We start from the raw sequence: 144,179 nt of genomic DNA, 5'->3' as shown, positions 1-144,179 counted from the left end.
ACCTAAGAGGACGGACTCACCTGAGGCTGGTGCCAGTTTTCACTTCCTGTACTTATCGACACCTGCTTCCTGTTGCAGGAGGAAGTAGCCATGCAGCACGCCGCCAGAGTGAAACTGGAGAGAATGTTTGCACTGCTATGCTAGGATTGTGTCGGCAAAAAGGCAGCCTCCGGATAAATTATGAATGAGAGTGATGGAGGGGATAAGAGGAGGAAGGCGGGGAGGCTGAAGAGGGGAGGTATGACGTTATAGTGTTATCTTTACTGTTTTACTGAAACAGCGGGAGAGCTGAGAGGGAGATAAGTCTCATTCACGCACACACACACACACACACGCGGCACAGTGTCCTGTTGTCCTGTATTCATATCTTATTGCCATTAGATTAAAAAGAAAAAGGGTGATTAAAAAACTTTTGTCACCTGTAAAATGTGGATTTACTTTGTGACTATAAGTGAACAACTTCTTTTAAGGAACAGACAAAAGGCGGCGAGGAGGGAAGGAGGCAGGAGAGGGAGCAAGGCAACACAACTATGGTCAACAACTATGAAAGGACAAGTTTGAAAATAGGGAGGAATTGAATCGAAGAAAAGAAAGAAAGAAAGACAGCACAAGTATAGAAGTAAGGGTCATGCAACAAAGGAGATTGATTTAGAAAAAGTGAAGAGCAAAAGGCAGGAATGAATGAAGGAAGTAAATCATGGATATGTGTAACAACAAAGGAAAAGAAAGATTACAAAGGAGGACAAGTGAAACCTTAAGTTAAGCATATAAAATGATATAAGAGGACTGAAGTAAAGAAAGTACAGGAAGTAAATTAGTATGTGAAGAGGAAACCACTTAAATATTCAATCCAACGTATTCATTTATTCATTCATCTTTTACTGCTTAACCATTTCCGGGCCACGGGGGATGCTGGAGCCAATCCCAGCTCACACTGGGTGAGGGCGGGATACACCAGTCCATCACAGGGCCAACACACAGAGACAGACAGATACCAACAACCAATCACACTCACACTCGACCTACACACTATTTAGAGTCAGCAATTAAGCTAGACCTTGGACTGCGGGAGGAAACCAGAGTACCCGGAGGAAACCCACACAAGCACAGGGAGAAAATGCAAACTCTGCACGCTAAGGCCTCAGGCCTGGGAACCAAACCTGCAACCTTGTTGTACGGCAATACCGCTGCACCAATCAATCTGGTCTAATTTCTAAAAGAAAAAAAGCTTTTCAGCACTGAAATGCAGCAACTGTGTGAAGGAAGTTGCCGATGTTCTTGTCACTGACCCTGAACCCTTCGGTGTTGTGTGTCTGTGACCTCGAGGACACCCTGGCTGTGATGGTATCAATCATTGGCATGCAGGAGGACAAACTGTGTGAAGGCAAAACTGAATGAATTTAAAAGAAGCACTCATTTGATCCATAATTGATCGTTTTTATGTGAGATGGCTGGTGAGTGGAAAACAGAAAGAGTCTGATCTAGATAACAAGCGCACCCCCCCGCGCCGTGTGACGGCTGTATGTGACCGCAGGTTGGAGAGAGGCGAGCATGAGACTGCCTCGCTTCCATCGCTTGATGTTTTTCTCTCTTTTCTCTTTTAATGAGTGTCAGAATGCAGTTTTTTTTTAGGGGAGGTGGTGCTGTTTGTGGTTGTGGGGGGGTGGGGAGGCGTGGGGAACAAAACAACAAGAAAGCAGAAAAAGACCAAAAGAACAAGCGTTCCTGATAAAGTGCTTACGGAACATTTTTAGTAAGTTCTTAGTAAATTCTTCAGACACGTGGTTGAGCGCTGATGTAGGGCACGAGCCCACGAGTCGTGTGTGTGTGTGTGTGTTGATTAGAGACACAGCAGGAACAGAGACAGAGATGCAGGGGAGACAGGCCGTAATACGCTAACACCTTGGTGTACACAGTTATATCCACCCTGCTCTGATCTCCTGGGTCAGAGAAAGCTGGCTAACAGTTTAACATCAGTCCTGTCAGTTTGCTCTCCCAGATCAGGCTCCTTTATGATTCAACCCTTTTTTTTTACCTTAGAGTTTTCCTTCCAGTGAACAAGTCAAGGCTTAACTGATCCCGCTATCAAGCATTATCTGTGTATCCTGATGATCTTATTCCCCAGTTCCTTTGAGCATAATGCTTGTATTACTAAGACCGAGGAGGATAAACAGGACAATAGTTTTATGTTCCTGAAGGAACATGAATGACTCAACTCAGTTCAATCAGACGGTCAGCAGTCTGCAGGCGTAATGGACTGTGAATGTCCTAAAAGTTTTTTTGTTCATCTGACAGTTGGGCGGGACTATCTTGGATCAGATGACGGATTATAATTTTACTTCATTACCACAAGCATTGTTTATTTCGACTTCATGCACTGTTCTGCTGCCTCAGATACTCCCTAACATGTTAAATGTAGATGAATGCGCCTTTTGAATCGTCCCTAACTAATCAGTCTTTTACAACTGTTTGAGTATTGTTTGCCAAAATCTATTGTGATCAGCTGTTTCATTAAATCTTTTAAAAATGAATGCTCTCCCACGTGATTTTCCAAGTTTTTGGCTTCAGTAGGAAACAATGAGCTATGGGTCTCAAACGGGAAGTCAGAGGGAGACTAATTAACACAACTGGTCTTTGGTCTTTCCATGGGATTTTTTAAACGAATGAATGCAGAATACTCTAAGCCCTATTCTTTAAACAGCAGTCAACCAAGAAGGTGTTATTTCTGCTGTTTCCTTTCCTGCTGGATATAGCCAAATGGATTTGTTTACCTTTCCTCCTACAAAAATGGAGTGAAAAAAAAAAAAAAAAGAGATACGAAACAAAAGGGTAATGGCCCATCTGATTGAGGAGGTGTTTGTCTGCTTTAAATCATGACTTGTTATTAATAAAACAGCAGCAGCTGTCACAGTGTGTGCTTCTTCCTAGACAGGACAGCAGAGGGGAGGCTAATGTGATCGCAGCATCGGGCCCCATGATGCACTACACACTATCCTTTTTCTAAACAAACAGGGGGGTTAATGAACACCACTGCGATAAAATGCCAATAACAAGACAAAGAGAAAATATTTTAACGACTTCTCTCAGTAAACAGTCGGCCTCTGACTGTCACCTCGATCTCCCCACCCCCACCCACTCTCCTCTCTTCTCTCATCTCCCTCTTCTTTTCCTCCACCTGTCTGTTCTCTCCGACTGCTGCTGACTGCCGGAGACGCCGCCGTGCGATGAGCTCTGACTGCGGGCTCGGCTGGGTTGAGAATGACGAGGCCAGGGTGACAGGCCCTGTCCAGGGCCCTGCCTGGCTCTGTCTCCACAGTGACACAGAGTTTGTGGTGAATGGTCATCTCCATGGCGACAGGGCTGTCGGAGACTGTTCGACCAGCAAGAGAGAAACACAATTCTGTTATCAAACTGGTGCCGGGGCAAAAGAGTTTCTAAAAGTACTGTTATCTCTAAATTTTGTAAAATACATGTTGCAATGTTCCGACACGTTAAATACAGTAAACAAGTCAAAGCAATCAACCAAACGCAAAAGTATTTTTAAGAAAGCAAAAACTTTAGGTAAAAAGAAACACAAGGAGGGCATAAAAGGGGTGAAAAGGGGGTGAAAAAAGATTGAGAGGAAATGAAAGGACAATACAAAAGAAGGAAGGGGAAGAGTAGCATCCTAAAAAGCTAAGAAATAAGGAAACAAGTAAGGAGGGATGGTGAGAAGGTGCATACGAGGGAAGAAGACAAAAAAAAAAAATCAACTAAATGACAAAAGAAAAAAGTTAATTTAGACACAAAGAAAGAAAACGGTGGATGAGAGGGTGGATGAGAGAAAAGAAAACTTTTTTTTTTTTGGTGAAATTTATTTAATGCTGATGGATACCAGTTACTCTAGCCTTCAAATAAATAAATGAGAACGTGACCTATTTTCCTATGAAACTGAATCAAACCCACCGTTAAGTGCAGTGTTGAATTACATGTATTTGATATTAAATGATCTTTCTTTCTGATAGTAAAATCTGCTGTGTTTGCACACATGGTTGATCTGCCTAACAGCAGCTCCTGCATGCTGGAGCATTTTGCGGTGTGAAGCTGAATATTAACTTCAAAACATTTAGTACAGATGTTACACATCCAGTGCAATCCAATGTAGTCTCGTTTAATCTGCATTGTCCTGCAGCAACAAACACACACACACACATACACACGCACACTCACTCTGGAATAGGAGCAGCCTTAATATCACAATCATTTAGCACATATTCTAAATAGAAAGAAAGGCGTGAGGGTGGGATAACAGTAAATTCAGCCTGATTGAGCACCAAATAAAATATAAAGTGTCACCACAGTGCCACCAGAGCACCATTAGATAAATGCAAAATAAAACCCTAAGTGCCAAAATCACCAGTGTGCAATTAAATATGAAATGAAAATGTCAGAGGAATAGACACCAAATGGTCATAACTGCTGTCCCATATCAGCATCTCCAGGCTGGAGCAGTAAAGCTCATGTTTGTTTGCTGCTCTCCATTTTACTGGTATGTTTTTATGGCCAGGGCCCAATCATATACTGTGTCTTAACGATGATGGCTACGGGGGCCATTCAGCCACCATGAAAAGGTGCTAGAGGGAAAATGGAGGAGAAAAATCAGGGAAATGGTAGAGGAGGAGGAAGTCAATTGATCTGTGGGTCATAAACTGCTTGGGGGTCAGAGTCACGAGCGTCTTCTGTCTTGGTAAATACAATCAGTCTGGCTTTGCTCTGTGGACTCATAAGCATATCCACATACCCTGTGGCCCTGTGCACTTAGTACACTACGGGATATCATTGATGAATAATCCAAAGGGATGTGTGTGCACGTTGACAAGCAAGTGGAGTAATGATTAGAATTCCATTAGTAAAAGGAGATATTAACACCCTGTTGTGTTGTGGTGTTGAGTGCCAGTCGGCTCCTACCTCCCTCCTTCCATTCACACATTCAACACACCGATTGTTTGTACGAACGTGCTTTGAGTCTGCTGCCCTCCCAGATCTGCCTCTCTCCCACCTGGCTGCTTTTCAGTTTTGTGACCTCTTCCTCCTCCTCCATCTTCGGATTGTGATGTGACTGTCTTCACGGCCTAATGTTTGTATTTTCACATCCGTTTACAAACTGTTTATTTTTGCATCTGTCTCTTTAATCATGCTCCCGGTCCCTTTGTGGAGAACGGCCTCACCTGTGTGTGTGTGCAGTGCAGTGTGTGCAGTAAGAGGTGAATTAAAAGCGCATTGACTATGTGGCAGCACATGCTATATATTAAGGCCAGGCGTAGCTGGCCTGCCAGCAGCTCAAGTCAGCGGACCTATTCATCTTCTGCAGCAGCTCTGGCCCCCCCCTCCCTTCCTCCTATACATACCCAGTTTCCACCCCATCTAACCACAGACACCTCCCCACCCCCCACCTCTGTGCACATAATCAAATTAATTAACATTTCTGAGATCCCACCCTCATTAATCTATCCACAGGGGTCAGCAAAAAAAGGCAGGCAGGGAATAAGTTTGGCCATCACATTTCAGAAGTTAAATTTATTAAGTATTTAGTTTGTATTAAGCCAAATTTTGCTTATTTTTTTTAATTGAATGTATTAATGTTTTTTTAACTTTTGTGTTTTCTTTTACAGTTCTTGCTGCTGTTTTCACAGTGTTAGGTTTGAAGGTTATGATTGTATGTTTTTTGGGGATGCACACATGACTTAAAATACATTGCAGCGCTCTCTCAGATTTGTACTTTCCAAATGAAAAGAGTTTGAATATGCTAACCATTATTCCTAAGAGGGTTAGAAATGAGTATGTTAAGATGGACTTTTTTCCCCAAATTTCCCATCAAAGTTTTGAACGAGGAAATATAAGGTGTTATTTTGTTACTATTCAACTGAATGCATAGTAAAAACACTAACAGTTTTATGGGATGACGTGACAGACCATTCCTTGGCCACGGTCAGTTTTTCCTAAAACTTGTATGGATTAAAAGAAAAATGACATTAATTAGTGACCTTTAAAGATTTTTTTTAACTTTACCTTGCGCTAGACCAGCTGTTTCCATTTGTTTTTAGTCTTTATGCTATGCTGATATAGCTAGCTTCTGGATTGTGATGGCCACACTTGCAGCCACACAGCTGCATTAAAGTCGATAACCCAGCTGGCACTCACACTTTCATTTAGCTTATCGTAATTACATTTCACATTACAAATAAATGACGACACATTGGATTTTGTTTCATACACCATACTAATTTTATTTTACTTTTGACAACACATAGGTCTATTCGTAGCATGCACATTTAGTTAACTTTTTTACAGTCACCAGTTTCTTTAAGTTGTTCTAATTTTCATTTTTTGAGTTACGAGTGTTGAGGTGCTGCGCCTGGATGTCATCTAGCCAAGCCCAAGCATAGGATGTGCCCCAGAAACTGAAGCTGTTAAATACAGGAAGTGGCCAATTGGGCTGTACCAAGTTTTGCAGCCTCATAGGGAGGAACTGCTTATTTTCAGTTTAGTTACGTTGTTTATTTCTCTTTATTAAAAATTTAGGTTTTTGTATTTTTGCTTTGGATAATTTAGTTAAGTTAAATTTTTTTGGGGGGAATTATTCTGTTTAGTTTCATATAGCTTGGGAGTGTTTGTCTGTCTGTTATCCCTCTTGCGTCCTAATGGCCTGCCCATTGTGTCCAGTTCATTAAGTCTGTTTGTGATGCTAAATTCAGTTTAGTTGAGTTCTGTTTCTTTGACCTCTTTTATGGGCCCAGGACTTTAACTATATATTTATTTTATTATGTTATTATGTTATTTGTATTCTTGCATGTTTTGGGTAAAAAGAAAAACCCTCTTTTTGCCTGTCTCCTCTTGTCTGGCATTTCGCTCCCTTACACTGATATAACCAGCTGGCATGAATGGACCATCCATCCATTTTCTACACTTTTCTGTTTCTGGGTCGCAGGGCTGCTGGAGCCAATCCCAGCCAATGTTCCAGGCGAGGGGCTGGGTACACCCTGGACAGGTCGCAGGTCCCATCACAGGGCCAACACACAAAGACAGACAGAGACGAACCACCACTCACACTCACAATTTAGAACAATTTAGAACAATTTAGAGTCACAAATTAACCCAAACATGATGTCTTTGGATGGTTGGAGGAAACCGGAGTATTCGGAGGAAACCCATGCAGACATGGGGAGAACGTGCAAACTCCACGCAGAAAGACCCCAGGCTGGGAACCAAACCTGCAAACTTCTTATTGTGGGGCAACAGTGCTGGCATGAATGGTCATCAGATTTAATTTAACTACCACGAGAGCAAACAAGTGAATTTAAGTAAAATGTACAACCATTTGCTGTTAGTTAAAATCCTTTAAGGAAACCCTGTGATTTTTTTCTGCACTGAACACAAAATCAAATAGATTCTTGTTGTTTTTTTATGACCAAACCAAACACAACCCTCACAAATCTAGTTATTTTATTTCCAAAGATCAAGTTACTGTCTTCTACAAAAACAAAGACAAGAAACCTGACTGGCTTGCCAATCTTCTCCAACTGTGGAGTTTATTTTGGAGCCTAACTCTGTCTCACCTTTTGAAATTAATTAATATATGATACTGCGAGGATGCAGCTGCTGTACTTGCTAATGAATTCACTTGAGTGAGCTGTAGGAGATTGATTAATTCATGACAGGTAGCTGATACCCTTGGCCCTGGAGCTCTCTGATGGCACAAATCCCACCTTTCCCATTACACTCAGAAAACTAAAGGTGCTACTTGAAACCAACACTGCTTGTTCAGAGCCTTGGAGCAACCATGCTGATTCCACACAGAACCTTTAGGAGCATAAAGGTTTCTGTTAATGATCCTTTTACAAACGATGGTGCTGAAAAGAAAAAGAAAAAAGAACACACTGGAAAAAAAGCTTCTTCTTCTACGTAAAGTGTAAAACAAGTGCATGAATATAATGAGGCTTTAAAGTGTTAGCATTCAAAGCAGCTATTGGTCAGACATTAGCATCAACAGCTGCTTACTTAGCAGTTTAGGAAAGTGAACATTTCCTCTACTCTGTATCATGTCTTATTTTCCGCTGAAGTCTGATATAATCGCATTGTATCCTCCAGTCTGGTCTGAAGCTGTGAAGCTACTCAGGGGAAATAAGACAACCTCCTGTCTAGTAGAATAAAGGTCTTGTTAAACAACAATCGTCACTGCCCTAACCCTGAAAAGATATTCAGCCATAGAGTAAATTTCAATAGCTGGTAATTCTAAGAAATAACAATGATGCAAATAATGAAGCAATGAAACAAATAATCCCTGAAAAGTTAGTTATTGAGATAATTTTGGCGAGTGTTGTTAGTTAACTGACTATATATTATTTTTTATATGACACAAAAGCTCCATTCAGCTTCATCCAGCTGACTAAAGGTCAGTTTTACAGAAGAAGTGTCCTGGATTATTATTTAATTAGATTACTTGTGTTTTTAAGAAACTATGTTTAATTTGAGTTATTGTCATATCTTCAATGATACTTTATTTTAAGCAATTTGTTCTATTTGCAGTTTGTCAATTAAGAGTCTGTTTATCTGATTTTGCTTCATTACATTGTCCATAAATGGATACTTTCAATAATAACAACTGTTAAAAGGTTCTGTAAGCACTGCAGGTTCTTCTGTACCCTTTGAAGAATAATTTAAAACCATCATTTTTCTGCGAATATCTCTTCTTCTTATCAGGGTGTTGACACACACCCCTCCTTCTTCTACTTGTCTCCTTCTTGGTCCATTGGGATTTCCTGTGACACAAAAGGAAACTGGCTTATTAATTAAAACCTCTGAGACTTAACTGCTATATTATTGGCATGCTTATTTTTTTACCTCCCCCTACCTTCCCCTGCTCTCTCATCAAACACATCCACCCGGGCTGTTGGTTAAAAGATTATATTTGGAATGATCAACGGAGAAAGATAAAGATGTGAAGACAGATGTGAAAAGAAGAAAAACCGGGAACAGGAAAGAAGGTGTGGGGGGAAAAAATGGTGCTGGATGATAGAGCCTAAGAGTTTTCCCAACTGTGCAGGAGCAGTGGCGGCAGCTCAGCCTGAGAGGAAAGCATCTGTATTGATCCCGCTCCACTCTCCTCTAACAAGGGAAGATCTGAGCACATTTCCCCTCCGTGTCTGGAGGAGTACATCCCTTTCATCCTCTCACTTCTAACGTTTATCTCTCCGCTCTCTTGAAGAGCACCTCCAATCCCTCCACCCCACCCCCAAAGCCTGCAGAAAGGGGGAAACCCTGTTTGTGAAGGCTTCAGTAAGCCTCCATGTGTACATGCACTCACACACAGACACACATCTGGCATGCCAACACAAAGTCATGCTTGTTCTACTATACTTGTGAGGACAGAATGCATGTCCTTTGCCTTATTGCCTTAACTTTTACCTGAACCTTACACTAAGCCTCACATTTAAACCTGATCCTGGGACGAATTCTGTCCAACTTAAATGATGAAACCCTGCCCTTCTTCTGAATGACGCCAGAATGGGGAAGTTGTGCTAGGCAAAAACTTCTCTCAAACTCCAAGTGTGTTTTCTAGGTTTCATTATGTCGCCAGTATTGAAACAACACACCTCCAGTTCCTGTTGATGTGTTAATTGAGGTCTAAAACTTTCATATCATGAAACTGTCTCCCTTGAATAGATCACATTTTTAGAAAATGTTGACACTTTCCTAAAATCTCCTGTGTGTTCCTAAAAACACACACAACTTACACAACAGTCCTTATTCCCCAGAAACTCATCAATGTCCAAACATTTCCTGTTTGCAGGAATGCCAAAATTTGTGTCTCTGCCTCTTTTATTTAAAAGGATTTTTCCCAAGTTGTGAAAACACATGAGGTGTAATGAAATGAGCAGCGGATGTGTGCGAGTGAACCCACCCCCAACTCACACACACACACACTGCCCTCCTCCCCACCCCCCTCGAGAGCCAGCAGAGTCATTTGCTCAGTCTTATGATGTCGTCACGGCGTGTTAAAGCAAGTGGTAAGGCCCTCATGCCAATCCAACGGTCGCCACGACTGTCTGCCGTTCTCTGCTGTTCTCCACCACCTCCCCTGGCTCAGTGACCCCCCCCACCGACCCAGCCTCACCATCCCCCCACATGAGCCTTCTCTTCTCCCACCACCCCTCCTCATCCCTCAGTGGTCAGCGCAGGGTGAAGAGTTGCTGACGCAGGCCGGCAGAGGTAACAAGCTTACCTGCAGATAATCTCCTAAGAGAAATTTCAAGGGGAGAAATAAGAGAGCAAGAGAGGGTGGGAAACAGAGAGGGAGAGAGAGACGAAGGCAGGAAGGTGGATGGAGAGAAACTTAGTGAAGTTTTTAGTCCCTGACTTGCTGCGCCAAGCACTTCCTATTCTCCAAGCCAACTTCCCCTCAGTGGTCAAGCACTAACTGCTCTCACAATGCCCTCGGTGAGGAGGAGAGGTGGGAAGACAAGGTGAGGAAGAACAGAAAGCTACACAAGGACCTTTAAAACAGATCGTGGATTCTCTTTTCCTAAAGTCACATCGAATAAACATCTAAGTTAAAGGGAGATTATATGCATACATGTGGTGGATATACCCGAAATTATCAGAATATATTGTTGTTTGATGCTTATAATGCTCTAACCCGGTTTGTCCTGTTAACCATTTCAGTGAATAGCAAATGATTAACAATCTGGTACATTAATCTGTTTCAGGACAATTTAAATGTGCAGAGCTACAAATTTGAGGCTCCATTATTACTCAAGTCAAGTTGTTTTGGGATTTCTGAGAAAAAGGTACATCAGGCGGACATTTAGGGAAACGAAAACATTTGAGAAAATGAGAGGATGTAGAAATTCTGGTGTTTCAAAATGTGTGTGTGTATTTTGCTGCAACAGTTATGAGTCAGGTTAATTTTCAACATAGGAATTGTTCACGCATTGAATCAGTTCAGTTCTAAAACTAATAATAGCTAATTACAAATCCAACATTTGCAAAATCCTGTAATAGTTTAACCAACATAACTTTACCTACTTTTTTATGTCCTGCAGATAGATGACTTTTATTTTTTCTAATGCATTAAACAGATGAGGAAGCAGAGATTTCTGTGTTTGGGAAAAGGACAGTGGCACAGATGTTAAGTGTCATATTACTAAACTGGGCCTCTATAGATGTTCGACTTCATTGACAGCTGTTCCAGGAGGTGATCAGAACTATTTAGATCTGATCTCCATCTATCAATGTAAATATATATCTATACCTATACCAAGCCCAGTTTTTAAGGATAGGCTGCAGCCTCACCAAATTAGCTCCCATGTGAAATAATTAGTCTATGTCCACAAAATGAAGTGAAAATTGTAATAATTAGTATATAAGTTGCCCTCCTATGACAGGGGTGGAGATGAATTTATAGGTTTATGTGTTATCACATTTGATGATTTTGGTTTTACATAGAGCTTGTAATAGATTGCAGTCAGAGAGAGCACCGTTGTAACTCTTCAATCCATAAACAAAAACCAAAGACTTGTGTTCATCTTTTTCCTTTGAGTCATGTTAAAATTATTGTATTCTTTATTTTGAGGCTTGATATATAAATATCCTACATTATAACCTACCTTATTTGATGAAGTTGTTTATTTATCCTGTGCTATATCTAATTTTCAGAGTTTGAAAGAAATAATCTGGAGGATTGTCCTCCTGAAAGTAAGTGAACCAAAGCAACGTTGAACTTGCGTAAAAGGAGATTAAAAATGCAAAGCAGCGGACCGAGAAGCATCTTGTGTGTGTATCTTTGTGTACAGTTGTGTGAGTGTGTATGTTTGTGTGGGTTTAGGGTCCTCTTGGGCTGTTAGAGGCCCTCTCTCTCTTTTAATCAAGCCTAACTTTAATGAACTGTCTTTGTGCATCACTTTCATTAGCACATTTACTCAATCAATACGCACTGTGTATTCAAGCAATTCAATGAAAACTATAATGTGATGCTTGGATTGGAAAGGAGTGTGTGTGTGTGTGTGTGTGTCCGTGTGTAGATACTTGTGTGTGCACAAATGCGTTTTCAGTACTTTGAATTAATTTGTGCATGTGTTCATGTTTATTGATGCATTTCTATGTGTGCTACAGCCGATTTTGCATGGCTTAAAATATGACTCTGATTGTGTGTGTCTGCGTGTGTGTGCTCTGAAGCCACCCTAAACACTGAAGATGCACCGAGATGCCTCCACAATTAACTTTGTCATTCCTGTTCAGGTTGAACAATATCAATGGTGATATCTGTCACTCACTCTCTATTCAACCTTACTCTTTTTCCATCATGCAGCAGCAGTGGTGGAGAATGCACTGATTAGCCCTCTGACCATTTAATTAATTAGGCTCAGCACTTAATTATGACAAACTGCATTACTGCAGCGGCACGCTGGTGGTCTGGCAGGTTATGTTCGGTAACAATTTGATTTGAGTGAAAATGGGGAGCACTGATGGGGAGGAGGGGGGGTTTATTGAGCGGAAAGAGACATATGATGAGATTAACCATAATCAGAGCAGTGGGAATAGCCCATGACCAGCCGGGGAGGGGCAGTGAAGGACTGAGATGGATCAAATTAGGTTTTTCTCTTCTCATTAGGATCTGAAGAGCAAAGTGATACTGAGTGTGTGTGTGTGTGTGTGTGTGTGTGCATGATCTGTTAGATGAGGATTTAATATGCTCACTGCGTCTATATCTTATTTTATTGAATCCGAAACAACTGTCTAATCTACATTACTCCCCTCCACTCTTTGTTGGTACAATGCACAATGATCATTTATTCGTATCTGTTATTGTTTGTCCTCTAAGCTTCTAAAGGCTTTGTTTAATTCAAGATTTCTATTTTGCTCGTACTGTGCTGGTGAAAAAGGTCAGGAAGGTCCCATATAGGGGGTGACGAGGACCTGGTTCCTCTCCGGCATCCCATCCTGGAGTCCTGATATCAATGCGCAGCCAAGTCAGAACTACTGTGAACCAATAAGCCAATGATTTTGCAGCCTTAGATATTAACATTTTGTAGTGAATTGATTATTAAAATTGAAAAAAAAAAACAAACAATGCTTGGACCTCTGCAGAAGTGAAGCAGCTATTTCTACGTTTTCTCTGCAGCTGAGGTACTGGTGGCGACTGTCTCCTGACAAGAGCTTTGTCCGCTGAAGCGTTTATAAGACAAGAGACAAGACAACATTTCTTTGCCGTGTAAAATACTGGACAGACTGGACTGATGAGGCTTTGAGAATCTGCAGCGTTGAACTGCAGGTCTGTAATACAACTATCTGCTTCGAAACAACTAAAACATTTTATGAAAATGTGTAGAATTTTTTACTGGATGGGATATGAGCTACATTCCATTTCATAAATTTAGCACCTAATATCGGTACAATTCATCTTCTTGCCTTTCTTTTATTTATCTCTAAAGAAAACTTATGTACATTTAAGTCACTTTTTTTTTGTACGCAAGAAACTTTTGGTTCTTTGTACTAATCTGTAATTGGGAGCTAATTCAATTTTACATTTTAAGGAAAAGTTACATTTCAAGTACAGAAGAGAACAATTATTTTCCAATTTTTATTTCTGTACGATGTATCTATTTTAAAAAAAATCATAGCTTTTGTTGGTAAACTGGCCACTATCATCGTCTGAAGCTCCACTAATCGAGGAGCAGCATATATTATAGGATCATAAATATCATCACAATCCTTTACTGTTGTGCCTCTCATAGCCATATTTCCCTGACAAAATGTCCTGTTGTAAAGCTGTTAAAAGCTGGTTGAAGAAGGCATTTAAAAGGATGAACCCTCATTCAAACACACTGCGCAGCCTTCCCTGCAGCCACAACACCATATGATAATTCTCATGTGAATAGCGAGGAGAGTGGGTATGGAAAAATGATGAATTATGATAAATAAGGCCATAGCATAGGCATGAAGGGAGGGAAATCACCAGTGTAATGCACCATGGTGTGTGTGTCTTGGTGAGCTGAGGCTCTCTACATCACAGGCCACGTCTGTTGACAAAAAGAAACAGATTGGAGGGAGAGTGAGGGTGTGCCTGGAGGGAGGGAGAGGTGGAAAGAATGAGGGAGGAGGGAAGTGGGGGATGAAAAAGGTCGCCCAGACACTTTTATTAATCCCCCCCCGAACGACACTGAAAGCCTGATCTCTTCAGCTTGCTCAGTGCAGATTTTGTGTGGGAGGACCTCCTAACGGGGCGATGATATTGGCTTGATGCTGCCAGGAGGCGATAAAATCCCACAATATCAACCTCACACTAACGTGACTTAATTCGTCCTCTCAGATGATGGTTGACTGACAATTTTATTTAGTTTCCCCTTTTTTCGGAGGGCGCGGCTGAAATACACAGACATCACGGACAACAAAAAGAACAAGAACTGTGTTCGCTCGGATGTTGTTGTGACTTAAACCCGCTCAGAGTGTGAACAACCACCAAAGAAAAGAGATATTAAACACACTCCCAGGGAGTCACTAAGGCAATCAACAACAAATCGATCAATCCCATTGGACATGCTGATGCTCGAGCCAACGCTCCGTGTCCCCATTGACTGGCCTGCGCCACACACATAGGCCCCACAATACCTACAGTGTGTTTTTGTGTGTGTGTGCGAGACAACTTAACAGTGGTTATCACTAAAAGCATACACTTTTGAGTCCTTTACAATGCCAGTGGAGGACCACAGCTCCGGGGGCCCCCCACAATCACTATTTCTGAAAGCTTAAGTTGAAATCAGATACCCTGAATTCTGGGGCTAAAACTGGGGCTATTGGTAAAACTGGGGCTATTGGTGATTTTCTCAAACAACAAACAAACACATTGATTAAACGAGTAATACATTTTCTGGAAAGCAGCCAATTGATTGAATTACATAATCTCGTAAAATGCAACATAATAATAATAACATAAAATGCAGTTTTTCTGTGATGATTTTATTTGTTAAGAGAAAAATACTATCCAAACCTACATGATCCTGTGTGAAAAAGTAATTTGCCCCCTTGTTAAATGATAAGGTAACTGTGATTAATCATATTATTGTGGAAAGCTGAGTTCAAGTTCATAGCTACACCCAGGCCTGATTGCTGCTAGACCTTTCAAATCAAGAGATCACATCAATGGAACCTGTCTGACAAGGTGAAGTACGCCGTATTGAACCCAAGACATCATGCTGCGATCCAAAGAAATTCAGGATAAGATAAGAAGAAAAGTAATTGACTTGTCTCAGTCTGGAAAGGTTACAAAGCCAAGGTGAAAGCCACTGCTGACAAAAAAGAACATAAACGCTCATCTCATTTTTGCCAAAAATCATCTTGATGATCCCCAAAGCTTTTGGGAAAATATTCTGTGGACTGAAAAAAAAGTTGAACTTTTTGGATGAAGTGCATCCCGTCACATCCAGTGTAAAATTAACACAGCATTTGATAAAAGGAAAATCATGCCAACAGTGAAACATGGTGGGGGTAGAGTCATGGTTTGGGGCTGCTTTGCTGCTTCAGGACCTGGACGACTTGTCTGTGATTGAAGGAACCAACAACCAACAAACAAATCCTGAAGGAGAATGCCATCAGATCGTGACCTCAACCTGAAGCGCATTTGGGTTCTGCGGCAGGACAATGATCCAAAGCACACCAGCAAGTCCACTTCTGAATGGCTTGAAAAAAACAAAATGAGGGTTTTGGAGTGGTCTAGTCAAAGTCCGGCCCTGAACCCAATTGAGATGCTGTGGCATGACCTTAAAAAGGCGATTCATCCCTCCAAGGTGGCTGCTTTAAAACAATTCTGCAAAGAAGAGTGGGCCAAAATTCCTCCACAGTGATGTGAAAGACTCATTGTCAGTTAAGGGTGCTCCAACCAGTTATTAGGTTTAGGGGGCAATTACTTTTTCACATGGGCCATGTAGGTTCAGATGGCTGTTTTCCCTTAATAAATAAAATTGGCACTTAACTGCATTTTTTGTTTACTTGTGAGTTATCTTCTAAACTTATATTTAAGTTTGCTTGATCTGAAATGGCTATGAGTGACAAAGGTGCAAAAAATTTGGAAAGGGGGCAAATACTTTTTCAAAGCACTGTATGTGAGTATGTCTTTGTAAATGTGTATATGTTTATAACAGGATTTCCTCAGACAGAATTTCTTCATGACAATGAAAGCTATCTAAACAACGTCTTATAAATTGTACTGTAGACAAACAAATCAGTTGCTTTTAGCTTTTATCTCTGTCTCACCTGTGGACACACACGAATACTCATATACAATGTAAATATCAACGTCTGCAGTTACGAACACCCGACGGATGTAACTGTCTCTCACACACACCGCTGTGATGAAAGCTACTCAATGAAAAAGAAGACTGATCTGAAACATTCAGTTTAAGTTCAATCCGTGCAGTTTCATGTGGTGAGCACCCTCAGCACCCTCTTCCTCCTCCTCCTCAATGTGGTTTGGCTCCCTGAGGAGCAGAGTTCAGAAACATAATCTGCCCCGCTAATTGGCCCCTGACGCCACTGTAGTGACTAAGGTACACAGAAATACTCGCACTGCTGCATGCACGCACGCACGCACGCACGCACACACACACACAAATTAGCACAGTAGAGACGTGTGTATAAAACTACAGCATGGAAACTTGGACTGGTTCAGATGACACCATATTCTGTCATGATCAGAGGGAATATGAATAGATAATTTCTACTACTATTAAAAACATTCAAATCTCTTCACACACACAGACAGCAATATAAAAAGAAACCATCCGTCCATTTAATTTTTTCTAATGCACTTATAATTTGGTTTAATTCACCAACCTAATTAAATTTATTGCCTTTTTTAACTCTCTGGGTTTGTAATTTTGAAGCTGAGAAAATCAGGAAAATCGATCAGAGCCATTGGGCATAGCCAAGACAACAATTTGGAATATCCTGAAAAAGAAAGAAAGGACTGGTGTACTGAGCAACAGACATCGAACAGGTCGGCCAAGGAAAACAACAGCAGTTGATGACAGAAACATTGTCTTCATCCATCCACCCATCTTCGTCCGCTTAGCTGAGGTTGGGTCGCAGGGAATTGTCTTCAGTGAACAACAAAAACAAAGGAATTGGCCTTGCTGTTACAATAATTTTGGGGGGGACTGTGTCTTCTAAAGTTATATTACATTATATGTTCCTCCTGGTTTTGTTCTTATCTATATAGACCATAAAGTTCTGTGGACATTTAAATCCATCATAATAATGCTGATTCACTCTATCTATGTGAACTCAGTCATGAAAAATCTCAAGTGTCTGCTCCTGAATTTTGGACCCAGCCATCCCCACTTAGCTCCCGCCCCCCCCTTGCGTCATCAAGCTGAGGTCAGCAGTTTTTGAATGTTTCATGAGTGCATGAGTACACCCAGCTGTATATATGCAAATCCCATTTATTCCCCCATCCAGAGTTTAATAGACAATCCATGAAGGTTATTGATCACCGCGAGTATGTCTCCATACAGCTCTGCCTGCGTGGACACATGACTGGTTGCCTGGTTGTTCGTGTGTCTACAAAGGGACTGTGGATTTAATTAAAATGAGACACGACAACCCAAAAGGTCTCGATGCGGAATTCACCTTTGACAAAGTGTGTGTAGCCTGCAGGGCGCAGATGATAATAAGTGACAGGGAATAAATGCAGTTACTATTGATGATGATGAGTCATTGACTGACTGTAACCCTGTTTGAATTTAAATGACCTTTTGGCTCCTTCACACCAGAAAGTTACAGAGGAAGAGGAAGAGAAAGAAGGTGGCCAGAGACAGCCTGAACATCAAGTCAGGATCTTATGTGGTAATTTTTCTCGGACAGACTTTGTATTTGTCATGATGGTGGAAAGTAAGCCAGCATATTACTCAGCTTTCTTTTGATGGGCTCACGGCCAGAGTTGGTAGAAATGGATGAAAATAACAAAGCTTCTTAGTTTGTTTTTATTTTATGCAACGTTGCATTTCACTGTTTTCTAGCAGGAAATGTTGCATCCTCTCCTTTAGCTAGTAGCTACTTAGAGCCCCTTTCTTTTTTAAAATGTGCGACTGACATGAGCACATTCTCCTTTTTTTACCACGGATCCATCTGTCAAAACACATTTGCTGTAAATGGAGCTGCTAGGCACATTTAAACATGATACACCACAGCTGCACTTCACTCAAGTCTGCAAAATGAGCTGAAGACCTGAAATACAACATGCAATTAAGTGCCTCACATGGAGGCTGCGACACTTGTGAATGAGGTTGGACTTGCTCTTGCAATAAGACCCCTGTGCAGAGGAACGGGCATTAACAGGTGTCTGACCTGGCACGTTTAAATGCTAAATCAGACCAAGAACCCGGTTCCTCATCGTCGAGGTCAAGGTTAAAGAAACACCAGGGTTTCCTTTTTACAAGCACATTGTCACTTTATCGCTTCCTGTATTGCTCCAAAATTGCCAGCACCACTAGAGGGTGCTGTCAACTGGCCCTGCTGTTTTATGATTCTGTCTCACACCACAGCTGGATGTCGGCAACTTTAAGACATTCGTTCAGTCATCATTAGTCTTCTACTGCTTATCTGTTTCTTGGTTGTCGGGTGTGCTGGAGTCAATCCCAGCTCACATTGGGCGAGTGCGGGGTACACCATGGACAGGTTCGCAGGTCCAAAATACAAACAGAGATCAACAACCACTCACGCTCAGCACTATGGGCAATTTAGAGTCACAAGTTAACCCAAACATGATGTCTTTGGACGGTGGGAGGAAATGGGGATGACTGGCGCAATCACATGAAGAACAACTTTGTATAGAAAGGCCCCAGGCCCATGAATCACACCCGCAACCTTCTTATTGTGAGGCAACAGTGCTAATCAAGATGGAGCCATGCTGCCCTAACATCATTTTTTGGCTTCTGTAATCCTTTCTCCTTTTTGTCTTCCATATTGTCTTTTCTGTTTCTCTTTGTCCATATAAAGGCATGATAATACTTTCAATTAAATGAAATTTTGAATCATGGCTTTTGTTGTGACTTTTTCTTCTCAGGCATCAGTGAAGAGTTTGTGATTTTACAATCATCATCTCCTGAAATGGTTATATTCATATTTGTCTTTAATCTTCTTAGGCTCAGGTTGTCTGATGCAGAGGAGACAGCTGTGAACTCTGGCCAGACACTAAACTGGACACTTTAAGTCAGACAGCGTACTGCCGGAGTGTGTTAACACATCAGCGCATTTAGCACTCTTCTTGCAAAATTGCCTCCTCAGTACAAGCAGCTTCCTCATGTGGAGCTCGAAGCATAAATAAACGTGCACACCAACAAAGCTGCACATTTCTGTGTGTTGTGTGTTCTCATGTGTGCGATCACATGAAGAGAAGCAGGCAATAGTTATTTACCGGCTGACCAGTGTCTCGCTGACAGATTGAGATTGGGACGCTTTTGGCACGCAGAGGATTTATAGGCACTTTGACGCTGCTTTCCTTCTAAATTACAGCCGGACCGGGAACAATGAGATAGCCAGGGAATCAGGTCCGATGCTCTGAACCTCCCCTGGGCTTAACAGTCCCTCATTCAACCCTTTGCACTTCATTTTACACCCCCAACCAGCCACTCATCCTCTTTTACAGCACAGAGAAAAGCAGGGAGGAGGAGACAACAATCCAATCCAAGAAAATAGCTTTCATCATCCTTCCAATATCTAATTTACTCTCCTAGAGATATAAATCAGTTTGTATTAATTTTCAAAGGAAGGGAACAATTTCCTTTTGTCTGCAGCTCAAACTATGACCAACAGAATTATATGTGTCCATGATTATTATCATAATATCTGCAGATTTCTCTCTTCCTACTGCCCTTGCTCTATTGAGGTCTCTTGGTGTTCTGCCTCCTGCCGGGCTGGAGATGGGCCACCTACATCGATTTCACACCCAAGGCTCAGATAAAGAAAGAGAAAATCAGCTGGTCCAGTCTGAAAAAATCTGCACTGTGTTGAAGGAGGATTTACTAACATGATGAAAGGTACGGAAAAGAGTGAATTTAAATTATGCACTCTTATGTAAATGGTTTGCATATGGAGTACAGACACACAGTAATTCATTGTTCAAAGGTTAAACTGTTATGGCCAATTATATGATTTCATTTGCTTAAGTGGTATTAGCATATATATCTAGTTATATGTGTTTCTACATGAGGAGACAGAGTCCATTTCTGGTTACTCATTTGATAACGAATTAAAATTCATTGAACTTAGATATGAAAGAAGAAAAAGTCTTATGCACAGGAGGCGGGTATCAATGCTGGCCACTGTAATTCAGAGTGGATGTGGATGTTGACTGTGTCAAAATCATATCCCATGTAAAAGGATGAGAGCAGTTTTCACCACAGATCACACAGTCTGTGTGTCAAAGTATGAAGTATGAAGTATGAAGTCTCTCTGAGAAAATCAACAGAACACAGTGTCATTTTCTTTTTTTTTTGTTCCAAACCTGCCCCCTGAGGGGAATTTGGAAATGTTGATATTCTTGTTTGATGTGTTGATTGTTGATGTGCACTGACTTTGGAGACACCACTAACAACAACGTCTTCAATTTTCATGATATGATGTTTACAGTAGGGGCAGCACGATGGCGTAGTGGTTAGGGTTAAGAAGGTTCGGTTCCTGGTTTGGGTCCTTTCCATGCGGAGTTTGCATGGTCTCCCCGTGTCTGCGAGGGTTTTCTCCGGGTACGCCGGTTTCCTCCCACCGTCCAAAGACATGCATATGTAGGTTAACTGGAGACCCTAAATTGACTGTAGGTGTGAATGTGAGCGTGAGTGGTTGTTGGTCTCTGTTTGTCTCTGTGTGTTGGCCTTGTGATGGACTGGTGACCTGTCCGGGGTATACCCTGCCCAACGTGAGCTGGGATTGGCTCCAGCAGCCCTGCGAGCAGCGGTTGAAAATGAATGAATGACATTTACATTATATTTTTGAATTCAAATAAAGGCTACTCTGATCCGGTTACCCCCTTTTTTGATAAATAAATGTCCATATTTTATAAATTTCCCTTGTTATATCTGAACTTTTGTAGTTTTATACCTCATCTGTAAGGGCTCTCTCTGGAGCTCTAGCAATAAATTGTTTTCTGATTGAGCCAATAACATTAACAGACTTTAGGTAAACATTTCTGGCAAGGTTGGGTGGTGGTTTAAGGTGAATGGCTTTGAATGGGAATGGCTTTGTTGCAACATCACAAAGTTCAGGAAGTCCTGACAGCTGGCTTTAAGGTTAAGTTTCTGAATACAGCATGAGAGCATTTCTCTGTTGACTGTGGAAGAAAGTCAGCAGGGAGGGGGGGGGGGGGGGTAAAGGAAGAGAAGGAGAAGGTTAAAAAAAAAAAGATTTGGTCAAAAAGAGAAGAGAGCCAGAAAATGGAGAGAAAGATGTGAGGTAGCACAGAGGTCAGGAGTGGATGAGCGAGCGGAGGAAACGGGCTGTGGTTTGTGTGTGTGTATGTGTTTGACAGGGAGGCAGGTTGTTTATGGCTATCTTGTCACGTTTCATCTCTCTGGGACAATCAGGAGATTAAGTGTTGAGGAGTGGCTGGGGAGCGGCTGCAGTCACATGCCATTACTCACTCCCTGCATCACAATTAGTGCAAATGGCGCATTACAGGGAAATTATCATCAATATGATATTAAGAGACACTGGCTAAACCAATTAGGGGAAAAGTGCTTATCCGTTGGTAACCAAAGATGACTCTGAGGTGGCAGCATGCAGAGGTGACACCATCATGGCCTCTGTGCACTGAGATGGCCAGGGATCAAGAACATTACCACACAGTAAAGATCCAGAAAATAGACTTGAAACGTCCTAGTCCAAGTCTCTTTTACTTCCATTTAAATCTTTTATTATTTGTTGGCCATTTGCAGGAAGAACAAGAAGCTCTACAAGAACATACCAGCACATTATTACAATATGAAGTTGATTATAAGCTGGTATTTAGTATTGTGCCTTGATGTAACTTTGTTATGATTTGGCGCTATACAAATAAATCTGATTCGATTTGATTTATTTTATTACCTTCTCCACAGTGATGGAGACCATCTGAAGTTGAAAGTGTCAGAATAAGTGTGTTTATTACCCACAAATCAATCAGATGGTGCCACATGGTGCTAATTAGCAGCAGTCCAGGGCAGAGTGTCAAGGTACCTCCCGTGATGTTGTTGTTTGGTTTTTTTTTCAGTTCAGGACATCATCTCCCACTTTCTGATGAAATAGTGCTGCAACCAAGGATCATCTTCGATCTGAATTAACTTCTGCATCGCTTTCTTCAACCTCAGAAAAAAGCAAACAGCAGGAGTGAAAAAAGACAGAGAACTAAACCCTGGGGAAATCTGTTCCCCCCTTGTCTGTCCTACCGCCGGTGACAAAAGTAGTATTGGGTAGCTTTCAGTTTATTTATATGATGAAATGTACAGCAACTGCTCACGCGTCAGTCAGTCAGGGTAAAAATAAAAGCAATGACTGCGCTGGTTTGGCATCTGTTGGATGAGTGAGGGCGGAATCTACAGCAGACCAATAAAGTGACAAAAATTAAACACAAGCGCAGAATATGCCACTGTTTTCTGTTTCCTGATTACACAGTGAAGTATAAAATGCTTGGTTTGCTTTTTTTTTTTTTCTTTTTGGTGGATCACCTTCCTTCACCTCACTGTATTAGAGAGATGACAGCAAATCCTCCAGTTCTGGAATCAGCTGTAATTCTCCACTCCTGTGCTCATTCCCCTCATTTCTCCTCCTTCCCTCTCTCCTTCATTACTTCTCCATATGTAGATAGCAACACATTATTATTTCCCTGTCTTATTTTGCTGACATGACACTCGCCCCAAATGAAGTGAGATATACGGCCGGGCTTATTGGTGGAGATGGCCAATCCCTCCTGGCCAAAACCATTAACAAAATGGACCACACTTTGTCTCCTAGTGCTTTTCCCATTGGCTATTTTTAGACCTTAATCACATGTAGAAAATAACAGAACAAAAAATCAGCCCAGCTTACAGCTGTCCAGAAATTTTTGCTAAGATAGCCTGAAAATAAACACAACCGGACACAAAAACTGGAGCTCAAATTGAGAACACAATGTGCAGTTGTGACCAAATTTTATTCCTTTCTGTGTGGAATTTGTATGTTCTTCCCGTGCCTGTGTGGGTTTCCTCCACCAATCCAAAGACATCATTCTTTAGGGTTAACTGGTGACACCAAACTGTCCATTGGTCTGGAGTGTGAGTGGTTGTTTGTCTCTGTCTGTCTCTGTGTGTTGGCCCTGTGATGGACTGGTGACCTGTCCAGGGTGTACCCCGTCCTCACCCAGAGTGAGCTGGGATTGGCTCCAGCACCCCCCGCAACTCTGAAATGGATAGTGAGTAGAAGATGAATGAATGAATAAATAGATGCTATATGCTAAAGATAACATGGTGGCTCTTTGGGAACACAGCAGCATGAGTCAGAAACAAGATGCCAATTAACTACCAGTCAACAATAAAATAAAATTACACCATTGTGTACTAGCTGTACAGTAACAACCAGTGAGATGAAGTTTAAATTCCAGAAGCACAGACTCTAATTAAAGACTACGTGAACTCTCAACACACTAAATCCTGAATCATGAGATGTGAAAGAAAAGTTTCCTTATGGTAACAATAATAATAATAATAGGGGTTTGTGTACATTAGTAAAGTTTAAGTTTCCCTAGGAAGAGCCAGTATGTTTATTTATTTATTTTTTTACCCAATTTGGTTAATTTGTTTTGTGTTTACATGATTTTCCTTCACATCTGTGATCCAAACTCTAACAGCCTATTGTGGTCTGTTTGTATTAACTTGCCATGACTCCGGAATCGTTGTGTAATTGCTGCCCAATTTCAATGAAATATTCTGAACGATTCTGTCCAATTCACATTATGTATGCCACGTTAAAGAATCACAGCTAATCAAGATAAATGATCACTATCAGTGTGTTTATTTTGGTGGAACTCTGGATGCGGCTGTAAAAAAAAACAAAAAACTAAGAGACAAAAAGAACAACAACACAATCTTCTTTTATGAAAATAACACGTTGAGAGGATTGTGCATCCTTGGTGCAGGTATTTGCTCTCTGAGGGCTTTTTGGTTTGGCATTAGAGTGTGAGTGTTTGTGTGTGTGTGTGTGTGTGAGAGAGAGAGAGAGAGAGAGAGAGAGAGGGTGGCCGAGAGACGGCCGTTGAGGGTCTAGGTGTGGTGGCTGGCCCGGCTCATTTCACAGCTGTATAGGGATTAGGTGGAGGAGTGTGGTGGGCTAAGCTGTCTCTTTTATCTCATTCAAACATGTTGCTAATTCAGCAGAGAGCGGCTGCCGCGGGAGCCACTGCCACTAAGCGCTGTATCATTCTCCCTGCCATGAATAAACTGCTAGTCCTAATCCCCAATCAGCCGCCGTGACACGGATTATCACCAGCGACAAGCACAGAGACCCGGAGAGGAGAGGAGAGGACAGGAGGAGAGGAGAGAGAAGTAGGAAGGAGACAAGATGAGAGGAGAACCAGTTACAGCAGCAACTGGGAGAGGAGGGAGAGAAGGAGACATGAGTATGAGAGAAAAGAGGATGGATAGAAAGTGAACACAGAACAGGTGTGACAAGAGAAGCAGGAAGGGAGGAAGGATGGAGGAAAGAAAACTAGAAGAGAAGGAAGGGAGGCAAGAGGACAGGAAAGGAGGTTTATCTCATCCACTTATGGTTTTTCTGAGAAGGTACCTGAACACCTCATAATGCATCACCATGGTTTCATTCTGTGTGTGTCTGTTGTCCCCGGCGTTGCTGCTTGTGTGTGGGTGTGTAGTGTAGATTGAATCCTGCCCTCAGGACTGCAAGACGTCCTTGTGGGACACATAAGTTCAAACAAGACCCCAGAGAGGACCGGCCCTTTTTACAGCTTTCCCTCCAAATCTGTGTATGTCCCCCTGTGTGTGTGTGTTTACTCCACAGCTAATTGAGATCTAATTGCTGTAACATGGTGTAAAGCCCGAGCCCTGGCTGCCACCTGGGAAATATCGCTAACAGCCAGCTCCTCCCGCAGGGGATTGTGGGTAACAGAGATGTCACAATTACTTAGTCTCAAAACACAGCCTATGAAAACAAACTTTCCCCCTGTGCAGATCCAATAAACGACAACATGGATACAACGCAAAGCAAACAAAATGGAGGTAAGTCCTAGTTAAAACCAGCAACTGACATCTGCAAATCTACATGCCCATAAACTTAACATCCTGTGAAACACCACCATCTCCTCACAAACTTGCATGTTTTTTTTATGACTTTGCGACAGTGTTGTCTTGAGCGTGGGTGTCCTCATAAAGCAAAGCCACAGATTTCAATCAGGTATTGAAATAAGCCACGCCGAGTACGTGTGTTTCCCTCCGAGGCAGATGTTCCCTCTGAAGAGAGATGATCATCAGCGGCACGAAAAAGAGATGAGGTATTGATATAGTTATGAAACCAATGTTTCAAAACATGCCACATCATCAGCAAAGCAAGATTGAGGTATTAAATATACATCTTCCTTTAACTGCGATTATAAAATTACAACTCACAAAGCGAGACAACTGAAACCATTAAATAATATGATGTTACAGGAGGAGGAGGAGGCCAATGACAAGTCTGCTCCTTTTCTTGTTACAGACTGTGAACTTTACCATTTATCTCACAGGTATCATTTAACAAATCATGCTTTGAAGGTTTCATATGATTCTCAGCTGTTCCACATGTACTACTAATGAATTAACTAATTAAGTTCAAGCTTTTAAGATGAGCTTCTTCTTTTGTCTTTTTAAACCTAAACATTTTTATCATGTTTGTAATAACCTGCAGAAAGGTTCCAGGGCAGAAATGAGCACTTGGGCAGCAGTTAAAGTAAATAAAGTTTATTTATAAGGCACCTTTGACAGAGAAAATCACGAATTAGGACTGAAAAAAATAAAATAAAATCAATAAAACAAAAAGGAGCGAGTTATCAGAGTGAAAACTAAATAAAAATGTTTTCAGCCGCTTCAAATTCACAGTGGATCTAAAGTTATTTTGGGTCACATCAATTCTGAGGGCATTTCAGCAGATTGGAGTGAGCAGCCAGGCAACATATAGCAGTCATTCTAAAGATGATAGGAAGAACAGGAAAGGTGTGGTTCAGCAGAAAAGGGGTGAAAAAGTCCACATCACGAGGCAGTTGTGGTAGATTGAAAATGATCCAATGCAAAAGTTTGTATTTATCATTTATGACCATGTGCAGGAATTTGTTTTTGTGGGCGCACAGGGCAATGGTGCCGTGAGTGATTCAAGTCCGGCACACTGCAGTACAGAGAAGCATCAATGGCAAACGTTCCAACAAGAAGTGCTATTTGACCCATTCCCCCACCTCGTCCTAACCAAGCCCAGCCATGACCATTAAACATGACGACTAAAGTCTGAGGGGGAAGATTTCTGGAAATACCCAGTCAGAGGATTGGTGGAAACAGCCTGTGTGGATGAATGGAGTAGGTCAGCATGGAAAGGTTCTTCTGGTGAGCACCAGTGTTTGAAAACAAATACAGACTTTGATTTTGAGCCAGTGCTGGGATGATGAAAATGCAGCTCCATTTCAGAAGGTTTTATTCAAACAGGTCAAAAAAAAAAAAAAAAAAAAAAAAGCATTACAGTAAGCAAAACAGGAAATACAAGAACAATCATCTCTATCTCAACTTTGGTTCACTGCAGATCTTAGTTCGATCGACGCTCTTCAACTCCCTGCTCTACTCTCCCTGAGCACGGTGTGCAATTTACCTTTGTGTTGTAATGTAGTTTAAGTTTGTACAGTTGATTTGTAATCAGATGTCTTTTTTGAATTTTATATGAACCTTCTTCAAAGTTATATAATAAAGCACTCAGTTGTTTTAAAGGTCAAGCATCAGTTTTCATGTAAACCTGAGGACATCATGTATTTGTAACACACTCTTAACATTATAATATACACCATACATTACTGCAGGAGAAAATAGATCGATATGTGAAAGGAGATGTTGAAGTAAGGATGAAAATTTTAATCTGGTGTGTGTTTTACTTTGCTAACAAGCATGTCACACCTGCCCCACCCTCCCCACCGCCTCATGATTAAAACCAACCAGTTACCACTGTCAAAGCAGATAAATCAACCAATCACATGCATGGATGTGTTTAATCACACATTAGTCTAATGCATATCTCCTGCTGTTTGGGGAGCTGCTCTTAATGCTGACACACACACACACACTCTGAGACAACAGCCCAGCAAGGCAATCTTCCGCCCCATCAGTGCGTTAACGTTCTAATTTACTGTGTTCTTGATGTGGAGGAGACCGTGAATGGATGTCCTGAGGAGGGGCCTGTATCACACACAGCAGGGAGCCCCCCCCCCCCCTCTGCCATCCATCCATCCATCCACACTGTGCTGGGCTGATTTGGTGTGGGCACGTCTGAGTGCAAAAGATTACGCAATGAAACTTCATTGATAGAATAACTGAGCATTAAACGTGAGCAAACACTGGTTTGCCTTTGCACATGTCAACATTTAATTCGAAATGTATAAGTGTAAAAGTTTGTAAATGAAACAGATAAATGAGCAAGCATGACAGCCTCACCTCAGCTGGTCACGTGCTGAGGGAAAGCAGCAGCGGGAGAAAGAGCAAGTCGACGACCACAAACTGCTACAAAAGATGGCTTTGTGGCTTTGTGGCCCACAGGTTTCTGAACAGTGCTGTTGAAACTCATTCGGCTGCTGCAGAGAGTCTAATACTCAGTTCATAACTTCGATCGCACACTAGTGATGGCTGACACCACACTTTCATGATTCGATACAATAACAAATACTTTTTTGGTATGTTTAATAGATACCAATCACAGCCACACCTTGCTGTCGTTTTTTTTCCACAGGTGAAGAGTATGCCCATACAACACCCTTTCTTCTCTCAGCCATTGGTCCAAGTTCTCCATCCACGTTTTCCAGTAAGACACATGCTGAGTTGTTCCTAGCAGACAAACACAAACTTGCCACTCTTATGGTCATGTAACATAGATGGATTTGTTGAATTTTACTTGCTGAAGGGGTGTTTCGGCACAAAACTCTGAAACATGTCACCCTGTATGATGCAGAGGTGACGCATGTGCTATTACTTCGATTTATGAAATTGTTTTGATACTTCATCAGAGTAATCCATACCAGGGAAGCGACACCCTCATCTTTATATATATATATCTTTATATCTTAACACACTCCAGTTAGCATTGTTTAACCCAAAGCAATTTCATTTCCTGGCTACTTATATCGGTAGTTAAGAGTGCAAATTTTGATGTCTGACAACATCTTAGTGCAAATATTTATGTTCACATTTCAATATATATATATATATATATATATATATATATATAAAGAGTTTACATCCAGCTGCTGAAATTAGAGGAGGGGATAAGAGCTGGTCAACTGTGAGAGCAGACCCAATGAAACAGGAAATGAGCTATTGAGACCAGAACTTTTTTTTTTTTTTTTGCCCTGGGCTGTATAAAATCTGCAAGAAGTACTTCACTTTAGCATCAAGTAGTCACTAGAAGACCTGCAATTCTTGTCACATTTATTTGTCAGGTTTTTTTTTAATCTTTTTTCAGATTCCTGTTGGTACCTTGACTCTAACAAACCTTCACTTATCAGGTGCTGTCTCAGTTTTTCAGCTCACTGTGACGCAGTTTACGAGGTGTTTTGCACTGAGTATCCGCATTTCAAAAGTTCTCTTGAACACATCTGTGTTCCAGGTCACCTAACTCAAGCCACGTCCTGTTGAACCTCCAGACCTCTGAGACCCGCTGACCCATCCTTGCTTTTCAGACCCCTCGCCCACTGAAAACCAGCAATGTATCGCCCTTCTTTAGCTTCCTATGTCTTTGCTCAACAGCAGCTTCACAGTGGTTTTTGATATGGCCAACCTTCCTGATGCGACACAGAACACGAGTGATGTCTCGGATGGACTGTTCATTGCGTGTGCTCTGCCAGTGGTTAAAACATCACTGAGAGTGTCGGGGCAGAGGCAACAGCAGATGAAAGAGGCTGAGTAACAAAGGAGCCATGAAAATCCTCTCTACATCCTCCTCCTTTTGCGGGCAGATCCGTATGAAATGGAATCATCTTTTCTTTCTCCACCTCTTTATCTCGCTCCATCCTCTTCAACAAACCCCCTTCTCATCCCCTAGTCAGTCTCTATTGCACATTCCCTGACTTATTGCCTCACGATAGAGCACTGCCCTTTTCCTCTTTTGCCTGATGTTCCAGATGCTTCTTTTTCTCTCATTTTCATAAAGCGATGACATTTGGTGGAAAGCAAGGCTTAAACAGGTAAGTCACAGAGAGAAGAGAGGGAGAGAGGGAGAGGGATGGAGAGACAAAGCAAAAGACTACGAGAGAGGTAGCAAAAGTTAGTGGTCAGCAACACTACGGGCATCATAAATCAGATTTCCCACAATCCCCTGTGGAGGGGCCCTTCGCTCGGCCTTGTGCGGACACGCTCAGCGGGGCGCGGAGCATCGATTGCCGTTGCAATGCCGATGCTGACTGTGCCGGGTTCGGAGGGTAAAAGGGGCAAAGCAGTGAGGTATGTGTGCGTGTGGGGGGGGCGGCATGAAGAAATCTGCCTCAGCATCAAACTAAAACAGCCAACAAAACCCAGAAATCCTGAAGTGTGTGTGATGTAGAAGCTGCAGACTCGGGGGTAATTTCCTCTCCCATCAGCACACCCTCACTCACTTCAATGCTTTTGCCCCCTTCTGCTTCTTCTCTGCTCATCACAATCTTCTGCCCACTCACACTGGGGCAAACAGGGACTAGGGGGCGAAAGTCTCTTGCTGCTGCAAGGTTTGTGATGAGAGGCCAGGATCCAGCTCACACAGCCGAAGGGGACTGAACCCTGGAGAAGTAACACACACCTACATCAACAAACATGCTGACCTCAGCCAATCGAACTCATTTTAGGGAGAGGTATCCCAATACTGAAGTGTTTCCATTAAAACTGAAACAGCAGACGCTTGATATGTGTCTCAGATAAAACTGACTCCACTGTATGACTTAACATGCCCTGCAGCTAAAGCTGTGCTGCTATGGATGTGTTTAGTTCAATGAGGACCAACTGTGTGCCCCCAAACCTACAAGTCTTCAGGTTTTCATTCGGCTAATTGCCTCGGCAGACGATCAGCTGAAATTGGTTTCAATAATTAGTTCATTTGTCTCGTCTCCGCTGGAGGAGTTCTAATGAACCAGTGGATTGTTTGGTTGGGATGAAAATGTGCCGACTGTTCGCAGGTGGAGGGGGGGCCTTGGTAGCGCGGCTTTCACTCTGTAGTAAACTCAACTCAACTGTCCCATCTCCAATGATAATGTAAAGTGTTTTATGTGTATCAAGAATTCCTGTGGGTACCAGAGGTTTTAGGGCTTTTTTGAAAATTTTGCATAGAAAGAAAGGGTTGGTACTATCGTTGCTTCGGGCAGCCAAGTGCAAGGACTGCACAGTCGTTCCACCCCGTCATGTACTACTTCCTCTATCTTTCCATCCTATCTTCACTCTCTCTTCCTCTCTCTGCCTGTCTCACTCTCTTTCATAAATTTCATTAACAGAGAAATCCCATTAGCTTCCTCTCTGGCCCTGCCTCTCAGGGTTAACAACTTTGCTTAGCCATGTAAATTCAGAGCTTAGTCAGGCCGATTCTCCACACAGCTCCTGCCGAATGCATGCGGTCCTCCCCACATTAAACGCTATCTTCGAATATGTTCATATGCGTGTAGTGATGTTTGTGTGTGTGTGGGTTTGTGCGCATGTCATGAGGTCTGTTTAAACCTCCTCCAGCTGATAATCTGGATAGTGTATGTGTGTTTGTGTCTCCATTTCTGTGCATAGTGTACATCAGGGTCTGGCATGTGTGGATGAGGGGGACGCACACTTATCTCCCGTGGGCAGGACCGTGGCTGCTTACTGCCGGTCCCTGCTCTGCCCTCACTATCCTCCCCCTCTGTCTTCCACCAGCCTCCCTTTTCTCCCTCTGAGACTTTAACACACAAACCCAAGATGATTTACTCGACTTTGGCACCACCAGTGGTTCGCTGGCTCGCATCGAGAGAGAAGCAGCTTAAAGTGATATTTCACTTCAGGAGAGCGTTTTATTCTCTGTGGTGTGACGCAGGTATGTCCAGGAATTTGTGGGTGCCTGTGTTATGGAGCTTTTCTCCACCTCACTGGTAATTCATGTATAGAAATTTGAGCTAAAATCTGAAAAAATTACTTTATGTTGGTCAGTTTCTCTGGTTTTTGGTTGGGTTTGAAATTTCTAACTTAACTATTTATAGTTTTTTTCATTTGGTAGCACAGGTTGAACGATTGGCAAACCACTGGAAATATTGAAAATTTATAATGATAGAGAGGTAGAGTGCACAGGACACCTTGGGAGTGCATTATCTTACTGATAATGTGGTTCAATTAAAGGTCCATATGCATGCAACAAAGCAGTCACGGCCCCCAGCCGATACTATCACATAAATGTTCTGCTTTCCTTCCTGGACATTTGGACAACAGTAGAAGAGGAGGAGAAATGGTCCGCGATTTCGAGGAAGCTACATAAAGCACCATACTTGTAATGCGCTGCAGCGACACTGTTCCCTCGTGGATTTCTAAAAAAAGGGTTTCCCCCCTCTGGTCTGAGTGTGGCAGCGTGAACCTACTGCATTAGGTTGAAAGATCTCTGGCTCTAGGGAGGAGGATTTGACCCATGAACAAAGAAATGTGTCAATAACTTTTGAGGGTCAGAGGTTGCGTGGCTCAAGCCTGTAAACCCCATTATGAAACACATTTTGGAAGGTTACAGCAGCGCTCTAATCCGCTTCCTGCCTCAAGCAATCAGAGAGGGGGCTGATATCTTTAAGTGGTCAGCTGTGACTCTGAGCTGACCCTGTTCCCTCCTGTATACTCTCAGGTGCTTTTTCACTCTGTTTTTGGAGCAAGCTGCTCGATGGGCTCATGATTGATTGTGATCCTGATCAATGGCTGGCAGTGGCTGGACTCCTGTCCCAATACTGGATCCATAAACGTCTCTGTCCTGCGCCTGTAGCCGGCACTGCTTCCTCCCTCGTCTGGGACTGAGGGAGGTTCATCAATGGAGCTCAGCTCCCGCTCCTCCGTCTACACATTCCAGCCACTTCCTGACCCGGTCAATGTCCTGTCTGTCTCCTGACACACATGCACCCTTAATAATGATCCAGTGGTGAGAAGTTGCACCAATAAAGAACCAGTTGTCCATTGTCGAGAACAACCTTTAAAGGACAAGTTCACCCAAAATAAAACACTTATTTTATCAACATCATGTAACCATGCATTTTTTGGGTTTTTCCTCAATCAAAATAAAAAGGTGATGCTTCTCACATCAAATACTAATAAACTAAAACTAAAGATAACAGAAGCTTCTCTGTCTGAATAATTCAACCCATTCAGCAGTTTTCATCAAAACTATTTCTTTAGCTTGGTTTACTGTGACACCTGAAGGTTTGTAAAACACAGGAGCAAGTAATGCAAGTGGTAAATACAAAGGCAATACGTCTCAGACGTGGCAGACATGGTAGCCTTTCACTTTTGACCACTTACAGTGGCATTATCCCAACTGAAAGCTTAGCTCGTTCTACACCTCTGAGCAAAGTTTCCTCTAAACTTCACTGAAAACTGGGAGCTACTTTACTGAGATATCTTACTCACAAACTGAGCTGAAAGTCTAACCTCCTTGGCAGAGGTAGCAAATTACATCAACAATAGACACACACACACACATAGCGGTACACAGACCCACACACGCACACGAATTGGCTTGTTGCGCTCTACTAGGCAGAAGTGAAGGGGGAGCGAGGGCAGGAGGGGGTTTGGTCGCCCACTGTGAAAGCACTTTGGACATCCCCAGGATGAGGAGGACTGTCAAATCCATCCTGACGGCGTACTGGCTCTCCTCTGCAGGATCAGTCCTGGATGAGAGCCGGCTGGAGAGGCCCAAAGCCGGGGGGATTCAGGCCAGCGATGGGCCAGCGATGAGCGGCTGTCAGTCAGAGTGGGTGATAGAGACTGAAACTCTTCAAAAGGCTTCCATGGGATCAGGGTAACCACTCTGACCAGCTTAGAGAGAGGCTGCTGGAGACACTGATTTGAGCAGGAAGAAAAGGATGTCATGTGAGACAGACTGAAGTTGATACTGAAGTCCACAATCTCACCTCAGCCTTTGTTCAGGGAAGAGAACAAAAACAATCATGTAGATTAAGATTATGTTTCTCTGCAGAGTGCAATGATAAAACCACGGATTAAGACTGTTTGGTTTTTATAACTGAGAGCATTGACTGATATTGACCTGCTGTTGCACATCCAATATTTGGCCAGGCCACAGATATCACACACACATAAGCACTGACACACAGGAACACACAGGTCTAGTATTTTAACTGAGAACTGATTACAGTACTGGAGTTGAATTACCATCAAAATAGCTTTGATGAGCAAGACAGACACAGAAATCCCCCCCCCCCCCCCCCCCCACACACACACACACACACACACACACATGCATACAGCACATGACAAGGTGAAATGCAAATTTGTGCCACTCTAACTGTGCGTTGACAATGGTCTTGGGTGGAACTGTGTGAGGCAGCAGGGACATGAATAAATGATGTCAGCAAAATCACAGCACATGGAGAGCACCAGGTAGCTTGCACATATGCACACACCTCGCAAAATCTATGAGGGCCTCCATGGCTTTACAAGCGACAATATGTTGATCGAAACACAGTGTCTCTTGTGGACAGCAGCTATGTGACCCCAATGTGTCCTTTGGCAGACGTCTATGTGAACACTATGTGAAGTTTGTACCCCCTCTTTCACAAGAAACCCTTTAGAACATCAAACTTTACATGGAGAAAGAGGGCAGCTGTTTAAAGGTCAATTACAGACAAGTTGCATGACACCAACCCAGTGCTTAGAGCACAAAGGCTGATCACTGAATGACCTCTCTTTTGGTATACAAGGATGCAGGGATGATGCCATGATTCCCTCCGCAAACAATAATGGGATTTTAACATTGGCTTTTGTGTTTGCACAAAAATTGACCCCAGTGTCACTGGTGAAGTTCATATGATGGATATTAAAACATGAAAAATGTTAACTCAGATCTTAATAAAGATTTTATGCCTCTACAAGTAAAGAATCAGATTGCAACCATATTTATCTGTATATATATGTAATATTAACCATTTACGAGCAATTGAGTTCTAATTGAGGTTTGCATGTGTTGTATAGTTTTTTAAATGGGACCTTGAATCATTAACAATGATATATTAACAAATCCCAAATCTCATCGTGGCCTTTGTCCAGCAAAATCCAATCAATTCATCCTTGAGACCTTGATGAATGTTTGCACCAAATCCCTGTGATATTGCATCCATGAGAATGAGATGATTGCATGAACGATCTGAGAATCCAAACTCAGGCAGATACACTGACTTTATGACCCACACAGTATAATGAAACCAAAGGTTAAAAACACAGCTGGTGAACAAGTTTCAGACTCATGGATGAAATGATGACTATTTAACTAAAATAGTTACAAGAAAGGTGAAATGTGAAAACACATTTAATGAGAAACTGGTCTATTTTTGGATTCAGATGCACCATCAGCATTTTGTCTCCATTTTCTTTGCGTTTTTTTTTACCACTCTGTTCCTCTTTTCACTGTTAAAGTGCAGTGTCATGGTGTGAGGATGGCAGGAGACTCTTGGGCATGTGAGGAGATGAAATAAACATTAAATCTGTCTGAAAATCTTCTGAAACATATCTGATTGTCCAAAATTTCTTACATACTGTACTATATTACATATGGTATGGTACCAAGAGATTTTGGACAATTCCATGCTCCCATATTTGTGGGAATAGTTCTGTTCCAACATGACTGTGCACCATGACTGTAGTCCATAAAGACATGGATGAGAGAATTTGGTGTGGATGAACTCGACTGGCCTGAACAGAGTCCTGATATCAACTCAATAGAAAGCCTTTGGGATGAATTAGAGACTGAGAACCGGGCCTTCTCGTCCAACATCAGTGTGTGACCTCACAGAAAAATTCCCATAAACACACTCCTAAACATTGTGGAAAGCCTTCCCAGAAGAGTTGAAGCTGTTATAGCTGCAAAGGGTGGAGCGGCGTCATATTAAACCCAAATCAAGAATGGGATATCACTTAAGTTCATATGCCAGTCAAGGTAAGCCAATACTTTTAGTAATGTAGTGTATGTTGCATTCCAGTGTTTTGCTTCATGCACCTTTACTGAGTTCCAGAAACCTCAAAGGGGAGCAAAAACTGGAAATCCCAACAACTTGACTTCTGACCTCGCACAATGCTGAAGAGGAGTGAGGAGGTGGAGGAGGGGCTGGAGTGGGAGAGAAGAGGTAGTTTAATTTTTCAACAGGACTGTCAAGGACACACAAAGGTCCACCCCGCTCCACTCACCTGAAAGAATGTGAGAGAAGCAAGTGTCCTCGTAACACATCTGGACCTCTGCTGCCGCACAGATTTGAATTCTAAAAGGGCTGCAGAGAAACATCATGGAGTGAATTAGGGAAAAAAGGCAGTAGAATGATGTATTTATTCATTCATTTCTTTCATTCCCAGAGGAAGGGATATGAAAAGACCCTCTTCCTCTTCCTCCCTGGGTAGCTGTTAGCAGTGTTTCACGTGTGGAGAAGCTCCCAGCAGAGACGACTGGGAGAGGAGTGGAGGGTCTGTCATTTACAGCCGAGATCAGAGCAGTGAAAAATTTATACCTCTGTGTGTGTGTGTGTGTGTGTGTGTGTGTGTCTGTGTGGTGAAGGAAGGGGGGCAGTTCGGGGTTTGGTAGTAGAGAAGCACTTAAGCCAACATACATGTTGAAGGAATGGGGTAAATGTTTTACTGTAATGCAAAAACAGTTGTCTTTACATTTAACTCTTCATTTATGTTCACATTCATCCATTCATTCCCAACATTCATGCCATCCATCCATCCGTCTGTCTGTCCGTCCATCCATCTCTTATCCATCTAGTGCATGAAAACAAAGTACAACAAAACGACCCACAAATTAAACAATCCTAGTAAGAAGGTCAGAGAGAAACTACTGTGTGTTTTATGTCTACCATCTTTCCATCCAGCCTATCTCTATCAATCAATATTTCTGTCTTCAGATTCATCCACCCATACATCCACAGTCATTATCATCCTTAAATTCATCTGTTCATTCATCTTCTGATCCATCCCGTCCCCTGTTCATCCTTCCTCCTATCAGATTATTAATCCATTCGTCCTTTGTCTCTCTATTTTTAAATGAAATGACTCATTTTGACAAACTCTTTAATTTTGGGCATCTTTCTGATGTCACCTCATCCCAGAGGAGACGACATTCAAGTAATAACTTCCCAGCCTTGTTTGACATGAGGAAAGACTGTTAAAACAGGTTTTGGCAGAAGTGAGCACAACATTTCCCCACATGCAACTACCGTCAGATTAGATTAGGATTAGACTGAAGCAAACAGGATGTCATTCTGTGTTAATCTCCCCTAAACTCAGTTTAGCTCTACCACAGTTGACAGCTGAGGCCCATTTGCTCAGAGAGAGACGGCCGGTTGCTGCTGCCATTATCAGCCTTGCCTCTCCATCCAGACCCCCCCACCCCCCCACCCCCACACACGCACGCAGAGTTTACAGAGTTGCGAAGACTGGAAGGAGTGTATGGAACCTGGCAGCCACCTGAGAGAGTTGATCCACCGAACTTCCTCTGTCAGCAACTTCCACAGAGCTTTTTAGCCACTTTCCTCCTCTAATTCAGCTCGTCACGGCCCCGGTTCACTGTGTTCTGCCCTAGACGCATTTTGGGTTTGATGTCCCCGAAGTCTGAAGAGCACATGCCATGCATGAGTCTCTCCAGGTGAGTGGAGAGAGGGTGGGGGCGACCTGATTCCTACCAACCCCCACTACCTTTTCATCTATTGAACCTGTTCCTTTCTCTCCCCTCTCCCTCTCTGTCTCTGTCCACCCCCTCCATGTCTGGTCCATCATCAGCACCACAACACCTGTCCAATGATAGGGAGTCACCTGCTGATTGACAGGTCGCTCATCAGGAGGGACATGTTCGGCCATTGAAATCTACTTATTATTAATTATTCATCGGGCCAACCCTTCCCCCTTCCAGTCATGTGGCAGGTGGAGAATTCCTGGCTCACCTGCACACAAACAAACGCAAACACACATACATGAATGCACATGTTTTGACCATCACTTACAGCCAATAACTTTAATCAAATCTTTATGTTAAGTCACATTCACTCTCTCAAAAAAACAACAGCTGACATATAAAGTTGAAGCTGCAGTGAGGTAACATGACAATGGTATATTGAACTGAATAGTAAAACTGGGCATGGAACAGCATTTACTTTTTTTAACTGTGTCTTGGTGTTGTTGCTTTTTTGAGCAAATTTTTTGCTGTCTTGATTGAGTTTTAGCTTTTATTCAGTCAGCACTGTGTTTCTGACAGTTCATACACGAAAGACCGTATGAGGCTGCGTTGAAGTCATCAGCAGTTTTGTGGTTCAGTTCGTCCACCTCTGGTCCACCTTTTTTTCTCTTTGGTTGGTAGTTGGTGCAGTTTGTGACACTTTGGCACGTAAGCGACAGTGTGTTTGAATTAACACTCACCAGCCAATCAGTAAAAAGCACAGCATCACTTTAGTGATCCTTAACACTTGAGAGATTGCGAGATGCTGTGAGATCGTGAGACCACGTGAGATTTTGAATCTTTGCATGGCACCACTGTGCTGCTAGACTCGATCTATAATAACTAGTGTTGGGCAAGTTACTTTCAGAAAGTAATTAGTTACAGTTAGGGATGTCCGATATTAACTTTTTGATATTGTCCAAACATTTTCCAATTTCCAATATCAACCAATACAGATATATGCAGTTGTTGTTCACCCAAACTATTTTTAGGTCACATCACATATCTCCTGTCATGGAATTAACACACTACCTACTTTTATTGTGATGCTCTAGAGGCAGTCCAAAAAAATTCCAGACCACGAACATTTTGTGTAGCAACAAGTGAGCAAGCTTGTTAGGCATAACTAGCCACACAGCGTTGTTGTTATTTTGCTGTTTTCCTGCTAGTTGTTGTTATTCTCCAGGTGCAGTTTGATGAGCGCACAGGTAAATGTCTCAGGACCCCACAAGCGATTCCAGTGTATTTGACGAAAGCCAGGCATTGCGTTATCAGGTTTTCATTATTGAAGGAAAAACCAATAACGATTCTCACTGATATTACATAATTATTGGTCGGCCGATATTATCAGACATCCCCGGTTACAGTTACTAGCTACTTCCCCCAAGAAGTAACTAAATTAGTTACTCAGTTACAAACCACAAAAGTAATTAGTTACTGTGGAAAGTAACTATTGTGTTACTAGTTTTGAATTACTTGACACAGACGTGGAGAGGCCCTTCTGTCCAGGGCATAATGTGCATTTCACCATTCCTTTCATTCATTTAATTTCTTGGAGGGAAAAGTAATGGCTATACTTCAGAGAAGGCTACTTTTGGATTATTTGGGTCAAATATATCTGTTTCTCAATGACTGGGTCACTTGTGCCATTGGTTGTGTGTCCGACTATGCATGCATTTTGTAAAGAACACCCGCCCACCTTTAGCTCTGATTGGCTCATCAAGAAATTTTACTCTACCTCAGCCAATCGTCATCATTTATGCAATTGTTTCGTGCCCACTCACCAAAGAAGAACAGGAAAAACAGTCAGTCAGTCAGCTCAGAGATCTGGTTGGTCTGATGAAAAAAAAAAAAAAAACTGCTTCAATTATAGTAACGCACTGCAGCAGCGTTAAAAAAATGGGAAGAGTAATCAATTAGATTACTTGTTTCTGAAAAAAGTAACACCGTTATTCCCATCACTGATAATAACAAGCCCAAATGGATTTTATCTTTGGATTCCCTGGATAACAATGAAATTAACTCCTGGAATAAATATTAATAAAAGAAAAAAGAAATATCACCAGTCAGAGTGGACTACCTTGAAAGCTTCATCAACAATTACTCTCGGCGGTATGTTATGGAGCTTCCCACAGATGACCCAACCAAGAGGAAGAAGGCCGACTCCTCCACAGACACAGAGGATCTCATTACCACAGAGGTCTCTGTGCTTGAATCAATCAACAAATAACTGGATCGGCTCAGGTTTCTCCACTGGGAGATTAAAGACCTAAAAGTAAACTTGGAGTTTACACATCAGCAGATCAACACCTGCAGAGAGATAATTCAGAGCTCCGATCCAATGTGTCCTCTGTTACAGCCAAGGTAGATTAGCTCAAAGAAGAAAATAAACTCTTATAAGAAACTGTCCTAGATGTACAGTCCAGGAATATGGGGGACAAGCTCATATTTTTGGGAATCCCAAACAGCTTCCCAGACAATCCTGAGTCCCAGATTAAAAACTTAATGTCCGCTGTCAAACTTCCGTTGGAGACAGTAAACAACATCATGTTTAACCCCCCCCAATGTACTCAGACCCCAAGGAGGAAACGTCCCCGTCCCATCGTCACCAAGTTCGAGCATTTCCAACAGATGGCGCTCATTAAGAGCAAAGGACGCAAACTTAAAGGTACGTCTTTCGGGATGAACAACCATTTCCAGAGAGAGACAAACGAGAGGCATAAAGTGCTGTACCCGATCCTGGAGGAACATCAGCATCGGCATCATTTGGACAAACTGTACATGGACAGTCAGCTGATCTGGAACGCCAACATTAGCCCATGGCCAATATCAACATGGCTTAAGACAAAGAAGAAACAAACATTTCACAAAACATCCAAAATAATAATAATCATTTCGTCAATCCAATCTCCCAGTCAGTCTCCTTCTGCTTTTCTTTCTTCTTTCTCTCCCGCTATGTCACCCTCTCTTCCACATTCCCTGTCACCCCCTAATACTTACCCTATGTGAATGTCGATAACTTTACTGTTTCTTTTCCAGGCCTTGATATTGAATTGTATGACATATCCTGTGACTTGCTGTACACACATCCCTCAAAGTACAACCTAAGACTCCCACATTCACTTCCAGAGTGTATTCCACTCCCAGATTGTAACACTCTACATACTGACAGCAGTAGAAGGTCACATGGTGAAACATGCTGACCACCCTCCATATTCATACACAGAATGATTGAACGATCTCTTCTCTCTCTCCATGGCTCACTTAAATATATTATCCTTCGATGTGCATGGCATTCACTCACAGGTAAAAAATAAATCAAAATTATGGACTACATCACAAATTTGAAAGTGGATATTTTCCTCACACAGGAAACGCATTTACTAGAATCCAAAGAAAAATTTCTTCCAGATCCAAATTTTAACCGAACCTTTTCCTACTGTTACAATAGTAGACAAAGAGGAGTTTCCATTTTAGTTCATAAGAGATTGCCACTCTATTTACTTTAAACAGACGCAGAAGGATGATACATCATTATGTAGGCATTTGTTTTTAATCGATTATATAGGGTTGTGAATCTCTATGCCCACAATAATGATGATCTGGCTTTCTTCTACACAGTTTTCTCGCAATCATCTGATATATCTGCGACTCCAACAACGATCATTGGAAGGGACTTTTACACATTCCTGAATCCTTCAATAGATTTTTCTCATAACTCAATGTGCACAAAGAAATCATAATTAACTAAAGTCCTACAGGAATCTATGTATGACTTTGGATTTGGCGATGACTCGAGACTCAAAAATGGAACAAAGAGGGAATATACTTTCTTTTCTCCAGTGCATCAATCCTTTTCAAGAATTGACTTTTTCCTCTTCTTCCTTTTGAGCAAAAAATCAGCACCAGCATAAATCCAATCATCATCGGTGCTCATGTACAGTGTACCTCCCCCTCCAAATATGATCCACCTTAAATTGTCCTCCACCTGGCATTTGAACACCTCATTACTAAAGGAACCAGAATTTGACACATTTAATTTAATAAGGAAAGAATAGGAAAACTTTCTGTAAAGACATTTCTCTACATTTATCTCCATGTCTGATCTAAGAACCTGGGAAGGCTGAAAAAAACATTGAGGATAAGATAGAAGAACTCACAGAACAATATGCAACAAAGCCAAATGAAAAATGACAGAGCCTAATACAAAATGCTAAATTTAAACAACACAATATCCTATCACAAAAAACTGTCCTCATACTACAACTCATACACCAAAATTTAGAACACAAAAAAAATCAAGCAAATTTCTTGCAAACTTCATCATAACAAGGACAAATCTCTTGAATTCAGGATTCAAATGGCAAATATACACAAACCCTCCAAAGAAATCAATCATTTCTTCCATAGCTTTTACCAGAACCAATGTTTAACAACAAACAAGTCAAACCTGGAAAACATTCAGGTCTTTCTCAATAACTTCAATCTGCCTCAACTAGCTGAAGAACAAAGAAACACCTTAGAAGCACCACTGACTGTTAATGAGCTATTAACTGCATTAGAAAGTATGCCAGTGGGCAAGGCTCCAGGTTTGGATGGCTTCTCTGAATTTATGAAACACTTCTGGTAAGTGTTGGTGCTTCTTTTTTCAGGACAGCGACAGAGATAAAAAAAAAAAAAAGAAAAAAGCACCAGTTATATAAGAGCCCAAATGAATTCAGCTGAAATTAAATCACTTCTTAAGCAGATAAAGATACAAAACTTCCTTGTAGCTACCACCCTCTGTCACTGATCAATACTAATATGAAAATCCATCTACAAAAACTTTCTTCTAGATTGGAGACAATAATTTCATTGACAATTGACAATGGCCAAATAGGCTTATATATTAGATATTATATTTTTATATATTAGGTTTTTATATTACTGGTAGACTCTGGTAGAATTTGATCAATATGTGGCTGCCTAGAAACACACAAGCAATTGTTGCATCACTCAATGCAGAAAATGTCTTTAACAAAGTGGTTCTTCCTCTATGCTACGCTTCACAAATTTGGCTTTGGAGAGTTATTTATTCATTGTTGGGAATATGGATCAGTGGTAGAGCTGTATGCTTTGCATGCAGAGGTTTCGGGTTCAAACCCGGAAGAAAAAAAACTATCATAGGCTTGTTTCATTTCAAAGCCCACATAAAAGGGGAGGGTTGCGACAGGTTGCGCATCAGGCACAAAAAATGCAGCCAAATCAGTCATGTATGACTTGCTGTGGCCACCCCCCACAAAATAAAAGACTTTTTGAAGACACCTAAGGCTACAGTCACAACCAACGGAATCACATCACAAAGCTCCGCTCTGCAGAGGGGAACCAGCTATGGGTGGCCCCCCTTTCGGTTTGCTATATTCATCGAACCTATATCAAAGGTATCCACTCAGCTGATTCTGAACACAAAATCAACTTATATGGTAACAATATCCTATTCGATCAACTGGTCCCAAACAACAATATTACCAAATTACGGAGAATTCATGGGATCCTGCAGATGAAAAATCACAATTTTTCCTCCACAGGTAACATTAAGCATTTGGGAAAAAAAACTATATATATATATATATATATATATATATATATATAGTCCACCTGAACTTTGATCCACTTCTGGAGAAAAGCTGTAGTGACCAGGGACAATCTTTCCTCGGGGGGTGTATAGCCACCGTTAAATGAAAATCTTATCCCAAATCACCTACCTATTCTCCATGATTCCATTCAAACCCGCAGCAAAGTGGTTCTAAAACTTTGTCTCTGCTATTTTCAATTCTACTTGAAGAACAACAAAAAAAAAAAATCTGCCAAATACACTTTTCTCCAGTATCTACAAGTGCTAAAGACAATTAAGAAGAAACACTCCAGAACACTATACAGCTACCAGAATTTTTCATTAACATCACAAAGCTCACTCCCTCCAAAAAAAAAAGAAAGAAGGAAAAACATTTCTAATACATACAAGTCCCTCTCAAGGACCAATTCTAAGCATCTACCAAGATAAAAATGGGAAAGGGAATCTGACTTTGACTTTTTCACCCAGATCTGCTGAAATACATTTAAAAGAACAAATGTTCGAATTTATAACTGATCCCGTTCAAGGTACTTCACACAATACATATAACGCAATACAACATGCGCAGAACGGGCTTCTCTCATTCTGATATATGCTCTTATTGCAGTCAGAACGCATCAGACACCTAGATCCATGCTCTCTGGCTCTGTTCTCTTGTGCAGCACTTCTGCAGTAAGACAGAAATTCTCCTCCATCTTGAAATGCAGAATCCCACTTACTGCTAACTTTTACCCAGTTGGCAATCTGACGACAATCAATTTACCAAACTATCTATACCAATCTGTACTTGTAGCTCTAGCCATCACCAAGAAAGTAATCCTATTTTAGTGGAAAAATAAGCAATCTCTCAACATTGCCCACTGGTCAAACATTCTTGCAGAATATATACCAAGTGAGAAAATATCTGCTGCCCGGAAAAAAAAAAAAAAAAAACTCTATTGACACACTTTACAAAAAATGGGCAGTATTTATTGCTTCACTATAGCTCAATCTGCATCTTGACCTTGCCTGCTAGCACTTGCCATCTCCACACATACACGTACCTTCCCTGCACTATAACATTACTCTCTCTGCTAATGGTATAATCCTTGTTTAAGTCAATTTTGTTATCACCCCTCACATACAGGAATACAACGGTGGATTCCCTGACAACAGGACCTTGAGCATTCATTAGGGGTGTCCCTCCAAGCCTCACCCCAGGGTTATTCTGTGGCTCTGGGGGGTCTGCCCATCGAACCTCCCTCCAAGTCAAGTGTAGGTGTTCTCCAGCACCCCACCTGGCATGCCTTGGGGGCCTGTTTACTGTCCCTGGGTCCTCCAAGGTCGCCCTTGCCTTGCAATGTGGGTCATCAGCCGCTCTGGCTTCTCCACACCTCTCCTCTGTTTGGTCTGGATGGTCCCTGGGGTTCTCTCTCCCCAGGCCTGGGCCTCATCTCCTGGTCTTTTTTGGTGATGGGTCAGTTACTGCACTGTGCCCTGGCAGTCATTGTGGGTCCAATGCTGGTTGGTGTGTAATGGATCGCCGCCTCTCTAGCGGGCAGGGACTGTTCCTGGGGCATGTAAGAACCACTTCTGTCACGGTCTCCTCAATCTTGGTGTATAGGAGGATCAAGACTAGGCCTTTGTGGCACCACATGCCCCCCCCGGCAGGCCCCTTGGGTCGTAGGGTTGCCTCTGGCTTGTCCATGTGTGGGTGGTGGATGGGGTGCACTGGTGGGTGAAGGGGGCTTTCCTCACCCGATGTGAGCTGAGATTGGCACCAGCAGCCCCACAACCGGGAAAACAGAAAAAGCGTTCGAAGATGGATGGATGGATAGTTAGCTGCAAGACTGAAAGTGCATCAGTCATATAAAAAGTTGACACACCTGGTGGTGTTAAACTTAGAAAGCAAATGGCTCGCAGCCTGGCCTACCATCCAACAATGCAGGAGTTAGATTGTTCACAAATTGTTCACAAATTTATCCATTTATCTTCAAACACTGCAAATAAAACACTGGATAATTTGAGACTGTTTATCCAAAGAGACTCCATCACTTCATGTTTCAGTCATTATCCTCACTTGGTTTTCCTCCATGTTGCCTTTCTTCTTCTGCTTTGGTTTAATGGCTAATTCTCCGACTGGAGAATGAACTCAACATGCCACACTATTAACAGTGTTGCAAAAAGAATGAGGATGAAAGAAAGATAAAAACTAATGGCTGATTAGCCTGGAGTATAGAGTGTTTTGGGTTTTTTTTCACGATATAAAGGCAGTTTGACTTTAACTGCGCTGCCCCATGAAATAACACCCCAGCACTCAAGTCTCGTGTCACTCCTATTACACCCCAAATGGGCTAATAAAAGGATTTCCAGCTCAGTGTAGAATGGAGGAAACCTTCTGCTCCCTCTGATGCTTCTGTCCGACACTTCTTGTTCTCCAAGCTGAGCTAAACGTCTCCTCCTCCTTTCATTTCCTCCCTCTTACTTTCTTATTAATCATTCCTAGCCCGTCCGATGTCCGCCCAAATCCAGGCTCAGAAGGAGACTGGCCGAAATGAATAAGGAGGCCGAGGAGGGTCAGCTGAAAGGCATGATGGGACTTATCATGGAGCACATATGGGAAACGTGGGGGATTTGAGCAGGAGCGTAACAGACACAGGAATGGATCAGTCTGTGACATCATTAACCACGGGAGCTTCCATCCCCTTGGATTTCTGGGATTTTCTGTAAACCAGACGGTGAAGGGTTGGGAGATGCCGATTGGTCGGGGGAAAGTGGCTCCCTGAGATTTAGTGGCCTGAGTGTGTGATTGGCCAGAAAGCTGATATTGTCATTGAACTTGACATTTAAGAAAAAAAAAAGTTGAAGCCCGGGGATTTTTTTTATTATTTTCATCCTCTTTTTCTCTGGTTTGTTCCTGCGCTTTTTTTGCTCCATAGCAACAAGACATGAGCGAAAATATTCTACAACATACATGCACACACACACACGCACACAGTCACACACTGCACACCCTAGGCAGAATTAGGAAGAGTCAGTGGATAGGTTTGTCTCTGTCAGCAGCTCTGGCTGTTTGATGGTCGGACTTTGTCGAGGTGTTGTTTTTTCTCCCTTCGTTAGACTCGGCGTTAATTACTAATCTCACGGTCCAGCGCAGGACACTTGTGCTAACGTTAACTCTCTCTCACTAATGAGGGAGAAAACAGACAAACCGAGGGGATTTACTGCAGAACACATGCGCACTATATCACTGTCACACACAAGCAAATGGATAAACAGACACTTGAGAAAAAAGAGGAGGCCAAAGATTCAAGGAAGACACACAAACCAGTAAGCACGACAACACACTCTCTGTAAAAGTCCATGTTTTGTGCTTGTATCTACACCAAAAGTCAAATCAGCTGGATCCAGATTCTTTTTTTTTAATTACTGTAATTTGTTCTTATTTTCTTTTGCCTTTCAGTGACTCCTTGACTTTTTAAAAAAAGTGCTCTACAAACAGCTGCTGAAAGGGTATGCAATTCAACTACACATACGTACAAAGAGACACACACCATATATGTTCTCATCATGCATACAGCGGACATACAACTCAGCATGCTCAAATGCTAAACCAGCAAAATGTCGACATTTTGCTAGACGCACCATCAGGCTCTACACACACACACACACGCACGCACACACACACACACATACACACACACACACACACACACACACACACATATACGCACACACCAGCAAAATTTCCATACTTTTGTGCACTTCCTGGCCTTTAACTTTAAAGTTAAACTGATCTTCACCCTGCAGGTCCCTAAAAGATCAGATCTTCAGCAAAAAATACAAAATGTTCTCACTTTATAATAATGTGTCCAATTTCAACATACTGCCTTCCAAGATGGGATAGACACCTGGGTGATTACACTTGGATCTTAGAACTGGACCACTTCAGAGTCAGGAAACCTCTTGAACACATAATCTCTGTTATGAAAGGGTCTCCCACAGCTTCTCCCACATCTCACCCAGTTAAGTTCCCTAAACCAAAACACACTGCAACAGAAAACGGAATATGATAATGCTAATAAGATAATAAGCACAGGAAAATGAAAAATTTGTAAGTATTAAACTCCACCACCATGTCTGGTAAGACACCTGGCATACAGTTGTGGCCTATATAGTACATCTATATAGGCCATAACCAAATAGCTGCAGGCCAACTCTTTCTCGGATACACTCGGATACAAACTCCAACATTTAGAAACATTTTCCAGTTACCCTCTTTTTGTCCTCTGAGAGTGAACATCATGACCAGAGATGAGCTGTGTGTGTGTTCACTCTCTGCTCATTTCCCAGCGCCAGGTGGCAGGTGAGTATCGAAGGGCCCAGTGTGCGTTCTTGCTGAGGTGTGTGTGGCTGTACGTGTGTCGGAGTCAGACGCAGCATTTTAAAGCTTGGGCTTCAGCACAAAGGGAGCTAACCATCAGCGCTTTAGATGCAGAGTCCGGCTCTGAAGAAGAAGAGGGGGGGCGGGGGGGGTGTCAAACCACTTCCCCCTCCTGTCCCGCCCATGAGTTACCCCCCACCCCCTGGCAGGGTAATAAAGGAGAGGCTGTCAGTAAGGAAACAGGCAATACAGAGGTTCAAACAAACTGCTGTTAGAGACACAAACTAACAAGCCTCAGGCCAAGGCCTCTTCTTCATCTCTCTTCTTCTCTGTTCTTCTTCTGTGGTCTTCAGCATTGGCTTTTTAGTTGCTCAAAGAATCCTTTTATCATGCACGTCACAGATTCCAACCTCCTCAGCACTTTATGCGTTTGATTACACCTGTTTGTGTGCTGGTGATGTTGTTTGCTCAGCTACTCTGTTTACGCATGTGTATGTGTGTGTATGTGTTTGTGTTCTCTTAAACCAACCTGCTGCAAGGTTTGTCCAGTTTAGATAGCGAGCACTGAGGCCAGTGCTGAACCTGAAACTGTCCTCTGCTGCCTCAAAGTTTACTCTGACATAAGTGTTGACCGTTTACACCCCGAGTCAGCTCCTTTATGTTCTCTTCGCCTTGGTGTGGGATTCAGCTGCATGTTCAACTGGCGCTACACATCAGGGCGGGATCGTATCTGCAAATACACGCAGACAGGAGTAGAGAGGCTGTTGGCATAGTTCACTTTCAGAGTTTCGTCTTTCAGTGCAGATTTTCTGCATTAAGATGCTTTCAGACACTGTTCACTTTGCTTACCAGGCAAAGAGATTCGATCATCTCTGCCTCCTGCAGAAGTTCTCTGAAGACTCTATGGCCTTGGGTCATGTGGTGGTGATGCAGGTGGTCCAGGCTTAGGCCTACATTTGTGAAGCAGAGCAGCAGGAATGACGATAGTTGACTCAGGGGAGAGAGAACTGTGACTTCGGTTCGGGGATATCTTCGGGAAAAAGAGTTATCTAAGATCGTTCAGTGTCTTTCAGATGTTGGATGTCTTCTATCAGCAGCCAAGCCTACCAAGATCTCAGTCACAGCCTTTTCTCTAAATACAGAATGCAGCGACTGTCCCCTGCAGTGTGTCCTGTCCCACAGGTTGTCCTGTAGTCCTGTGTGTCCTGTGACCTAAGATGCTGCCCATGATTAGTTTTTATGAGGTCTAATGAATGCTTATACATTCTCTGACCAGCCCTGATTAATATTGATGACATCCTGGGATTGCTGACACGCTCCTTTCCAGAAAGACTCGATTATGGCCTGCGCATGTTAACAAACAAGTCAGCCGGATGGTGCCTGAGCATCAGAACACTGTAAATATCCTGTTGCAAAAGGAAAACATGAAATGTTTTGGCAAAAAAAGAAAACAGACCCACTTTGCTCAGACTTGTTTTTTTTTAATTCAACATATACATGAGTTTGAACAATCTCAGAGTGGACTCATCTGTTTCAGGTAAGTGTGCAGCTGCCAATCACCCAAAGCACCTGGAATTAGCTCCGCCTTCAATAATTCAAGAAAATGGAGGACAGAAATGGAGTGTCCCCATTACAGCCACATGTCCACCAAAGACCTGTCAAACGGTTCACTCACAATGTTCAAACCCACAGACTGTATCTATTCATCAGTAGGTGTGTGGATAGTTAAAGGAACAGCTTTCACTGGTGAGGTGAAACTTTTTCTGCCTGTTCAAACACCATCATCTTGCTCCAGCAGCTGTTTGGGGCTCACTTTGGATAAGAGAGAGACTAAACTGAAGGGAAACAGTGGGAGAGTAAGAGACAGTGAAAAGTATAGGTGGAGCAACGGCTGCGGAAAAGGGAAGACTAAATAATTCAGCGAGTGATCTGGAAAGATTTCTTCTCTCTGTAGATCACTCTCGTCAACTTTCCTGGCTGTGCTGCTTTTAACTTCCCTCTTCATCTTCCAGTGTCTACCACCTGATTTCCTTTTAGCTAATTGGCTTCAGTCACAGTTCAGTAATCTGATTGTTAAGACAAATTTGTCTAACATCACCAAGCCCCAAAACTTGGTGGTGCGTTTTGAAACATTCACATGTTCAGCTCCGTCCCTAGACATTGATGACGTTTCATTGCGTTAATAAAAAAAAAGTGTGGCTGTTTGAAACTAAGGTCACATTTTCCTGGTATAACAGTGGTTCAGTGGTGCAATGTACACATTTAAGCAACTTTAAGCTTCTGCTTTAAAGGTAAAAACAGGACCAGTCAAAAGTGTGTCCATACTTTTGACTGGTACTGTATTTATTTTACAAATTCTAATTTTGCATAAACTTATAGCATATCAGCCATTTAAAGGTACAATTAATTGTTGTTAAGAGACACACACACAAAAACATTTTATCTCAAATGTCCAAAAAAGTTTTTAATTACTTGGGAACAAATTATGAATTTCATAATTATTTTACTTAATTACTTCACAAAATAATCAGCAAACTAATCAGCAAACTAATCACTAAACACAAAAGTTTTGGGGATATTTAGTTTTAATAAAATTCATCATATTTAAATTCATGTTATCACTACATCATGTCATTTGTCAAGAGAACTGAATGGTCATTTTCCCCACAACTTTGTTTTTAGGGCGAAGCAAGAGTCAGAAGAGTTGAAAGAATCATCATTTAATCCTTTTATAAAACAGCTGAAAAAATAAGTTGAAGTGATGACATTCTGTTTTTTTCCTACCCAACAATTGTTGTGTTTTTTTACCGTAAAATGGTAAAAATACTATATTTACAAGGCATGTACAACCAACAGAAAATCACTCAAGCAGGAGGAAAACTCAGTAACACAAATGACAAGTCCATAACCAGAGCAGGTGGGCAGTACAGCAGCAACACCTCTGCTCTACCCTACCAAGTAAAGTGTGGGTTCCTGCTAAATGGAACTAAGTTGCGCTTCTTTCTTCCTGCCACCCCTGCCCAGCCACGCCTCCGAAGTGCACCACAGAGGGAGAGAGGGAAAACCTGCAGCCAGGATCTACAACAAGACATCCTCCCGTCTGTTTATTCCTAGCTGACTGCATTTCATCATCGGAGATGATATTCACTTTCACACATTGTGACACACAAACAAAGGCGTTTTGTCTCTGTGGACAGTGCACGCATTCTCCCTGAGTCACAGCACTCAAGGCACCATGGTACCATGGGAAATAAACTCCTAATTGGCCAGAGGAAGGGAAAAAGATGTGTAGACGACATTGCCACATTTTAAAACCTATGTTGTGTAAGAGCAGCAGCAGAAGCATGATTACAAGAAACTGATAACAGGGAAAATGTAGATGTGAATAGACAGAGGAGGGAATCAAAAGAGGAAGGACTGCTGGGTAATATCCAGGGAGGGAGTGAAGGGAAAGGTAAAGCGGCAGAGTTTATTCAGGGGCCACATCCTTCCGAGGGCTAATGTTCTAGCTTTCTAACGTTCAGGAAGTACTTAAAGAAAAATCACCATTTTTTTCCTAAACCTAACCACCCAATGATTTTTGATGTCATTGTTTCTATGGCGACACAGTAGGGGTGCTACCTCAGGAGACACTGATGGGCTTCTGTGCAAAGTAAAGTAAAATTAACTTTGGTCCCCATATTTATTAGTTTGTTGAATTTTCGGGTGGTGAGCATGTAAACTTTTTTATATAATGCGAGTGAAACCAACCATCAGTCTGTGAGAAGTTAAAAATCCAGAAAACACTATAATGTTGTTTCAGACAGCCACATCTCATTGGCTTAATCCTAAGGGAGGTGGAGCCTGAGGTGAGGTTGAACTAAATGTGGTAACTGTGACAGTCTGAATGTGTTTTGATACTGAATCACGAGTTAATGATGACTTATTAATTAAAAAACACTGCAGATACAAGCTCTAATTTTTAATGTGCATGCAGTGCGTTCATGTTTGTATTCCTGTGTATGTGTATGTGTATGTGTGCGTTGGAGGGAGGGGGGAGGGTGTCACTCTTCCTGGTTGGAGTGAGATCTATCTCCTTGGTAACTCAGCACCTTTCCCCTCCCTCTCTCTCCTGAAGTTGACCTCCCACTGAGTACACTGACACCCTTGTCACATCACATCCACCCCATCCAAACCCCCCCCAAACACACACACACACACACACACACACACACACACAGCTGCTGCATGCTCCATGAATATTTCATCAGAGTTGGTCTTATGACATGCAGTATCAGACCAGGGCAGAAACATCCCATCTGAGCCCCACAGAGACTGATTATTAACCCAGCAGTGTGAAGCCACACCCTCTCTAACACACAATAATACCATCCCTTTTCTGGTCTCTAAACTTATGAACTGCTGTCAATTAGCTTCAGGATGAGTGCAAGTTCACATCTTCAGTTGAGATGAGAAGTGAAGGTTCTTTGCGTCAGTTTGCACCAATCAGTTTTAATCCATTGTTGCACTGACTGGGAGAACGTTCCAGCCTAGTGTCAGACTGGCAGAGATGTGTTTAATGACTGTAGGAAAAGAAAATAAATCAGGGGTTGAGTCATTATTCTGCCATCAGCTTGTTGCTCAAACCAGACAACAAATGGGGCCTCACGTTCGCCTGACTCATTCAAGATTGTGTTTGCTTCTTATTAAATTTGCACAAAAAAAGGTTAGGTTTAGGATTACTGTGCAGTTTCTACGCTTTACTGAAACAACAGTCTCACCTCACCTGAACATCAATTTCTTGTTTCAACTTTTAATGTATGGTTTCAGGCAGCACGGCGGTAGAGTGGTTAGTGCTGTTGCCCCACAATAAGACAGTTGTGGGTTTGGTTCCCGGCCTGGGCCTTTCTGTGAGGAGTTTGCATGTGCTCCCTGTGTCTGTGTGGGCTACCTCCCACCGTCCAAAGAATTAATAATAAGAAATAAATTGTCTGTAGGTCTGAGTTTGAGTGTGAGCGGTTGTTGGTCTCTGTGTGTTGGCCCTGTGATGGACTGGTGACCTGTCCAGGGTGTAAACTGCCCTCACCATGCTACTTCACAAAGTCACATTGAGTGTGTGCACTCAATTCTAATAAATATAGTACAAGATGAAGACTTCAGTGTTCAGTGGATCTGGACTTCAGTTTGTCCTCCCTGGTTGACCCCCCTGAAAGAGAGAGCCCTCATCAATTCACTTCCACTCTACTTCCACTGGATCTCTCATGCTGTTGCCCATTCATGGCTCTCCTTATGTAACTGTGGAAGTCCGGCGGTCTGACAGGATGGGGAAGATGAATCTGTCTCATCAGGACCAGGGTGAACTGGCACTCCAGGAGGATTCCTTACTGCTCCCCTCCCGACAGGTTTGATGAATCTCCCCTTCCCCTCAACGCTGGACAGTAATCCTGAGGTTTTAACCAAACTCACCACTGCTCCATCTTTGAGAGGGGTGGGATACACACTGTGGGACATTTCACTATTAAGAGACATGACATTTCAGCTCAGCTCAACCTGACAGGTTTCAAATGCAACTCATCCTGTGCTGTGCTGAAAATCAACAGGATGCAGTGGTGGATCCAGATTGTATAAGAGCCAAAGTAGAAGTCCTGCAAGAAAAAAAGAAGGAAGAGAGGAAGGGAGAATGGGCCTTGTCCCTCATTTTGTTTATCTTTTTGTCCATTATAAAATAATAAATTATTTTAACTGTTGCTTACCACATATTCATTAAAAAATTTACATGATGTTGTACTGAAGACTTAGAACTAGATACTGAGACCATAAACTAATTAGGAAAATGTTTATTGATCTTATAAATCAAGGGAGAAGGAGGCACATTTTCCCATAGACTTTAATATAATTTTACAACCAGTGGAGTCGCCTTTAGACAGAACGTAGATTTAAGGCTCTTTAACTCAATAGTGTAGCTGGTGGAGGGGAACTATCGAGAGAATTGATTTAATTGTTGCCCCTTTAAACCAAAAACTGAACACAAAGTGCAGTAACTCATTGCCGTGTCAAAGCTTTTCGGCCTAACTTCAGCACTAACCCATAAAACAACACATAACAGGATTATAGTCAAAATAAAAAAGCACAGGATTCATCAGGGTTTGTGTTTGTGCGGTTGTGGAATCGAGAAGCAAACGTTTTTCTGGGATAACTCAGGCTTCCATCCTTAAATCTTAAAAAAAGGCCATGCAAATTTAATCCATGTAAACAGGCGCGGGTGAGTGGACTGTGGACGATGACTTATTCATGGAGGCCTAGCTGACTGAGACCTGCTGGTGGGGGGTCGGGGAGGGGGGTAATGTGTATCCAACCACTCATCAGGCTGATCGCATGTGAATGTCTCCAGGCCCAGATGCTGATCAACGCCACCAAGGATTACAGGGGGTGGAGCCAGCATTAACACGCAATGTAGGAGGCAGTGAGGAGGCAAAGTGTTCATTGGTGAAGTGACCTGAGCCGGTCTGATGGAGAATGGAGGAAAAGGAGGAACAGGAGGTGGTTAATCTGGCACATTCTCATAGACAGTGTCACTTTAAGGACTGAATACTTATACTATATTATATTATAATATTAATACATACTTCAGAACATGGAGTCATGGAGTCATGAATTTAAACAGTCTAACAGCAGCAGCATTTATGTGTGCGGTGTATGAGTCACATTGACAGGAAGGGGAGAGAAAACAGAAGGACAACAACTGAAAAAGAGTAAAAAAAAAACAACAAACAAACAAACAACTGCATTTACATCACAGAGGTTTTAAAAAGGTAGAAACTAGACATCAGGCTGGGAAAGAAATTTAGGTCTAAACTGAACTGTGTCCATAAATAAATAAAAATCTCCTGCGCCTCTTCCTGTTTGTTGACAGATTAGGCACAGAATATTGTTGGTAGGTAATAGTTCCTATGCAAATAAATTTTTGTTTGTAAATGTACAGTATAAAGCACGGTAGCTAACTAGATGAGGCCAAGACTTACCTGTGAAGTCAGTTAGAGGAAAAACTCCTTTTAACAGGAAAAAACCTCCAACAGAATAAGACTCTGGGATTCTGATCCCTCGCATAATCCTAATAAAAGCACATCTGGCCTGATGTGTTACAAAGGCCACTGTCTGTCCCACCACAGCTTTGCACTTTTGCCTCTTCATCGTCTTCACTGTTTGGTGGACAAACATATCTTATTTCAAAGTATGCTTAGAGGAGAGAAAAAAAATCATGTCTTGGTGTGTATAATATAAAAATAACAATTGTTGGAAGATTATTAATGGTTGGTGAATTATTGATCATAAATACAATAACAGAAATAATAATCAGCTCGTAGATGCAAACGATGAAGTGAAGAAACTGAAAAATAACGCTTAAACAACAGCAACGATTACCACAACATCAGCCATGATGGCGGAGAGCTGCATCAGTTCCAGAAACGACCACGACACGGGGGAAACAGAAAAGCTGGCCCCAAACTGCCACCATCTCTCACCACAAAAAACACCTCCTAATGAAAAGGCACCATGTCAGACAAGCAGCTTCTCTCTTCCACTGACTTTTCTACGCTCCGTTTCTACCTTCTGTGCTTATTCTTGCCGTCTTCTGTGTGACGGCTCACAACGCTCTGTCACCGAGCTGGGGGCTGCCATGACAGTTTCAGCACTCTGTCTCCAGCTCAACCGCACCAAGCCAGTGCTGAGTCTGTACTCCTCACCACAAAACACTTCTTTATTCTGTTTCTTTCTCCTCATCTTCCTCATCCCATCGAGCCGTTCCTCTGCTCGCTATTAAACAGACTAAATGAGGACGTGCTTTTACAAGGCGGGAGCTTTGAGTGTACCCCAGTTTAAGTTAAAGCGCAGAAAAAGAGGACGTCGTGCCGTGCTTCCTGTTACTTTGACAGTCTCTGTCATGTGGTGTTATTGAATTTAAGATTTTCTCAATCTCTCTCTCTGTTTGATGGTCTTATTCAAAGTCTAATTGAGAGAAATTTTTAGCACCAAACTTTTACTGACACATGCAGAACTCCACTTCACAGAGCTTGCCTCACCGGGAAAACATCAGCACTGGACTCTTGTTTTTGGTTCGAACTATCTCTTGTTGGGTGAAACTCACCCAACATGAGTTGCTTCTTTTTTACTGATATCCATCTAACTGGCTTGAGAAAGAGCTGAGGTTTGGTACTCATCCGTCATCTGGGTGCTATTTCAGGAGATCCTTTCAAAGGTTTGTTCAGGGTGGCGGACAACAGGATATGATGTCTGGTGTGGAGGACAAGTAAAATTATAAAATAACTATAAAATAATGGCTCCTAACAACTGAAAATTAAATGAAAGAATCATGAAAAGAACCACCATTGCCAAATAAGCTTGACACTTTCACAACCTACAGGCCACCCAATTCAGTAAAAACCAGCCCATATCTTAACTTTGCCAGAAACTCGGTAAACCGTAACATATGCAACAGGAGACACGTCAATAGCCTCCAACACTTTTTAACCGCATCAATAAAAAAAGTACAGTCAGACAATCTGCAGAGTAATCACAAGATGTGAAATAAGAGCCAAAGAGAAGACACAAATCAAGACTATTCATGAACAAGAGGAATATGTACCATCAAAGTGCCACAAATAAAAATAAATAAAGAATGAAATTACTCAATAAGCAAGATTCAAATTCCAATAATTAGATGCTAGCCAAATCCTAGCTTGGCCGCAAAGACCATGCTTCATTTGTCAGCAGGTTCAATGGCACTAGATGGAACAATAGCATCAAGGGTTAGGTGAGCCCTCAAAGGGACTTAACCAAGAGTGAAATCCACCACGTCAAGCCCTGTCTTATTATCACCAACATCTGGTAGAACTCATGTCAATCAAAAATGTGCTCATTTAGCACAACAACTTGTTTAGTAAAATTGCTCTCACAATATTTTCAAAAACCACCATACATATTCAAAAGCAACCCAATTTTCATCTCCTCCGCCCAACTTAATGAAAAGAAGCCCAGTAACTGCAGAGACCCACCCAGCCTGGCAAGAATGAACACAACACAAATATATGCAAGTCATGAAATTAATCAAACTTCCAGCTGTGAAGTATCTGAAGATGTCTTATTTAATTGATCTTAATCTGAAAGAGTTGGTACGTCTTCCTGCGCAGGACAAGGTGATTTCTTTTGTGTTCACACTCCATGTCCTCCTGTATGACAAACATGACAAAACCCAGTTCATAAACAGTGCACACTCACAAACACTGTCAGTTGTCTTTGATACGCAGTGGTCTGGACAGTGTGTGTCTGCCTCTGGGTCTAAGTCCTCAGTGTCTGTGTCAGGCTCACTGACACCTCAGTCACTTTAGCTCTGCAGTCGCACTGTCGCTGCCGCCACAAGTGCCTGCAAGGCATTTTGTGGGCACAGTGGGTGACAGTGTGCAGTGTTGGTGCCTGCGCTCCCTGTCATCTGTCTTAGAGTCTGCTTGGCACCAAGCAAACCCTCATCTGCCTTTTTTTTTTTTTTTTTTGCTTTCAAGACCTTTTTGGTTTATTTTGCCTTGAGAACAATATGCACAAAGAACAATCACTGTCAGCCACTGCCAGCTGCAAGCTAACAAGCAACATGAAGTAACACAAGATGCGAACTACACTAACAGTTCTTAGTTGCTAGTCTTTCATTCTAATGTTTCCTCTTCTGACAATCAGGATACTCTCTGCTCTTTCTACTGGTGGCCTGGAGCTAACAGATGATGGGTGGGGCCGAGGACCTGATCCAGGTTTCTCAATTACAAAGTAGTAAATAGGAAATGGCAGCGTCACCTCTTTGCTCTGAACCTTTTTATTTAAAATGATTTGTGCTGCACATCCATTTTAATGCCGTGCACAGTACCACTGTGACAAAAACCTGCACGGTCAGAAAGAAGAAGGCATCACACACAGGAGCTTTTTTTAAATGCTTAAGATCTCTGACCGTAGCATTTCTCTAGCTTCCCCCTTTCGATAAAACATGCATCATTATTGCTGGCAACAAGGTTCCTGCTTCACAGTGAAGATTCCAGAAGTTTGGAAAAATCCGCCTACCTATGTTTTGTCCTAGGTGAGTCTTCCGTGTCTTCAGTGTGCTGCTCTGAGCTGCCCGCCTGAAAGCCACATAAAAACAATGTAGATATTGTGGTGGTGCGTCTTAAAATAAGCCATGACAACTTCTGTTCTGTACTTCTTCATACTGTCACAACAAAGCCACACCAACCGCACTTTCTTTGGTGAGTTTAGGGAGTTTAAAAATGGCAGGATGACCTCGTCACACTCAGTCTGATCTTATGGAAGCTTCTGATTCATTTTTACAAAAATAAGTACCTTAATGTAAATTAGAGTAACATTTTGATTCGATTTTGTTTTCATATTAGAATATATCCAAATGTTTAGGTGTGTCTGAACTGGAGAATGAGAGCACTTGAGTGTACCTGTCTGTAATGGTGTGAGTGTGTGTGTGCAAATGTGTGTGCCTGATGCAGGAAATGAGTTTGTGGCTACAGACCAGGCTGAGTGGAATAAATAATTGCCAGCTGACCCTCCACTGCCACTGAGGACAGTCCTCTCACTGCATTACAGCACAGGCTCATCTGGTCATTGGCACTTTCACTGCTGTGTGAGTACACTGTAAGGTGTGTGTGTGTGAGTGTGTGCCTGCGTGCATTTCTGACCACAAACCACAGCCACGATCCAACTACACAAAAAGTTTGAAGTGACCCGTGGCATGAGGAAAAATGAATGAAAGATGAGAAATAATGACTGGTCGATTCAGACAAATGCTGAATCACACACACACACACACACACACACACACACAGGGATGGGAAAGTAAAACAAGAAGAAGTGATAGTTGTGGTTTGGGGAATCAGCAGGAACTTGACCGCTTATAAAAAGGTTGCCTCGTGACAACCCTCAATAGGAAATAATAATAAAAAAAACATGAAGGAAATTCACTTTAAGTGAATTACTGGTAAAAAATAATGATTTGAAACTGCTAGTGAGCATAAATGCCTGATATGAAAAGGCAAACAACTATCTGCAGCTCAATAAATATTGGGCTGTAACTCCAGGTTTTGTGAAACTGCAAGTGATGAACAGTTAATTGCTTAAAGGGGAATAGTGGGGTAATATTTTCTTAATGGTGCATTTTAAAAACTTCATTTTGTGCTTTGTGGGGAAATGCAGCCTATTTTCTGTGATCACCACCCCAGTCTCCTCGGCTTTGTTTAGAGATCGGCGCATCATCCCACTGCTCTCATTTATTTGTTTGTTTGTTTGCCAGTTCAGTTTGTTTATTACTGTATTTTCAAAGCAGGGGACAAGGTTAGATTTGCTGTTTGGGCATATTTTCTCCTGTGATAGCATGTTTGAATTTGTCTACTCAGCATGCAGCGTGTCAGTGTGTGTATGGGTGTGTGTGTGTGTGTGTTTGACAGTGTGGAGCTGGTAGAGGCAGGGTACTGCTCAGGGGTCGCAGCAGCAGCACGCTGCTCCCGGAACTAAATTGCTTTCCTTGTGAGTCTGTCTGGGGGACAGGCTCAGGTCCACGTGGAGGCCCCTGGTCCCTCCCCTCTCTGTGGGAGGCTCCTGGCCCCAGGTCACTAACTCAATCACCAGATCAGGAGTAATAATTATTAATACCCTGTGAGCGTTAAAAGCACGCAGGTGATTTATCAAAAATGTCGATTATATTTTTTGCGCAGGGTGACAACTTTTTTAAGCTGAACCGGCCCCCCGGGACCAGGTCTAACTGGAGCAACAGCCCGCCTCTATGTTTTGGAGCCGGGCAGGTCCGTGCTAAATGAAAAGGCCTGCACGGCACCTTGGAGAATGTTAGTAATACAACAACCAGTTCTTCGAAATAAAATCCATCTCCTTCATTTCCTTCTACTTAACATTTCACTTTCGTCCCTTGAATTTTGGATCCTGTTCACATCTTTCAATAAATGCTGACCCAGACAGGTTTGGCCTTTAAAGAGGCAAAGATCCAAATCACAAACGTAGGTCCAAATGATCCCTATACCATGTTCTGTATCTACCAGTTATTCATCAATCATTACCCAAACTGCTTTTAGGGTTATGGGGGTCTTGAACAAATCCTCGCTGACCCTTGGCAAACACCCTGGACACATCAACCATTCCTGCTCACAGAGAATGATGGATGCTTGTTTTGATTTGGATTTGGAGAGGAAGCTGGAACTACATTCGCTAACATGAACTCTACACAGAAAGATACAAAGCAGAGGTCAAATTTACCAGCCAATAGACAGCACAAAGTCAAAGCCTGGTGATACATTTATCTGCATATGGGGGCCATTTTTATATGTCACATGACTTACACTTCTCCTGTGTTCTACTTTAAGCACGGACGTCTGGGAAAAGATATTTTTTGCAGTCATTGTAGTTTTACACCTACTCTTCCAGCTAATCAGAAGAAAGATTCTGATCCTCTCTTCCCATTGGCTGACATTTTGGAAAAATTTGGGAGATTTCAGGTAAACACAGCAATTCCTAAATACAGGCTGTGAGCGTTTCTCCGTGGACTGAGACCCTTAAAACTTCCACTGTGTTGGTGTGACAGTCTCACACATGCACATGACGTGTGTGGAACTGAATTTCTTCTTCCGTGGTGGTGCTCAAATTTAGCCTTTAGTCAAACCGGGATTTTTGTGGTTTTCCTGTAACACTTATCATGAGAATAAAGTTGGGATTTGGCATTAGTGTAGAGCCATTTACTCATTTTGCTTAATGCTGATTGTAACAACACAAACTATCACAGTTGGTTTTCTTGCCAGGAAGTCCTGTCACATTTATCTGAACAGCTTCGTTCAGCCATCAGCATCATGTGATGAACTAGAACAACTCAATTCTCAAAATTACATTTAGATACAAGGCCACAGAATGAGCAGTTAATGTCGGACATGACATAGGTGGTGTATATTCTCTAGTTTTGCATGGTGCACCTGCGATGTAACGGGGTCCCTGGGGGGAGTGCAAAAGTGAGCCGTTACTCACTTTTGCACTCCAGCTCTGACAACAACAAAACAACAGCAGCTGAAAGAGGTGGCAGCTTAAGTCGTTTTCAGCCTTATTAAAAGGATATGAATCTATCAGCAGCACGTGGCTTCCACACTGTTTGTCTGGTCTGGTTAAAATGTGTGTGTGTGTGTGTGTGTGCGTGTGTGTAGGTGGTACACTGTAGGTAAACTGAGCTGAAGAGACGCTGACTGTGTTGAATCTCAGCAGCAGCAGCTCCAGACGCCAAAGCCACACTGCACTTCTCCCTCTCCCTCGGTACTTTATCCTCTTTTTCGTCTTCTCTCTCTTTATGTTATCCTCTCTCTCTCGCTCTCTCTCTATACTTTTCTTTGCTTCACTTGTTTTGTTTCAAAGATGCAGCTTGGATGGACAGTGCTCTGATTAATGGAAGAAAAGCCTGCAATGTAGTTATGGTAATCGCTCTCTGTCTCACACACACACACACGCACACAGGTTTCATGCCTGCTCCTTCATTCAATTGCAAACGACCATAATCTCCATATGTGTTCTGTGAGTGTGTGTGCTGTGTGTGTGTGAGCACACAGATTGAAGCACACACATACACTCTCTTAGGTGACAGCTGTCACATTGCTCACAATTTCCTCTGAGTCAGCAGAAAAGGGAAGAGGAGGGTGATGGAGCGGCTGAAAGGAGGGAGAGAAGGAGAGGAGGAGAGCGATATTAAAAGAAAATTAAAATTTGAACTGAGCTGAAAGCTGTGTCTTTCTGTCCCCAAATAAGATTTCATCACTCAGCAGTTTGAATCATTTCAAAAGCTGGTATGGACACACAAAGTTTGGCTTTAACGACAGAGCAGAGTTTCAGGCTGCATTTTGGTTTTTCCTGTTTATTACGTTCAGCATTGTTGGCTTGGAGCTGCATGTCATACAGGCAGGTGTGTGTCAGGATTATTTCATGTCTAAGACGATGCACTGCAATGAAATGAACACAAAATACTGATTTGTTTTTAAAAAGGGGAAAATAAAATGAACCCATCTTTCTCTTTGTCTCCGCCACCAACACGACTTCTAACACTGAGACCATCAAGTCAGTCGGTTTCCTAAATCCAGATGGAGTTTTAGCAACATCCTAACACAGACACACTCAGACAAACTGCACTAGTGCACACGAAGCTGCAGAGGCTCTGCAGAAAACTGACCTTCTCATCGTGACCTCTAACCATCCGCTAGTCCTCACAGAGACTTCAACACACACCCTGGCCTCAGTCACGGCGACTAGGCCGACGGGCGGTGTCACATCAGCACCGACTCTGGGTGACATCTCTTCTTAAACTGAGAGGAAGGAGAAGGAGGAAGAACAGAGGGAGAGACCACTTAGTGCAGCTTAGGGCTCCTGAATGCGCACGCACACACACACACACACACACGCGCCGGGGTATCATGCAGAGCTGCCCTATGGACACACTCACAACACGGAATGAGAAACAGTTGTTCTCCTCTGCCTCCGCGGTGGCAGGAGGAGGCAGAGAGCAGGAGGCTTTAATCCATCACCGGCTGATGAGACGCACAGGCCGCTGACATCAGGGGGAGGACGGCGGCTGTGTGTCCGCCTCTGTCGGTGCTTCTCTCTCTCTCTCTCTCTCACACACACACACACACACACACACACACAGCGAAAAAGATAAATCTGGAATTCTGGCCGGTAACGCTCCCAGAGATGAAATCAGCCTCCGGCCCAACATCCTGCTCCACACCGGCTTCTCCGGTAGAAATAAAGAGACCTAAATAAACTGAATCAACAGAACATCGGGAACAAATGACACAAAATTAATCACAGCGTTAAAACAGGCAACCGCAATTAAATCAGGGAATTCATTAATTTCAGGTTCAAAGTATGATTTAGTTCACGTTTCTGTGTCTTTATGCAACAAAGAAAACAACAGTAATGACAATAATAATATGCTGCTAATAAAAATAAACTACATGGATCTGATGTCGTATCCGCTTCATTAGATCAGGATTTTTTCTCTTGTCCTCAACACGTATTGTTGATATTGAGTCACAAAATTTAGACATATTTGCTATGACTTTAAGTTTGATTTTTTTTCCCTCTATTTATTTAAGAGAATCCCAATAAGTTGAATATTTAGTAAAAAATATTTTATTCTGAATAAACAGATTTTTTATCGGGATAATTGTTAGAAAGTAATTTATTTCAGGGTTTAATTTTATTTTACGACGCTGCAGCTTAAAATAACAAACGGAATTTCATGGTTCTTTTTATAAAATCCACGCTTCAATTATTTAGAGGCAGAAAACCTTTCTCGTTGTGATTTCCTTCTCAAGATAAAACCATGTCCGTGGGAGAATGACGGCAGCAGCAGCTATTGGGACAGAAGTTTTTATTAAACATTATGAAAACAAGATTCTCGACAACCATCCACTTTGTAGGTTTTTCACTTGTTGACAGATGAGGACACGATCATTGAATAAATATAGAAATTATATGTACAGATATACATTAACAGCACTGTGCAGAAGTTGGCTTTCCTTGATAATCTCCGTTTATTTAGCGCAGTCATCTTTCAGTCAATTTAGGATTCATTTTAAACTTCTTTAGGGAAAAAAAAAAAAAATCCATGAAAGAATTTAATCTGTTCTTCTTTCTTAAAATCAAACCAGGAAAATTTTAATGAAAACAAACAAAACAAAAAAAGATACAAATATACTGTTGTTTTAAAGTTGATTATTTTCAAATAAAAATTAATTGAATTTTTTGATCACGTAAAAAATTATTCTGCACTAATTATTATTATTTTTCTTAATAATATCAATTTTCTACCGCTTATCCGTTTCCAGGTCGCGGGAGGTGTTCTTAATATTAATAATTTCTGATAATTTCCTACTTATTTTTCTCCGTGCTTTTGATGTAAATTTGAATATTTCCAGCTTCTGTTCCCGTCATCCAACAAGTGAACAGTGGACACTTCTGCACAATATTGCACATATATCTAGGCAGGGGGAAACAGGGCAGGGTGGGGTGGGGTGGGGGCTGTTATGACAGATTAATGCGCTCGAGTAAAGAACAGTGGGCTGTTTCCAAACAACCAGAGCATCATCCCGTCAGACATAGGAGCTTGTTTAAACACTGGGATGCAGAGTGAAACCCACAGGCCCAAGGGAGTTCTACAAATATTTAAAGAAAAGAACCAAAATCATTGAACTTAAGTCTTTTTTTAATCATCAGGTTGGTGCATAGAGTTTTAGCAGCGAATGCAGTCCTTGTCCATCTGATAAACGAAGCTTCTCTCATCAAATTTACATCCAGGGGTTTTAACGGATCAAAGGTCCTATGAAATAGAAAACAAAACGCTTGTCCATGTTTGATCTATTCTTAGTGCAGTATAGGCTCGCCTTTGACATTACACATGTTCAGTATGGAGGAGGATACCATCGACAATTTGCATGCTGTAACATACAAACATTTGTATTAAGACATTTCGAATAATTCAAGCAACAAAAAGCAGTTTTCTTTAAAAAGGAGAGAAGGTAAAATAACACAGTTGACTGTATTTTTTTTTCTCTACACATTATGTACAGGTGGAAATAAATACAAGTCTAAAATCTGGCTCAGTTAATGTATTTTTGTCATTTTTCCTTTTCTTTTTAAAACAATAGAAAAAATTGATTGAAAATAGCAGTTAAAGACGCATCCATGTTTTTTCTTTTCTTTTTTTTTTTCATTCTTTTGCAGTATAGCAGATTGTTTTGCATTTTAGTCCGCAGTCTTTGCTCTCTCAGGAGGTAGAGGGGGTGAGAGTGTGGGTTATGGATGGAGGGGAACATTTTGGGGCTTTCTTTTGCAAAGCCCAGGCCTTGCTGATAAAGGAGGGAGAGGAGGAGGAGAGAACCATGGGCCATGCTTTTCCATACATCAGGGAGGCATCTGGGGGATGACTTGAAGGTGTGGGTGAGGTGAGACGAGATGGGATGGTTGGAGGTGTGTGCGTGTGTGTGTGTTTGTGTTGGGGGGAGGGGGGTTACCATACATGTCCTGCATGCAGGGTTGCAAATTGGGATAGGGAAACTATTAAACTTACAATATTGAAAGGTCTCTTCTCTGTACCAAAGACCAACCCCTCTCACCGACACAGTCTTATGGTGGTGTATTGCTTCTATTTCAGTCCAATCTCTATTTTAAAAAAATCCTTCTCTCCCCTCCCTCCCGTCGAGCTTTAAGACAAAACCACCCTTCTCTCTGAATTAAGACAGTCAAATGTCAAATGTCCGGTTCAGTAAGACTTCTGACCAGAGAACAGTCTACAGGTTAAATGATCCCATATGTTCACATCACTACTTGACAGTCGCTGCAGGCTTCACAAATTTAGCCACAGCATCTTTAAGACTTGAAATGAGCAGCTGGGTTACAGATGCGCGCATCTGCCGCTCATTGGTTAAGATGTTTGTTCAAGTCTTTTCTGTCAGGGAATAACTGTAAACAAAATACAAACGCTGAAAAATATAAATTAATTTAAGAAGGGTGTTCGGGTCGGGGGAGTAATTCAGAGTCTATGCTACAAATCAGTCTCTCACATGAAGTACTCGGCGGTGGCCTGTTTCCCGGACGGGTCTCTGGTGTTTGCGGGTCCATTGTAGGTCCGGCTGGCCAGCTTCTCGTACTTCTCCTTATAAAGATCCCGCTCCTTGACAAGGCGAGCCACGTCCTGCTTCAGCTGCTCCACCTGGTTCTGCAGGCTGCACTTCTCGGTCTCCAGCATGTGCCTCTGCTGGACTCGCTTGAAGCGGCAGGACTGTGCGTAGCCCCGGTTCTTCAGGGTGCGCCTCTTCTGCTTCAGGCGGATTACCTCCTCCTTGCTGAAGCCCCGCAGCTGTCGGTTCAGCTCCCGCACCGTCATGCTGACCAGCTGCTCGTCCGAGAAGCGGTCCTCCAGGCGGGCGTGGTGGCCGTGGTGGTGGTGATGGTGGTGGTGGTGGGCCTGGTGGTGGTGAGCCGCCGAGGCCGTGGACAGGTCCTCCCCGACGTACTGCTGCCCGCGGAAGCCCTCGTAGGCCTGGTGGTGGTGATGGTGGTGGTGCGCGTTGCCGATGAGGGCCTCCACCGCGTCCTCCGGGGTCAGGTTGAGCGCCTCGGGGTTGATGTGGTGCTGGTAGCTGGGGATCCAGTACAGGTCCTCCAGCTGGGGTTTGCCCGCGTTGTTGTGGTTGTTGTTGCTGCTGCTGTTGTTGCTGCTGCCGCTGCTGCTGTTGTTGTTGACCCCGCCGGCGAGGCTCTGGTTGGGCTGCGCGCCCGGGCTCGGGGCGCAGAAGCCGGGCGAGGAAGGCACGGAGGAGCAGGGTGTGCTGATAGGGGTGGAAGACAGGGAGCCGGACGGGAGGCGGTGGCAGTAGCGGTCGGCTTCCGGCGGCTCCTTCTTCACCTCGAACTTCATCAGGTCAAAGTCGTTGACGTACTCGATGGCCAGAGGGCTGTTGGGCAGCTCTGCGCTCATGGCGAGGTCGGTGGCCATGTCAGTCCATGCGACGACTCCTGCCCTTACAGCCAAACCGACGGCGGGCAGCCCTCTCGGATACAGATTGCGAAGAGGAATAAATGCCTGTATGGTTTATATATATAGACACACGCACACGCCCGGTGCGTGGAGCTTTTGCAGGGCCGGAGGGCGGGTGGAGAAACTTATTAAGGCTGCTCGCCCCGAAGGCAACTTCTATATATAGTGGCGCGAATATACGTATGCATGTAAATGAACTTGTACACCTGCCAGTTCGCCTCCGCTCGCTGCTCTTGTTGACAACTTATCCCAGGTCAAATGCACGCTTTAATACCAGGAGCCTCTGGGCGGCTGAAACTCGAGCCCAGTGAATTTGGAGACACCGACCTGTCTTGTCCTCGCTTCACCTCTGGAGTCAACTTGCCTCCCGATGATTTACTGTCCTCGCTTTCTGCGCGATCAAGTAACCCGAACAGATTTTTTGCGTCCCCTCCTCTCGGCAGAGCGTTACAAATATTGTCCAAGCATCCTTCTCCTTCTTCAGCTGATTACAATTTGATAATGAAGTCCAGGGCAGCGGACTGGAGTCACTGCAGCATGGCCCGGATTTAAAGTTTCTGACAGTCACATCAGACAGTGTGTGTGTGTGTGTTTGTGTGCAGCCGTGCGTAAAAGTATGCCAAAAGTCCCAGGAATCCAAAACGCAATGGCACGTGCAGAAGTTTTGAAAGTTCACATGAACCAGAGCGGAATCTTTAAGCTGCAGGATACTTATTGTCCTAATTGCAGGGACAGCAGAGTCTCGTCCCTGCTGTTGGGCTGAGTCCAGAGATCTGATTCAGTCTGCGGTTACTTACAGGTTCGGTCCCCGCGGTCCCTTCTCTCCTCAACGGGGCGCACGCTGTTGACCTTACGTGTTGACTGTGTGTTTGTTTTTATGCAAGAGGTGATAAATTCCAGCTGCTTTTTCTGATTGGCGGCCTTCAGATTGTTCTTACGGACTTGTCGGTGCAACCACGCAGTGTCACTGAGGCACTGGTTGTGCATTCCGCACTTATAAAGGCAGAGCCCCCCGCCCCTACCCCACTTCACTGGCCCTCCCACATCGAGGTGTGACGGGCCAATGGGACGAGATCTCAGCGGCAAATTTGCATTCTCCTACGGCGGAGAGGGAGCCCTCTGTGCTCCGGCGGCCGAGAAGAGCCGAGCGGGGCAGAAGCTGCAGCGCAGGCTCAGGGAGAGAACAGGTGCAGCAGATCCCCCCCCTCTAGTGACCGAGCAGATGCTACTGCACGGCGGAGCGCAGTAAGACGAGACGTCCGCCGCTTTCTCTCAGAAAAATGTTTACTTGGAAAAGAGAAACACTTTTCACTAGCGGGAGATGGCCATGTAACGACGCTGTTCACAGGCAAAGCAAATCACCCCCGCCGACTGTTCATTCACAGAAACTGAAATTATCTTCACACTTTTTGTAAAGTGATGTATGATGTATACTTTTTGACGTATAAAGTCAAAACTATCTTAGACTCGGAGGGGCCTCAGACTGGCGTGGAACCACATCACCTTCAAACTCACAGTATTATCGTGTATAAAGAGCTTTAAATGTCACTGTCATCCAGCTTGTCATATAACATTTGGGAAACAACGAAGGAAATGTGATCTTGTTGTTGAATGGGACCAATAACAAATGCCTTCCAGAAACCAAAGCTTAGACAAGTTGTCTGATCTTATTTGGAGACATGTTAAGGGAAAATAATGTGTGTCAGGGTGAGAACAGATACAGGAACGAAAATGGCAAACAAATAAAGCACATGACTAAAAAAGAAATGAGAAATGAACATACAAATAAAAACAATATATAGAAGCAGGTTAAACTGTTCCAAGTCTAGAAGTTGAAATTAAATATAAACTTTTGATCTCATATTTTAAAAGTAAAATGGTGAAAAGTAGAAAAAAAAAGAAAACAAAAAGACCTGTGTTTGGTGTGATGTATTAAAAAGTGCTTAATGTGGCATCTTCACTCATTCAGGTCTCAGGGGAATCCTCTGAAGACACAGGCCATCAAATCTATTAATCACTGATCGATTTGAGGCCACGAGCCAAAAATCAATCCGCATTTCCGCGAGGCGGTGAGGAGGCAGCGCTCGCATCTGATTGTGCGCCCCCGCTGGTTTCAGCGTTTTCATTCGCAATTAACCGCAAATTGCATCAGGACGGATCCCGGTGGGCCGACGGGACATTAAGATCCCACTCCATCCCGGACACACGGGGCTTTCATCCTGGAAGGGAGTGTGTGTGTGTGTGTGTGCTGGGGGCAAATCACAGCGGAAGGTTGAGCAGGATGTCCACAACCGGTGATAAGCATCATGGGGCAGATATATCTGCGAAAGAAAGTGCCGATCTGCTGTAAAAAAAAAAAAAAAAAAAAAAAACAGGTGGCAGTAAGTTTAACTTGCTCAGATATGATGAGGAAAACCTTTCACAGCTGCTGAGCTTAACTCCCAGTCCGAACTCGCCATGAAATATACCCCCCGCTCAACACCACCGCCGCCTCAAATCTGCTGGCGAGGATGAAAAGAAGAGCATGAGATGAAGGGACTGAAATCATATCAATGTATTTTAAGTTGAGGAGGGCTAAGTCATTAGGAGAGGTTTTTTTTTTTTTTTTTTTTAAATCAAATAAGCAGGAACTTGCCTTCAAACGCAGAGCTAAGCAGTCTGCATTGAAATGGCCCAGTTAAGTAGATCTGCTGTGGTCCATTCATTGTCAGGGGAAGGGGAGTGTCTGCGGCCGAGGGCTTGAGACATAAATTTTTGAAGTCAGGGTTTTCATTGTGCTTTTGCATATTGAGACTTCGCTGGAAGTGCAGTTCGACCGATTTAAGCAAAATGGACATCAGCAAGGTTGAGGATCGACGGTGGGCTTTGAGCTGGCGGCCGGGGAAGCTTTGAGCCGAACTAGCCAGCATCCAGACCAAGAAAGGCCGGCTCTGGGGAGGTGGCTCAGGGTTATCTGAGGCCTGGAGTTTTTTTTTTTTTTTTTTTGTCACCGCCTTTAAGTCACTAATGCTGCTGTGAAGGAATCAGCTTTTATCGTGCAGGTATATGGCGAACACACACACGCGCACGATGCGCACGGTCTGTGAACTTGACAGGGAGGCTTACTTTAGAAATGTGGAGTTTCTCCGCATGTAGGAACTCACAGTGCACACAAAACATCGTTTCTGCACTCACGGAAATTATGTTGTGACAGGGTCCAAGAGTTGATGGAACAAACCCCAGACAAGTGATGCACGGATACCGGATAAGTTGAGAGAGGGGGAAAGAAACGGAAGGGAAAAGTGCATGGGATGTAATGATGGATGGACTTGAAAGGAAGACTGTTGGGGAGAGGAATTCATCAGACCTATGATGATGATCAGCTGTGAGCTAATCCAGAGGAGGATTATAAAATCACTTTCTGACTCAGTTTGGCTTTTTCGGGTGATGTTGAACATTCAGATCTTATTAAATATTAATCGAGTTTAAGAGAAACTGAACCTTAAAACCGGCTGTCAGGACTTCTGGAACTTTGGGATGTCACCACATACACACTGTCCTCACCCACACCAGGATGTATACCTGAAACATGCTATTTTTTCATTGCAAAAGAAAAAAGACTATATTAATCATTCATATTGGTTTCATTTCACATCTGCCAACATCCAGATTTTAAGAAATCTCTGTACATTCCTGCAAAACTCCCAAAAAGTCCTGAAAGAAAAGCTTAATTGTTGGCAATGAATCATAACTATGGAGGACAAGTGGCCCAATGTGTCAAAGGTGTAGCCTGAAGTGAACTAATGGATGCTTGCAGAGAACTGTTCAGGTCACACATTTAGCTGGAGGCTTGTTTTGCTTCCCCATCCTATTCCTATTGAGGTCCAATTTTTATAGATCTCAATAGTAGCATGGCATGTAGCATAGAACGAGTAAGTTTAACATTGTTTTTGTTTGAGGAAGGACCCAAATGGTATGTGCTCCACCAGATGAACCCCCAGGTTGGTTCCACGGTTTTTTTTCCCCCCGCTGGTGAACAGATACCTCAGGGTCAGAGATCACTTAAATGATAGCACAGATATATGGCCTGCCTCTTCTTGTCTAGTTAAAAGAGTTTTTAAGAAAGAACAGGAGCAAAGTTGAAACCAGATTTGAGTAATTGGTTCCAGATAGTTAAAACATGTTAGAGTAGAACTCAGTGACAGGATATTTGCTCATCGTCTGTGACTTTGGGAGTGAGCATCTTCACTCTGTAATCAAGGCGATTTATTATTGAATCTTTAAACTTAGTGGCCTCTAAGGTTCTCAGCTAAGTCCTCTTATAAAACAGTGTTACTTGATGAGCAATGGTCTTTCACATATCAGTTGTCTAACAGTTGGTATCAGTCTGCTTAGTACTGGCTATAACTAACAAGGCCAAACGAAGCAAAGTTGTAACATACTGAAAATATCCTGAAGCTAAGCAGGAGAAATTTAATAGAGTTAGAATTTGAACATGATCCACAGTTTTTCACTCATACTAAGCCAAATGCACATGGTGAAGAATCACAGTTGACCTTTCCTTTTGTCTCGGCGAGTCTCAGCGGACAGATGATTCCTCTCCCTCTGTCTTCTCTGCATCTCATGCGCTTTTACTAAAAATTGAAATATTGATCTTAATTAGAGTTTGCCGAGCTCAGCAGCTCGCGTTGAGGGTTTTAGACAAGAGACAGCAGACATCTGTCTAAGGCACTTATGTCTTCAGCGCAAGAAAGGAGCTATGTGGGTGAGGAGGAGGAAGAAATAAAAAAAAAAAAAACCTGTGGTGAGAAGAGAAGAGTGATGGCTCCCTGTCTCCTGCCTTCTCTGAGAAACATGTCGAGCCCTCCATCTCCGCTCGCTGCTGTCAATACATCTAAGAGAGAATTGAGTTTAACCATTGCACACACACTCAAATATCCATCCTGACTAAATGTTTTCAGCGCAGACTGTGTGTGTTTGTGTGTAGGAGAGACAATCTGTACATGAAGTTTCCAAGTTGTTGAACAGCTGACTGATCTGTTGTGTCTGAGGTCAGGTTCACTTTCTTCTGAAAGCCTGAGTGTCACACTTTAGAGTGAATGAAGATGTGCAGCATTTTGTGGGCACAATGCTAGGATGTGGTTAGCCTAGTTTAGAATACCATACACAAACACAAATGTAAAAGAGGCAGTTTGCGTTGAAGCTCTGGAGCTATTTTATGACAAAAACCCAGTCAGATTCAGTTGAGCCTTCCTGAAGGTGTGTTTTGGTCCCATTGTGTCTGTACAGAGACCAAAACCAGAACAGATGTGACTTTGTCTGGAGAACACTCGAGTGGTCAGAGCACATACCAGCCTGGTTCAAATCAATCAAATGTAACATTCCTCTCAAAAATTTGGTAAAAATATTTTGTAATTTTTTTTTATCCTAGTAATAGCTGGTAACCTGATAACCCAGAACTTCGGTTTTGTTTTTTTTAACCCCTTTCTTGCAAGCTTTAACTTGTCAGCATGGGTAGTTTCTACCCACTGTTAAAACGTTAACCGAGTATGCTGGGCATAAATAACCAAGTGTTGCCTCTGTCCCTTTTGCACCCAGCATCGGGTTAGCAATTTCACTCCAATTTGGGTTACTTTCAACCCAGCAGTTTTAAGTGTGCCCCCTGTGTGATGCTCACTGGCACTCTCTCAATATATTGGTGACAAAATAACAACACAAAATGCCTTAAAAATATCTTACAATAAAAGTACATGAAGAAATTTTCCTTATCTCAGTGATGCCATTATAGAAACATTACTTGTTTGCCAAACAGAAGGTGAGAAAAAGTGGTAACTTCTTCATTTCTGTAGTTTCAGATTGATGAACTTGCAGAACATTATGACATCACAATGAAGTTGAATTTTGACCTTTTTGTAAAAACATCATCACTTCATTTTAATCTTACTGAACATTTTTGCTCAACTGTGTAAATTAATGTACAAACATGATTGAAGGCCAGAACCATATTTTAAGTCACCAGAACATTAACCTTGGACAATCAGACTCTAGTCAGTTCAAGTGAATATTAAGCTCGAGTTTGAGGAAGTTTAGTCACAGTGATACTGAGGAATCAGTCACACGAACAAAACGAACTACGGCAACATCACAAATGACCTCAGATTCCTCTGCGTCGATGTGGCATGCTAAGCAAATGACATCCCCAACATATACCCCAACATATACGATACTCTCCTGCACACGCACGCACGCACGCACGCACTCCAGTATACACATTTGGATGTTTCTGTAATCTACTGGAGGCCCTCATAGGAGCTCCAAGACTGTCTGATAGACAGAAAAGGATTTGTGTTGTTGTTCCTTATTCACACCTTATCACACGCTATCTAACTAGCATGTAAATATTATTAAATGGGACTCAGAACACAGTGGCTACTGTGTGATTGACAGATTGTACCACCCAATCGGGATAGAGTACATGGCAGGTCAGCTCCAGTCCTCACTACTTCTTAACTCCGCCTTCTCCTCCAAATATGGTTTCCACCGGTTTCAAAAAACCTAGATGGAGAAATTACTATGGGCTACCACTTTATGCGTTACCATCTGACATTGCGCGGCATACAGCAGCTCACAAAACACAAGCAGAGGTTTATGTGTTTGATGAGCAGAGAAGCAGTTGCTGGTGAGTGCAGAGAGAGGACGACATTTTGCGGGTTAAATGTTTTAGCATCAAAGGAGAAAAGTCTGGCTGGCAAATAAATGTAGTTTATACAACTTAAACCTTTAATGACACACAAAGAGGAGGATAAAGTCACTGTGTGCTCTTGTGTCTTGTCCCCAGGCCTTTAAAGTAAGGGGCACTGCTGCATCTGTCACCACCTTCTTGATGAAAACTCTCACTAACACGCTCGGGTCATATGACGATCCCACTGCTCCTTAACAGACACGCACTCATAGCCTAGAAATCTCTCAGCACTGACTTCACGTGTCAAAAAGAGTCCGAAACGGAGCACAGCAAGAGTTGATATTTTATTTGTCATTTTAAATTTCACAAAACCTGAAGAGAAAATGTGTAAACATCAAAAGTGATATGCAAACCTGACTTGTAGGTGTCAGGGAAAAAACCTTCCAGGCCCTGAGTAATTCAGAGGGAAAGTGACAGAAAGACCAGTCAGGACAAACCTGAAGCTCAGAAATCATTGATAAGCATCGTTCGCCCTCGACTGCTGCTGGTCTCTGTCGTCTCACAGCCGAGGCTTGATCTGCAGCTTCTTGTCTGTGAAAGAGATGCAGGAAACAAAAATAAAAAGAGAAAGAGCGTGCTCTATCAAGTGTGACGACTCTGATCTGCTGCATGTTGAATCCTGCTGAAATGCTGAGTGATGACATCTCAGCTGATGAGTAAATGAGGAAGAGAGCGGGACAGCAAGGATGGATGAAAGTGTGTGAGCAGGAAATGCTAGACTGATTCTGTGTGTGTGCGTGTTTGCAGTGTGGCAGTGATACATTAGATCAGAGCTAATTTATGCAAAGGGAAGAGGACCTTGTTTGGCTGAGTTCCACCTTTAATGATGCTCTGGGCTGAGCCGTGTGTAAGTGAGGAACCAGGGCGTCATTAGTAATACTTAAGCAACCGGACAGACGGGGTGGAGACACGTGGGTGTGCGTGTGTGTGTGTAGCTTTATTGTTCCATTGAGTGACACATTAATTGCAATGGAAACAAGCGTGTAACCCCTCATGAAAGAACCAGCGCTCAGGCATGTGTGAATGAGGAGATGTTCATGGTGTATTGGAAGCCTGCCCCAGCTCCTATACATGAGTCCTTCTCCTGAGCAATGAACACGCAAACAGGTATTGCTGTGGTGCAAGGTTCATTGTGCACTGTTAACAGAGGGGATAAAAAAAAAAAAAGTAGAGAACCTGGGGATGTGACTTTTAAAATGAAGTAATCATCAGTTACAACCAAGGAATGTAAAAGAGCTAGGTTTTAGAAAATGCATTATTCAATGTCAAGGATTTTAGGTGAATAAGAGACAACAGACAGAAAACACACTAAAATGTGCAAAATCTCTTACAGGTGTGGGCTGTTCATCAGGTAAAATAGAGAAGTGGTTTTTATTACTATTATTTATTTAGAATTTATAATTTTGCTCACATAAAAGAATGAAATAAAAGGTAGATTAAACTAAAAGAGAGAATTTGTTCAGAAACACTTATTTAGTAAACACAGGTGTTAGAGCTGATAAAATGTTGTGTTAGAGTGGTGACATGTTTGTGTGCGTGAGTGTGTGTGTCCAGCAGACAGGGGCAGGTGGATGGTGGAGCCTGGTGGGACTGTGAGGAGAGGGCGGGGGAATCGGGGGACACAGATTCTCTCCTAATCCGCTATCTGTCAAGTCTGTCAGCACAGAGCTCAGCAGTGTGTCTGTCCAGCCTAAAACCCGAAATATTATTACCTCTGTGCTTTGAGCATTATTACTTTTCCCCCAGAGCATCATCACACTCATGGCACTCTTACAGCCTAGCTCTGATCATCATTATCTGCCTGCAGCTTGGACCGATCCCCCCTCCTTCCATGAATGGCCTTAATGAACTAAAGCAAAGCTGGCCTAGTTCAATTCAGTCTTTTTTTCCACAATATCGTTGTAATTTACTTTGTTTTTGTTATTACTGTTTGCAACAATTAAGACATTTTACTGTAAAAGAAGAGTACAAAGAATTTGAGAAGGCGTCTGGATTAAACTGTAAATCACTCTTTCAACAGTATGTATAAAATCTTTCATTTAGACTTCAACCAAAACATTTGACCTGTAAATCATCAAATGATGTGCTCATGTGATGGACAGCATGGCGGCACAGTGGTTAGCACTGTTGCCCCACAATAAGAAGGTCGTGGGCTCAGTTCCCGGGCCTGGGTGGGTTCCTCCGGGTACTCTGGTTTCCTCCCACCATCCAAAGATCACGTTTGAGTTAATTGGTGACTCTAAATTGTCCGTAGGCCTGACTGTGAGTGTCTCTGTGTGTTGGTCCTGTGATGGACTGGTGACTTGTCCGGGGTGAGCCTGCACTCACCCAGTGTGAGCTGGGAGTGGCTACAGCACCCAGAAATGGATAAGCGGTTGAAGATGAATGAATGTGCTCTCAAGCAACAAGCTGATTTAATTTGATTTGTGCACACTGCTGGTCTCTCTGCGCTGCTCTATGCTTGCTGGGTTGTGAGTTTTTCTTACCTTTAACCTGCGAAGCCTCTGCTGGCACCGTGTCCGGAGTGTCTGCCTCCTCTGGAGAGCTGGAGAGGGAGATGAAGGATGGCAGTTCCAGAGGGCCCGTGGCAGTTGTCCCTGGATCTGCCTGAGGGTCTTGTGGCATGACAACAGAAAGAGGGGACCTGCAAGAGAGTGTAGAGATTACTATCCAGAATCAACTGTGTATCAACAGCGATTACACTGAACAATCAGCGTTTCTCACCCCTTGTAGGGCTCCCTGGTTCGGGTTCTCTTTCCCGGGTTACTGGAGACGTTGCTGCCGCTCCGCTTAGCTTGATGCCGGTGGTGCAGCTTGCAGCGAGTCCCTCTGGGGCAGGAGCCAGTCTTTGAGAAGTCTGGACACACCAATGTATGTTTCTTCTTGCACTGGTGGTTAGATACACAGACCACAGCTCATATACAAAGAGTCACAACTACTCATACAACAAACAAACTCCAGCGAGAAGCATTAGAGTCAGTGTGATTCAGAGTGTCAGTCAAAATCTGGAGGTTCCTCCATGTACAAGACATGTCCTTATATTATGTGTCCCTGCTCACTTTTCATGGATGTACACAGTCCAATACCTCAGGCAACATTTTAAAGAACAAGGCACATCCTTTAAAGAAAACAGCGTTCCTTATATTCCAAGCTGACAATATGTCTTTAAATTTCATGCTAGTTCACAAACACCTGGAGAGTATCCAATGACTTACCCTCCCAGGCCAGAGACTGATTTGAGGAGAAGTAAAACAGATCTATTTTTGTTGAGGATCAGGACTTGTAGGATGTGGTTTCATGTAGCAAGAACTTCAATGCGTTTTTCAGATTTTGCTCTGTTGTTCTGTCTGTTCCTTTTATTCAAGTTACCACTTCTAACAGACACACAGCCTCTCCTTTAATGTGCAAGTAGAGCAAGTGCGTCAGAGTTAGTGTCACGCTGAGGAGTATTGTGCATGAGCGTGCAAGCTTTCACATGCATGTTTGCAACTGAGTGTGTATGACAGTGTAATACTGGTGTAAATTGGTGGCTTCATTCTCCACGAGATTTGATCCCTCCCACCTGTCAGAAAAGCTAATTATATTCACTTGGACTTGCAGGCTGCAAGGAGTGTGCGTGTGTGTGTGTGTGTGGAGGGGTGAGGAGTGTGGGACCGGGAAGCAGATCAGTCCTGAAATAGAGTATGGGGACATGTGCATACGTCTGTGTGTGTACGTGTATGTGCGCTTCTGGAGGGGAGAGGGATCTTCAGATCAGTTTTCCAGGAACGTTGTGGACTCTTGGTCAACTTTCCCTGGAGCCCAGCAGCCATGATGCGCTACCGTCAGAACCCCCCCACGTTCCTGTGCTGCTGGGTGCCAGTGTGGCCCTGGATTAGCCTGCTGTCAAATCTTTTTCAGGATCATATTTAATCTTATGGGGCTGTGGTTTTGACACGCATTTCAACCAACAAATCAAACCTGCTGCTGGAGTCAGGGATGCCCAAAGTTTTATATCTGCTGTCCGATCTCACCACCAAGCCCGTCAACACCGGGCATTTTGAGAATCTTTAATCTTCACTATTAATTATTATTTGTGATTAACTGATTGAAACTACTTTACATTTTTACTTAATTCAAAACACTAATAAATTATGAATTTATTTCAGTTCTTGAACTATTTGTTTGCCTAAATAGATCACAGAAACCCCAAACTTGTTTGAGTCTGATCTCTCAAACTAGTGACAATACCAGTAGACTGTCATCTCCATGAGATCTGAACAGTTAAATCAATGACCACCATGATGCTCTAATTATTTTTCCACTTGATTAAACTCTGGTGCATTACATTTCGTATTCACTCTAAGTACTGTAAATCAACAGCTCCTTTTTTGGTTGCTCTAGAATAGATAGAAGATAGAAAGATACTTTATTTATCCCAGACTGGGAAATTGCAGTGTAACAGCAGCATTACACATAGGGAATAAAATATATAACATGAATGCATCTGGGTGTTCAGTCAGTAGTTTGGCAGTGGTGGAGCTGATGACTTCACAGGCTACCGCTGCATCAGCTGACGGGGGGATGCAAACAGTGATAACAATGGTGTACGTGAACTTCCTTGGTAAACAACACTCTCTGTGTTGCAGAAGGTCTGGGCTTTTTATTGTGGAGCTTAAATCAAGTGGAAAATTGTTAACTTGGTGTGGGATAAAGATGTCAGTGGATCAGCAGCTTGTTTCATGAGTCTTGAGGTTTTTGAGTCTGGAATTCTACATTTTTCGATTAAAAATGTCTTAAATTTGGTTTCTAAAGTTGGATAAAAATTTGACATTTTAGATAGAGTTTAAAATCTCAAACAGGATATTGTGGCATCTCTGATACAACAGATGAGGAAAAACCTGAACTAACCCCTAATTATCTGCTGCCTAATGTGATGTGAAAAATAAATGTCTGGTGATGAAGGATTATGACATTTACTATCTGAAATCTCATTTTGAGACAAATGTGACAGGGCGACAAGAGTTAAAGCTGTAGCACGTCAACACAGTGTCTGAAAAACTGACTATAAATGCTACATCCACTCACCACAGCTCCACACATCCTCATTTTCATAAAGAGACAGAGAGCGAGAGATGGGAAATAGGAGGAAAAAGCTAAAGTGGACAGAACATCTTTATCCCACACCAAGTTAACAATTTTCCACTTGATTTAAGGAATGCTGGGATGTCTCTTGGGCCTATTAAGGAGCTCTCTGCAGGGCTAAAACCAGGAGGAGTCAGCACATTTACCAAGACGCTGAGAGAGGTAGCAAAAAGGCAGGGAGGGTGGGAGTTGGAAAAGACAGTAAGATAAAAAAAAAAAAAAAAAAAAAAGGGACAAAGCATGCATTTACATCTCAGCTATTAAGCCAACACTCTTCTAGGGCAAGTTAAAGTGAGTGGAACAGAAGAAATGAGCCCAGGTTGGTGGACAATTCAGATTACTCAGTAGAAAGTGTGAGAAAAATGAGGGCTCACAACACACTTTATGCAGCGCTCGCATCAACATCAAAAATAGATGACAAACAAACAAACAAAAAAAGAAAAAAGAAAAAAACACAGCTTCTAAATTCATTCAAAACAAGGCCGTTCTGTTGACAGCAGGGGAGGTGTAGCATCAAGCTGACGTGAAAGAATAAGCAGAGATGCCCTGTTGAACCTATTGGGCAAAACTTTGAGCCAGGTTCAAATGGTTTCCACTGCAGAAGAGTGAATTATATATCTAAGAAAACATTCTTGATGGACTACAGATTAATGACTGTGATAAACAGACTAGAAAGCACAGAGCAGGTCAGATCCAGTCCTCATGCCTACTCAGCCCCACCACGTTAGCTCACAAGCTGAAGGGTGACATTACTTTGGGTTTCTACTTCATACTCAAGGATGTGCAACTCAAACTAGACTTCCTGGATCATAAATTGTCTTTGTCTCAACAATGCATCAGAGCTTTACCCAGTTTGACCTCTGAACCTTTTTCACTGTAGATTGACTGTACAGGAAAGAGCAGGATGTCAGAACATTAGATAGGAAGAGTTGTCTTATTCCAGATTTGCTCTTAAAGACTGTCTAAAGGTCTGACCTCACAGTGAAAGCGACAGGGCTTCATAACAACTCAATATTGCACAGCAAGTAGACATGACACAGCAGTGTGGAGCACACAGGACACTAATTTGTTCCTAAGGCTGTGAAAGAGAAGACCCAAACTATGGCGACCCCCACATGGTGCGATAAAGTGGGACTGAATCATTGGCATAAAAAAAATAAAGAAGTGAATTCATTCTACAGTAGAAAACAGCAATGTTCTCTCCAGACAAGCTCCAGACAGTCCTGAAAGAACTTGTTTTGTGATCTCCATAGTGTGCGTGACAAAAACTGATCCATCAGCTCATGCTTTCTGTGACACTGTCTTGAACACAGCAGAGTTTAGCATTGATAGCAAACTGTCATTTTGAATAGTGTGTTTTACACCTGCATGACAAGAAGGAGCTCTCTTTCTCTCTGTCTCTCTTCATGGTCTCAGACCTTTTTTTGGACAATATATGTGAATTCAAATAACACTGCAGAAAGATACACAAGAAAAAGCAGTTTGGTTAAACGGTTAAAATTCAGACTGATAGTCCTCCTTATAAAGGTAATGCTTTGCTTTACGCTGATTTTTATTTTTTATTTCTTTTTTTGCTTGTGGAAAAAAGGTGAAAATGATGATTACTGCATTAAAAGGCTCAATTCACCAAATCATTGCATTGAACAGGAGAACAGATAGTTCTCCATTACTGACTGGCATGAACTCAACTTCATCATGTTCCTGTGGGTATTAAAAAAGCCAATTACATTAGACTAATGCTGATTTCTCAAAACCAACAGATGACAGTCAAGCAAACAGACTCCATGGTGAAGATGGACTTGATCTGAATGATTAAACATGGCGACCAATTGATGCTGTTGAGTGCGGAAACAAGAGGGGGAATTGAGAAAGAACAGACAGGGAGAGACAAAGCCAGAAAGAGGCATGCTGGAAGCAAGTCTGTGATGAAGAAGAGGAGGAGGAGGAGGATGGATGTGAAGAGCCGACTTAACCCCTGAGCTGCCGGAGTGTCTGCCTGCCTGGGCCATAGTGCCATCCTCAGCAGTTTTCCCATCTATAATTACTGCCTGCTATCCATCATAGGGCTGCCATAGCCACACACAGCGCAGTGCTCCATAAACACACACTCGGGCGCAACTATACACACGCACATACAGATACAAAAACCAGGGGGGGAGGGGAGAGGAGAAAAAAAAAAAAAAAAAAAAAAATATCACAGACCTAAGCACTTCAGCTAATAGAATAAATATTAATATCCCTTTTGTTTTCTATAGCCTCATTTCCCCATTCACTATTTAAATGAGGTCTGACAGTGTGAAAAAGCATCTGTTTCACACTCGACACTTGAAAACAAGCGGGGGTGAGGACCAGGGAGGGAGGGAGAGAGAGGCGGGAGACAAAGGGAGGTAAAGACAGAGAAGGGGGATCAGCGGAGGTAGTATTTGGGGTGGACATGGGGACAGTGCATGTGTGGAGGTGTGGAGGTGTGTGTGGGGGGGGGTAACTTGAGTGCCATGTGTATGTGGCTCTGTTACCCATCAGGCCCTCAAAGTGTCACTCAGACACTACAGTTATGCCATTATAGACCACCACCCGCTGCAGCTGTTCCTGCCTGTGTGTCACTGTGTACATGTCTGTGTGTGTAGTGGGCATTGGTTACCAAACCACTTGTTTACTTAAGCCTCAGTTTAACTTCATTGGAACTGTATACTTGTTGTACAACATAATTGTACATTCAAATGAAGAGAGCAGCTTAAAGAAGAAACAAATTGCTAAAAATAAATAAAAAATAAAAAAACAACCCCTCCCCAAAAAAACAAAAATAAAACAAAACAAAACAAAACCCAACAATAACAACAACAACAACAACAAGATGAAGTCGTTGGTATTATTATCATTCTCCCACTCATCTGATACAGTCATACAGGTTAAACCCATGCTGGTGAAGACCAGTGTACATGATGCTTGGCTGGACGGTTTCAACAGATACAGTTAGATTTTTGGGAGTTCATTTAATTGACTTCAGGAAATCAGAGTCAGAGTGGAGCACAATGTGTCAGTACAAAACAGTGAGCAAGCTTTTGGTGAAATTTGGTGAAAATTAAGCAGTTCTTCTTCCCTGATTTATGCATTTTCCTTGCTCTGATTTTGCTAGATTTTTATATTACTCTGGTAGAATGTTAGTTTCTGATCTGTTCATGGACAGATGAGAAAATCGAACATTTAAGAAAGAGAAACTTGGTCTACTTGCTGTATATAAACAGCTCATGCTGTAATAAGTGTTTTTACCTTCTCTCCTTGCGGACAGTAGCCTTTGACAAAGTCTTCGCACACCTCAGCTTTGCGTGATACATAGACGTGACTGTAGGGACAGTCGCTGTTGTTACAGATTCCCTTGAGGAAGTAAGAACACACTGGCATCTGAGGAAAGTCAGACACAAATATGTAAATATGAGAAAATGTTCATGCCACCTGAACAGACAAGATCAAATTACAAACTACAACAATTCAATTGAATCAGAAGACAGCCCATGTTTTGCTACATTAAAATATGACGACTCATCTGACTCCGTGTAAAACACACAAATTATTGGCAAAATGTCCAAAAAGAGATTGAATTGATTTTGAGATCGATCTGGCTCTGACTGAATGACACACTTTATTTGGCATTATTCCTGAAAAAATATTAGACAAGAAGTTGTTACAATATAAGGTGTTTGTTAAATATGTTCTTGTGATAGTAAAAAACCTCAAAAGCCCAGGAAAAAAAACACATTGTTGCTGTCTTTTCTGCCTCTAAAGCATTTTTTTTTCTAATTTTTTTTGTTCTTTGTCAATATCATATCTTCCTAAAGTTCTACAAACAAAAAGAGACACATGTAAATAAAGCAAACAACGCTAGGGAGAGGGGGAAAGCAAACGTTATGAGAGTGAGGGATTACATGAGATTATAAGAGTTTGTAAACAGATGTACAGCTCTAAAACCACAACACTGTCATGTACTGATCAGACGTACCTCTCTTGCCAAGTAATCTGTCACACTGAGCAGCTAAATGACCTTAATTGCAGTTGACAGCGACAGAGTGAGCGTGAATGTGTGTCTTGACAGCATGTGTGTGCGTGTGTACAGGGAGATCTACTGTTTGGTTTGCGGGGGCGAGCCTGGTGGAAGCCGGTCTAAATATACCACTCAGAGGGGGGCTCAGTGGGCAAAAGATCAGGAGGCGGGAGGGCGAACTGTGAGAGGGACTCCATCTTGTTGGGATGAGATCAGCTCTACCTAATTAACTGCTACAGAAATATTTATCCAGGCTGCAGCTTGTCCAGCTCTCATGATGTGTTTATGTGCTTTGGATGTGTGCACAGACTGGACAAGTGCTGGAGGGGGAAGACAGGGATGGGGTTCCAGGGTGATGGGAGGCTGATACCGGGGGAGTAGGCAAGGGTGTCTGGTTTCGTGGTATTTGTGGTAGTGGAGGAACAGGAGGTTTGGGTGTAGGATTCAAGATTGGTGCTTGCCTATATGAACCAGTGCGCAGATCAAGTTTGAGAGGCTACTGGGTTGATAACCCTGTACACCCTCACGCCCCAAATGACAAATCAACCCCCTTCTCTCCGACTCCTGTACAAAAAGAGTGGTCGTATCCAGTAGAGGGAGGGGCCAAAGCTTTTTGAGATGAGGTGGGGTGGGGGCTGATGGAGAGGTGGCATTACAAACAGACAGCTGGGCTCTCAGCACTTATAGGCTGCAGTGTGACAACCAACACAGGTGCAGGGCATTGTGTGTGTGTGTGTGTCTGTGTGTGAAGGGTGAGGCAACGCACCTGTTGAAGTGTTGTTGTCTCAAGTAAAAAAGAAAAAAGGGAAAATGGCTTTCCCTTTTTGAATCGTGACACTTTCCCTTAAACAGACAAGAGAACAACTGGGCACGCGCACACAGACTGACACCCATGCACATAGCCAAATGTGGAGCTAACAGGTGACACAAGGTAAAATGACGGCTAATCACCTATTTGTTTTTATTTAAATTGCAGCCATATTTGTATTTATATACAGTTCAGATATACAGATGTATTTTTGCATATTAGAGCTGCAAATAATGGAAATTTTAAAAAAGATAAACCTTACAGTAAACTGGCTGATGAAATTTGAAGATTGTGACTTAAAATTATCACAGTCCTCTGTTGTACTGAAATTTTAGTCAGTGTTAAACCATTATCAAATTTGATATTGACAAATTATCCATGCGTTAACTACAATAATTTTCATTCATAGCATCTGGTCCTCAGTTGAGTTAACCACAGCTCTGAGGTGGAGACCGAGCTCCATTTCTCTCAATGTGCAAATCAGAAGCAGACAGTAATTCTTAAAAAAAAAAAAAAAAAAAAAAAGATTCTTAATGCCCCATTGGTGTGTAGATTGACCACAACCCTCCAGCCACAAGCTGTGTGGCTGTGTTAACCTGTGTCATGGAAACAGGAGTCGAGCCAAAAAAAGCAAACATGATACATAACAGTACATACTGTACTGGACGCTGGCCATACAGTGAAAACCCATAAAACATTATGTGGTTCAAAATCTAGTTGGTGTGTGGGGGAACACAAGTCTGTTACCTTCTCCTTGGCCACCTTATGGGAGAATGGGCAGGCCCCGGCCGCCTGTTTGCATGTCCCTCGCAGAAACCTGCACAGCCAACAACCAAGAATCAACAAACAACAAACCTTCATAGAGGTAAGGTGGGATGGATACATTCAACACAGAGACGCAGAAATCCCCCACATCTTCCAGTGAATATCTGGATATGACCAAAACTATCCCAGCATTGTTTTTCAGAAAATCATGTCTTTTTTGCAGTGGTACCAAGCAACAGGCCCTAAAACACTACAGTACTCATGTGATTCAGCTCCTGTTCCTTTTATGGTGAGCAAACAAGCAGAGATTCTGCACATTAAAATACCTTGCTAACCCCATCCTTAATAAAATGTAAACAGGTGAGTTATAAAAAAATACCCCCTGCTTCCCCCAGTACAGTTGTCATGGAGGAAATTAGCTGTTGCAGTCAAAAATGTTTTTGCTCCAGGCTGTAAACATTTTGGACAGTTTGGAGTTGGTCTATTGGGACCGAGTCTTTCAATTGTTGGAGCCAAATGCTAGTGCGACTTTTTCATCTGGGACTCCAGATGTCTTAATCACAATTTCACCCCCAGCAAATATGAAATGGGTAAATTGGACGGAGATCTTTTCTGTTTTCTGAAGATCAAGTATCAAGATCAAACTTTAAAGAAACATTTAGTCTTCCCTCCTGTAACTCAGCCTGATCCCTCCCCAAGTTAAAACTGCTCTCTCACATCACCTTGTGCATACAGCCACCTTCTCTGGATCATGGATGTAGGGACAGTTGTTACCGCGGTTGCACTTGCCGAAGCGGTTGTAGTACATGCAGTACTGTTTCTGCTGCTTCTTCTGACGAGCGTGTCTGATTATGGCGAGGCTTCGCTGAACTGCACGACTTGTTTCATAGAAGAAAGACAAAGGTATCCACAAATCAAAAATCAGCCAGTCTGTTGTAGAAAAACTATGCCAAGATTAAAGTTTCAACTCCCTGCCCTTATGACAGGTTTTGGGTGTAGGTATCGTCCATATGCTAATTTTAATTTTTAGATGACTTCTGGCTTTGCAGCTCTTAGCTGAGAGTGATGAAAGGCAGTTAATACTTGGGAGAGAGAGAGTGAAGAGGATCAAATGCAACACACTTAGCTGGTTTTGATTTCAAGTTGGGGCAGTTGGATGAAGAGGACTAGCAAGATGGGCCACATATAAATGCTATTAATTAACAGCTTTAAAGTTGGTTATGTATTTGGGAACGCTCACACCAAATGGGAGGAAATGATACAGGTTGTAAAAAATATACCTGGCTAAGTGACGAGTGCTTGAGGGGCGGATCCAAGCAGGGATCATAGTTGACTTGTGGGGGCTGGAGGACCTTCCTGAATGTGGAGAAAAGAAAAGAGATTTGGAGAATACCAGGCTTTATATAGAGAAACTTCTGTGTCTTTTTATTCTAAATCAAGTACAGGTTCTATATTCATAGAATGAAATTATCAAAGAAATGCTCACAGACTATGTGGAAGCTGAACCTTAAAACCAACTGTCAGGACGTGGAACTTTGTGATGTCATGACTGTCCACAGCCATATCTCAAGACCCACCCACCTGGAGGTCATCTAACATGGCAGGATTTTAGGGCTGATCAGAAGAGAGACTTAGATCCTCTGTTCTAACCTGTTGTTATTGGAGATTGTTATAGCATTAAAAATGGAGACTGGAGATCAAACTAGATGGTAGTTTGAATATGTCTTTTTAAAGATATCAAGACTCAAGTTTCCCAAAGTTGGGAAAAGATTAATCCGCAACTGAAAAATTATATTGATCAAGGTTTTGTTAAAACGTAGCATTCGTTCAGTCATTCAACATCTACCGCTTATCCATTTCCGGGTTCAGGGCATGCCGGAGACTCTGACCCTCTTCATGACGAGCCGTGGCTGATGGGCAGCTCTTTCAGCCAGCGCATCAACCCACCCCGGTTCAGAACTGAACACTTCAGACGCTCCTTTATGCCCACTGCCAAACTGTAAAACAGCAGTTTGGACAGCACACAGTTCTGACCTAGCTGTCTGATCTTTATTTAGTGTCTGGTCACTTTATCTGCAACTTTGTCACTTTGTTCTTGTAGTAGTTTTTTATTTTATCTTATTGTTGTCTCTGTCTTGCTTAATGTTTTTTTTAAGACCTGTCCTCTGTGTCCTATGTAATTTCTTTATTTGTCACCTGTTCTCTTGCCTTGTGCTGCTGTGGCATTCAAATTTCCCCGATGGGGATCAATAAAGTATTATCTAATCTAATCCCAGCTCATATTGGGCGAAGGCAGGGTACTCCCTGCACATGTTGCCAGTCCATTGTAGGGCCAACACACAGAGACAGACAGAGACCAACAACCACTCACAACAGACAATTTAGAGTCACCAGTTAACCCAAAAATGCCTAACCCACGCAGGGAACCAGACCTGCAGCTTTCTTATTGTGGGGTGTCAGTGCGAACAACCTGTGGAGGACAGTGTTTGCAGAGAGAGATAATAAAATGAAATATGTTATATTTCGTATGATATACCCAAATAACTTCTAAATAGCTGTGGCCATGTTTTAAAAGCCTTTGTCGTGGCATGTTTAGTATGACAACTACTCATTGAAAACAGGGTTTAATTTTTTTTCTCTTTTCTTTTCATTTGTTCATTAATAGTTTAGGTATCTATTTAACATTGCTTAATAGTGTGATATTACGTACATCTTTCCTAAAATAACATTTAAAAGTACTGTTAAAGCTGTCTGCTGTCTGAGTGTGTTTGTGCTGCCAGATGCAATAACAAACTGATATGTAAGTGGTTATTTATAGTTTAGTGGTTTGACGTGTAAGTGTCAAAGCCAAACGTGACGTCCGGCTCTGTCTGACTATGTACCCAATGCACCCGAGAGGACAAGGAGGTGAGCAGGTTGGCATGACAGATGACGGTTAACCTCTAATTTTGGAAGCGTTTCGACAGTTCGGGCTATGGTGTGATGTAAGTGGATTTTAAGGCTTTCAGGCCGGTGGCTATAGACCAGAAACAAATGAGGTGCTCGGCAGGGGGAAAGACATGAGAGCACACCTGAGGCATGTTTGTGGAGGATGTAGGAATGTGTGTTTGGATGCTGGTCACGATTTCAACTGAGTGGAGCTCTTCAATTTCTCCTGCAGGTATAGTTGCTAGAGGGTGTGTGTAAGGGAGAAGCCTGAAGGAAGTGGAGGCAGATCCAGGCTTTAATCTGAACCATCCAGTTCTACAGACCCTCCCCCTCACTGCTCTGACAGATGACAACTTTATTATTTTAGATGGCAAATCCAGCCAGCTCTACTAAGTCCATTAGAGAGCATGTGGACAGAGCTGCAGCCACAAACATGAATTAAAACCCTTGTATCACCTCTAGGGGCACACAGATTTACTGCCCTCTACTCGTCAGGCACGTCCCGAGTAGGCCAGAGTAGTGAACCTCAGCACCTTCGTAGCACTGAATGAAATATACTGGAGCTTAAACTATCAAAAATTATTAAGCATCATGGGCTACTATTAAATGAGAGAGAAGATTCAAAGTGTTCAGCTAATACCTAGCTTTAGTTTCAGATGTAGAATCTTGAGATGAATGCTAACCACTGATTTGGTTTTAGTTATTGCACATGTATTGGGAAATTCTAATCCATAACACATACCGCCTGTTTAAATGAAGACATTAATGTTTTACAGGGATCTATTAGGTACCCGATCTGGGCGATGTGGCCTATAAATCACATCATGATATGTTTAGAATATATCACCATACAAATCTGGTTATTTTGAAATCTCCTCCAAAGCACTTCATGAGTTCACATTTTAACTCTTTGATGGATAAAATCCCACTAATGAATCCAGATCTGTCTGCACAGACATTCCTGTTAACTGTTTACTCATTAGTCTATCTTGAAGCAACTAAAAATTAGCATTAAAAAAGGAAATAGGTGACCCCAAGTTAAATTTGAACCAGAACGAAAAAAAAGAGCATCAACAGTAATATGTTTAAACAGTTTGTTCTCTGATGATTTTGTTGTATTAACTTGAACAAACTATGTCGCTTCTTTGACTTTTTAGCTCCTTCAGACATAGATACAAAAACACACAACCATCTTTTTATCGTTCACCTACACTGAGTACATTCAGATTGATTCTGCAGAAATTTGAAGATGTAAAATCAGCCTCTTCTTAGCAGTTGCTAAAACAAGAAATGATCCCCATTTACGAATGACTGGAGTATGCATAATAAATGTAAAACTCATGGGCAACCGATTCATTAAAACTCAAGTGAGTGACTTTTCCCATGAAAGTAAAAAAGTAAGAAAAAAGAGACGCAGTTCTAGATGCACAAGATGTTAAAAGTGGGTCTTTTCTCTTCATTCTTATTTAATATAAATAAATGAAAGCCAACTGTGTTAATGAGTAATTTCTGCACCTCAGCTCTGAATGATCAAATTCTTGTAATTGTTGTTTTTGATTCAGAGAGAGATAAATAATAACCACATCATCTGTACTGATCATCAGCGCACCTGCTCGACTGATTGACAAGTTAGATGCCACTGTGCGGGACAGCTTATTGGCTGACACTCGGTACAGGGAGCCACCGATCCAGCACATGGCGCCGCCGCCTCCACCTCTCCAGTGCTGGGTGAATGGTGAGTGTCTGTCATGAGGAGCTCGAAGACGATTCTGAAGGAAACTCCTGCAAGGAACAAGACAAGCGAAAGAGGAGATGAAATAAGAGATAAACTTTTTTTTTTTTTTTTTTTTTAAATCATGTATATTAAGTGCCGTCTATTACACAATGGAATTACTATAACTGTCCCTGAAGCTCTGTTTACAAACTGTGAAATTCTGAGTCATGCTGGAATGATATTACTGTATCACCCTCTTTGAGCCATCTTTTCTCCACCTTGTACACTTTATCTCCCCTGCTCACTCTATGTTTCCCATCCTCCCCCCATCTCTCTCTCTCTCGCTCCCTCCCTCCCATGTCATAGCACTCTGTTAAATTGCTCCTCTAATGGAAAGGACGGCAGTGTGGAAATGGAGAGAATTGAAAAGAGGAGAGGAGGAAATCAATGAGATAATAGGTAGGGCAGGGGGCCAGAGCAGTGAGGTTGGCCCCTACACTGGAGCATAGAGACCACACACAGATACACACAAGCAGCATCACAACACTGTTCTTCTAGAGTATGTACAGTGCACACAATCACAGGCCTCTGCACACTTATGCTCACCATTCAGGAGCCACTCAGTAGACTTGTGTATGTGTGTGGGGGCTGAATATGTGCAGGGATACTGTGGGGTGGTGGGGCGGTGCAGGGGTTATGGCGATAAATTGCACTGTCCTGTCACTTCTATTTGGGGCGGATTGGGGCAGGGCGCCACTGGAGGTAATTTGCTGCCGTATTTCAGATTGGCTGGAAATGGGTTTAGAGCGAGAGTTCATGCCTCCCATTACACAGAGAAGAGAGGGTTACCCCAAACGCATGCCACGCACAAAACAACTGACACAGACGCTTAATGCACTGCAGGTTGTGGAAAGCTGCTCCGATGCTGCAAATAAGTGAATCAGCGAGCAAATATCAGCTATCAGTTGCATTCACGCACAAGGCCTACCTGACTGCGTGCCATAACTCAGAGGCACAGACATTCAGTTTCACTGATCAGTGGCTGCCCTACACAGGGCAACTGCAGCCAGGGGAGCTGTAATGGAGGCTAATGTTCGAGCGTTGACTGTCAACCAGGGAGGCTTAAACAAGGACTGGGCGGGCTGGGGAGCCACAATGGAGGTTAATGGGGATATGACATGAACAGTTAACACAGACGGCAGTTAACCCTGACACTGGGCTGCAGTCAGGGGGGTGAACTGGGGTGCAAGAGCCAGTCTGTGAGGACATTTTCACATCAGGTTTGTGGTTTTGAGTCAGTAACTCAGTGCAAATTCACCATAGGCAGAAAATGTGGGGAGAGAGGGGGATGTCAAAGGTCACCGGCCAGAATCAAGTAAAGGAATTTGCTCTCTGCAAGTCCCTCCATGTAAACATGAGGTGGTCACCTTAGGGCACAAAGACTCGAAGAGTGTGCAGCTTTCAAAAATCTAGATGTGTAATGCATTAAATGGCCCAACTCTCCCAGCCCAAGATGGGTTAAAACTGTTAAACTGAAATCTAAACAAGAATTAAACGAAAAAAACTTCCAAACAATGTCTGACTGTCATCACCGAAGGAAAAACATAACAACTCAACATCAAACTCATCCGAAGTCAAGAAATTTTGACTTAACTACAGTTTAAACTGTGTCTAGTACTTACGACTTTAGGTTTTTGCTTGGATATACACATTCTAATCACCAGACCAGTGTGAGCGACGTGAATGAGTTTTGGCCTCAGGTCTAAAACCATTAGAGGAAACAGCCTCTGTGGGAGCAGTTACCTACACAATAAGGTAATCTGCCTGTAATAAGAGAGGAGGAGAGAAAACAGTGAAGATTATAGAAAGTAAAACACTAGGGAAAGGCAGAGTTTTCCTCTCTGCCTCCAGACTCTCCTTGGCCCCTTTCCCATGGTGTTCTTGACCTCCAGAGGATATCTGTTCACAAATATCACAAATTTCCCTGGCTCATCTGATGCACAAATCCTCACCTGTTGGACAGCCAGGTTGTTTCAGTGAATGGTTGCTATTGTTTATCTAGGAGGCCTTTGAGACCTAGTCATCATCCAAATTGCAAAACAATTGAAAGCACAGCTTATCAATATTTTTTTATATTGACTACTGGTAACAAGCCTAATATCAGTTTTTTGAAGTTTCTTTCAGCTCCTTGTTTGGGGTTTTAAGGCCTTTAGTGTGCCCATCCTTAAGGCTATTGCAACAAACTATTAGATATTAGTTGGTTAGAAAAGCTTTTTACAAAACCTGTTTCAACAATTTCTGTGGAAGCAAGATAATAACAGCACTGCAGTCTTCACTCAGTATGGATGTTTACTGAAAAGATCCATAATCTCTCTAAATTGATGTCAGTCAATTTCCTGAATCTAAATCAGTTTTATGTTAAAATTGCGAAAGTGAAACTTTGTGATGTCACAACAAAGTAAAACATTGTCAAAGTGTAAAATATGGCCACCGAGAGTGTCAAATAAAGAGCTGAAGCGGCACCTACGGTTTTAGATGGAACCAAAATATCTGTATAAATAATTTCTACACTCTTAAGTTTTTTTTTTTTAAGCAAAACAAACAAAAAAAAGGCAATATTGTGACTGTACAGTCATATTCTTGAAAAAATAATAAGAAATATGCCAAAAGTTAAATATTTAACTTGGCAATAGTGCAACAACATTTACACTCTAACTACAGTGCGTTAAGAACAGACAGCGACAGCAAGTTCTCACTTTTTGTCAACTAATGGACTAAGAGACCAGTCGATTCAGCCCTGAAATATTTAATGATTATAATTTAATTGTAATTATTCTAAATATTTCATAAAATAAGTAAAGCAGAAAGACAATGACTTGAGGTCACATAGAAAGAACTGAAAATCCACAAAAAAGAAGAAAGCATGTGGAACAGAGGAGGGGCAAGGGCAAAAAAAAAAAAAAAAGTCTTTGGAGACTGGTCTGCCATGCTAGTTTTTTTCATTTGTGTGTATGGGCATGCAGGTATGTGCACGTGGACTACTCTGGCCAAGCAATACAAAGATAGAGGAGAGTGCAATTCAGCATTACCCACAGTGTTGATGAATGATCCGACTTTTGTTTTAGTGACAGCGAAGAATTTGGAGGGTCGTGCAACTGCTCAGAATAATGCTGCCCTTGTCTATTTGTCAGCAACCCAAGCATTAGCAGGCTCATATTGGGAAACAGTTACCCTTGAAACAGAGCTAAGCAAAAAAATAAACCAAACTAACACAAAAAAAAGTAATCTGGCTAATTCCTACAGTGAGGGACTGCTGCTCCTCATCAGGTACTTATGGTTAACTGAAGCAGTGACATTATGCAATACAATCCTATAACTTAAAGGGAGCCGACTTTAATGAAGAAAATCCTCTTTTGAGATGAGCCAGGGAGGATCTACGGTGGGAACAGCACCACAAGAGCCTCATAACATGGGACTGTTGGAGACAGGTGGATGACTAAGGTGATGGGTAATGAGTAAATGAATGAATTGGGGGATATAAAAGGGGATGAATGGGGGAGTGAATGCGGGAAAAGGAGGAGAGAAGTGAAGAAGAAGGAGCACTGCTTCACTTTATTGCCCAGTCTCTTACATCCTGAAATAATCGATACTGAAGCACTAAAGGAGATGAGCGCCTGAACCCAGTGTGTGTGAGAGTGTGTGTGTGCGTGCGTGTGTGTGTGTGTGTAGATCTATGCACTCAAAAATAGTCTACCTATTTGGGGTTGGGGATGTCCTGCCATGTTGGGGGCTTTAACATTTATGGCAGAAATAAATCAGACAGAGACAGAGACAAGTGGAAGACGAGGCAATAAACAGTCAGATGTAGAAGTGAGGCTGAATTCTTCTTATATTGTCATTAAGGAGAAAAAGAAAAAGAGAAAACATAGTTGTAGAAAATTGAAGCAGTGACATGGGAGAGAAGAACTGGGCGTATGTTTTGGAGAGATGAAAGGAGGAGCTGCAGTAATTTTCCCTGCAGTGTGCGTGTTTTACGGCTTTCTTAATTCTACTCCTACCATTAATGGAGTTAATGTTGAGATTATATCTATTTTCTGATGGCGGTGGCTGAAATACTGCAGCCGCTTCCTACGGCCCTTCAAACTGCTGCCTGGCAGTAATTCACCGAACCATCCCACTGAGCATGCTGGGTATGGCCAAATTCGCTTCCTGTAGATCTAGGAACAGGAAGCATCTGCCATAAGTAGATTAAAGTTTGGTTCAGTAAATATGTAAATAGATTTGGCACACCTCAATGAAATGCTATAAATAAATATAGATATAATGAAGTGGCCCTCAGAGTTCTTAACACTTTAAAGAGGACTCTTGAATTGTCTAAATGTCTTAATTCAGGCAATTAGTTTGGCCTTATGTTTGAGTTTTGAATTTAATCTTCGTCTCAAATCTGCAACCTAAGGCTCTTTTTGGTTCCATCTCTACGCTTACATTAGATGCTCATGTTTGACACTTGAGCTGGCTGGTTGTCCATGTTGAAAGAAAGAAAAAAGATTTTTATTAAATAATATATCTTACGGGGGCAGCATAGTAGTTAGCGCTGTGGTCCCACAATAAGAAGGTTGCGGGGCTGGTTTCTGTGCCTGCGTGGGTCTCCAAAGACATCAGGTTTGGGTTAACTGGTGACTATAAATCGTCCGTAGGTCTGAGTGTGAGTGATAGTGGCTGTTGGTCTCTGTCTCTGTTTGTTGGCCCTGTGATGGACTGGTGACCTGTCCAGGGTGTACCCCATCCTTGCTCAATGTGAGCTGGGATTCGCTCCAAGCGGTTGAAGATGAATGAATGAATGAATGAATGAATATATCTTACAGAAGGATCATCAAACCGAAATGAATAGCTTTGAAATTTGGAATTGTTTGGTCGAGGCTGGTCTCAGTGAGGATTTCAGCTATGATCAGGTACAGATTGAGTATGAGGACAGGGTCCAACGGGTCTGACAGGCAGGTCTGATGAGGAGCAGCATTCAGTAGTTAAGAGCAAAGAAGATGAGCTCATGCTCTACTCATTAGCTGCAAACTGATAAAGGTGGAGGTTTTTTGAAGTTAAGCAGATAGATAAGCATGAGAATGAATTGGGTAAGGGAGGAATGGGGGGCAGGGGGGATTTGATCCACTATCCCTAAGGACCCAACCTGTCCCCCTTTCCTCCCTATCTCCTTCCTCTCTTCTACACACTTGGTGATATTTCACAAGATGTCACAGGGCTCAAATTGAAAATCCCTTGATGAATCAATATTTACTGCAGCAGCTAAATGAATAGTAATAAGTCAACAGAGGGTGAGCCCAGCCACTGTCCGCAGCTTTCTCTCTCACCAAATCTGGATTACACAAATGAACCCCACCCCTCATTCACCAATACACAAAAAGACTTTAATATTAACAGCTATCCACACTAATAAAAACCTTAAAGGACGGATTGCTCCAAATTATTAAGACAACATATTTTACATTTAGCACTAATGGCATGCCACATGAGAATTGGAATGAGTCCCAACACAAAATCTGTTCCAGCCTTCATTGTCTCTGGAAAACCTACTTTCAAATGTAATATCTAAAAAATCATCACATAAACTCATCTAAGTGTTACCACAAGAAGTGAGAGAGAAAATATGTTGATAAATAAGCATTTGAAGAACACAAATATTGGACTTCAATATCTTAAGAAATGTCGATAAAACAACGCACAGAGTGGAAAATGTACCTTAATGTAATTTTCAGTGTGTGTGAGTGTGTGTGCGAGATTGTGTAGTCATACCGCAGCCAGTTTCCACAAAGAACAGCTCGCTAATTCTCTGCACATTAACAGATCATCAAAACCAACCACAACAACCTGGTAACAGCTTTCATAACCTCTATTCAAACAGAGATCAGAGCTGAACACCAACTGGCTCATGGATTTGAGGTGTAGTGCATCTTTCCCTTGTGATAAAGCCATGACAGAGGCTTTAACCTTCATCGTCCAGGAATGGCTGTTGCTTCAACATTAGTAAACCCTTTTCTCTCTGAGATGGTCTCAACACACTGGTCACGTTTCAGGGCTATAAACAAGTAATTTCTGTCACCATTTAGTCACACAAGATTCCATATTCCTTTATCAACAGCAGGGTAATGAAATGATTTTTTGACAGAAAACAGTGATTATCGTACAAAAATGCTGAATATTCTCTGATTTCAGGTTTCAAAATTATTTCTCAGTCAATTTTAATAATTCACCAGACAAAACAAGCAATTCTAAGGGGGCCCCCACATGGTGCTGAACCATAAACAAGGTCTAGGGTTTGTATTAATACAGTACAATTATCCAAGGTCTCAGTCAACAAAAAAAATTTTCACAGCTTGTATTCACAAAAAGAGCCTTAAAAACTGTCGTCAGGACTTTTGGGACTTTGTAATGTCTCAACAAAACAGTCACCGCCCTGAGCCAGGTCCCTCATCCTGAACCCACCATTTAACAATACAAATTAAAGCAAAACAAAGCAACCAAAGTGAACAGCCTGTCAGAGAGACTCAGGTTTTCAACTGATATGAGGACAAAATGCATATAAATGATTAATTATGTGAAATTTAAATTACTGGATGTTTATGGTCTGAGTAGAGGCCATAGAGGACATAGAGAATTAAAGGTAGAAAGTAAGGTTTTTTTTTTTAATATATAAATATAAAAAATTACATATATAAAATTAAAAATGATAAATAAATAAGGTATGGATGATGGATGGGGCTTTAATGACAAAATTAATGTGAAGACCACATGGGTATAAATGCTTTATTCTCTGCGTTATCTACTGTGTAAAAATTAGCACCATACATTTCCAACCTCTTCCATTCACTCTGCTCATGACTGGGACAAAAAAGACAGGGCTATCAGCCATTTTAAACCCAGACCCCCAGGTGTGTGTGTCCGCAATATGTATTTACCTGGCTGATTGGATCCTCTTGGCTCTCCAGGAGAGGGTGGGGTTGTAGTGGAGGGTGTGCGCCGAGCTGGAGCCAGGACGGGTCACCATCTTGTACCGTGTCCTGAACACCCGTTGGGAGGTGGCGCTATAGTGGGGAGAACACAGGGGACCTGAGGACAGAAATGTGGACTGATGAGTGTGAAAACCTGACCACACATGAAACAGAAGCAATTGTTAAACATCAAGTTCAGTTGGTGTGTGAGCAGTTACACATACACACATCATTTCACACAAGTACACACACACACACACAAGACTGCCTGAGGACCCTGGCAGGTGTGCGCTTTAATAAGCTTCACATATAAAAATGAGTGGGAATAACAAAGGCAGAATTTTTATGAGCCTAATATATCATATCCTCTGTCTCTCTGCTCGCTGCCTTCATCCCTCCTGCGCGACTCTCATTCATTATATCATTTTACAGATCCATCAGAAGAGGCGCAAGAGTAGTGAGATCAGAACAGAAAAAAAGAGGACTAAGTATTTTTATTTATTTATTTATTTATTTATTTGACTGTGTATCCATCATGTTGTTTTATGATGGCCTGTGCAGGCTGCCGTTCACACACAAAGACTCAAATTTACATTGTGGATCATCCAAGTCCCTGTTCACATAGATGAGAGACTACATGAGCCAGGAGCCCCTATACTGCAGAGCCAAATGTGGGGTTACAGTGGGTAGAGGTTCGAGGACTACAGCATTTTACAGACTGAATCTAATCATCATTTCTATCAGACAAAAACATCCTGAAGTCAAAACCTGAAAAGTCCAATTGGTTGAGTCACGAGGCCAGGTCAAGCTTCTGAAAATCTCAGGCAAAGGATTTAAAGACAGCTTTGGCTGCCTTCAGAAGGGCATCAGCTGATTTATGATGGCGAAGCAAGACAAATATGTAATGGATCAAAGCGTCATTTAACATGAACACCAGGCTTCTACAGGCATTTTTAAATCAAAAGATTGAAACATTGATTGAACTTCACAGATAACTTGATCTGAAGTTTAGAGACAGTTCAAGCCAACCAACTGCTGGTATTCATATATTATAAGAAATCCACTTCGCTGGGTAAATAATTGAAATATTGTTTAAATTGCAATATCCAACAAGTGTGATCCAGATCACAGTTGTTCAAACCTACAGACCACCAGGATTTGTGATCCATTACTCTCACCTGTTAAAAAACATTCGTTGTTGCCGACATCTGTTGTTTCAGTGTCCAATCCTTGTCAACTAACAAGTTTGCCATTAAATCTCAAAAATCCAACTCTTCATCTTAGCCTGCTCTTCACAGTTTTATCACTACTGGTCCAGTACTGCTTGTGGCATGGCTATCAGTGTTAAATGATGACTTCAATAGCACTCCTCACATGTCCACATATGCCTTCAAATTGTCTGTTTGTGCGCACAATAAATTGATTCATTTTACCAATGACCGCAGTCCCAGATAATTTTAATACAAACCCTAATTATTCATTAGAGTGTTATTGGAGACAGAAAGAAAGGCTAAACCTATAGAAATGAGGTCTGACTTGCATTAAAACAGAACTACCCTCATTGACGTTAAGGATATGGATTTAAAGCTTTGTGGAAAACTGCATTTTAAGAAGCTTTTTATGAATCAATTTGCCACTTCTACACGCTGCAGAGACTTAATGAAACATGAATCAGTTAGTCAACATATTCACTTTAATTATCCCCCCCCCCCCCCGAAAAAGCTAAGTGAATAAATAAACAAATAAAAATGTCATTATCTGTGCTACCTCTTCCCTCTTCAAACAATCATTCTATGAGCTGGTCAGTGACAGCACTCTGTTTCCATAATGAGTCCAGATGAGACAGAGTGAAGAGAGTAATAAATGAGTTCATACACCCGTGAGGAGCTCATTTCCAATCACCTCTTTCACGTTTTTAATTGGCAATTATCAGGATTGTTGCCGTTTTAATTAGCATCCAATAACAAACCATGACCACGCGAGCTGCAGTGAAAAATAATAAAATGATTCGATTTCCACTTTTACACAGTCCTCCTCCTCTCTACCGCCATCCCTTTCGCTTTCACTTCCCCTCAGGCGCTGGTTTCATTTCAGGGCCAGGATGTAGCTCTGGATCAGCTGGAGAATTCATCTCAGACAAACATTTACTGTTGGATAAATCGCTGTGTGCTGAGGGGCGGGGGCACTGACTGACTACACATACCCACACACAAACTGTGCCCTACATATGTACTCTCGGGAAGAGGCTGACAATGCAAAGCATAGATTTATCTTTCGGTCCCTGTAAAGATCCCTGAGACATTTCAGGTGCACTAATTTTCAGTTTTATTTTGAAGTAAAGTTCTTTGGATAAGCTTCCTAATGAACTGTTGCCTTTTTACACCGAATTATTTTGATTATTTTAACTTAATTAATTTTTTCACTTGTAATTTCATTATCCTTTGATAAATCCAAACCAATTCCAATTAAAGCTGAACATTAATCAGCTCAGTCTGTTGTTTAAGTTTGTCTTAAATCTTGGACAATGTAATATCTTGCAGCTTTGCATGGGACACTTTGGTCTGTATCGAGTGATTGAAGAATATCACCCAGATCTCTGGGCGTGTCAGATGTGTTGTGGGTTATGAGAGAGGAATGAAAAAATAGTCAACGAGAGAGAGAGAGAGATAGAGAGAGAGAAATGGGGAGGGTAAAAGGGTGCAGGTGGTGGTGGGGGTAGGTTGGGGTTTCTACAGGATTAGTTGCCTGGCTTAAAGTCACTTTTTCTCCCACAGTCCATCAGTATTGCAGTCAGAGCTATTTGTGTGTCTTGGCAGATGACAAATAGGGCTTGTCAAAGGTGCTGCCACAATCCCCACCCAACAACCTCTTACACCCCCCCCAAGACACACACACACACACACACACGCACGCACACGCACGCATCATCCCCAACTGGCACCTCAATCTGCCTTTAAACCCCTGTATCCAAATATCATGACACCCGCCATGTCCACAACGTTGTCACACGGCTATTCCATGTTGGCTACTGTTTAACGACATCTAAAGTGAGCTGCACCCTTGAGTGTGTGCCTCTCAGTATGCGTGCGTGTGTGCGTGTCAGCAGGGATGGATGGACGGTGTTGCACTGATTGTAAACCACTGCAGGTTGTGTTGGTTGAGTAGCTCTGGGGGCAATGGGGTCTCAATCTTCCACTATAGGACCATGACCAATGAGCATGTGAACACACACACACTCAGACACATACACCTGGGGTCTCAATCTTCTCCTAATAGACCTTTGACAGTGGCCTGCCTTGCAAAGTGGGGGGAGTGAGTGAAGGTGCCCTGTGCTGTGAAGACACCGTTTGCAGACGCATGCAGCTCACACATCGACCATCCATCTCTGGCTGACTTGCTGCTTTGAACCAGCAGATAATCTACTCCAGTTGCTTGTCGCTGTATTCATCGCTCCTTTCGTGAGTGGCCTGCCTTCCAGTACCCCAGTATAGGGGCATTTTTACACTCTCATCTAATATGCCCATGCCCATTTAGCAAAATCATGGGGGAGGGGGTTTGTACTGACTAATTCTTTAAAAGCCCAAGCCAATCAACAGATTAAAAGATTTCTCCAAATTTGTTGGTTCATTTTCTCATTTAAAACAAGTTCTGACTTGTTCCACTTTGAACCTTAAAACTCTGAGTGTGACAGCTTTTGATTATTTTTCCTGTTGGTTGTCTCTTAAGTGGTGCTGTAATATTGCCAGTTTCTTCTTTTGTTGCACAAAAATATAAACAAAAACAAAAAAAAAATGCCAACTACTATGGATTAAAGATCCAAGGTGTAAGAAAATTCATTTTCCAAGCAATTTTTCATTTGTCTCCTGTTCAAAAGGGAAGAAGGAAAACTCTGACACACTTTAAAATCTGGGCAAATAAAGCTGCAGGGATCTGCCTGGAACTAGAGTAATGATTCTAGTATGGGTGAAAAAACCCTCAAAAACTAAATCTAAGTTTTATTTCCACCCAGCTCTGCAATACAACAAGCCTGATCCTCTTCCATTACAGGAGGAATCCACTCAACATTTGTGACAAATCATGACTGCAGATGCCGCTTAATGCTGAACATTAAGCAGCAGATGTAGCATCACGTAAGTGTTGAACTCCAGCCACTCAGTTGACTGAGCCTTGTTTGAGCAGTGTAGTCGACACTTTTTAGGGAAGTTGTCTTCCAATTCAGAGCTTTGATGCTTCCATGCTCTCTATCTCTCTATCGTCAGCCCTCTGACTGGGTCTACTGACAGGCCAGTGCACCACACCTCCCCTCCACCATCCTCTTAGGGATCTCCTTCCCAGCAGTCTACTCCACCATACCTGACGGCTAATTCCAAGGAACAGCAGTCTCCGTCTGCCCCCTCCCTGGGACGACCCAATGGATAATAAATCTTATTATTGACAGTGCCTGTTTCCCCTGCCATCCCTTCTTCCCGTCCCATGGGGCTCATCTTCTGACTCCCACTGCTCTGCCACTCTTACAGAAGACAGCGGTGTCATGCTAACATCAGACTTAACAAGGAAGTTACCACGATTTAATAACAAGCTTTAAGCCAGAGCAGTTATGATAACATGATCTCTGCTTGTTTGACACCCAGTGATACTTTGTGACAGACTACCCAGACATGTCAACAGAGTTTGATGCCCCACAACGACAGAGAAGTGCAGTCATTGGTCTTAAAAATACTCACTGGAGTATATAATGTACTCCTAAAATAAGACAAGAATATGAGCTTTGCAGGCAAGATCATGTAAAATTTTGTTTTAAGAAAATGTACAGCTCACTTCCATGTACTACAGTTTCATGCCATCACTGACTTTCTTTAAAATAAATTTTTTCTGTTATAATAAACAAGGTCAGAGGGTTGACTGCTGTGGGATAGGGATGCTTTTCATCATTATTGACCTTCTATAGAGGTTCAGAAGTGCATAATGTGGTGGCTTGATAGATAGGCAACTAATGCATGCAGAGACTATTTGGAATAACGCAGTTTGAAAAGAGCAAGCTTAGGTCCTAATATTTACCACCAAAACTTTAAATAAATGTTTTTAATATTTGCTAGCTTTTATATCTGCTAATTTTAAGCTACCACAAATGTAATTGTGTAGTCCATGTTAGGTAACAAGTGTATTACAAAAAACTCAGATATAGATTATCCACATGAAACCATTCGCCTTTGATGAATGGGGTTTCTTACCAGTAGCAGTGTTGGCAACTGTCACTTCCTAATAATGTATATCATCAGCATTTTTATAATCTCAGTGAATAATTAATGGGAGGGAAAGTAAAGATCCAGGGCAGGGCTAGCATGCTACCTTCAGAAGAAGAAAGAGTCGTCATAGAGACGAGTTAACGCAGCTTTGCTTTCTGCTTGGGTGCATAAAAATAAATAAAGTAATCCACAATTAGTATGTCTCTCTGAAAGACTTCCACCTTGAATTTTTTGTTCTGTAACAAATAAAAAAAGTGCACATCAGACTGACCAAGTGGATGCTTAAGTGTGTTTGTGTGCGTGTGTGCACTTTGGATCCTTTAAGTAGTAATGCTTATGACCTTAATTAATTCCTGCAGACTAAAAACAGCACTGTATTCAGAGAACTGATGTTACTCTAAGTGTGATAACAGATGGCCTAACATTAATCAATTGCTCTTCAGGTCTATACTGTGTCATTGGTAGGTTGAAACTTGCCTGCCAGTTAGATGCCATTGAATAAACAGTATTATATTTAAGAAGGTTATTTCTGTACGATGGAACTGCATCAGTCTTTTTAGAGGAATACTCAGGGGCTCCGTTGATGTGTATGTGGATGAAGAGCTGGGCTGACATGACCTGATGGGCTGATGGCTGTGTGGGGCCACTGGTGCATGCCATCAGCAGATGCTGTCAAGCTAGTGTGGTGGTGATGTCATCACACAGAGGCGTGTTTTGGGTGGGGGGGTTGTAATGGGCGGTGGTAATGATGTTGGGGGTGGGGGCTCAACTGGCTTGTGGCATCGTCCATCATCGCAGTGGAGCCATCAGCTGTAACATATACCAGCTCACCAAAGGAGGGGGAATTCTTCCACTCAGGCAAATGGAAACACAAATGTGTGCTGGGAGCTTGATGCCATTTGCATACTACATAAAGTAAATGATTTCTACAGAGCTTCAAAAAATAAAAAAAAAATAAAAAAAAAAATAAATAAAAAGCAAACATTACACAAACAGAAAAAAAAACAACTAAAGGGTTAACAATAAAAAAAACTATTTTCTGCAATTTAAACTATTAAAATCTGTGATCTATTAAATTCCAAAATAAATATTTTTTTTAGATATTTTGAGTAACTTTGTCATTGTTCTTTTGAAAATCTTCAAACCACTACTGATACGAGAGCAGAGCATTGGAAATATTTATGACTAACCTAGCAACCTAGCTTTTAGTTTGCTACACAATTGAAACCCAACATATTAATTTGTGAGTATGTTCGGTGTACTATGGCTCATTTTCCAGTTCACAAAGAGCCAAACCAAATAATTCCAGCAGCCAGTCTTTAAGCCAATCGCCTTGTGTCAGCTTCATCAGAGAGGAAAAAGAGGAAAAGTCATACCAAAGAATGACCAGCAAAATTAAACAGAAAACAAATTTAGTATTAGCTCTCTAGTTGTCATATATGCAACAAGTTCCATTTGCACTGAATCAATTAAATACCAAGGTTTACTTGACATGTGCAATATGGATTAAGTGGATATTACTAAATTATGGATCGACAAAAACTATATCAACTTAATCAGAAGATAAAACAGACCATATGTCTACGTATTTTTCCAAACTTGGAATATGCAAGGAAACCTGACAACATCCTTGATGAATGATAATGTATTATGTATATATATAATAATAATAATAATAACAACAATAACAACAACAGCTCAAAGGTGTTCTCTTTCCAGAGTAGCTATATGCTCCTCAAGCCAAAAAGAACATCAATAGCGTAAATGAAAACACACATTTCCTGTGAACTCAACCTTGACCCTGACCCCGACCCCAGAGCTGACACAATCTTTAGCGGAGATAAGGACTCTGTGAGGTTGTGAATCAACACAAACATTTCATATGTGTCCCATGACATGTGTGTCACACACTCAGTGTCATGCTTGGTCAAAGGGATGACTGTGGCTGTCAATCAACAGATCCCATTAGAAATATCAGGAGGAAGAGGCCTGGGGCTTTGTCCACTTAAGGACTGCTACTATTACACACATGTGCATTTGTTTGTGAGTATCAAGCGGGAGGGCAGGGGTTTGTGCTTGCAGGAGAGAGTGAAAAGCTTGGGGGATAAGTGGGGGTTATAAAAACCTCTTCTAGGCATGACTGGGGCACTTGAAGGTTAAGTGAGTGCATCCCTACAGGGCAACGCCAGATTCCACAAGGGATCTGAACCAGTGCTCTGAACTATACACATCAGGGCCACAAGCGAGAAAGTTGCTCCAACTCTGAGTGATAGAACCAAGACTAGATCTTCCCAGTGTATTTGGTAATGAATTTATTCAGTTATTTACACTGACTTACCACCGATATATCAACTCAACATATATGACGGATACCAAACAACAACAAATGACAAAAATATCTCAGTTTTAAAATGTTGCAGTTACACATTTTTCAACAAGAAAGTACTGACAACTTAATTTTTCACCTTCTCCTTGCTGAGTAAAGACTATCTAAATTACAGCTCTTTAAAGAAGCGGTAATCATTATGCTTCAAATGACAACATGAAAACTATCTGGCAGTCCGCCGTGCGTCCCACTTTGACTTTTTAAAATGGAGCTTTATAATCAGTTTCAGCCCACTATGGTTCATGTTCACTGTTCGCAGCATCCAGCTGTTTTCACAGATAAAGCCACTATCCACTTCTAGCTCAGCAAAATGCAGGCAGACACAATCAGACACCAGCTGGGAGCAAAGAGGCAACACTTCATGAGATAAAACCAACTGGAAATGAATGATAACACTGCTCTAACTGTTTATGAACAAGCAAACACAATATCTTCACTTTGAAGGTCATAACATGTCAGTGTTGAGTTCATCACTCGTTACCACTGCTCCCAGATTTGTTCCTGCAGATTTAAAGGGTCTCACCCCACATACTCATTAAATTGTAAAAGAAATACAAACAAAGATTGGTAGCGTCTGGGGTCAACACTGAGTTCAAATCAGGGAGTTGTTCGCCTGTGCTCTATTGGTTGTGTCTAACTGTCAGCTCTGTCATAGATGGGCAAACCCGCTAATAATGGGATTAAACATTATATTATTGCCATGTATTTTTCTTTAGTATAATTTTTGGCATCAGCCTTAACTATGGAGTCTTCCCTGGTCCTACCTGCCATCACAGTTGCAGACATGAGAACTGAGCAATTTTCTAGGAAGGTTTTTTTTCCCCCCAATTGGGAAGAAGTCTTATGTTGGAAGTCTCTGCTGACAACACAGGACTGAAATAAATGAATGTTGAGAAAGAAGCGCTGTGGACATACAGCATGTTGGTTTAACTGTGCTTCATCATACTGAGTGATGGGTTCAGGACATATGCTTAGCCCTGTAGTACCCCCCTACCCCCCCCACCCCACCAAGGAGGTGATACACGGTACACACTCACTGGGAGAGACACAAGCATCACAAATGTATCAAAGTTTTAAAAGAGAAGGAGAGGGGCTCAAAGCATGGGCTGATAGGCTGTAGGGGTGTCGAAAAGAGGAGAAAGCAGGCAAGGAGATGAAGCTGCTCATCAGTATTTAGGTGGACTTTACACTCGACTGTGAGCAGAGGCAGATCTTAACTTAACTTAAAGATCATGGAACAAATACAGTGGCATTGGTTTACCACTTAGCCCTTGTCACATCAGGTAGTCAGTGTCGTGTCTTGTTTTAATTAAGTCTTTTTCCTTTAATCTGGAGCTGAAACTAAAATTAAGCATTGTCTTCTTTAATTATTAGTTCAAACTAATTAAGTACATTAGTGATTCCAGCTTCTCCACCCTGAGATCTGAATGGCTTAAAGTTTGGCAACAACAAAAAACAAAAACAAAACAACAATCTGAAGACAACATAAATTATGTGACACTTTACACTTTTTAATCAAGAGAATAAAGATAGATCAGGGATGAGGATATAAATTAGACAAAGGGGAATTTTCTAATAGTAATTGTATGGAAGAAAGGACGTAATGACAGAAAATCTTAATACAGTGGCATGATAATTTAGACAAAGGCCTTTTCCCAATTTTTCAGCATGTCCCCGTCTTCAAAGCCGAGTCCGATCAGAAATAATTTTACCACTGCACAGAATCTTCTCTGTATTGTGTGTCTACATTATTATCACATTACTCAGAGGTGCTCTGATGAGCCCCTTTTTATTGGTACCAATACACGACAGACGCAAAGATTTATGTTTAGAGCTGCTTTTGATTCGAATAATTTACTTGAATGGAATTGATTGTTGTGCTCGTTTGGTTTATATAAGAATGTTTGGGTTTCTTATCTAAAACGCCATTGATTGCCACCTCTGTACTGCATTATTTTACTTTATTATTCTTTTACTTTTTGGGTGTCCTGTGGTTGTAATTAGTTAGTCTTATAGGTTCCTATAATGCAGTTTGATTGATTTTGTGCTGACGGCTGTTCATTGTATTTGTTCTGCTATCTTTACCATACTGGTATTCAGTAATATTCAGTAAATAATGATAACATTTGACAGCATTAGGATATGAACAGGGCCTCCCAGTGTAACTATAAAGGTTTGTGTGTCCACTAATTTATAGACACTGAAATCTGACCTTTTAGCCGAGTGTAATGGAGAGCCTGCTGGAATAACAACAGGACTTGTGGTTGATGGTTAACTCTAGCCAGATCATGGACAGTAATGGGTGAGCGCAGCTCTGAACGTGGCACTGTATCACCAAGGTGAAGTAAGAGTTCAGAGGCTAAAGGTCAGGAGGGGGAAAAGGGGCACAACGGTATGATGAGGGACAGTCAACCACCCCTCTGTTTTGGGTGCTAATTTGGTGAGGGCAGGAAGCCAAGGGGCCTCCTCTCTACTCTGTGATCCCTCGGAGAAAACCAGCAGGTGCTCCTAAGAAGACAGGATCCAAATAAAGACTTTGCATCCCAAACTACTCTCCATGTTTCCTTTCTCTATCAGCTCCTTCGCAGTAATCACTCACTTTTTGCTTCGACCAAACCATCTCCTCTTTAATGTAAGTTGTGGACCTTTTCTCTGTTATGTTGTTCTCCACGTCTAAATGTATGTCCTTAGCTCCATCTGCTCTTCTGTGCAGTTTCCTCACCCAGTCACAGAGCCCTCAATCCACGGTGGCCTTCATGGTACAGCTGCCAGGGCCTAATTGGCCCCTTTGGGCCAAGGAAGAACTGAGCTGCAGACCGCTAAAATGCTGATCCCATCACGGAGGAGTGGGCATCTGCTATGAACGAACACCAATGCTGAACCACTGACGCAGTCGGCTCACAAACACATACACAGAGGCATATACACTGATAAAGGTCTTTCAAAGTCACAGCAGACTGTAACATAGGAGCTGAAAGGCTCATTCAAGCTTAGATTAATAGTTCAGTCATTTCGCACAATGCCAACAACAAAGAAGAATGGCGATCTTGAAAAAAAAAAAATTAAAAAATAAATAAAATAACTCGAAGTCATGACCTGCTGCAACCACAGAAAAATCCATCATGCTTTAGTAAATTTCACAGATATAACTTCACTTCTGTGTGACAAGTCGAGCTTGTTGGTACTGATGTGTCTCTTTCAACAACTCCTCTCCAAACTTTATGTGGATCACTAGAGCGGATCAACATGGTCACAGGCCTGCCACACAAAAAACCTCATTACCCTTCAATTCTAGTGAAAATATGTCGTGCGCTGATAAAACTAAGGTTGAATTGTTTCAGAGGAACATGCAATTCCATGTTTGGTGTACAACAGCTTCTTCATATAAACATGAAAACATCATCCCGAGGGTGAAATAGGGAGGAGGGAGCAATAGGAATTGGGGCTTTGATGCCGGCAGTCATCTCTCTAGATGCGAATTCCATGATATGAAGGAATATATTTCCATTGACATCACTTAGAGCTGGTGTATTAGTTACGCAATTCCAACTTCTGTGGTAATACAATACTTATTGCTCTAAACTGGCTGTGATTAAATGTACAAACTCATTAAAGCAAGAATGCACTGAAAGATAAGCCTTGATGTGAAACAGATAAGTGAGGAAATAGAAGCATGTTAATCCTCTCCAAAATAGACCAGAGGTCATGAACCTCCAGGCCACGAGCTAAACTGTAAGAGAGCAGACATGCTATAAAATATCAGAAGCAAGCATGGAGGCAAGGCATGGCATTGGTAAACAGGCGGTGTTAGAAACCAACAGAAATACAAGCATGTGACTCATTTATTTCACTGGATGACTTAACCTTTGAGTTTATTTGTTATCAATTTTATGTGACAGCTTTGAGTCATAAACCTGATGGAGAGAGGGGAGACTTCATAGCTTTTGCATTACTTGTCAATTCCTTAACATTTTCTGATCTACAGACTTGGTGATCTTATTGATGTGTAAGTGGTGTGTAATTTTTACGCTTTTTTGTTATTGAGTTTAATGTTTGTTCTTGTTCATAACTATGAAGACTTTGATGTGTCAACCAGGATAGAAATGTTCATAGTGGAGTATGGATACAAAATCTGTTTTTATGGTTATCTCACACACACACACACACACACACACACACACACACACACACACACACACACACACACACACACACACACACACACACACACACACACACACACACACACACACACACACACACACACACACAGGCTAGCACTGTTAACCCACAGCAAGAAGGTTGTGGGTTCGGTTCTCAGCCTGGGGCCTTTCTGCGCTGAGTTTGCATGTTCTCCCTGTGTTTCCTCCGGGTACTCCAGTTTCCTCCCACCTTCCAAAGATATGCATGTTTAGTTAAACTGGCAACTCTAAATTGGGTGAGTGGTTGTTTGTCTCTGCCTCTGTATTTTGGCCCTGCAACGGACTGGCGACCTGTCCAGGGTGTAACCTGCACTCGCACAATGTAAATTGGGATTGGCACCAGCATCCCCCCAACCCAGAAATGGATACGCTGTAGAAGATGAATGAATTAATGAACACACACACACACACACACGTAATTTTTAAACTTTCTGCATTTACAATGCAGTGTAGATTGTTAATGGTGGCAATTTGCCAATCAGTCCACCATTATTGTCATCGAATAAGACAATCAATGATAGTGTGTCACCACAGAGACAGAGTGAGGTATTTAACAGCTAAGCCCCCCGCAGACAAGACACAAATTAACCACACACTACAGGGATAAGCACATGTGGTACAAACACACACAGACATACACACAGATGTAAGCGTGGACGTGCAAAAGAATGCAAGCCTCATGAACAGGAGACAAATTAACCTCTTCCCACAGAGCAATTCAAGGGGGGCAGGGATGGTAAACAGCAAGTGATCAATGTGGCCTTCTTCAGGAAAGCCCATACAATATTAGCCCCACATGTAGATACAACACAAGCAAATGGGTAAGCACAAAAAAGGTGTCTAGGGAACAGAACATCAATTCTTTGCATAATCATAATATTTAAAATCTGGTGTGATCCTGACATGTGACATAGAAAGTCTTTGTGCTGCTGAATCTCTTGTTAGACAAGTGACTTTCTTCCTCCACCTCACCTTTTTTCCTTTACTCCTCTTTAACTCTGAAGCTACAATGACAGGAGACAAACTGGCCATTTCCCTCAGAGCAACTCACCAGGGACAGCAGAAAATGAACTGCCCCAGATCAATACTGTACTCTCTCTCACAGTCACTCTCTGCTTGCCTGCACAGACACGTACGAAAGTGCAGAACACCAAGGAGAAGATGCGCTCATTTCTTATTTCAGAGATGGAAATAAGAATGACATATCTAATAGGTAAAAAAGGCTTATCTAAATGTTTTATTTTAGACAACAAGGGAGAATCCTGGTCCCCGATGAAGCACAGATGTCCTGTGTAAGACTATTCCAACACATTTATATTCATGATGCAACCTGGCTATTTGTGATAGTCTGGTTAAGGTCAACCTTCTTACATGATTCTTTGATACGCTGTAACTCAATATCCCTGTACCAATGAACAAACTAGTTCACCTGGAGCAACACATCCACAGATGATATGATTTGCACAGTGAAGTGAAGAAACACGACAGCTACCAGCCACCTGAGTTGTCTCTCAGCAGCAGTGCAAGACATGTTCCTTTAATCTGGCTCCTTTTTAAATTGTGCCGCTTATATTTGAAATCTCACTATATCAAATTTGTATGTTGCATGAGATATAGTTGCATCTTTTGCAGTGAAAAAGTGCTGGCTTCTATTTCCCTTTAACAATTTTCTAAACTTTGTTTTTTGTGATGCTGTTGTCCTGTTTATGTTTACATACGGCTGCTATTTACATCATGCTGTTAAATGCTACAATACAGTTTCTCTTTGTTTTTACAGATTTCATGCATTATCTCATCATTGATTTTGACACATTAATGTGACAACATGTTTCCTTTCTGAAGTCACTGGTTCAATAATATGTGATCTGTAATGACCCCAAACCAAGTAACTGGATGTGATTAGCAGAAAGTATAAGTTTCATCTTTCAATCTAATTAGAACTCTTGTCAATGAGAACTCAAACAATCCACACAGAAAACAAACATGGTGGAAATGCATCACTTCAAACTGCTGACATAACTTTACATTATCTCAAAGCAAGGGAAATAAAGAACTTGTTGTCATGCTGAGCTGTTTTAGATGCCAACACAAATGCTACAACCTTAGGTTTTCAAGTCAAGGTCTTTGTCTCCACTGCAATGAGGCTACACAACACCTTTGCCAAAGGAAAGTGGCCCAGAAAACTGACCAATTGACTTATTACTGTTTGTTGTCAATTATTATCACCATATCTCAGTGGTAGAGACTATTTTTTGCATGCAGAGTCCCTGGGTTTAAACCCTAGCCACAAAGCAAACCAACAAGTGGCTTGCCCGGATAAATGGGGAGGGTTGCAACGGGATGGAAATCTGGTGTAAAAATTTGCCAAAACACTCATACAGAGTTGAATTGCTATGGCGACTCCAAATAGAGAAAAAGCTTGAATAGAAAAACAATAATCAATTATTATTGTTGTCGTCAATTATATTCACTCTTCACGAGCTAGTGGGCATCTGAATGTTTCTTTGGAGATAAAAAAAAAAAAGTGTCTATCCATCTATCTATATAGGCTGTCACTCCATTTGGAGCAGGGGCAGGAGTCCACCTGTTGCTAGGGTTGCTGAGCCAGCAGTGAACATGTGCAGAGCCCCCTCTGCAGCTCACTTGTAGCAGTGCAGCAATAAGATCTGCTAGTTCACATACAAGTATTTGTGTGTGTGTCTGAGTCTCAAATCTGGCTGTACACCCTGACCCACTCACAGATGAGTATAAATATTACTGACCCCAGATTCTGAATTTTCTTGCCAAGTCACTGTGGGCCAAGATGACAGGATGGATTGGGGACCAGCACTCTTTGCTGACCAATTGCGTCTCTCCTGCTGGCCTACGAGGGACCACAGTAAAACCTTTATCACTGGCTGCAGAGGCTGCACTCTTAATTTGAAACTTTATGTTTGCAGATCCTCTGTTTGGAGGAGCAGCTACTGTCTCAGGTTTATATCAGAGACTTTGGCTGTTCAAATGGGTCATTTGAAGGCATCAAATGGGAAACTGGGAGCATTTACATTATTTTTCCCATTTTATAGAACTTCCTTAAAAAATCTGAAGGAATGCAAACCCTTTGCTTCAGTTAAATGTTTGATTGAAGTGTTTATATGGGCAAGAATGAAGATACTACTGTCAAAAACAACCAAATGTATTTCACAGCAGGTTAACCAATCAGAATGTAGTGTCTAAGTGCTGAGCCTGAGTTTCAATACCAAAGATGATTGACAAATCCCATCATTGTTTCGGTCTGCCATACTGGTTATTAATATCACAACCACAGCTCATGCTCTCTTCACCCGTCACGACTGACGTCCATGTGCCCTCCATGACAACCCCGCTGGCATGATTGTGGCTGAGAACAACCGCATCGTCCCATGCCAGAGTTGCCATACCAAAATGGTCACGCCTCCGCTGCGCGTAATGCCAAGGCCGCTAATGCCAACTCACTGAGAGTCATATCAGAGCCACAGTGCTACTGTAAATCATAGAGACAGTTTTAAATGAGTGCAGGAGGAAGTGCAACAGATACACACAGTCAAAGACAGTCAAACACCAACACCCCCCTCCAACACACACACACAGACAGAGTTGAGGACTCAATTACTCCATTCTGTTCAGAGCAAATCTTGCTAATTAAATAGGTTAAGCATTAATTATTCAACCAAAGAGAGAGAGACCCTTGACAAAGGGAGAAGGTACTGAGGGAGCCTGGGAAGGGGATGATGGAGGGGGATGCAGCATTCTTCTCAGGCTATAAAACAATCTGAACCCAGCGCAGCTAATCAATACAGCCCTGCTGGAATTAGCAGTTATCTTAAAACCCTTTAACAACAGTACACTGACTGACAAACACAAACAATCATCCATTATTAAATACCACAACATATCTGAGGCCATAGAGAACTGGGGGGGGTGGTGAAAACACTGAGGGCGGTGTGATGAGGGAAAGAGGGGTAGGAGGGGGAGGAGGTGGAAGGTAAGTGAGACTGAAGAACAGGGAAAAAGAGATAGATAAAATGGGCCATCCACTTGATTACTACTTCAGTTGTATCTGTGAGTTTTGTCAACATTCTTATGCGTTACAAACCGTATTCGCCAGGCTCACTGATAAGTTGTCAATACAGTTCAGCCCAAATATAGTGTTCTGCCTTATAAATACAGTGTCAGTGCAATTTAATATACAGTAAACAATGCAGTGGAATGAGGATCAAGCTCAAATATCCCTAATTCCCCCATCCCAAAATGTTACTGCGATAGGTCAAGGTAGCATAAAAACATACTGAAAACAAATTCAAATAAGGAATAGAAGACTGGAGAAGTAGGATGACAAAGCCATGTGAACACATAGCATCACAGAAAGCCAATACTGTAAAACCGATTGAGTGATGCATTTAATTACACATCATAGTGGTTAGCGCTGTTGCCCCACAACAAGACGGTTCGACTCTCGGGTCTCGGGCACTTCTATGTGGTGTTTGCACGCTCTTCCTGCGATTGCGTGGGTTTCCTCTGAGTACTGCGGTTTCCTTTCACTTTCCACACATCATGTTTAGGTTAATTTGTGTCTCTAAACTGCCATAGGTACCGTAGGTCTGAGTGTTAGGGGTTGAGGATCTCTGTCTGTCTCTGTGTGTTGGCCCTGTGATGGACTGGTGACCCTTGCCCAGTGTGAGCTGGTATTGGCTCCAGCACCCATTGCGACTCACAAAAGTGGTAGAAGATGAAATAGAAAGCCTGAGTGAAATGAGTTTTGACCAAAGAAATAAAATGTAACCAAGGAAAAATAATTCTAACTGGACTATTAAATGACTTAATACTATGAAAAGATCAAGTGACACTGAGGACAGATGAAACTGGTACACACTTGATCCCTACCCAGACTTTACTCCTAATGACTTTTTGGGGGACACCTGTAGGACGGCCATGGTGGGCTTAGGAAGCTTACCCTCTGACAGCAAGCAGGGTGCTCAAGTCATAGATGTAAGTGAAAGTTGGGCCGTTGAGCTTAGAGCTTTGCATGCCAATTGTGGCTGAAGATACACAGTTAAATACCAGTGGCCCCCAGACACCAGACAATACTTTCCCCAGGGGACAGACAAACACATAGAGGGGAAAAGTGAAAGGACTGTTGGTGAACTAGAGAGGAAAAGAGGTACTTAGATGGATGGGAATGGAGCAGTAGAGACCACTGGGGCAGATTTTAGGGGGTCACTGAATAACTCAACAAGACAAGAATAGACCTGGAGGGGTTCGAATGTCCAAGCTGGTATGACTGCAATGGAAAGTTGGAAAGGCTAAGAAAAAAACAAACAAAACAAAAAACAAAAACGCCAAGACGAGGTCAGGTGTCCACTCAGATTAGGTCGCTGACCTGAGGCCTGACTCCGGGATATGGCTGGAGGCCTAAGAGTAGCAGACGGAATGGGGAGGGAATAAGACTGGAATGGGAAGAGAAAGATGAGACAGACATTAAGACAGAGATGGAAAAAAAGCTCACAATCATGAAACCTGAGGTATCATCAGTTCACATGACCATACAAAATACACTAGCATTAAGGAATATGGGTCTTGGCCCCTACTTGGCTCAACCAACCTACTGAGATATGTAGCCAAACCATCAATTAGGGAAATAAAGCTAATTCCTATGGACAAGGAGGGAAGAGAGAAATACAGTAAAGTTGTGGGTGAGCAATTACAGAATGGGACCAGAATGGCTTAGTGGACAGAAAATTGATAGAAGGTGCAGAACATGCATAGATGTACATGTGACATCTGCGGGGAGATACCTGCCACATTTAGAGCTTAGATTTAATTGTTAATGTCAACAGTTAAAAAAAATAATAATAATAATTCATGCAGGTGTTCATTACGTCTTGAAAAGCGGGCAGATTTTCACAATAATATTGAAAAATTACTTCCAGTATAAAAGACAATATGATGATTTTTTTTTTTTTTTAAATAAATATCATACATTCAAACAAACACCCATCAGGCTTCCTTAAATGTTAGGGTTAGGGAGACTTACAAACTTTTTAATGGAGCAAGTATTAATCTGTCCAATAGTAATAGTTATTGATATTCAAATTTTAATATCATCTTATCATGAATTGTCAACTCACAGCGTTAGCAGGAAAAATATTAGAATTCAAAACTTTCAATGAGAAATACCTTTTATACACAATGCTTCAAAACTCAAAAATCTCAAAACCAGTCATCTTCAGTGTTAGATTAAATCGCATAAAACAATTTTCCTTGAAATTGCCAACAAGACCGTGGAGTCATAAGCTGTCTACCATATCAGCAGCTATGTCCAGTGGCCAGATAGCCCTTCCATGACCGTTATAACACACAATATCTGCTCTACCATGTGTCCATGCCTGTGCCTGTGTGTGTGTGTGTGTGTGTGGGACATAATTAACGTGCCAAGCGCTCCTCAGACTTATTGCTCGTCTTCCCACGTAAATGGCAAACCCCCAGTGATCATTATGGTAACACGTCAGTGTAAGCAAACATGTGGAGGAGAGCTGGGTGGGATTGGGTTACTGTCATTGGGTATGGGGGACAGCAGGTTGAGGGACTGGGCAGCTATACCAGCATGCTCTCCAGCTGACAAAAGGTGAAGATTTATGGAGCGGCTCCTAACAACCTCTGACTTTCCCCTCCCTGTTACCAGAACAGATATATGCTTTATGTAACACAACAAGACCAAAACCACAGACATGCTACACTAACACATGCATGTAAAATTAGAGACTAAACTCAGGAAATAATTATAGTGATTTTTTTGTGCATGAATGTTGAGTTCATTTCAAACTGTGGAGACTTGTTGTGACTGTTTATCTCCAATTTTGTGGTGTTGTTTTTTTTTTTTGGTTTTTTTTTTTACTTTTATTGACAAAAGATTAATAAATGAATTACTACTTACTATTCTCTGCACCTCATGCTGCAGGTTTTTAATTCATTACCATCACTAATTCATTTATTTCAGTGATGAAAGTCAACTGGCACAGTCAAAGTTAGTTTATTTTATTATTAATATTATTACTGATAAGTGATGAAAGAAGATAATGGATGGACATAAATGGTTCAGTGGCATTACTCCAGAGTTACATAGAGATTGTACAGTGAAGAGACTCTGAAACTAATTATAGTTCAGCTAATCTGGAGCTGGTAGCTAAAACTACCTGCAACAGGTCCAGTGTGTGTTTACATGGACAGATGCGAAATTGCGTACAGTTCAATTTTTGTGCCAATAATAAAGCAAGAAAAATTTCAATATGGCCAGCCTGCATATTGGATGTAAGTAAGATCTTAAATATCAATTGTTTGGTGTCAGTACCACAGCTCAGTTATTGGCACTGGCGTCAAGCAGCTTAAAATTTACAACAGAACTAGCAATAACAATAGTCAAATCATTATCACCATCATTATCATCATGAGACTTACAAATTATATTTGAGTAGAGGCAAATGATGTCATGGGGATCTGTGGGCATTCAAGTTTAAATACTGGAATATACGATTATAGTGGGAATTCATACACTTTAACCAATAAATGACACTTGTGTTGCCAGCTGTGTGTTATTAGTCGGGCTCTGCCTGCGTCCAGTTAGGTTTCTGATTTACTCAGACACACTGGCACATGGGCCACTCCTCTGGATACCAAGAAAACATTTACCTCCTTAACTGGGTAGGAGTCACAGTCATCTCAGGCTAAAGTTTCAGGACTCAATAGTATTGATTACACATTTCAACACATACTGCTCAGAGTCTCTCTCACACAGATACACAGTACAACACCACCTCACGATGGCGCTTAGGTCTAAGCAAGTGATGTGAATTAAACACTGTTGGTGCCTCCTGAATTTGACACAAGACTGATATTGCTTAAGAAAAATAAATGAAACCTGTTGAGCAATTTCAAACTGATTGAACACAACCTCTCCAGTCACTTCAGCAGGTTTACGGGTGTTCTCTGTGTGTGACCTCAGGAAGCTCAGAGAGTTCCATCTGCATGTTCATCTCAAATGAGTCAGAACTTTAATTATGGCCAGTTGACAGTTTGACGGGAGTCTGAGGAAGGAGGTGCAGTGCTACAACACAGCTGAGAAGGAGTTACTCATGTGGACATACTATAGTTGCAGGGCTCTGGTCTCCGACATGCACGGCTCCCTGGGTCTCCGAGGTTAATCAAAATGCCAAATGTTACTGTGCACCGCGGCAGAGGGCTATACTGAGCCTGACCTGCACAAGACACCACCTTACACAAGAAACTGAATCATTAGTGCAACCAAATAGCCATAGTGTTTATATATAGGCAAAGTTAAATGCATTACAAAAAATAAATAAATAAATCTTAGCGCAAATGGTTGTGAACGTGTGTGTGGGACTGAGACATATGGTGACAGAGATCAAGGGAGGAAGACACAACCACAGACAAACAGACAGAGAGAGAAGACATAGGTCCACCTGTCTGACATAGAGACCCTGAGAAAGTGTATAGGAATGAGCAGAATGCCTGTATGTGTATGTGCATGTCTGTGTCTGTGTATTAGTTCCACACAGTACAAATGTGTGTGTGTGCCATCCAGCGTCCAACTCCAATTATACGGTGGAAGCACTGGAGAAAGGCATTTTGAGAACGGTATGATGAAAGGCAGCTGATGGTAGATATTCTCTCTCTCACTCTCTCTCTCACAAAAAACAGCCAGACAAAACAAACTATCATAAAATCATTTCACCAATAAAATCTTCAGAGAAAGACCATCATAGAACTATAATTTTGAGGGATCCTCCCAGTGTGCACGTAGAAACAGTAGCTGTGCACCTGTGTGTTTGTGTGTGTGTGTTTGTGTGTGTGTATAAATGTGGTATCATGAGTCAGTGAGAGGAGAGCTCAGGACAAGTGTGAAGGAAAAGTGGGAGAAACTGGAGTAAGTGTGAACCAGAGAGTGATGCAAATAAACAAACAGAAATAAACAAGCTTGTGTGGTGCCAGGTTGCAGTCAGAAAAGACTGCAAGTTACAGTTTTACATGCTGCAATGCATAAAAAAAAATTATAGGCTCAGATACGTCTTGTATTATCTCTATATGAGATATGATATGATATGATACCAACCCACAATTCTTTCCAAAGTCCACAACATCACAAATGCCCCCAAAAAAATCATGTGGCACACAAGATGATACAAGGTTTTCAGCAATGAGCACTAACAAATTAATGAATAGGGTTTCAAACACTGGAGCATACAAATGACAACCTGCTTACTTAAAAGACAGAGGCAACAGCCAATGTTCTTCTAAAGAGCTGATGTGTGCATTGTTGCCTTGACACACAACAGTTGCAGTGGTTATTGCTCACAAATCCATGATGATCTGCATAAAAACACCATAGAAGAAAATGGGTGTTAAATGGGATCATGCAATGTTGGAGTGCGTGGCCTTTACAATAACAAAGTGTGAGAGCATCGGTGCAGCCTTTCCTTAAAGAAGCTCTGTTCAACACTTTAAATGGAAATGTTCGGGTTTGAGAACAGGACAATTTTCCTAATCGCATCATAAAATGCTGATAGGCAAACTTTGTTGTTGTGTGATTGAAAAACAAGTGTCAATAGCCAATAGCCCAGAAGAAAATAAAAGAGTAATTAAGTGTTTTACAGTAATCATAGAAAATACTAGATGTTTTTATTCAGCGCAAAATCCCAAAGCAAACAGATGCACAAATCCACTTCATGAGGAAACGTGATACTTGAAAATGGTTTCGAGCTTCTGACACTGCACTGATGCCCGTTTGCTAATAGTATCCCATGCGTGTTTGCACGTGTCTGAACATACAGTAGTGTGTACATTTACTGTGTAGCACCAGAGAAAGTGGAAAATGTCAGTTGGAACAGGGCCTCAATGCAAAGCAGCAGATATGATTTATGGGTAAAATAAATGGGATCACTGTAGGAGCAGTAACGGGATACCTGCAGTGTGTGTGTGTGTGTGTGTGTGTGTGTGTGTGTGTGTGTGTGTGTGTGTGTGTGTGTGTGTGTGTGTGTGTGTGGAGGAGGGGGGGGGGGGGGGCATTCTTCATGTGGTATGAGGCTTGACGGAGGGGAAAACATGTTGATAAGCTTGTGTTGTGGGAAAAAAGGTGGCAGCACTTCTGCCATCAGCGGACAGCACAAATAGGTCAAAATCTGATGTGCACATGTTTGAGTGGATTTCATGATTTACACACACAGAGCCAGACACCAAGTCAAAAGTAAAACTGGAGGATACGATTTGTATATCCCATTACTTTCCATAATATTGCACTGACCACGATAATACCAATCACTGCCTCATTACAGCTTATGAAATCTGGGGATCTGCAGCTCATATCTCTGGAATTAAACTGAGCATGTTTATGACAAGACAAAGGACCCATATTTTAACATTTATAGTTATTAAAAGATATATATATATGATTATAAGAACCAAAAAACACATCATAGAGTTCCAGGAGTCTTGACAGCTGGTTTTAAGGTTACCTTTCCAGAAACAGGCAATGAGCATTTCTCTGTGGACTTTAGATATTTGATTGAGTCACTGTATTGATATAGAACCTGGACCTGATTTAGAATCAAAGACCACATGGAGGACCTATCTTTAAAGATGGCATATACTAGACCTAACAATTGAGAAAATAATCTGAAGATAAATCAACAGTGCAAATATTTTTATTTTACATCAATTCTCAGGACTTAATGCCTCACTTCAGACCTACAATGACATGACAGAGAAAATCTCTGCAGCCTGCAAAGTGATATACAACACTTAACTTCAATAAAATCGTGAGGAATACCAGAATATCAGAATATCAGAACAGTGAAGACAGCTCAGGAGATGAAGAGAATTAGTGAGGCTGGATGGAAGACAGTCAGGAAGGAGAGAAAGCGAAGTATGACAGAGAGCTAAAATGCTCCAGAAGTTTTTCATGTGGGGCTTGAAGCCGCTCGGCTCAGCACTCTTCCTCTTTGTGTTCTGTCCATTCTTGACATTTATCTGCTTTATTAGATAATCTGGGCTACATTGCTGTCTCTGGGTGCATGCAAGCACACACATATAGATGTATACATACACACACACCTCTTGATTCATTACAGCTTTAACTGCTTACTTAGGCTTATGTCCTCTTAAAATTAAACTGCAACTGCTGCCCCGAACATGAAGAGGTAAGGCAAGAGCTAGTCATTGAGGACGAAATTAAGAAACATTGTTTGTGAGTGTATTATCATGCATGTGTGAGTGGTCATAAGGTTGGCTTTTAACGGGCTCATCTATAGGGACTCTGCTTCCCATCATTAGTAATTCAATTTGCTCTTTATTAGCAGCTCTTATCAGAGGCACAGACGGCTACGAGCAGCTTTCCTCACTCCATCTTCTCCTGCACTCACCCCTGCTCCACCTTTCCTCTGTCTCTAATTCTGAATCCACATCTTTAATTAGAGATGCATGTGTTGCTAGAGTGGGATGGTGAGGTTGTCTAAATGGCATTCAAAAAAAAAAGGGGGGGGGGGGCTGAGGAGCAAGGGAAGGGAGAAGAATCTAGGTGGTGGGAGAAAGAACATGTAAAGTTAGAGAATCGGAAAAAGAGGAGCAGACTGATAGACACTAAGCCATTGGGACGAATAAAGCCTAATGTTAATAGTGATGGCTTTTCTAATGTCTTCTGACTCCATTGAGTATGGGAGATTACACCAAGATGGGCATGAGGCGTGTAGGGTACATGCACAATGACCGGAGGGTTGGAGGGGCAAGTGGAGGGAGGAGTGGAGGGAAAGGGGGAGAGGTGGGAGGGAGGGCTGTAAAAACAGTGATTGCTTTCCATCAGGTTAGGTCTATATTCTACAGTTCGTTAAAACAATCCAATTTGCAAAAGGATAATTATGCATTAGCTCCTTTTTATCTACTGGAGGAAGAGCGTTGCCAGGGCTTGATAGCAGTGTCGCTGCCTGCCTCCACCTCTGCAAATTACCCACTATCACACTTGTTCGCCATCACGACTGAATTGGGCAATCAATTAACCTCCCCCCTCATCTTATAGCCTGTGTGTATGCCTCTCCAGTGACCATAAGCAACACAAAGCCCTTTCAAAGAGGACACGGGTGTGAGCTGCTGCCCTCTACTGGAGATGGCTGTAAGAGTTACTGGCAGAAATACAGCTGAAGGAACAATTACTTAGATACTTGGGCCAAAACTGAATTATATATACTTAAACAAGTAAGCATAATATATCTAACAGATTTTTAAATGGAGGTGTATTTTTTTTACACCATTGCCTTAAAATGCAATAAACCAAATGGTTACATAGGAGCAACTCTCAACTACAAAATCTTGAAACTGACAGACTGCCTCCAGTGATCTGAAATCACTGGAGGTGAAAACACATTTGGGAGGATTTTTTTTACAGCATTCTTTCTGCTTGTCTATGACATGACTTCATATTAGGTCAAAAGCAGCAGAAAAGGAACAGAGGTTATCACTTACACACGACCAGGACGAGCAAAGACAGATCAGTTGGACCCAAAACCGAGAGGAAGGCAGAATAAGCATGAGATGTGTTTTGGTGCTGCTCAGTGTTAATTGTGATCACAGCAACAAAGTGAGGCAGAAGAATGAAAATTGACAAAGATATTTACAAAAGGAAAATTAACAACAGAGTAATCAAAAAAAAAAAAAAAAAGTGTATGTGCGGTGTGTTGTGGTGAATGTTTGGAGGAGATTTGAAGGAGGCCAGTGCAGATAAAACATATACTGAAGTATTTTGATTATGCAAGTATACTACAACTTTTGGGGATGATACACACTGAAATCCAAGAAAATCTTGATAGACTACTGTAGTCTCTGAAATGTGAGTAGATTCAGCAGAAAATTGACTTCATGGGAATGGAGTTTTTGGTGAGAATGTTAAATGCTGTAATAACAGCACCATCAAACTCCTATTAACTACAGTGTGAGTGAAAATTTGAGCTTATCTGGAATATGGAGCTGCTATGTGTCTTACTAAGTGGTGACTAATAATTACAGAAGTATAAGTGAGGGAAGGGAGAAAATTTTTAAAGAGATGAATCAAAATCAACTTCATTATTTTAGTTCTTCTAATTTAAGATACAGTAACTGAAGTTAGACCATAATGAACCTAATCAGATTAAGGAAGTTGGCAAACATGTCAAACACATGGCTGTACACTTTAATTGAGACAGGAGACTACAAAACAACACATATACTGTAAGTACGTATGTGCCTTACTTGTCCTTGATAAGGTGGGTGTCAGTCGTCTCAACTTGTGTCTACCAAAAGACACAAGTTCCCTGGAGGATGTCCGCCTGACCCCTACAGGAGTCCTCATCGGGGAATACATTCGGACTCGTGGGGAGAACTTTCCAGCTGATGGGCTGCTCCCGTTCTCTGACCCAATTCCACTGTGGTCACAATTACAGGTCAAAAGAGCACAAGATGGTCAGTAAGACATGAGAGCTTACCATTCATTTAATCCTACCTAGAAAAACAACATAAGTAACATAAATAACAGACTCACATGAACAAGCACTCTTGAATGTATACATTTGCTGCCACCCTCTGGCAAAAGACAGACTGTGGTCTAAAGACTGAGAAGACTACCTTATTTAAATGTATGTGCTTTTATTATTTACCTGTAAACATACTTCCCGATGACCTTCATCCTGCTACAGAGCTTGAATCCACTAGTGGTGCAGGATGGGAGGGAAGCATGTTGAGGTAAAGACAGGGAAACAGCAAGCCCTCCTTTCACTCCTTTGTTGCTTTTTTCTGAAGTCCAGTGAAAGGCAGATCTACGACGAGCCACTGCTGTTGCGCCTCCAGATGTACTCTCCATCCCTGCCTTCCAACGGTAACGGCTACTGAGTAAGGGGCTGGTTGCCTTTTTTATTCGTGCAGAGGGAGTGGAAGGTGCTCTGAGTTTTTTGTTGGCCTCTCCCCTTTCCAGACCTCGCTGAGCTACAGCTAAGACTTTGGGTGACAGTGGTTTAGGAGATGCCTTGGCTCTCTGGTCTTCAGCTGAAGAGGAGATCCATTTATACTTTGAGGTCTTCAGGGCAACAGTCACTGGGCTAAGCTTTCGTGGGAGCTTCTTGACAGGGGTTCTCTTACTGATTGTACTTCCACTGGCGACTTCAATTGAGACTGACGGTGGAGCAACAGTTGGTGCTTCTCCAAGGGATGAATTCAAAACTGAGCTACTTTGTCTGCAATCCCCCTGCCCAAGGTTCTTGTTCTTTACCCAAGTGAACTGGGATTTTTTCATGTAAGATGCATTGACTTGGGGCTTTGTGGTGTGAGAGGCGGGGGCATGGGAAGGTTGTTTTGCTAATTTAAATTTACCAGGGTGACTGATGGGTGAAGTGAAATTACCAGCCACAGGAGCTGGTGCATCCTGTTTTGATTTAATGCTGATTTTGCTGTTCTGGGAAGGTTTGGTCTGTGCTTTGGCAATTCTCTGCGAATAACTGTTAGCAATGAACTTGTGTGAAGAAGGTACTTCTGAAAGTGCATGGATTATCTTTCCTGAACGAGCAAGACATCTGCTTTCAGCCTGCTGCAGTCCTGGAGTCTGTGTCTGTCCAGGTTCATGTTGTGGACTTGTGCCTATTGAGCTTGAACTTGCTTTTTCATCTTGACTCTTGCATAAAATCACACCTTCACCTCTTTTACTTGGAGCATCTGTGGATGTCTTCTTTGTTGCATCTTCCCTTACCCTTGTGAGGATCCCATCATGTCCCTCTTTCTTCTGTTGAACTATCCCTGACAATAAAGCAGCAGTTGTGGGTCTGTGGCTCTTTTCCCCTCTGCTGTGGCTGGGCAGTGAGGCGCTGTGTGATACGGGTTGGGATCTAGGCTGATCCAGAGAGAGAGAGGAACTGAAAGCTGAATTAATTCCAAGAGACACATGAGGGTTCTTGTTTCTTAAAGAATAGGTTTTCCTCAAGCTTCCCCGGGACTGCGGAGCATAGAGGCTACCTCTGGAGCTGTGAGGATGGACAAATGAGCTGTGGCCTGCTATTTGAGCTCCTGGATCTCCCTGCTGAGGCCTTTGAAACGGTGTGTCTCCATGAATACTCTTGTGGTTTTTGATGAGATCTGAGAAGATGAAAATGATTGTTGAAAGAAGATTAAAGAATGACACCAAAATAAAAAACACTTTAAGGAGGAAATGTAACATGTTTCTCCGATGTTGTTTGGTCCTTTACATTTACATGTTGCATCCTACTAGTTAAATCTGTTGATCGGTAACCATTGCTAACATAAATAACTAGTTTCCCGTTTCTCGACAGAAATTAGAGCCGAGCGCATTATTCCACCTTTAACCTGATAAATAATAGTGACAATAAATAATAATTACACTTATCATAGCAAAAAAATTACCGATTTTCATCTGCCCTTCAGCAGTTGAGTAACGTTAACGGTTAGTTTGAAGTTAGTGGAAAAATTACGGTTAACGGTCGTTTTAAACTTTCATAAACACCCACGTACACACACTACGGGAAATCAAGTGTGTACTTTCTTCTCATTCAACTGCGTGCTGCTCATAAAACTGTTGAGATGTACCGATATAACGAGACTCACTCTCAAGAAGTTCAATCTGCCTCTTCAACGCTTCCCTTTCCTCCATGTTTACAACTCGAGTGCAGCGTCATCAAATAGCGACACTCAAAGGCACTCTCCGATGACGGAGTTTATACTGTCCAATCACAGCGGAGATAGTTTATTTTTATTTTTGGTTTATCCCTCAGCATTTTCTGTCAAAGAGAATTTATTAGCAAGACATGTCGTGAATTTCCCATCAAAGGCTAGACTGAATACATGGGCTGAAACGGCAAGCTGCGACCTGCCAACTGAATTTAAACGTGAAATTTTTAATTATTAGCACAAATCGGCACTTTTTGAGAGGTGTGAGGGATTTAGTTGTTTAACAGGCTTGTTCAGCTTTTCTTTTTTTTTTTTTTTTTTTTTTTTTTTTTTTACAAACTAATTTTTAGGAGGAGCGACAATCTCCGTGTGACGCCGCTGGCAAATGAAACGAAAGGGGAAGTAAAACTTCTTCTTCAAATTGGTTGGGTGTAATACCCCCACGGAGCGGACGCTGAACAGAAAAACAACATCAACGTTTCCGAGAATTCACGGTAACTTTAAGTATGTCCGTCACAACCGTTTATAAAGGACAGTGACGGAAATATGTCCCAGCTAACAAGACTGAAGTTGTTCCAGAAACTTTAAATTTTACGTTTCCGGTATTAGCTTAGTTTCATTTTTAATGTTGAACAGTAACAGAGTTCATTGTTGGGCTGACTGTTAGCTAGCAGGAGACAACAGACTGGTGGCAAACCCAACTCAGATAGCTGGAAAGCTGATTGTTGCCTAAAAAGTTGATATAATTATTGCATTAACACGTGTGTGTGTACACTCTCTCACTCTTTCTCTCTCTCTCTCTCTCTCTCTCTCTCTCTCTGTGAATAGTGACTTTATACATCTCCTGGCCTTAGCAGCATGACCTCATCAGACAATCTTTACTTCATCATAACAGAAAATCCTCAGTCGCCTGCACACATCAAGGCCGGAAGAATATGTTACATCAGTAATTCCACGTACAGTTCTCGGCTCAGCTATAACGACTCTCCCTCATATTTGACAGTCGTCCCCTATGGCTCACAGACATTGCAGTATTTCCCAATAAACTTGAGCTGCATTGAAGCACTGAGCGCAGAGGAATCGGGACTGCTGCTAGCCCTGTCTGACGACGCAGAGAGGCTGAAGTGGTACAGGGAGAGAGCAGCTCTCCAAACAGCACGAGAACTCCGGGAGGGAACCCTAGTTGTTGTGCAGGAGGGTGCAGAGGAGCTAACAGGCGTCATCCGCTACATTGGAAATCTCACAGAGCCAAAGTATCCAAATCCTTTAACAGGAACCTACTTTGGGATTGAGCTGCTGGTAGGTGTATTAACCAAACACATTTTTTGACATTTGATTTGAAAGTAACATCGTTTCTGGGCCTCAGAAGTCCTGTATCCTGTGGGCAAAAACATGTCACTAACTTTATGTTTTGTGAAGTCAAACAGCTAAGATATTATGTTTTCTTTTTCATCATCGATATGTACAGATTCATCTTTAGAAGTATAGGCCTTAGAACGTCACTGGCTATATTAATTCATGGGTGCTGCTTTGCTTTTCTGTACCAACAGGGAGTGGACAGGGGGAAAGGGAAAAAAGATGGGACCTACCAATATAGACATTTGTTAAACTGTTCAAAAGATTGTGGCATTTTTGCCCCATTCTCCAGAGTCAGACCTTTGGTTCCCAGATCTTTGTCACCCTCTGTCCCAGAGACCTCCCTCTCACAGCGAAACGTGGGGGACAGGGTTATCTACGTTATCAATGGTACCTGTCGTTATGGGATGGTGCTGGGCGTGGAGGAAGAGAACGGAAAATATTTTGTTCGTATCTCGACAGTAAGTAATATTTCTTGCTTTAACCTGGCTATTATTAGTGTTTGTGTTTCTATTCAATGAACCTCAAGTGAATAAACTAGACCAGTCGTGAACCCAATTTCTAATGTGTGTTTTTATTTATTTTTGAAATGAGGACAATTTTGATTTCATTCTGAGTAAATTTAAAAATATCTAAGAAAAAAATTCTTACATTTACAATCACCTTGTCACTAATGGAAAAAAAACAACTGTTTTCACAGCTGATCACATAAAGCTGCTGCATCCTTTATATGTTCTGTGTATGAGGCAATGCTAATAGTTCTTTTATATTTTTTTTTATTTTTAAGTAGGTTTTTATACTACAAAACTTTGTCAGACACCATGCTGTCACAGTTTCTGTGGTCGTCCTAATAATTGTCTGAGGAAACCAAACTCTGAGATTTTAAAATATTTATTTTCAACTTCCTTTGAACACGAGTTAACAGTGTGCAGGACATTCATATGTTTTCTTTTTTTGCTTTCTCCAGGAGACGGATGAGAATGGGAAGACGGGGGGCGAAGTTAGTGTTCCAATAGAGTGTACCATAAAGGGAGAAGTGTCTGAAGGTTCGAGCAGCTATTTACACAATGAGGTCTGAAGCATTTACCCACTTTTACCCACATTTGTTTTTCATTTTATAGAGCCACAGAGTATGGACACTGATATGCTGCCAGTAAAACCAAACAATAATGATTTGGGTCTGAGTGTGAACTCCATGGTAGAGGTGACTCTGGCTAAAGGAAATTCATATGGGACCATCCGCTGGATCGGCACTGTGAAAGATTCAGAGAAGACAATGGCTGGACTAGAGCTGGTATTCTTTATTCTGTTACTGTGTAGATTCAAAATTAAATTTTGCCTGTCTGCCTACTTAAAAAAAAAAAAAAGGCACGCTGATTAAACCGTAATATCTGCAGTATAGAAACATATATGTGCTGATACTTTATTTTCATGCTTTAAGAATATTTGTTACTACCAACTCCATGTCAAATCTACATTGACAATGATGATGCCATTTTAGTAGTTTATATAATCGAAAATTTCAAGTTTCTAAGTAGTTGTTTAATTTGACATGTAAATTTTGTACCTTTCTGTATGTTCACCTGCAGGAGGAAGACTGGGGGGTGAGCGATGGTACTTTTAAGGAGGAGCGTTTCTTCACATGTCCTCCCAAGAGAGCTCTGTTTGTGAGGCTGAGCTCGCTGCGTCCTGACTCACGCTTTTTACCTAATAACAGTGAGGGGATGCCAAAACAGCAGAATACAGGTTAGACCTGGACTGATCTGTTCACTTGGAGCTCCTTCCATTCATGGTGGTTTATTTTACCCAAATCCATATGATTGGATAAATAGTTTTGTTTAGCTTCCTCAGCTCCTGCCCTAAAACCAAGGGCCCTTTGCGTTACCATTTGTACTGTACCTGAAGCCCAATACTTACATTTTAGAAAGGAATCCTCAGGGTCTTTTTTGGTCTTTATTAATGAATCATGGGATAGATTGGGCTGCTTCCCAGGAGGAGGGGCATACATTTGTCCAGCACATGCAAAGGAGTCATTGAAATTGCCTGACTGTGCTGCAATCTGCCTTGAAATGCCTATTCCACAGAAGCATTCTGTTGTGCATGCAGTTTACAATATTTACAAATTCCCTTAATTTTGTATGAAAAAGGCTATCTAACATAAACCTGAATGCTGCATTTTTCCATCAGGCCCAACAGTTGGGAGCAACGCTGCATCAGAAATTATCACCAGCTGGATCACCTTTTGTGCAATTTGTTACCATTGTTGCGCTTATATATACAATTATGTCCATGTGATTGTGTGTCACGTCAGAGAGTGAGACAGACCAGACTTTGGGGATGCTGGAGACAGTTCCTCCAATCACCCCTGAACAGGTTAAACTGATTCTGATTGGGCGAATGAAGGGAATCCAAGGCCACTGCAACTCCTGCTACATGGATGCTGCCCTTTTCAGGTCAGGATGATGAATGATAACATCCATTTTATGTCAACTCTGAAGTTGCATAGTCATAGAGCATTTCCTAGAACATGCCACCACTTCCTATAGTCATTTCATACTTTCCAGACAGCTTGTTGGTTTGATTTTTTTATGTGGAGCATCTGTTCTTTTGTGTGTTTTACAGTTTGTTTTCCTGCTCCTCTGTTTTGGACTCCATGCTGTTTAAATCAACATCACCTCAAGATGCCCCTATTCAGAACACACTGCTCACAGACATTGTCAACCCCCTCCGCAGGTTCTTTCACGCATTTTGTACTTTCTGTATGTAATAATTATTCTGCTGAAAGGCACCAGATGTTAGGTCGTGTGTGCTCTTCACAGACAGGGCTTTGTAGAAGGACGACACATCATGAAGCTGCGGCAGCAGCTGCAGAAACACAGCAACAGTCACTCCTTCACCACGGATGAGAAAGGTCAGAGTGACCTGCAGAGCTGCATGAAGCTTCAACACATATGATTTGTTATTTAGTTCTAAGCAACTGTTGATGTGACTGTTGTCTTTTAGACCCGGAGGAGTTTCTCATTGTTATCATGCAGTATATTCTCGCCCTTGACCCGCTGCTCAAACTGTATGTTCATTAGCACAGGACTAAGTTCTTGGATATTAATGTCCCACTGCATACTGCAGCTTTAGGAGAATGAATAATTCTTTATGACATGGTTACCCATTTGTCTTCTGTTGTTAAGCTCTGCTCACGGTAAAGTGCAGGACAGCTACTGCTACCAGATCTTCCTGGACCAGACACACAGTCTGGTTCTACCTACTGTCCAGCAGCTGCTGGAACATTCCTTCCACAGTGCAGAACTCAAGCTGGCAGAGGTGAGGGCCCAACACTGTACACCGTGATATTAATACACCGCTTTCATCTTGCACGTGAAATATACTGCATAACAGGTTACTATTTACTGTCCAATATTCCTCAATGTGTTGGACTCACTAACCTCACTGGGCAGTGCTTCTTTTTGTGAAGTGTGTAAGTAAATGAGAGGCCTGAAAGCACTCTTTGCTTAACAGTCATTTATTAATATAGTGAAGATGTATCCCATGTTTGATGAGAAACACCTATGAAGCAGTCAAATTTAGCATTTTGAAGCTGACAAATTTATATTTGGCTTCAATTATCAGAAACAGAAAATGATAATTAAAAAAAAAAAAAAACAGTAGAAGGAAATACAGCAATATAACTGTCTCCTGCCCAGGCACACCCCTGACACATTGATGTGCAATGGCATTTGGGCTAAACTGTATCGAGCCAGATTCTAATCATCAATCAACGATTGATAGAAGAAAGCATAGACCAATTATCGAATGTCTTTGTTTCAGCTGAGATCAGTCTGAAGAGTTTCTAGAAAACTGGGCCAGTGTAGTTTTCATTTTCCAGTAGATGGCTGTGTTGGACAGTTTCCTCAGCCAAACTTCTCACTTCCTGCACTTGATCCATGTGTGTTCTGTATGAGCTGTGTGTAATCGGTTTATTTATTTCTCTTGCATTTGCAGGTGCCCTCCTGCCTCATACTACAAATGCCTCGCTTTGGAAAGAAATTCAAGATGTTTGACAAAATTGTTCCCTCGCTTGAGCTGGACATTACTGACCTCCTCACTGAAGGTAAACACAAACATGAAAACAGCACACACAGACTAGCGTGTCCAAAAAACACAACATGTGATATGTGTGTGTCATTTTCAGGGCCTCAGCAGTGCATACTCTGTGGAGAACTGGCTTTGAAACAGTGCACCGACTGTTTTAAAGACCCCGTCTTCAGTCAGACAGGATTCAAAGTCTTCTGCAATGACTGCTCATCTAAGGTTTCTGTCCTCATCTGTTCACACATGTGATTTTGTCAGATTTTTCACAATTAGGACTTGTTGAACTGTGATGGGAACAGCCAGAAATAAGCAAAGAGCAAAAGCTTTCGGAATCAGTATTGCATCAATAGAGATACATATATATCATATTATAGTAAGCCATACAGACCGGTGACCACAAACTGGATCCATTGTCATGTTCGGAATTAGAGTTTTTCAGACCTTTTGGTGTCCCTGGGCTGATATCTACAGACAAGGTTAATTCAGAGAACTGATATTGATTACAGACTATCTTGATGTTCAATGAGTAATTTCACATCACATTTTAATTTGTTCATCGATCGGTTCTTGAATCAGTGTATTTAGTGCTGCTTTTCCAAGTGCAAGTTGTATTTAATGACTATTTTAACAGTTAATTAACATGCAGCTGCAAGTACTTTTCATTGATACCATTCATACTATGTTCTGTGCAACTCTGATCAAGTATTAAATTGGAGGACGATGCTTAAAAAACCCACTCTCAGTTAAGTTTCCCTTTTTGTTTGGACTAACTCACGCACTTGTGTTCTCCAGATCACAGACAGTGGAGAACGAGCTGTAAGCTGCTGCACAAACTGATAAAAACCATTAAGTTTATGTGTTGGACTCTTAACTCAGTGATTGTGTGTTTTGTTTTGTTTTTTAACCGACTTTGAGGCCCCAGTTACCTGGTCACACTAGCCATCAGTCTAGTGACACTAGACTGATGGTTTAGCAGTCTGGAAAAGTGCAATTTTGCCCATTGGGGAGGAATTAAAATAGAAAACTAATAGGTAAAATTAATATATAATGACGATAGTTTGCATTTTTTTTTTCAGGTGCACTCTCATCCGCAACGCCTGTCCCACCATATAGATGATCTGAACGTGCCCAAAGGTTACCAGTATCATGGGAAATCTCATACTCAGATGATGAGAGACAAAATGGAGCTGTTTGCCGTGCTCTGCATCGAGACGAGCCACTATGTGTCCTTTGTCAAATATGGACCGGAAAGCGAAGACTGGATCTTCTTTGACAGCATGGCAGACAGGCAAGGTGAGCAGTCTGTTTACATGCTTGGCTTCATCATATTCATAAGGTAGAGAAATGCTCTTGGGCTCAGTTGTTAATTGTGTTCAGGAGAGAGAGATGGCTTCAACATCCCAGAGGTGCTTGCCTGTCCCGAGGTGGGTGCCTACCTGAAAATGTCTCCTGCCGAGCTGGCCAATCAGGTGCCTCGGGACATGAAAGGTGTGGCCAGGCGTCTCTTCTGTGATGCCTACATGTATCTCTATCAGAGCAACAGTATGTGCCTGTATCGTTGAAAATTGCCCAGCTTAAATTGTTGTTGATAGTGTTGCCTCCATTGTTTGTCCAGTTTCCTTTTAGTTGATTGGTTATTTTATGAATCTACATACATTAACATTTGAACATGTGTATATTTGTATGTTTTTCTGCTTGGTAAGTGAAGTTAATCAGACTTATATAATTTGTAAAAAAAAAAAAAAAAAAAAAAATCTACTTTTGTAATGTATTAAGAAAAAGTCACAACTGACAATGCTTGCTCAATATCTTTGCACTATAATCTAAAGATGAGAAAAGACATGTCATAGACGTAGTGTGTGTGTAGTGCAAATGTTCTCTTGGTGATTGATAATTATCCTTAAGAGTTATATTTTAATATTCATATTGAGAGTTAATGATTGCATACAAAAATATAACTTTATAATAAGGATTTCAGTGTGCGTTGTTGTAAAAGCCACTGCACAGTCCAGCTGTAAATAGAGTGTTATTAATTTGCACAAAAGTAATTTCTCTATGGTACCTTAATGTTTCCTGAGAGTTCAGGATGGTGACAGGACCAGTTTCTTTGTATAGATCATTAAAATCTGTTTCTATTCTCTGGAATGTGGAATATTTGGTATTAGAATTTCAAAAAGTTTTTTTCATATGGAAAAGAAAAAAAAATGCAGTTTTTGCATCTTTCAGAATCTTACTGATGAGTGTTACAGTTTAATGTAATGTTGGGAAAACTGCACTTGAAAGTTGTAAATGGATGAACTCGTGGTCTCTTTTTCGAAAAACATCCTTTTCGTGTGACTTTATATATATATATATATATATATATATATATATATATAGTAAACTGAGTTTAATGAAAACACATGTTAAGTCCTTGTTTACTGTGAACAGCACATACATGTTATTTTACATCAATCTCGTTCCCTTATTTATTAATAACATTCTTTCTTTAGGATTCACTCAACACATAACTATGTGTATGTTTGTCTGTTAGACAATGGTCTCTGCATTGAATTCCCCTCAACTTTGACTTTCGTGTATGTGCTTGACTACTGAATCTATTTGAAAATTTCACCTGTTATCTTGAGCTGATCTCATTAACAATCACCTCCTGACCTCCAGAATAATTGGTCAGGACAACAGTAATCGCATGATGAAACTTGCCACGTCGATAAGAATTCATGCTCCTTGCTGCCATGTTCAAAGTTGTGGCGTTTGTTGGTATACTTTTATAAAGGTTGGCACTTTATAGTTTAAAGTTTGGCCTGTTCTTGCTGCATGCACAAAAAGTTACCTGCTGTCCAGATTGCCAGTTCTAAGTAGGATGATAAATTACTCTCTGTATTCGTCTGTAATTGCTCTGACTTTGAATAGAAGGCACTGAAGTTTTATGAACAGTTTGTTGACTCCATGAGATGTGGCCATTGTGCAAATTTCATAATATGACCACAATACATAACAAAGCTCTGTTAATGAGTCCCTGCGGCACGATAATGAGAATAACTGAAAACCTCTCAGTACTGATCAGTTTCCTGAGCGAAGAAACCCCTCCAACATCATGCTCACCTGTAAGTCTATTACTAACGTCTCTGACTTTTTCAATATTTTCAAGAAAACAAAGCACAGAAACACACACACACACACACACACAATGGGAATTAATAGTTTACCATAGACTCATAACCTTGCTCCATATTAAATGTCTGTGACAACACAAAGCAGGTTTATACACATACATCTTCTACCGCTTTTTTCCGTTCCGGGGGCTGCTGAAGCCAATCCCAGCCAATCTTTGGACAGCGGGAGGAAACCCACGCAGACATGGGGCTGCACAGAAAAGACCCAAGCCGGGAACCAAACCCGGGACCTTATTGTGGGGCGGCAGCGACAGCGATAACCACTACGCCGCCGTGCTGCCCACAATGCTTTGCTTTGAAACGTGCTTTGGTGTCACGTCAGCCTTTACTTCATTACTGTGACACTGCATGTAGCACTTCTTCATGGAGGTGAATAGACATAAGGTTTCCTTCCGTTAAAGTGCAGGAGTCTCCACAGTTCTCACTTCTTCTGTCTCATCTTTTTCTTCAAATGACGCCTGGCTGGATGTTTGTCTTCATTCGGGATGTGTTTGATCCTGCTGTCCACTGTGCTTTCCTTTCCTCTCAGATCTGAGGATGACCTCTCTGCTTGTTAGGAGTGCTGAGTTCTGTGATGAGTCTGGCTCTTTTCATATACCCAGGGGCACGTTCGGCCGCAGAAGAGGAAACAACCTTGGGTCCAACTGAGCCACTCTGCAACTCAACAAAGCAACAAACCCTTTCATCCAACCTGCTCAGCATTTTCAAGGGTATTCATCACTATGCAAAAAGAAAGAAAGTAAAGATTCTGCATGTGTGTTTTCCCAGAGGAGAGAGTTGTGCTTGTCTGAGCAGTTTTCAGATTTAACATATTCTAGGTTGGTGGAACAGAGATAATGTCTTCATAATATAGCGCACACAGCCCAAAGCAGCAGACCTTTTCCACGTCACAGTCAAAATGAAATTTCCAGTCTGGCCGCTCTGGAGAAAAAGATAATCTCCGCCAAGTGTGCAGAAAGTCTGGACTGGATTGCGGATAGTGAAATAATAAATGTGTTTATGTCCCACTAATCTCAACCTGCAGTTATGTTTAGCAATGCCAACAATGAAAAAGAAAATGAAAAACAAAGGAATGAGACTAATGGATTGCTTGTAAGACAGCACAACAACAACCTCTTATTTTGATTAAAAAATCCAACTGTATATGGTCAGACCAAAAGTGACAGGAACCTCAAAGGGACTGGAGGTCATTCATTTCCTCACCACCAGCCTTTCTGTTGGTGCCACATCTTTGTGAGTGTCGGTGTCAGAGGAAGTTGATGTCCAGGCTGAGTTCGAGTTATGAGCTCCAGGGCAGTTCAGTGCCAAGCAAAAGCCAACTTAACACTCTAGAGAACATAAGAGACAACACCAGTCTAAACCTTGTTTCCCACCAAACATGCATTAATCTTCAACCTTTTTATCCCTTTCTGGGTCAGGGGGGTGCTGGAGCCAATCCCAGCTCACTCTGGGCACCCTGGCCAGGTCACCAGTCCATCACAGGGCCAACACACAGAGACCAACAACCACTCACACTCACACTCAGACCTACGGACAATTTAGAGTCACCAGTTAACCTAAACATGATGTCTTTGGACGGTGGGAGGAAACCGGAGTACCTGGAGAAAACCCACTCAGGCAGGAGAACATGCAAACTCCACACAGAAAGGCCCCGAGCTGGGAAACCGAATCCGCCACCTTCTTATTGTGGGGCAACAGACTTCTATGCCGCCCCCCCATCTGTGCTGCCCCCCATCAAACATCCCAAGCACAATAGAGCAGATATTTGGGGAGCTTTATGAACAGCTGCCCTCTGAACTACTGGAGAAAATTATTATTGTTATTATTGTTGAAAAATCTACAATAATTGCTGCCTGGGCAGGGCACAAAGCATCATCAAGGATACATCACACCCCAGCTATAGAGTCTTACCCTCCTCCCACCCGGCAGGCGTTACAGGAGCCTCCGCTGTCATACCAGCAGGCTCAGGAACAGCTTCTTTCATGAGGTTGTGACCCTGCTGAACTCCACACCACAGCTCTAAGCATGATTGCACTCATCACTGCACTTTTATATCTATATTTGGACTGCTTATCTTGCGCTGACTCTTTGTCTCCCACTGTCCATTACTTTATTTATAATGTACATGCAACGTTTTGTACATACACACTCTGCCTTCCACTCTGTCAACCTCAACTCCATGTATAAAATAATACTTTGAAATTTAAATATATATATACATATATATATACATATATATATGTATATATATATATGTGTGTACTCTGCACAAGTACAATAAAGGTGAATCTAATCAAGATACTATCGGTTATCCTTAACAAGTTGTCCTTGTTTGTTTGCAGAAATTTAAATGAAAAGACGTGATTTATGTACTGTGCTCAGGTGAATTTCTGTGTTCTCTAATATATTTATCGGAAATGGAAGGAAATTGTGTTAGTGCACTTATACATCACAGTTGGCGCAAGATAAGACAGCCTTTATTGTCATTATAAAGCATCTGTACAATGAAATTTTGTGGTGGATGCATTTTTGACATTTTTCAAAACACAATTCAACACAATTCAAACATCTGGAGCAAACTCAATGTCTATCGAGCTGCAAATGTGACGTGACTTCTTTTGTTTAGGCTGCCATTTTGGCAGTAAATGGAACAGAAAATGGCTTGCAAGTCTTCTGTATTCACTTCTTACTTAATCTTGGATGAAATTGTTTTTTACATAAAACGAAAAACCGAAATAGATCAAATATTAGCGACCAGTATAATACCCCTGGGGTGTTTTTTATAAGTATCTCCATCGAAAAGGACATCCCAGACCTACAGTATCTGGACGTATAACTATTTGATCAACTTCCCGTCGTCCTACACAGGGGACTCCATAAGGGCATACAAAGGTCTAGAGGGCTACAAAATGACACAGTGTGACTTTGTAACGACCCTTCAGATGTGGAAACTACCAGCTTAGGAATGCTATATTCTGACTGGAAGGGTTAGTGTTTCTTTATCATCATTAAACCTAAGATAATGGGCAGCGTAACAGTTAGCCAGCTGGGCTAAGATTAGGTAGCTTAAGCACCTTTTTCCAATGATAATAATATACTGCACTTATAGAGTACTTTTCCATCTAAAATATGCTCAAAGTGCTGTGGAAGAGGGAGAAGGGGTACACACCTAATCACAACCAATGTGTAGCACCCACCTGGGTGATGCTAAGGCTAATGCTAATGCTAAATTCCTAAACAGTGCATATGTCTCAACTGCAGAAAAGTAATCAATTTCCAAAAAAAGAAAAAAGCACCTCAGTGGCGAGACTGCTAAATGGGCCATCTGTAACTGATACTATAATCTATTTTAATGAATAAACTATTTTCTAACTAATGTTGTTCTCTCCCTATCATAGGTATTAAGTAAGTATCTGAATATCATAGATTTCCAGGACTGATATCAAGTGCAGAAGTGGATTTTTTATGGATCTGTACCCTGTTCTTCAGGCCATAAATTGGCTTCTGCTTCAACAATCTTAAATTCTTTTAATATTTCCTGTTGTGTATTTGTGTCCGATACAGACCAGTTGTGTTTAACTCCCGCCATGTCTTCCACTAGTAAAAGCAGAAATACATTACGTTGACATATTGATGACGTAACAGACATGCGCAGTTACGATAATTCCTGCCCACATTTAGGATTACGTGTTTGCACGCAGTCAACAATTGGCATAACCCACCCATCTCAATCAGATTGGTGTCTTAACATGAAGCATTTTTATTCCGGTCAGGTTTTCAATCCGATTATTTGTGTCCATGTAAACAGCTAATGTGAGTTCACAGGGGGCGGTTCAATGGTTGCGCTTGCTGGAGACACACTGGGTGACATCATAGTGTTGGAGGACTTGTTGGACTCCCTTTATCAATACGTATCCAATTTTTTAACTTGAATATAAAAAGTCAAAACCGAATGAAACGTCAATCAGAGTTTTTGAGGAATGGTTCAATATTCTTGGATGAAGAGCTGAATGAGTGCTGGATTGGGTTTCAGTTTGGTCCGAATGTGATGAAGGATCCATATTAAAATCATCTGATTGTGTCCCACAAAGACTTCAATAAACTAAACCAGCTATTTCAAAAGCAGCAGTAAACAATACTGACAAATATATAAACAATTTTCACATATATTTTCATCTTTTTTTCTTTTAGTTGTCCTGTTAGAGGCTTAGACTGTGGGGGATTGCAGTGACCAGACCCCCTCTCTCCCCCCACCCCCCTCTCTCTACATCCAATGCATGTACATTACATCCTTACATGTCTAACTTTGTCTCTTCCTGTAGTCTGTGTTTTGTCCCTCCTGTCCTCGTCCTTCAGGTGCTGAATCATCTCTGCTCCATGTTCCTGCTTTGTAGTTACCTTTAGTTATCATTACACACTACTACTAACTTCCCATTGTTACTTCTTCTTCTCCCCTACTGATAATATTTACTAGTGCACATTTAGAACTACCAGGTTGCAATCACTGTATGTTTTGTTTCTATTTTCCGTGGCATCTTCTGTCCTCCTGTTCTTCTTCTCTCTCCATTCCTCTACCGTGTCCCCCTTCCTTTCCTTAACGCTAACTCACTGTGTCTCTCTCTGCTCCCCATCTCTCTCTTTCTCCAACCAGTCGAGGCAGATGGCTGCCACTCCTGAGCCTGGTTCTGCCCAAGGTTTCTCACTATTAAAGGATGTTTTTCCTTGCCACTGTCACCAAGTACTTGCTCTTGGATGGATATGTTGGATCTCTTTAACAATTCCATGAAGAGTTTGGTGTAGACCTGCGCTTTCTTTAAAGTGCCTTGATGTAATGTTGTTATGATTTGGCGCTATCCAAATAAATTTGGTTTGATTTAATCTTTGTAGTCAAATGCAGGCAGACATAGGGACGTACTCTGACCACTGGGAGTGGCTGTGATATCCTGCTGTTGTCCTCACAGAATTTGATGGAATGATCCAGATCGGAGCTTGTGGTTGTGTGGTTGTATTTCATTTCATCCAGTTTATGGAGCTATAGAGTTTCTTTTATTATTACTAATTACATTTGAAGCCATTTTGTACTTTTATCGTATGATAGCAAAATCAAACCAGGAAGTGACTTGCTCAGAGCCCACGTGGTACGTGACCTAACCATTTAGCTTTCTTTCACGATGGTTCTCATACACTTTATTTATAACATTTTTTGTAAGGGGTTGTGTACCTGTTGTACTGTAGATGCATCTACAGTACAACAGGTACAGTTGATTTAGTGTAACTTCAGCAGAGCAGGATAATCCCTATTACAATTTGAAGGAAATCTTCCCACCACAGAAAGGCAGATGGACACCAAACAGATGCTGTGGTTGGAGCAGAAAAGAAAGACAAGTTGGGGAAAAAAACAGGCTCAGTGTCAAGAGTCTTACATTGAGATGGTGAAGAAAATTCAGTGAGTGGATGGAAGGACAAAGGTGTATCGATGCTCTTATTGTGTGTCAGATAAACAACCTACAGATCAACAAGGACAAAACTGAAGTAATTATTAGTAGGCAAGAAATAGAAACTTCTGCAGAAATTTCTAGAAATTAAACCATGACAATGTGCTAAAAAACTGTGCAATCTTTTTGACTCTGTACTATGATTAACTCCAAATCTCGTACGTAATTGACCCTTTTTTCCTTTGTGGTTCCTTGTGTTGCTCACTTGCATGAAAAGCAATACACAAATAAAATTAGATTTGATTTATTTTAATTTAATATTTAGTGGATGTGATCAAGTGCAGCTGAGTGAAGAGGTGAAAGGCATTGGCTTAATGAAATGGGATGGCAGAGATGATAATGTGATAGATATGCCAGACTGTAACAGAATTTATTAATTTCTGAATGAAATAAATGAATAAATCAGAATTTAATCTTTTTTTCACTTCTCTATTTTTATTTCTGAATGGAGCTTCATCTTTTCTCCTTCTTCCATTTAATAACCATTTTCATTAAAAGATCATATATGTATTCAAGCGTTTATTGACATTTCACATTCTGGATCCACTTTTAATCAAATTCACCATGTTCCCATTGCCTGTCAAGAGAAAAGGATTTTATTTTCCTCCCAAAAATTCTGACTTTCATATCCTTATGAAACTGTCATTGAAGCTCGCACAGCAGTCTGGATCTCGTGCTCTTTAGATAAGATTTCAGATCTGTACGTCATCTGACCCTTAATGTGATGGATGAAGAACCTTGACTGTCATGGGATATGTTCAAAAAAGGGAGCGCAGGCTACTGTTAGGTCTGCGGCATCTTGCACTGAATGGTTAACACCGTCTCAGTTGGAAAAATTCTCCCAAGGTGCTTCATATTTTCCATGATTTTCTTTATAGTTTCGCCAAAACATAAGAGAGCTGAGACATGTGACCCTGACGTGATTGTAGAAGTATGTGATGTGATAAATTAAAACATGGCATATGAAGCTGCCTGCGTGAATCCCAATAATGATGAACAATAAAGCCATTAAGTCCTGTGTCTGCCTGTTGTCGTGCCTGAGGGACGTCAGCTGATTTATCCATCACAATAAACAGAGAGATGAGTTTAGCCATAATGGGAACATGAGACGTAGCTTTTAGTGAGAAGCCACTGATCGATCCCCCCACAGGCTTCAGTTCCTCGATGCAACCAGTTGCCTTCATGAGGATGCTGTAGATGGTGATTTGTAGCCTTAATATAGGCACTTTTAGGGACACTCAGCTTGCCAAAGCTGCACTCATGTTTCCAAAGCAAACCACAGCTGCCTCAAACATCACCAAAGTGCAGTAAACAGTCAGAGCCTTCAGACCATCCTCTGCCAATGCTTCAGAGAAATCTCTGAATGTCTCCTTTGTGTTTCAGAAAGTGTTGCTAGGTTTTTAGTAGTTTGTCATCTACTTAACAATCTTAATAGACAGACACTGACACCCACCAAAGGACATCCCTCGACTCGTTTTAGCATCATTATGCGTCTAATGAGGTAAGGAAATATCTTGCTACTAAAAGTTTGCTAGAGATATTAATGTCCCCCAAACACCTGCCCTCCCAGCTCACACTGTGTGAGGGCAGGGTACAAAAGTCCAACGCAGAGCCAACACACAGAGACAAACAGACGAACATCTCAAACTCACACTCATACCAACAGATAATTTAGAGTCATCCATTAATGTACACATGCATACCTTTGGACAGTAGGAGGAAACCCACGCAAGAATGTGGAGAAGATGCAAACTCCGCACAGAAAGACCCAGGCCCGGGAATCACACCTACAACCTTCTTGTTCCGAGGAAGCAGCAATAACCACTATGCTGCTGCGCTGCCCTGCTGTAAACATATTGATTCAAATTTTAAAAGCTGCTCTGCCAGTGGACACACATCCTGATTTTGCCAAAGTCAAAGCCAGGCTGAGATTAGAACAACAAATCGTCTTAATGAAAAGCAGATGCCTTAATAGATGGAATTTGTTACTATGCTTTGGAGATAATGATGATTAATGCACATTGTCGAGTGTTCAATTAAAGGGCGTCTTCAGAAAGGGAGGAAATGCACAGGGGTCTGCTGGTTCATCTGATTAAGTGGAGACCTCTGTAACTCTCTTGCAACCATCACAGTGAAGAAAGCCTTAACAACATGTCAACAAAAGATCAATGAATGATCACTAAAAGGCACAAGAGTCAAAGCTCTAATTAGGAAGTATCTCTTTCTGCGTCCAACCTGATCTGCTGATTAAACCCTGCTTCCATATTAACACAAAGGATGGATTACTGTATGGCGGCAAAGGAGCAACCAACTTACTTTCACTTAGATTGAAGATTTCACTGAAAAAAGGGGGATGTGTGTGCTGATTTATGGTGCAAATATTGCATATTTCTTTTGTTTAGAAAAATTTGCTTGCAAAATTCTTCATTGTATTTGGAATGCAAAGTAATTGGTCAAAATCTAATCATATGTTGGAGAGTTAAAATAATGGGAATGAAAAAAACAGCCAACAAAACAATTTATAATCATAGATGAAGAAAAATAGCTTTGGGTATTGATGTTTCCGTGAACTGAACATTTTGATGAAGATACACAAAGCTCAAACATGAAAAGATAAAAGCAGGGTGATAAACATGTTAAATTAATACATGTAAATGCATAAAAGCCAGAAGATGTTATATTTATAAATGTCCATGTTCAAATAAACAGTTATATTCCAGTTATGTTCCAACATGTTAGACAATATGAAATTTCATCATATAGATAGTTAATGCCATCAATATATGTACATATAAAAATCGCAATGTTTTTTTGTATATATGTGATACATCTCTAAATATCCAGAGGCTACATCTATGTCATTGTAATAAATCTCCTTATGTGACAAATACACAATTAGCAATGTGTGACTTTGACGTTATTATCTATACAGAAAAAAAACTGCATCAATAATTTTAAAGTAATTCTTCTGTTCTTCTGGATGTGTGGATGAAAATGTAATTTTTAATTTAATAATTGTGAGGCCAAAGTAGAACCTGTAGAACCTGCTGTAAACTGTGTTAACAACAGAACAAGCTTTTGGGTCATCAGGACAAAATTGTGACATCTAAATGAAAATGTGTCTGTTTTTAGTGAAACATGATGAAAAACCTGGACCCACTGAGACAGAAGATTTCATTTCACTCCTGCTCATCCAGTTTCTGTAGTCACTCTGACCTCTGACCTCTGACCTCAGTCTTGACTAATGAGAGATGAGAAAATAGACTTCTCATTCTGAAAGGTCCCTCTCAGTCAGCAGGGATGACCAGCTGTGGCTGCTGTTGTTGGCTTTTATGAGTGCAACGCTGATTGTGTTTCTTTTTTAATGATCCTGCTGTTGTGAGAGCAGCTCTGCTGTAATTGGAGTTAGGCCTTTGAAAACAGATGCTGGTGATACTGCAGAAGATGGAGCTGGGAATAAATAACACAGTTAAAAAACAAAAAACAAAAAAGAAAACAGCTTTCAGCAAAACAAGAATATAGTATTGGAGCTGTTTTATTTCTGATATGGAAAAGGAGCAGCAACTCCTTTCTTTCGGTGAAGAGGCAGAGGACATAGACAGCTATGGAATCTTAAGAATGTATTTATTTTCCTGTTTTTAATATTTTAAATTAATGTCTCATTTCCATATGTTGTATTGTAATGATAGTTCTCAGCTGGATGATTGTGTTTATGTCAACAACATTTGTGATGTACAATCAATATCAATATTAACTATAAATATTAAATGTTGCATAACAGGAATTTCATCATCTTAATCAGCTTCATGGAGCGCCTCCAGAGGGGAATCTGAAGGTGATCACATCCCCTGTGTCAAAGCCACCACCATCAGTGGTGATCATCTAAAAACAGCATGAGAATGTGCATATGAGGATGATGCACATGCGTAAAGCACCACATGTGGTCAAAGGTTATGTAATGCATTATTGTATGGGCAGGGGCTTTTATTGTGAAAGGAATATCGGTGGTGAAGTGCTGGATACTCAATCACGTGTAGGGGTCCTGTTTTGGCTGAAAGCTGTAATCCAGTATTGACTCCTTGAGCTCATCATCTGGCCACAGCTGTTTCCACACTGACATCAGTGGCCTCTTGTCCCCGCGGACCAAGATGCAAAACGATGCACCTCTGAGTAGAAATGCAAACAGCCCATTAGTTTGATGGTCAGTTTAAATTTGCAAAAAAACTAAAGAAAAGAAATCTGCTCTGTTTTACCTCGACATTGGTCAGATTAATTGTAATGACACGTTTCCTTGTAGGTTTCCTGCAGTCATATCCTGTCAGCTTCACGTCTCCTCTGAATGGAGCTTCCATTGCTATTTATTTAGCTGCTATTTAACCCCCTGCATAAATACATGCACTTGTTGTAGATTTCAGCTTTTCCTCAGGCTTTTTTCTAAACTTTATATATAAAATTTAATAAAACAGACCTGTATTTGGGCCATAGGTAGAAAAGGGTGCCAAAGTAATTATTTTACTTTCAGGAAGGAACATTGATGGGTGACTCATGCGAGTCATGCAAAATCTCAATTTAATGATTGAAGATGGCACCCAACAACTGTGGCCTTTTCTTGATTTGGGTTAGGGTTAACCCTAACCCTAACCCTAACCCATGCAAGACGCATCTGGACCGGTCTTTTCCCTCAGTTTCCTTCCAGAGGTTGGAAACTTAAGACATCTCTGTGATCAGACTGGGGACGTGCAGCTGCAAACAGCAGGCTTCCAGCAGTGACAACACACATACACAAATATACGGCACAGAGGAGGAATGCTGCTTCTTGGCCAGCATCAAGAGGCCAAGAGCTCGGGACAAACAGAAGAGGTCAGCTGTTCTGGTACAGGTCAAAGGCCAGAAATGATAATTCTTCTCCATTCAGCAACGCTTTCATTCTTACATTTAGCTAAATTTGAGCTGCAGAAACATTACCATCATTGCAATAATATATATATATAGAGAGAGTGGAGAGACATTCCTGATGTTATTCCAGATAGTCTGTATCTGAGCACCCCGACATGTCAAACACAGTCCAGGCTGGTCTCTTCTGTGGTTCCCAGATGGTGGAACAATTTTCCAAATCCTGTCCAAGGATGGGAATCCCCATCTGCCTTCAGAAATCTCTTCAAAACTCAACTACACTCATTGTTTTTGATATGTTTGATCTGTTCCATCTGCAGGAGTTTATTTTTATATGTATTGTTTATCTTCTTACAGTGTAAAAGCAAATCAACTCATATATTGAAAACCTATTTGACTTTTGGTTCTTTCTGTCATTTTTCAGTGTGGAGAAGTTGTAGGCAGACCAGGTTAGACTGACGGATATGATCTGAATCTTTGATATGATAGATACTTATACTTATTTTCCAATGAAAGTAAGGACTTATTTAATAATTTAAAGCTTTAAAAACTGGCAACTTATTGAACAGCATCTCTGAGCACATTCATTCATTCATCTTCTACAGCTAATCTGTCATGGGAGACAGACAGAGACATACAACCACTCACACTTACACTCAGACCACCAGACAATTTAGAGTCATTGGCAATTGTTCCTCATCAGCTTGTTCTTAGATGTCCAGTATGCATCAGAAGTTTGGATAGTTGGTTCCTGATTTCATTTCCTGAAACACTTGGCAGTGCCAAACTCCACAAACATCATGGCTAATCAAAAAATGCCAAAGAGGAGGAGCTACATGAGTGTTTTCAGCAAGCGTAAGCACAGTGGCCACTCCCTCTTTTATGCAGAAGTGTAAGTCTTATCTAAACATAAGTAGCAACAGGTTATTGTAACCTCATCTATAGGTTTTGTTGTTAGGTGACTGCTAGTGGCCAAAGGAGCTACCGCAGCAATGAGGAGGAAAGTGCGGAGACGTTGATCTAAAGAGACAAAAAAGAAAGAGATTGGGAACGATGAATGGGACTCAAACATCAGAATGTGATACAGTAGAGGTGCGTTCGATTGTCAAATTATTATAGTTGCCATGATGTCAAAAGACAGTGCAGTGCTCTCAGAACAGGTTGTGTTAATGTTGCACACATTTTCTCAACTTCAATGAGTTTTACTAGGAAAAACTGCAACAGCGACTGTCTGCTCAAGCTCAAAATGGGATCCAGCATGTAACCTCATGTAGCCATTGCTAGAACCGTTGGAGCTGTTGCGGGACGATGTTACACTACAAAGAAGGCAGCTGTGCTGTAGGGTTTGTGCACACATTGTTCTCTCTTATGCAAACCCGCATGAGAAATGTAGTTCACAAATGTCATGGGGAAGTCAGTAATACAACATGTAACAAAATTTGTAATGACCTAACTTCCCATCAGGAGATATGGAAGACAGCTCTGAACTTTACAGCTTCCTCCCACTTCTGCCCTGTGTGACAGTTGCAGGTCCTGTTGTTTTGGCTGCAGAAGTATGTGGCCTGACAGTGTGTTTGCTTTAGGAAGATGTTGCACTCTGATGAGTTTGCTAAATGTGGCCTCTGTTTTATTCTCCTCGACTTGCCAGGGTGTTCCTGCTGTAAACCTATTCAGACAGGAGTAAATGGGACAACTGTTCATTTGTTTGGTTTTATATTTAGATTTAGGAGCTCTCTGGTTGTGTTACTCTGTGTCTCTTCACCTGCTGCTCTTTCAGTCTTCTTCCTTTTCTTTTCAGAAACTTCACTGTAAAACAGCACGTAACTCACTGTTCGCCTGACCCTGTGATCCAGCCGTTTCTTTGCTGCACATTCACCAAAAGTTGGAGAAGGGTAACATCTACTAAAGCAAACGGTCAGATTTTAACAGTCAAAGGTAAAGGTCACTGCGACCTCACAAATGACAGTTTTGGTCAACCCTCAAGGATTCATTCACTACCTGTGACAATGTTTCACAGGAATATCGAAAAAGTCAAACTTGAAGTACTCAGATGTGAAATCCAAAAGGTCAAAGGTCAGCTTCACTGTGACATCCTAGCATCTATTGCATCTTTGGGACCTTGAAAGCTCAGTTATGTCCCACCCTCTGAACATTCAGTGTGGAGGTGTTTGACGAAGCGTAATGCAAAGGTCTTGCTAACTTGAGACAAAGTCCAATGTTTTGTTACACATGAACACACACATACCACCATTCTTGCACACAGTCATAACAGATTGTCTACTCACGGGTAACAACTGACACAGAAAACACGACCAATGAGGCAGAGAAAAGACAGTTAAAGACCCTCAACATTCAGTGTTCAGCTGGTCAGGAACGTCTTGTAATCTGTGACTTGTGTTGTTGATAGAGCTGGTAATCGAGCCTGACAAAGCTGAGCCAGGGAGGACTCTGGTGTCACTATAAATTGGTTTCCAAAAGTCTCGATTTTTCAATCTCTATGTTTACTCAGTGGAAACCTGCAGGGTTAGAGCTCCCTCCAAGTCTCCATCAAGCACTGTTGTTGTATGTTTACTCGACTGTTTATACCAAGTGTCCCGAGCCACATAAGGAATCTGAAGAGGCGGGCCCAACAGTCCTGCTGTTTGTTTGAGTGTGTGTGTTTGGCTGCTGAAACCATGAAATTAATCAGTGTTCGAAACAAGACATATGAGTTATTTCTAATGACATCTAAAAACAGGTACTTTTTACCTATGTTAACTTGAGAACGGGTCAAATTTGACTTG

The 144,179-nt window shown here is 41.8% G+C and overlaps 3 protein-coding genes across 8 annotated transcripts; 1 reads left to right on the top strand and 2 right to left on the bottom strand.

The window, feature by feature from the left end:
- Positions 1-63,416: 63,416 nt before the first annotated feature.
- mafaa (MAF bZIP transcription factor Aa) lies at positions 63,417-66,666 on the bottom strand. 3 transcript variants are annotated; one of them, XM_029500329.1, is made up of 2 exons: positions 65,465-66,666; positions 63,417-65,392 (listed from the first exon to the last, which is right to left on the bottom strand). In XM_029500329.1, the coding sequence occupies exons 1-2, from the start codon at positions 65,686-65,688 to the stop codon at positions 64,750-64,752; spliced, it is 867 nt and encodes a 288-aa protein (XP_029356189.1). In that variant the 5' UTR covers positions 65,689-66,666; the 3' UTR covers positions 63,417-64,749. The 3 variants fall into 3 exon arrangements, with proteins under 3 accessions (XP_029356189.1, XP_029356190.1, XP_029356188.1); XM_029500330.1 differs by having other exon boundaries at positions 63,417-65,106; positions 65,599-66,666; XM_029500328.1 differs by having other exon boundaries at positions 63,417-66,666.
- Positions 66,667-72,728: 6,062 nt separating this feature from the next.
- zc3h3 (zinc finger CCCH-type containing 3) lies at positions 72,729-122,379 on the bottom strand. Its single transcript, XM_029501038.1, has 12 exons — positions 122,328-122,379; positions 120,377-121,841; positions 119,973-120,145; positions 94,801-94,951; positions 87,725-87,897; positions 84,468-84,543; positions 83,910-84,065; positions 83,170-83,239; positions 80,846-80,977; positions 75,176-75,339; positions 74,938-75,095; positions 72,729-72,982 (listed from the first exon to the last, which is right to left on the bottom strand). The coding sequence occupies exons 1-12, from the start codon at positions 122,371-122,373 to the stop codon at positions 72,951-72,953; spliced, it is 2,796 nt and encodes a 931-aa protein (XP_029356898.1). The 5' UTR covers positions 122,374-122,379; the 3' UTR covers positions 72,729-72,950.
- Positions 122,380-122,763: 384 nt separating this feature from the next.
- Positions 122,764-129,977, top strand: cyldl (cylindromatosis (turban tumor syndrome), like). 4 transcript variants are annotated; one of them, XM_029500913.1, is made up of 15 exons: positions 122,764-122,884; positions 123,219-123,689; positions 123,941-124,207; positions 124,714-124,792; positions 124,868-125,040; positions 125,336-125,492; positions 126,058-126,199; positions 126,369-126,479; positions 126,566-126,657; positions 126,750-126,813; positions 126,932-127,064; positions 127,743-127,851; positions 127,933-128,051; positions 128,909-129,125; positions 129,210-129,394. In XM_029500913.1, exons 2-15 carry the CDS (start codon positions 123,249-123,251, stop codon positions 129,392-129,394), a joined length of 2,289 nt encoding a protein of 762 aa, XP_029356773.1. In that variant the 5' UTR covers positions 122,764-122,884; positions 123,219-123,248. The 4 variants fall into 4 exon arrangements, with proteins under 4 accessions (XP_029356773.1, XP_029356776.1, XP_029356774.1 ...); XM_029500914.1 differs by having other exon boundaries at positions 122,806-122,894; XM_029500915.1 differs by lacking the exon at positions 122,764-122,884 and having other exon boundaries at positions 123,249-123,689; positions 129,210-129,977.
- Positions 129,978-144,179: the final 14,202 nt, after the last annotated feature.

The sequence above is a fragment of the Echeneis naucrates genome, chromosome 4 (genome assembly GCF_900963305.1).
Source record: "Echeneis naucrates chromosome 4, fEcheNa1.1, whole genome shotgun sequence".
In the NCBI taxonomy this organism is placed as follows: domain Eukaryota; kingdom Metazoa; phylum Chordata; class Actinopteri; order Carangiformes; family Echeneidae; genus Echeneis; species Echeneis naucrates.
The sequence above is the reverse complement of the archived record's forward strand: the minus strand, read 5'-3'. Positions and strand labels throughout refer to the sequence as shown.

What these genes read in the sequence shown, in the direction of transcription:
- mafaa (XM_029500328.1), bottom strand. Translation starts at nt 65,688, where the DNA reads ATGGCCACCGACCTCGCCATGAGCGCAGAGCTGCCCAACAGCCCTCTG.
- cyldl (XM_029500915.1), top strand. Translation starts at nt 123,249, where the DNA reads ATGACCTCATCAGACAATCTTTACTTCATCATAACAGAAAATCCTCAG. An exon ending in AAAGGGAGAAGTGTCTGAAG is followed by an intron (nt 124,793 to 124,867) that starts GTTCGAGCAGCT and finishes TTCATTTTATAG; the next exon opens with AGCCACAGAGTATGGACACT. An exon ending in CAGAACTCAAGCTGGCAGAG is followed by an intron (nt 127,065 to 127,742) that starts GTGAGGGCCCAA and finishes TTGCATTTGCAG; the next exon opens with GTGCCCTCCTGCCTCATACT.
- zc3h3 (XM_029501038.1), bottom strand. Translation starts at nt 122,373, where the DNA reads ATGGAGGAAAGGGAAGCGTTGAAGAGGCAGATTGAACTTCTTGAGA. An exon ending in ACCAGGGAGCCCTACAAGGG is followed by an intron (nt 75,096 to 75,175) that starts GTGAGAAACGCT and finishes ACTCTCTTGCAG; the next exon opens with GTCCCCTCTTTCTGTTGTCA. An exon ending in AGAGGCTTCGCAGGTTAAAG is followed by an intron (nt 72,983 to 74,937) that starts GTAAGAAAAACT and finishes TCTCTTTCACAG; the next exon opens with ACAAGAAGCTGCAGATCAAG.